The 118,377-nt window shown below is 31.0% G+C and overlaps 8 protein-coding genes across 12 annotated transcripts; 4 read left to right on the top strand and 4 right to left on the bottom strand.

Annotated features, from left to right (window-relative positions):
• Nucleotides 1–1,158: 1,158 nt before the first annotated feature.
• Nucleotides 1,159–2,773, bottom strand: LOC126833673 (uncharacterized). 2 transcript variants are annotated; one of them, XM_050565131.1, is made up of 3 exons: nt 1,824–2,773; nt 1,507–1,748; nt 1,159–1,426 (listed from the first exon to the last, which is right to left on the bottom strand). In XM_050565131.1, exons 1-3 carry the CDS (start codon nt 2,459–2,461, stop codon nt 1,419–1,421), a joined length of 888 nt encoding a protein of 295 aa, XP_050421088.1. In that variant the 5' UTR covers nt 2,462–2,773; the 3' UTR covers nt 1,159–1,418. The 2 variants fall into 2 exon arrangements, with proteins under 2 accessions (XP_050421088.1, XP_050421087.1); XM_050565130.1 differs by having other exon boundaries at nt 1,159–1,748.
• A 1,067-nt stretch (nt 2,774–3,840) lies between these two features.
• Nucleotides 3,841–8,925, bottom strand: LOC126833672 (putative autophagy-related protein 11). Of its 3 annotated transcripts, none has more exons than XR_007684996.1 (9): nt 8,565–8,925; nt 8,055–8,255; nt 7,770–7,969; nt 7,543–7,651; nt 7,246–7,476; nt 7,050–7,170; nt 5,504–6,347; nt 4,908–5,145; nt 3,841–3,940 (listed from the first exon to the last, which is right to left on the bottom strand). XR_007684996.1 is itself a non-coding variant. In XM_050565127.1 (8 exons), exons 1-8 carry the CDS (start codon nt 8,625–8,627, stop codon nt 4,959–4,961), a joined length of 1,956 nt encoding a protein of 651 aa, XP_050421084.1. In that variant the 5' UTR covers nt 8,628–8,925; the 3' UTR covers nt 4,752–4,958. The 3 variants fall into 3 exon arrangements, 1 of the variants encoding a protein (XP_050421084.1); XR_007684995.1 differs by lacking the exon at nt 3,841–3,940 and adding an exon at nt 4,044–4,148; XM_050565127.1 differs by lacking the exon at nt 3,841–3,940 and having other exon boundaries at nt 4,752–5,145.
• A 3,871-nt stretch (nt 8,926–12,796) lies between these two features.
• Nucleotides 12,797–16,181, top strand: LOC126833369 (transmembrane protein 256 homolog). Its single transcript, XM_050564666.1, has 5 exons — nt 12,797–13,076; nt 13,136–13,243; nt 13,661–13,820; nt 15,650–15,765; nt 15,826–16,181. The coding sequence occupies exons 2-5, from the start codon at nt 13,154–13,156 to the stop codon at nt 15,967–15,969; spliced, it is 510 nt and encodes a 169-aa protein (XP_050420623.1). The 5' UTR covers nt 12,797–13,076; nt 13,136–13,153; the 3' UTR covers nt 15,970–16,181.
• Nucleotides 16,182–18,717: 2,536 nt separating this feature from the next.
• Nucleotides 18,718–26,706, bottom strand: LOC126833895 (FAST kinase domain-containing protein 4). Of its 2 annotated transcripts, XM_050565474.1 has the most exons (10): nt 26,587–26,706; nt 26,438–26,476; nt 24,797–25,127; nt 24,515–24,730; nt 24,186–24,450; nt 23,958–24,082; nt 23,736–23,886; nt 23,387–23,455; nt 19,886–20,047; nt 18,718–19,082 (listed from the first exon to the last, which is right to left on the bottom strand). In XM_050565474.1, exons 3-10 carry the CDS (start codon nt 25,112–25,114, stop codon nt 18,793–18,795), a joined length of 1,596 nt encoding a protein of 531 aa, XP_050421431.1. In that variant the 5' UTR covers nt 25,115–25,127; nt 26,438–26,476; nt 26,587–26,706; the 3' UTR covers nt 18,718–18,792. The 2 variants fall into 2 exon arrangements, with proteins under 2 accessions (XP_050421431.1, XP_050421430.1); XM_050565473.1 differs by having other exon boundaries at nt 26,438–26,694.
• Nucleotides 26,707–27,049: 343 nt separating this feature from the next.
• Nucleotides 27,050–30,561, top strand: LOC126833896 (probable glutamate--tRNA ligase, mitochondrial). The gene is made up of 9 exons (XM_050565475.1): nt 27,050–27,375; nt 28,153–28,387; nt 28,451–28,640; nt 28,708–28,922; nt 28,996–29,224; nt 29,288–29,448; nt 29,871–30,031; nt 30,107–30,258; nt 30,323–30,561. Exons 1-9 carry the CDS (start codon nt 27,264–27,266, stop codon nt 30,398–30,400), a joined length of 1,533 nt encoding a protein of 510 aa, XP_050421432.1. The 5' UTR covers nt 27,050–27,263; the 3' UTR covers nt 30,401–30,561.
• LOC126833897 (MICOS complex subunit Mic27) lies at nt 29,952–32,897 on the bottom strand. Its single transcript, XM_050565476.1, has 6 exons — nt 32,755–32,897; nt 32,447–32,580; nt 32,220–32,365; nt 30,795–31,028; nt 30,563–30,729; nt 29,952–30,500 (listed from the first exon to the last, which is right to left on the bottom strand). The coding sequence occupies exons 1-6, from the start codon at nt 32,776–32,778 to the stop codon at nt 30,477–30,479; spliced, it is 729 nt and encodes a 242-aa protein (XP_050421433.1). The 5' UTR covers nt 32,779–32,897; the 3' UTR covers nt 29,952–30,476.
• Nucleotides 32,898–35,275: 2,378 nt separating this feature from the next.
• LOC126833894 (disintegrin and metalloproteinase domain-containing protein 10) lies at nt 35,276–110,018 on the top strand. Its single transcript, XM_050565472.1, has 14 exons — nt 35,276–35,835; nt 56,118–56,271; nt 76,257–76,378; nt 86,048–86,737; nt 99,003–99,134; nt 101,695–101,819; nt 101,885–102,013; nt 102,094–102,262; nt 102,689–102,858; nt 102,932–103,099; nt 103,171–103,298; nt 103,529–103,643; nt 104,433–104,567; nt 105,571–110,018. The coding sequence occupies exons 1-14, from the start codon at nt 35,736–35,738 to the stop codon at nt 106,690–106,692; spliced, it is 3,459 nt and encodes a 1,152-aa protein (XP_050421429.1). The 5' UTR covers nt 35,276–35,735; the 3' UTR covers nt 106,693–110,018.
• A 490-nt stretch (nt 110,019–110,508) lies between these two features.
• LOC126833703 (putative malate dehydrogenase 1B) lies at nt 110,509–115,433 on the top strand. The gene is made up of 8 exons (XM_050565187.1): nt 110,509–110,643; nt 110,849–111,052; nt 111,860–112,046; nt 113,970–114,105; nt 114,176–114,410; nt 114,747–114,965; nt 115,030–115,156; nt 115,225–115,433. Exons 1-8 carry the CDS (start codon nt 110,509–110,511, stop codon nt 115,431–115,433), a joined length of 1,452 nt encoding a protein of 483 aa, XP_050421144.1.
• Nucleotides 115,434–118,377: the final 2,944 nt, after the last annotated feature.

Below are 118,377 nucleotides of genomic sequence, written 5' to 3'. Positions count from 1 at the left end.
TGAGTTCAGAAGTCATTACAACATAAATTGTATACCATAATTACTGTAATAACTGGCGAAAACAATTTGATAGTATTAATTTATACCCATAACAATCAGTATGGATTAATTCACCCCTTAATCAAATAAAATTGTTTTTAAATTTTATTGTTTAAGTACAATAATAGCTCTCAAAGAAAAATTGTATAGATTGGCTAAAAAAAAAAATCCTAGGTCTGTAAGGGTTTTTATATATATATAAAAAACATTTCTTTTTGTCTTCTCCATTATTAGTAGGTATAAGTAAGTGCCACTCCCTGCTTTAAATTATATGACCACCAATATATAAATTTTCTTGGGCGAGTGCCATAAAGGGTAAGGTGGCAGTGTGTTAGTAGCGTGCGCCATCCTCCAGTTCGGTGGCGGACAGCGAATTCGTCAAGAAACCATCTTATGATGGCAGTGTGGGGTCTTCATGGCCTGTTAAGCTACATGATGATGAATGTATTAATTGATATGTCAACTTGGTATATGCTTTGTAATTAAGGGTTTTTTTTATTCACAAAATATGCTACGATTCATAATTAAATACAGGATTTTTTTAATTAGCTTCCTACTGTAGCCTCGTTTCTGGTCAACAGTGTATAATGTATATACATTAAGTAATATGATGATTATACACATTTGATGATTTCTTATTTATTACTTTTTAAGTGCAAATTAAACATATTAAGTTCTACAAAATATTCTACTCACAAATTGTTCATATTGCGATTTTCTATTAAAACTACTATCCAACATGTTATAATTCAAGCTGTTTTTATAAAAATTACATCTTTGTGATGTGTAAAAAAATCTACACTGTATAGTTCTTGTCAATTAATAGGTAACCTCCAGTTAATACATGTAACATTAACATACATTATATAATATTACCAACCCCCCCCTCCCATTAATTCTTATTATTGATTTACATATTATATCGTTATAGATAAAGGTTTGAGTACATGGGTAAAATCTTTCCTTGTACACGGTACATATATTAAATATTATTAATTCATCATTAATAATAACATAAAGTAAATTACTCTAAATACCATGTTGTTTAAGTATATTGATTATTATTACATAAATCATAACATTATTTATACAAGCATGAGTTAGCTAAGAAATGTGCAATAATATAGTTCAATACTTTTTTGTTAATAATATGATTAATTAACATCTATATACAATTAATGTAATAACTGCTAACTGCTAGGTTAAAAATTAATATAAATTGTTTAAAGTTTGTGAATCTGAAAGAGCATTTAATGTATACAAACAGGACTTAAATAAAACATTAAATACCTTATACGGAAACTACCAATTAAGAATATTGGTTAAAAACTAAAATCCACAGCCAAGTTTTACAACATAAAAAGTCCAGTTTCCATTCATTAAAATCCTATATAAATGTAATAATAATAAAAAAACGTATATTGTTTTTTTGTGTTATGTAAAGACGTTAACTGATTTTTATTTTACCTTTTTCATTACTATTAACATCATTTAAGTTTGGGCCATCTTTTTTATTGATCCTGGGTTTCACGTCTAAGAGCTGATCAGTTAAGCTCCTGCTGTCATCTTCGTCATCATTGCCAAACATAGGCCATTCATTATCTGCTTGTATCAACCCTCTATTTTCCAACAATGTATTTAAATGGTCCAACACATATGCACCGTCAGCAGACAACTCTGAAGACAAGCTACAGGATGATTTTCGATCCCTGAAATTAATTAGTATTTAAATGTTTGAAAACTTGTCTTGATTAATTTTAATTATATCATGCAAAAATATTAACCCATGTTTTTTATCTGAACTCTGTTCAACAGCATCTATGTCAGATGCATTAATCTTGACCCTAGGAGACTCCAAGCAAATATTCCGCATTTCTTGAGCCTTTTCTGCATAGTAATCGGCCAGTTTATTCAACTGTTCCAATAAGCCGATGTACTGAGGCTTACTAAAAGCCCGGTCTGGATTTATGTCTGACATGTTACTGTCTAAGCACTTGGATATGTAATTTAAAATGTCATTGTGATATTCCAAATTAGCCTTTGACATTTCCAAAATACTTTGTTCTAAATGAACGCTCGAGTTGGTAGTAGATGATACTGGTAGATTTTCTATTTCTTTTGGTGACATTTTTAATAAATTACATATATAACTCATCAATTCAATATTGATCCAAGTGTTATTATTGTTTGATTTACTCTCTTTGTATTTTTTATTTCTTACATATTCCTCTAGTGTCTTCAGGGCACTGTTGTAAAATGAGTTTGGCAATCCAGCATGATTTTTGCAATTTTCTTCTAAAGGACTAATGTTAAGTGTTTCAGCATTAGTTGTTAATTGAGTATTGTTAATGGGTTGATGGTGATGGTTTGTGTGAAACTCATTGAGCAACAATCGCTTTTTTTGTTTAATCCAATCAAGCATATTGTTAATATTCCTTAAAGAACGGTCTAACGGAGTTAAGCATTTATCATTGGCTGCATACTGTTGCACACACTGCTTGCGATTTACCTCTGTATTGACACCTAAACAAATAATTATATGTTCTCAAAATAACATGTTTTACAATATATAAATATATCTCCTTATAAGTAGGAAGTTAATAACTACATTTTGCATTTTAATACAGGTTATTTAATTTACTCTTTCAGATTACAAATTTTAACAAAATTATGGTTGAATTATTTTACAAGTTACAGTTTTTGTTTCGTAGCACTTAAAATTAATTTATATGGGAGTTTCATCTGACTGGTTCAGCCAATACACTTCTTACAAAAAATAACTTATTTTGATGTTCACTCAATACGACATATTTCCTAAAAAAATAAAAATACTTGAACAAAACTGGAATAGTAGAATCTATTATAATTAATGGGTTTAAATATAAATTATTTTAAACAGAAATAAAAGAATTTATCAAAAAAAAAAAATAATAATTTTACTCAACAAATTACTTTACAAAAAAACCAAATTACTTTAGGCTAAGTTAAAATTATGTCATATATTTAGCTTGAATATTTTTTTAATATTATGGCTAAAGGAGTTAAATTATTTTTTATGTATAATTAAGTAGAAAATTATATTTCTAATAAAAATAAAAACCACCAAATTTTGTAATTTGCAACATTAGTGGCCAATACTAGTAATAGAATACTTTAAGAATGAAAAAGTACTCAATACTAAAATGGAAAAAGAAACTTATAAATTATAATCAATAATACTCATTAGAGATTATTTTTTGAACAAAGAAACACTGAAGAAAGTTATACACATTTGTATAAAATAAGCACAGATATTTTGACCTAATGTGCGCAGGTTTAAAGGTGGGCTTACACACTCAGTTTTATTTGTGGAAACTGGCTTGTACTAATTCAGCCGCAATACTTGCACAAACATCATATTTACACGTTCAAATGTCAGTCTTCATTTGTGCCAACCATAGTTTTCTTTTCGAGCAGCGACAAAATTCGCATATCATTTATACAAATCTAATTTTGTCCAAATATCAGTTTACACGATCAGATAATCATATTTGTACAAGTCTGTTTGAATAAAAAAAACTAAACGAATAAACACTCCTTTAAAGGCGGTTCACATGATCTGTTTAACCGCCCAAATAAAGTACAAACTGCAGAATAAAATTTGTGCAAGTTTAATGGACAGTGTAAACACTCACCTTAGTACTGCACAAATAAAATATCTTCTTTATATCAATACCAAAAACATTTCTTAAAATGCCAAGTTAAGTGTACATCCTCCATCAGACTTATCATCATGTTATACATGCACGTCAATGCACGTTATTTTAGGTATGACTGAATTACCTTTACTAAAATTCATGAAACCATAGTCATAAGTTTTAACTGGCTCTAATGTGAATCCAAGAACATTTTCTGCGGCTGTCTAAATAATGTAATATTAACAGGTTGGCTTCATATTTTACCAAATAGTTATGGCTTTTTATTAACCTTATATACAAAGCTTGGGAAATACGGTACACAGTGCTGCTTAGCGTGCACCACAATTTAATAAAAATTGACATCAATTTAACATCAATTTTTTAGACAACTAAACAATTATACAATCACCAACTTTGTGTAGGCTTCACTAACTGTTGGTAAGTTTCAAAAAATGTATATATTAATATATAATATATAAGTATTAAATATGCATATAATAACAAAAAATGTTTCTAGTAAATTAAGAACATTTTATTTTTATACAAGCAAACATCATGCTGATTTGTAATTTTATTATTTTCTGTTGTTAAACTGTTTAGTTAGTGTAAGAAATAACCATAGGGAATAAAAATAATTAAAAATTAATATGAAAATGTTTTTGGTCATGGTAGGAAAAAAAAATAAAAATCCCGGTAATTTTTTAATGGTCGAACAAAATAATGTAATATTTGTTCCATAATTTATTTGTATTTTAAATAAAATTCATATTATACAATAAATGTGACATATTTTTAGCTAAAAAAAGGTAATTGTAATCAAACAATAGTTTAATTATTATTATAAATGTATACAAATAACTAATATATAAAATTATTAATTAATATTATTTGATTTAGCATGGAACTAAAAATATATTAACAATTGTTTAAAAAAAAAAGTCATTTACTTTGTATTTCCATAGTTTTACATTAAAGTTAGGAAATTATTTATGTAATTTTAATTAAATAAATTTTTTATATTTTTACATTGCTAAGTGCATTCATTTAAAAAAAGTGGCAACGTCTTATTTTAAATTATAATTTTTTAAGTCAATTTACAAATATTAGTTTTCCAGGACTTAATATAATATATATACACACACACAAATTAGTGATCATTTTAAATTTACATTAGTTTTAAATAGTATTTACCTTTTTCTCCAATACAATAGAATGGTAATCGTACTATTTGTTACATGAATTTTAATGATTTATATCTAAAAGCTGATCAGTTAAACTTCTATTGTCGTCATCGCTATTGTCATTTTTAAATAACGGCCATTCATAATTTTGTCTTATAAGTCCTTTTTGTTGTAAAAGTGTGTTTATATGTTCCAGAACATAATTTGGTTCTTTTGAAGACACTAAAGAACTATTGTCAATGTTTTCACTAAAATATGAACAGTAAGGCATACATTTATTATCACAATAAAAAATTATAATAAATTGTCATATTATTGAAATTAATTTAAGGGTTTAGGTGTAAAATCACTTTATAGCACTAAACTTGATTCAGAGAAATACAAATTGGAAAGTGAAGTATTGAAGTAGTATTTTTCCCTTTGATCACCAAAATTGTATGGTTTCAATGTGTTTTTACTCTGAACGCACATAGTGATACTACTTCTTGTAAGGTATGAGATAGCACTGCTGTCATTTTCAAAAAAATTGCTGTAAAGTAGTTTTACCCTTGGACCTTTCAATTATAGATTATTATACTGGTGTCCATTAAATACGTCTTTACTTACTCATTATCAGTTTCACTTTGGTTTATGGTTTCTTCAATACAAGTTTTGTTTAAATTATCATTTGTTGTAAATTGAGGAGTTTCTTCACAAATACTTCTTATTTGTTCTGTTTTTTCTAAATAATATTCAGATATCTTTTGCAAGCGATTTAATGTATTAATGTTAATAGGTGAATATAGTGCAGTATCTTGACTGATATCAGATAATTCAGTATTTAAGCATTCAGATATTGTATTCAGTAAATCATTATAATATTGTAAACTATCGTTTGAATCTTGAGCTACACTTGCTTCAGTTCTGATGCTAGAATCCGAACTCATCGATACCGAGAGATTATGTATATCAATTGGAGACATTTTCAACAGTGAACTTATGAGTCTCATCAACTCTACATTAACACTGTTGTCACATTTTAAACCACTCCATTTGGATTTATTTTTTGATGCTTCTAACTGAGAATCATAATTAGATTGAGGAAGGTTAGCAAAACTTACAGTATTACATTTTCTTTTTAAATCATCACTACCCTTAGTTCTATTAATCATTGGTATTTGTTTTGTATTTGTTAAATTCTCAGTTTTTTTAATATTTGCCGACAATTCATTGGCTAGTGATCTTTTTTTTTGGTTAACACGTTCAATAATGTTGTTAATGTTCTTTAAAGGTATTTTCGCTTTTGGTGATTTCATATTTGTTTTTAAAGTAGACCGCTTTTTTATATCAACTTTTGGCTCATTTTTTGAATGTTTTTTTTTAATGGATACCTCTATTCTTTTAGGTGAAGTTCTCACTAATGCCGGAGACATTGATGAACTTGATTGTGATTGATTTATAATCACATTAGCTGAAATCATAATATAAAAAGTTATAATAAGAAAAACATTTTATTTTGATTTTGTTAAAGAAAAAAAGTAGTATGATTATTTTTTGAAATAAATTTCACACATTTAATTACAGTATTGAAGCATATGGGTCAAAACGCCAAATACAAACGGTCGTTTAAACGACCCTCTCAAATTTTGTTGAAAATTACACTGCATGTCTGTTACAAAAAATGTTCTCAAATTTTTTTTTTCTATTATTTTGTTGAGCATGGTATATATCATTCCATTTTTTATTGCTTTTACTTTTATGGACATTTAAACTTTATTGGAAACATACATAATTTTTTTAAAACTATTTTCAGTGGTCAGCAACTAGTTTTGAATACTACTCTTAATGTTATTTGCTTTATTTTTGCACAACAATCAACAAACTATTGCCTTTTTTTTTTTTTTTTTTTATAATTGAAAATGTCAGAAAAGAAGTGGGTAGGTTTGAAATAAAATAGAAGTATTAGGATTCAATCTAAGTTTGCTCTTGTTTACTAAAATATTTAATTAGAAAGTATCGTCATCATGTAGCTTAACTTGAAGGCTCAACGCTGCCATCATGTGATGGTTTCTAGACGAATTTCCTATACAGTCATTAGTTTGTGGCCAAAGAGGAGGACTATCCTGTGGCTTCTTTTACCAGGCAACAACATTTTTTTTTAATGCATACATACCATCAAGTTTACTTTGTTTTTCATTTAATTGAGAATTGCCACTAAATCCTAGTTTTGAATTTTGATCATTATATTTTACATTTTCCTTTTTATTAATATTTTTTATTGATACTGAAATATCCTTAAATATAAAAACAAATTTTCAGTCAAATTATTTTTGATTTTTATTGTACAGTCCAACTAGTTTTAAAATTACCTGTTCTGAGTGTTTTGGTAACTTATTTCTAATATTTAGTTCTTCAGCAGATAACTTTTTCAATTTGCTAACTAAACTTTCATAGCTATTTACATCATTTTCTAAATTTGCAATTTTAGTTTCTGCTTCTTTATTTTCTATAGAGCCATCAATGGACAAACATTTTTTATCATTATGATTTCTGTTTTCTTTAGAAGATTCAATAACTCTTGACCATGGTTTTGAATTGTTCTAAGTGGTGTTTTTTTTAAATTAAACTATGTACAATAAAAATAAAATTCATGTAAGTGTACTTACCATTTTATAGTTCCAACTAGGAATACTGGACTCTGTTAAAATAGTTTGACTTTGAAGTAATAAACATTTATTATGTTTGTTAGCGTCGTAAGAATTTACTTCATTATCCCTGTAAACGTTTGTATACTAATTAAATAAATATAAAATAGAATAATACAAATTTTTTTTCTTATTAACTATTATTAGTATTATTTCAATTTTTAGTGAGTTCATTATATTATACTCACACAAATGGTACACTTGTAATAAGAGCAGAACGAATTTTTTCAACAGTTTTATTAAAATGAACTCTTTTTTCTTTCATTTCTTTTTCCGTGCTTTTTTCTTCAAGAATACGGTTTTGTCGTTGCATAGCTTCAGTCCCTCGAGAAATTGCTTTGCACCGATTTACTAGTCTTTTTTCTGCCATCTGTATGCTAGGATCAGTCTTTAAAACACGTTTTATGTTTTAAATCATTAGTAACACATAATAATGAATTGTATAATTAAATATTAAATAAAATACAAATTACTTCAACTGATGCTAATGAATAACCATTGCCGATATCTTGAATTAAATAATTAAAGTCACTTTTCAGTTTATTCCGTACAAGAGATTTGTACTTATGGTCAGCTTTAAATTTAGTTATCTGAAGGTGTTCTAATTCATTTTGAGATGTGCATTGAACACGATCGCATATTTTTTTGGCAATATCTTTAGACTGATTTCTAACCTATATGAGTGCGATTACAGATTATACAATACATTTCTTTATAATTATGTTCAATTTTTATAAGGACAAATAACCGACGCCGGTTAGAACAAGTAATATTGTATTTCCCCCTGCCCTGTGAAGTATAATATTTGCATATGATGACTGTTACGATGAAAACTAATAGTTTTTTTTTCCATAAAATAAAGTATGTGTGGTTGAATACCTACTATTTTTTCGTAATAACAGTCGTAGTGAATTAATATACACATTATTGCATAATGAACAATTTATTTATATCTAAAACTAGCAGTACACTTTATTATTTACTTGAGCAAGACGAATTTTCCTTCTGTGTTCCCAATCGGTACGATTTTGAATGTCTATGTCCATTGTTGATTGTCACGAACTACAATCTAGTTATGCAAAAAAAAATTGTAGTATCAACTAAAATCTTAAATTTAAGAATCAATCCAAATTTTGTGATATTTTTATGAAAGCTAATAGTAGTTGGAAAAAAATTGCTTAATTATACAGAACTAATAGACAGAACTAAATAGGAACCACATGAGTTTATTTCAACTTCCACGTTATTTATTAATAATAATTAAACGATTACTAGTAAACAATTTCCAATTCCCACTGTCAAAATGACCATTAATGAAAAAAATGTATTTTTATTCGAATTATACTGGACTTTTATATTAGCTGTTATCACTTTTGATCATAATCTTGTAGTTTTATAGATGATGTTATTTTATACATGGACTATCAATTTTTTTCTATAATATGAACACACTGTTCTTTTTTGATTGAGAAATAATCAAATTACCCAACAGAACAGGTTGTCATAGATCAGCTGCTATACGGGAGCACGACACGGAGCCACTCGACAAATAGCCACCGAAAATCGACACGGAGCCACTCGACAAACAGCCACTCGAAGAGATACCAACATGTACAATATTTATGTAAAATGTACGATAATTATTTGTGTATGTTGTGCGGCCGACACCACATATTATAACAGAGTAATAGCAAAAAATGTAATTTCCAAATTGTATATCAATAAAAATAAAAACAGTAACTTTGTAGAAAATATTATATTTTTATTAAAACCCCTATTGTATAGTAGACATTGTTACTATGTTCATTGTAAACATTTCAATTTACTCAACAGGATTTATTGTTAACTCATGCTATTAATAATAATTATTGTTTCTAAATACTTTTACTCTATTATTATAAATAATTATACATTTTTATATTATTGATACTTATTTATTAATATAATACATAGGTAAAAAAATTATGTATATTGCAACAATATTAATTGAATAATATTTTAACTTGCTTTCATGTATTCCAATTATATTACAAATATATTTTAAATATAAAACAAATGAAGTTATTGAACATTGTTTAATTTGTGTGCATTTTCATGAGTATCGGAATGAACGATCCATGTATATATTATATAAACAACTAAAAAGTATTTGATGAAGGTTTTTACTTTTTATTGACTTAGAACTAATTATTAAAAACTCAGAAGCAGAGTATTTTCCACCCATTTAGCTTATACTATATCCCATTGGCCATCTATATAAATTGGATTTTTTTATCTGATTAATTATTTCTATTTTTATCATCTATATATATAAAAATGAATGTATGTGTGTGTGTCCCTCACAATTTTCATCAGAGTTTGTAGCAAAACAGCATTATATATTTATTTTGTATTAATATGTAATAGGTAGAATCATAAAATATAAATGAATAACCAAATTATAAAAAATTATTAACATGTATTAGCCCGTAATACTTTATAATATTAGCGGGGCGCGATAAAACATTAATATTTACTAAGTCATCCTCAAGTCTCAACAATGTGCATAGGGCGAGCTAAAAATTGTTCATTGTTCGCTATAGCAAAATCCCAACCAGGTCAAATATTAGCGTGATGAAATTATGTTTGTAAAAAAAAAAAGGGCCACGACGGGCGGGAGGCAGGTAGACGAGGAATCCGATGATAATCGAGCGGCGATCGACGGACGAAGTACCCAGCGGGTGCGGGTAGACTTGCGGTGCCGGGCGCGCCCGTATGTCGATTTCGGCGAACTTTAAAAGTCTGTAACTTCCAAACTAAATGCGAGCGGCGCAAAATTTTTACATATTCGTAATCAGCATTAAAAGTTTTATCGATTTTTAAAAAATCGAAAAAAAGAGTGCCCGGTAAAGTAGATTTATACCATAATTATTTATAATGTTTTACCTATATTTTGTTATTTTTCCAACTATGTTAAAAATTTAAAAACTAAGCCAAGTGGAAATAATTTAGTAAACATTTTTTATCAACTTGATTATATTAATTTAGTATTTTTCTTTAATAATGTACAATTGTTTCTAACTTTAATATTAAAATAACTTGTATGAAATCCGTTGTGTTAATAATATGTACACTATTAGTTTTTATTCAACAAATGATTAACATTATAATTTATATGTTTATTACTGCCGATAACAACAATAAAAATAGATAAAACAGTAAAATCATCAATTTTTTTAATAAAAACTATTTCCTTGCAGTCTTTTGTTATGTACTGGCCACCGTCTACGTGTTGAACCATTAATTTATTTTTTGATAACTCGAATTTTATAATTATTTAAGATCAGTGATGGATGGCCGCAGTTGGTAACCAACCGTTAGTTTGTATAAACTTGACCATAGTAAACTTAGTAATATTAACGTTTCGTTAATAACTTTTTAACCGTATGAGACCCACTTCACGTTAATTATAATATCACACACTAAGTATCAATCATTTTGTGAAACCCTTGTGTACTCTATGCACATGTATAAAAACATCTAGAAATGCAATCGACAACGCCAATACACATGTCACTTAAATTTAAGTTAGAGCTAACTTTTAACTTGTATATTATAATAGTGTGAAATAAGGAAATCTGTGTTTATAAATATAAATTTAATATATTTGAACATTTTTGTGCATTTATACATAATATCTTTGATTAATGATAATCAATGATAATATTATGTATGTTATGTTATAGCACCTGAGTTAATTTGGATTGTTTTTAAGAAGTCATGTGAATTTACTACTCATAAATTCGTTATAGTTTGACTTGGTTTATATTTATTTTAATATAGATTGTATTATAAACTATTAACTATTAACTCCAGCCTTCCCCTTGTATCTGACCTTGTTTACACATAAACTGGAGTGATCTATTTTATATATTAGCTGGACATTAGTGATAAGTCTGATGAGTGTATCATATCTAGATCCAAAAGAACCATACCGGTTATTTTAGACCCCAAAAAACTACTGCCGGCTTAATAATATATAAACATTTTATTCAGCATCGGCAAGGCGCCAGTCTACCATAGGTTGTCCCTGTTTGAATTTACTATTGTGTAGCTAAGTATAAACAAATACTAACAATTAAGCATTGGTAGTATATATGGAAAAAAAATGTCAACCACAAAATAAAAAATAGCTGTATATTTCAATAACATGGAACTTATCACAGATGTTATAAAAATAGCGTAGACAGTAGACACAACGCGGTCACACGGCGCGCGTAACAGGGTTTTTGCATACTATTATAATTTATAACTTATATAAGGTTCTGTTCAAATAATAAGTGTCAGCTAAAATACGTTCGATGACATTATTTTCGACCTAAATAGTTTTAGTAAATATTATTTTCGACTTAAATATTTTTCGGCTATTATATTTTCGGTTAATATATGTTTTGGTTCTAAATTTTTTCGGAATTATTATTTTCGGCATATATATAACATGATACACAGATATGGAAGTATATAATACAAAATTAAATAATATTTAACTATAATTTATTATTGTGTTATTGTCTATTGGAAGTTGTAAGGTATTTAAGTAAATGTGTTTAATTTTATTGTCGGGTATCGAATAGTTTCGTATGAGGTATTCACGATGTATTGTTTTAAATAGATAGGTATAATACATCGGTATTAAATAATTTAAAAAAAATGTATAATTTCATTGAAATTTGATCAATGAACATTCTGCTTTACTTATTATAAAACGTGTAAGTATGTTTTGAAAAACATTTTTTTTTACTAACTCAAGAGACAATTTATTGTTGGTAAATTATCACTATAATATAATATTGTAAATATTGTTTCATATACTATCAGTTTTTTTTTAATATAAATTTCAATAATAGAAACTGATTTGATTATAACTTAAATAAAAAAACTCAAAACAGGAGACAGGTCACACAGTGAATTAAAAATAGTTCAAGCCTTATTGCATTAATTATGAAATGTACAAGTTTTCCCCTTTAAATAAACAATACTAGCCGTACAACATACACGAATAATAATCGTGCATTTTTTATAAATATTGTATATGTTGGTACCCCTTCGAGTGGCTGCTTGTCGAGTGGCTCCGTGTCGAGTGGCTCTTTGAGGTGTAACCTGCTATACTGGTACTGTAAATAACATAGGTTTTACTTGAAGCAGGTAAGTGGTAACTATTTGCTGAATGCTGATAACTGACTGGCCGCTCACCAGTCACCTGTCACAAGTGTGAATGTAAAATGTAAATGAATTCCATAATATAAATTTTTCATTGTTTTAACTTCACACATACAATAATTTATTGTTTTTTTTTCGTTGCTCGTTTAAAATCGCGATTATTTCATTTAAATAAAAGCAAATAGTTACGTTTTGTATAATTTGAATTTAATGATCATCGTAAAACAATAACCATTTCATTTTATGTTGTTAAATTATAATATCTGATACAAAGATAGATTCTTCAGCCTATTAATGTAAGTTGTGTATGTAACTTTTGAATTTAATTTACTACTTATATAATTCTTCTTCTTAGGCTATTTAAGATTAAATTATGAACTCCGATTCATTACAAGAAACTGTGAAGTGGGTTGCTTATAAGAATCCAGTGGTCACTAATTCAGTTCAAGGGTTAAATTCAATGGCAAGTAACAAATATAAATCTATAGTGTGTGATTTTACAAAAGTGTAGATTAACTAAATTTAATAGTATTTGTATACCTATACCTGTTTTTCTTATTTTGGAAGAGATTTTATGACTTATATAGCAACCTATTTTCTAACTATTTACACAGTATAATACACAATTCAGCTACCACCAGTTTGTAACTAATTAAATAAGATATATGACAGTGACATAGCCAGAAATTTGTTTAAAAGGCTAATTTTGATTTATTAAAATAAAATAAAATGACACTGCACTATAATTAATAATTACCTTAAAATTACGTGAACAGATGCAGCCTTCTCAGCCTCTCCTTTTAATACGACACTGAAATATAATTATATAATTGAAGTAATAATCTATTGTATGATAGAATTTTTCATGTTATGTTTTCAGTTCAATTGGTTTGGTTTAACAAGCGCAAGTGGCAAAAAACCATTGATTAACATGGAGAGTCAAAATTTAATTCAATTGATTGGAAAAAACATTTATTTTTTTAAAATTGCTGGTATTTTAGGTGCATCAGCAGTTGTCCTTGGAGCATATGGAGCTCATGGTAAATATACAATTAGACTGTGAGCTTAGAAAAATTAACTGAGTATTTCAATTTATAAAAAATTGGAAAATTCAAAACACATGACGTGATATAAAATAATTAGTCTTGAGATTTTTCAATCTTTTTATTACCTATTTATAAATTTCGACGCTTGTGTGTTTGTATGGTAGAAAAGTTTTTCATGTTAAAATGCCTATTCAAAATTGAAGGTGATATGATATACTTGCTGCTTCGTCAAATTTTAAAAATCGAGCATTTTTGTCTTACTAATATGTGCAATTCAAACTACCTTCATAACTATATTACTCGAATAAAAAAGTTGCATAAAAAATAATTTGTTCTCTCTATTATCCATTTTTTTTTATTTTATGAGTTTCATTAATTTCGTGGAATCTAGCATATTATGTGGTGAGTAAAGCAAAAAAAGACTTTTTGTCAGAATTTTCTGACAAGTTGGTGCTTTATCTGAGTCTTGATTGATTTTTGAATAATTTGAGACCTTGTATATATTTGCATCTACAAAAAATGACTTAAAAGTTATTGTTTGAAAATGTTTTGTTCTTTTTTTGAATACCAACTAAAACAAGAGGTCCCTTTTTTGTTTTCCACACCACATGTATTATTCTAGAAAAAACGTATAAGCAACTTATTATTATTATCTTTATTAACAAAAAAACTCCATTTACAAAACAAAATATATATGAAATTGTGTAGTGATACAGATACAATAAAATTTGGTACGAATAATATAAAATTCACATTTAATTAATATAACAAGTACATTAACTAAAATTAATATCCATAGTGTTTCCTATAGTCATCAGTATATTCGTAGGTGATAATTTTGAGTATGCTTTAGAAACATTATTGATTAAAAAACTATCTTGATTTCAGATGGATTTGGTATTAATTTGAAAATTTAATCGCTCCAGTAAATAAGGGCAATCTATAGAGTTATTTAATAGTTTTAATAAAAATGAATAATGAAGGTAACTTCTTCTTGTATTTAACGATTTATATTGAAGTAGGATCCATTATAATCTGAATGTTGTAGTCTTTCGACTTTAAATTTAAAAGCTAAAAAACGAAGAAAACGATTCTGAACAGCTTCAACATTATGATTTACCCCTATGTTACTAGAAGACCAAATAAGAATGCATATTCTAATTAGGATCTGACAAATGCAAAATAAATATTTTTAATGGCATTGAAATTATTAAAATTTGTACAAGTTTGTGTAATGAAACCAAGATTTTGAAACGCTTTATTGGTTATTCTATCAATGTGTTCATTAAAACATAGTTTAGAATCAAATGTAATTCAATAGAAACATTGTTAAATTTATAATCAAAATGAACATGAGATTTTTTAATATTAAATGATAATATTTTGCATTTGTTGATATTGAGGCACAAACCATTTAAATAACACCAATCATTTAAGTTATCTAAATCATCTTGTAATTTAATACAGTCATGAATAGAATCAACTTTTTTAAATGTGTGTATTATGTATATATAGTAAAGAAATGAATATTTAAACCACGTTTATTATTATCTTTATTGGGCAGTTTTAATAAGCCATGTTTAATTAAAAAAAAAAATGAATTGCAAGTGGTTTTTGCATTTAGAAAAATTATTTTTATTTTAAAAGGAGAAATATAATTTTTGCTAAAATTGTTTTTTTATTGGTCATAACAGTTTATTCCAAAAATAATAATAGGTGCCAGGTAACTGAGTAGTGAGTGGTCTGGTTTGCTTTACCTTATGTAAGGAAAATTCTATTAAATAACTGGAACTGTATAACTAAAAAAAAAATGTTTTTTGTAGTAGTATCACATAAAGCTGGTCCAGAAGAAGCAAAAAACTATGAGACTGGAAATCGACTACATTTTTTTCATACGCTAGCTCTATTTGCAGTTCCATTTTGTCGATTTCCTAGAGTGGTATGTATAGTTTAAAAAAGTTTTATACTCTGATTAATCAACATAATATTTGTTTTTCAGACTGGTGGACTTTTTATTAGTGGCACGGTTTTGTTTTGTGGTGCGTGCTATTATAATGGTTTAACTGGAGATAAATCATACAATAAATTTGCTCCTACAGGAGGAATGTTATTGATAACAGCTTGGTTGTCAATGCTTCTTTAGAAATAAAAATAACTATCTTATAAGAAATTAGTTTGTACCTAATATTCCAATATAATATATTATTTTTTCTGACACATTTTATGGAACAAAGTTTTTTAAGATCTTTTGCTTATTTTGTTTACTATTTAGTAAGGTAACAAAACCGTCATCAAATAGAGATTGCATGTTGTTGTCAAAAAATATAAAAATAAATAAATGGATAATATTATATATTTTTGTCATAATATGGACAATTGATTTACCTAGTTGAGGATTATCTTGTGTTTGGAAAGAGATTTTGATAAAAGGGAGGTAGTCGGGGGAAAAATAATTCTAAAAATTGCAAACATTTAAACAATAACTTTGAATTTGTTACTATTGAATAGGTATGAATCAAACAAATGATTATATTTAACAGTTTTACCTATTTAGTAAACTTCAAAATTGGGTATTCTCTTATTGCTTATTACAAAATGAGAGTGTAAACAAAATATTTGCTCCATTAAACCTGCTCAAACCTGGACATTTTATTTAAATTTAAAATCAATTTTACTACTGTATTAAATAAATTCGTAATAAAATATATTTTATATTTGTTGTTTTAAATATTAAATTATTTGTAATAACTTATTATATATTGTTTTTTAATTAATCTTTTATTTTAAATAAATAAATTGTATTAGGTATTATAGTGTTTGGTTGAAAATTTATTTCAGTTTTGTTATTTGTTATTAAATTTTGAGAAAATAAAAATAAAACTAATATTTAGTTAGTTTTTATTTTAAATTAAACTAATATTTGAAAAATAAATTTAATTTTTATTTAAATAATGCCCAGGTTTGTATCATATACGAAGATTTAATGATATTAGGCTTGTTTTTACGCCAGGAAATTTTCAGGGTGATATATTAGTATAACCTTAATTTTTATTAATTTAAAGTACAGCCACATACATTTTTTCACCAAACAAACAAATTTTATGAAAAATTTGAAACTTAAAAATAAACAACATAATTAAATAAACTGTTATTTTGAAAGATAAATCATGGTTCACCTTTTTGATCTTGTAATTAGGGTAAGAATTACACAGAGCAGCCGAGGGTAAACTTCTAGGGTCATAGAATCTTGTTTCATATCACTTCTTCTTCCTTGGTTTCGGCCAATCAAAAGCGTAACTCTAAATAAACATATTGCCATCTATATCTATCCTCTGCTGTGCTATTTGGTTCTGCTGCCTCGGTGCATCTCTTTTAACGCAGTCTTCCCACCTAACCGTTGTCTCCCAAGAGGTGTCCTCTCTACTGGGTTTTCCTCAATTACTTTCCTTATCAGCAAATCATGCTTCCTCTAGGCATGTCCTACAAATTTCGTATTTTAGAACTACACACACAAAATTGTTTTATTCAAGTTTTTACAACTAGTAAAAATATGTCCATTTACCAAACTTTTGCCAGATGTTCTATTTACAAAAAAGTAAGTGTTGTATAAATTTCAGAATTTTTAGTTTATGCACTAAAAAGTTATAGGTTCTTAAATATTGCATTTTTTCGTAAAATAGCAACCAAACTTTGAAGTTTCTTATACAACATAAAAAAAATTATGAATCAAGTGTAATTAAATGTATCAGAATAAACAATTTTTTTTGAAATTTTGACCTTGCGTCAGCATAAAAATTTAATGAAATTTATAAAACTTATTTTATTTTTGGCTACTTAAAAATTTGAAGAAAAAAAGTGTTTATGAATATTATGAAAAAGAACACTTTAATTACGATTGTTCAGTGGAAATTCCATTTCGATATCATAATAAGACATTAAGTATCGTGGTCGTGAACTTGTGGCGTTTTTACAATGAATTTACAGAATACAGCATCGCTTATGTCAAACAATTTTTTATTTTTATTTTTCGATTTTATGGAACTATAACTATAGGATATATTAGTTTGAGGCATTTAGAAAATCCACTCGCACATACATCAGGTTATTTGGCACGGAATGACCCTATAATAATGCGGTGTTTTGCAAAATACTTTTTACAGTTACTTCACTTACTTACGATACTATACCTTATTATAAGCATTATTTTTTTGATTATTTAATTGTATTTATATTAGAACTACCGATTACACGTGTAAGTAAATACATGTGTAACGCGTGTAGTCGAAATTGCCGTGTAGAAGTTCGTGTAGACTGTAGTTATAAGTACACATGTACCTGCAACTACACGTATTCTTACAACTGTAACTTGTAAGTTTTAATAAGGTATCTAATTTTACGTGATACTATTCTTTAATTAATGGTTGTCACTAAGAAAAAATAAAATCTACTCTGCACAGTTTTTTTGAAGACTCAAATGAGCTACCAAAAAAAAAAAAGCCATAAATCAAATGGTTTGTATAAAAAAATGTGTCAACTTGTAACAGGTATATATTGTATATTTATTATTTTGGCACGAAATTTTGGATCGGTTTACTGCCACTTATAAAATCCTTCAAGCTCCTACATTAGACCTCAATAATGCTGTTGCATGTGTCATATTTATTCTTAATTTGATTTTTCATTATAAATTATTTTTCAGGTACTGCTTATAGATTCCCACCAACATTCACCGTACAGAGCAATGATGTCACAAGTCCGAATATCAAAATTTGAAAGTCTATGTTTGTGGTATACCGATATGTTGTGCAGCTCAATTGGATCAAAACCTGATGCATATGAGATCAGTTTTTTGTATTACAAATGTGGGAAACGTAATTCAATTAGTGCTCAGTAAATTTGAATATTGGTTTATTCAAGACAAAACACAATAAAAACATACAAAGTGCAAAACTTTAAACTATTAACACTAAGGTTCATTAATTAACAATTTTATATTCTCTTTAAGATATTTGACCCTATTGACTAATGTATCACGAAGTCCAAACTCTGTGTAGGGAATCGATAATACTTTGTAACCAAGTGATTTAGCTAATTGTGTGTTAAGAACCGATATCCCATTAGGTTCATTATGACATCCACGACACGTATCGTGGAATCCAGTCAACATAAAAGCTATTTTATGTATGCCAGCTTTACTACTTGTAGTGCTATCAAGAGGTATGGGATTCAACTTTGAATCTATTGAACATTCTGCATCTAAAAAAAAAAAAAAAATGACAATATTAATAAGACATCATTAAGTTATAAATTATAGTAAATATGCTAATGAATTATACAAAATTATAATAACATATACAAGGTGTGGCAATCAATTAACAAGAATTTTGCTAGAACACATCATATAGTAACACTGATGCCGTGGAAATGAGCTTTTTATGAAAGTCCAAGGCTGTTTACCAGTTTACCAAGTTTGATTGTGATCAAAATTATATTTTATTCTATACAAGTTTTAGAAGTATTGTTTAGTGGTGTTGTGATGTGCAGTCGGAAAAAATAGTAACAAGCCTGTAAAAATTGTCTTGTGTACGAATGGGCTGCATGTTTTACAGTGGGTCGGTAATCGGTGAAAGACGGCGCAAGGCCAGGACCTGTCACCATAACAATGCACCCGCTCACATAACGATTGCAGTGCAATAGATTTTGACTAGAAAAAAACATTGCAACTCTCCCCCCCCCCTACAGTCTTGATCTGACTCTAGCTATCCTCCAAGCTCAGAGAATCAGGTTAAGGCTACTGCTATGAGGATTTGGAGGTCATCCATAGCTCTGTGACGCCAGGTTTGAACGGCTTAACAAAATGCGCTGGAACAAGTGCATTAGCTCGGGGGAGAGTATTTTTAGGGTATGGGTGCACAAGTCCATGTAAATGATGAATAACTCATCAAAATTGAGAATTCTCACTAATTTCCACACCTTGTATAATGAATTATAAAAACAATAAAAATAATGCATGCCTATTATTACTTAAATTATAAATTTGTTTATGAATTAAAACTTACCAATAATGAAACCAAAATTTGTATTTACATCGGTTTTTACATAATTAATTGATGGTAACATAGTTGATAATGCATCCATCATTGAGACCATTAAAGCTTGCTTATCTTTGGATCTCATTAATTTGACTTGACAATAATCTGAATTCAAATCCAACAATGGTCCTACAAGTAAACATTGTAATAATGCATGCTCAGTGGAAAAATTCAACGAAATTACTGTAGCTATTTCCTTTGTAGGAGAAAAATTAAAGATAATACAAATTGTTTTACATTGCTAGATATATTTAATTGTTAACTTTATAGACTTTTTAATGTCTGAAAATCTTAATAACTTTTGCTCACATATTCTTTTTGTTATCATCAAAGCACTCTTTTAAAAGACATCATATATACTATTTTTTAATGAGCTTATATAATCTGTTTGTTTTTGGTTGAATACAACTTATTCTAATTTGAACCGTACTTTGAAATGCGTAATTCGACAACTGTTGAGAATAGAACTAATATTTTTTCAAAAAAAATCTGACTATGTTAATAGAAGAAACATGTTTTTTTGTACAAAAAAGGGCCTTAATTTTTTTTTCATTATTATAATGCATACAGGTTATATTTTTGTAAATATTACAAAATTTTAAAAGAAAAAATTAAACATAAAAATACATACCACTATGCTGTTATATTAACCAGTACAAAACTTGCTAAGAGGACGTAAGAGGACAAATAGTACTCAGAAACTATTAATCGTAGAATAAATCTAAGGATACTTAAAGAAAGCCTGGAATGTCTACTATGTGCGTATAGAGCCATATTTCCAAAAAAAAATTGTTTACTTATAGTTATTTCAATAAGAATTTTTACTTTTTTCAAACGTTCATAAAACCATTGTAAATAAAGTAATTGAAAAAAACTCTCTACAGGCACGTAGAAAAAGTTCTGATCTTTCATATGGTACTATAAACAATTTTCTACCGCCAAAAGCGTACGAGTACTATTTGAAGTGTGAAGGGATGTTTTTTGAATTTTTATAATAATTATTACGTCGAGAGCTGGCGCGCCTAGCGGTCAATTTACTACATATCTTTATACGTTAGGAAAACCGGTTTTGGGCCGACTGCCGTAGCGCGGCGACAGCGATAACGTCAACGGTGACACCGCAATTATATTATTACCTGAAGTAAAAACAGATAACCCAATTTTTAACAATCAATTCTCAATAACAAACCAATATTATATTTTACTTGCACAGCGATACTGTTATTTAATATTTGATATTATATGTTCATTATTTTATAGAGAATTAGCTGAATAAGCCAGTCGCTAAGTCGCTTGTATGAAAAAGGTAGCAAGTGTAGTAAATTATAATTTGTAAAAATTGTGATTTAAAAAATGATTTAGGGAACGGGGGGAGGGGGGGTTATTGCACACTGTAAAAAAAATCGGAAAAATATTCAAATACCTCTCCGAAAAACCGAAACATGTACAACAACAATACAATGTTTACACCCCAGACCAAAATTAGTGTGGGGCCCCCTCCCCTCCTCAGACTAAAATTGGAAATTTTTAAGTTGCTATGTGTAAATTAATCAACAGTCAATTTTTAGTTACAATAAATCATATAGATCAGTAGCGTATTTTAAACAACATTTTGATTTTTGGGGGTCTCCACTTTTTTTTTTGTATTACCTGGTGTCCGTAATTTCTATATTCTTATTTTTCGTATATAGACGGTTTTTCACTCTCAATCTAAGCCACCCCCCCCCCTCATTCAATGCCGACCACTAACAACGTATTTATCTAACATAAATATTTGAAAAACGAATTTGTCAAACGTTCTAAGTGCCAAAGTATAAAAATTGAACTTTATAATTTAAATTGTATTTTATCCATTACCGGAAAGAATTGTTGTACATTTTCAAGTAAGGAATAGTTATTTATTAAAAAAAATAATCATATTTTAAACTCAAAAATATGTAATGTTTCCGCTAGTGAATAAAATACAAATCAAATTATAAAGTTCAATTTTTATACTTTAGCACTTGGAACGTTTGACAAATTAACTCTTCATTTATACTATAATTTATTTTTCTATATAATTACAATTTATAAATTAAAGAGTTTTACTCATAATATATTTCAATTATGATATATTCTTCGTATTCTATTTTTTCTTTTTTATAACAAAGCTAAACTCCGCAATAATGTCGGCGGTGACCACCATAATTTTCGGGATAACAACAGATAATCTAAGTTTACCTAATTATATTATTTGTAAATATTGTAGAAATACGACTTTACTTGAGAAATACTGTATTTTTGTTGCACAGAGAAGCCACATTTTTATTTTTCCTATTGTGTTGTGTTTTATAGATAAAAATTATAATACAAAATTTACATATGTACACTTTGTTTTTTTATCAAATAGTATTAGATTTATATATAATTATTATTTAATGAAATAAATCATAGAATATTATATATGACCCGTCCAGCACTTAAAGTTTATAACGGATACTCGTACCATTATACAATTATTATTCTATTGATGAATTTTTATAAACATGCTTTCAATTATTAATTTTTGATTTATAAATGAATTATCAGAAAGCTGAAATGTTTTACATAAAATACTGATTTTTAATGATTTTGTTTGGTGACCTATAATACTGTAAAAAAAAACACTAAAATATTCAATGCGACCATGGCCAATATAGGCTAAGCAAATTTGGAAACACGTATTTTATTGTAACAGACATGCAAAATAAGTATGCTCCAATATAAATGTTAATAAGTAAGTACGCTATACGAGGTATCAAGTTTATTCTGATATCTGAGAAAATTATTTATACGCTAAAATAAAGTAATTAAGTTATCAGAATGATTCAAACTATGATGGGTATTGTATTTTCTACTCTGTCCATTGTTATATAAATGTTAATGAACAGTAGCTATAAAAAAGATTTACTCGAGATTGTAACACGCGCACGAGCTCGCGAGTAGCGAATGTTTACCGCGACGAATCATACGTTGCCAGCATAATATTAGTTTTTACTAGATCGGCAGTCGGTGATAGAATAATGTGCCGCTCTGATAATACTACAACGCGCCGCCGCAGCACTCGTATGGCCGTGACTATAAACCGCCGCCGCCGAGACGGAGAATAACGCCATCTCTCGGGAGTTGTATACGTAACACTTTACCTGCGACGTCCTCTTAATGTTAACTATTATTAAAAATTGCAATATGCTTTAATAAATATTAGTGTAAAGGCCCCTCTCTTAGAGCATTCAGTGTAGGTAATTTTTTTGCAAAAACATGTTTTTCATTTATGTGAAAATAATTATGAAATAAAAGAAATCCGAAAAATATCTATCGTCTTAATCATTCTATTATGTTAATATGACAACTATGTTTGGAGATGTTTTTCAGAATAATAATCCTTGTTTTAGCACAAGAAACAGGATGTGTGGCATTATGTTGGTATAAGATATTATACATTTTTACCTTTATATTGTGTTTTGGTTGTCGCATATCCATTAACATTCAGTAGTTTTATAGGAATGATTCCAATATCTAAAAATTACAAAACCAGTTTAAGTATTCAATTTAATAATATTTTTGATGGCATCCCTATTTAACCACATCTTTCCAATTTATTTCTTCACAATATGTCATATTATTCCTTTAACTGCAGTCCATTACAAATCAATTAATTTTACTTTTAGAGTTTTTCTATAATAATATTTTTACTTTAATTCACTACTTAAGCTAGATCATTGCATTCTCGCCTGGAACTAGGGTAGGGTAATTACTATTTATTATTGATATATGCACATTGCACATGAAATATTACCTTTTAGATTTAGCACACTTTTTGTAAAACCAGGAGATAAAACAGATTTTAAATGATCGTCGCTTTCTCTTTTCAATACAATCAAACTCCATACCACATCCAGCCATGTATTTATATTACTGACGCCATCAATTTTGTTATTTTCAAACACCTATTAACATAAATTTATTAGTTCTTATATTACATGTATAATACAAACAGTAAGAAAATAAATATAAAAACCTTAAATATATTGTCCACATTAACTGTTTTATAGTTCACATAGGCCAACGTTATCAAAAATGACTCTAATATATGTTGTTTGCATTCATGATTTTCCAACCAAGAGGATATAGATTCTAGTAAGTCTAGACATTTTAATGTTGTTTAAATAAAATGTTTATTTTGAAAATGTTAAATTATTATTTATAATTTATTTAATAGTAATTGTATAATTCACAAATCCATTACCTGTATCCCTTAGTCGTAAAATGCCCATGCTGGTAATAATGGATCCAATTACTGAAGGACGATCATTTGTAGATATGGTACTACATAAATCAGCACTAACTTTTTCCATTAGTACTTCATCAGGAAAATTTAACACAGCTAAAGCGTACAATATATCGGCACATTGTTTGATATCAAGTTTTTCTGAGCATCTACCAATATTGAATGCTAATGACCGCATTAAAGTTGCCGAGCGTTTTTTTTTAACAGCAAGAGTTGAAAGCACCTGAAACAGTTAATTTAGCAAAAATACCATCTGCTTAATCAATTAAATAATTGGTTCTTATTACTTTGATCATTTGAGGTAAACTAATTGAAGAAATTAGTTTAGCAGCTTCGTCATCTCCAGTAATACCAAGAACGGTAGATAAGTCACTAAAAGTATTTTCTTTACCAACATTTTCTTTTCCTAGTAATCTACATAACTTCAAGAATCTTGGGTCAGCTTCAAAGTCTGACAATTTGGCTTTACCTGTAGTTGCCCAATCGGCTAACATTGAAACCGCCTAAAATGTTTTTAAAGGTTTATTGTTTAAATGTTACATACATTTTAGAAGTATGAAAATAATCACCTTTAATGCTTGTGATTTAGAAAGTGTTGACGAATCTGCCAATCCAAGAAGATCTTCTATAGTATTAGCGTTGTCTATTTTATTGTTGATAATATAATAGACATTTTTTTTAATTGTTTTTGCTGTGTCAATTTCTTTCAATGATGCAAATGCAGCTGCCACAATACTGCTAGTAGGACTATTAGTATTACTAATTTTAGTAATCGTTTTAGGCTCTTCTGGAATAGCTGGCTTAACATTTGACATTTTTGATGCTTGAGTCCTCAAGACAGAAATTATCTGTTTAGATGTTCTAGACCACCGCATCATAATGTACATTTAAAATAATCACCTGAAATTAATAAACATTAATTAAGTAAAAATATATATGACAAATGAGAAACATAACAATATTGTATAAGTATTAACTTTGAACAATTTTTTTGCTGTGAGTGTAAATAAAATCAAATTAATTTAACAAAATTAAATTTATAATATACTTCTACAAATTATCGATTTACTGTGAATTTTAATGATAAATGGATTAAATAGAGAACCCCAAAGAATGGCTTATTTACAGGGTAGCCGGTAGTGTGTTAGATCTTATACTTTTCAACTTGTGTACAAATGATCAGCCCACTCTAATAGACAGACACTTTTTATATGCTGACGACCTAGCAATCGGAGCTCAAGACAATACATTATATTCAATAATGTAGAAACCAAACTAACAAATCCACTAAAAGATATGACCAACTATTATGACAGTAATAAATTAAAACCAACTCCAAACACAGGTATGTGACTTATACCTACAAAACTGTGATATCAAGAAATGCCTTGATATGGCTATAGTACGGTCACTTTAACAAGATACTTCGTCGCGTTAGCAGCGACCAGTTTTTACCCCACAACATCGTCATAGTTCGGCACTACCTACTGTGCGTTACAGATACAACTTGCATGGTGATGGACGAGTTTTGGTCTGCGGCCCGGGTATCTTCTTAAAGTGACCGGAGTATATAAAAAACTTTGCAGTGCATTGATTATCCAGTGTACTTCAGCATTACCCTAGATAGGACTTTGACATTTAAGTTTCATACACATAGAACAGATGGCCTACATAAATCCCCTTCAAAATGTCAAGATTACAATGATAGAAAGATGAGCTGCAAGCGGAAGAATCGATCCAGCCTACTTAACAACTTCTTAACTGTGGCCACTGTAGGAAGAAAACCCTACATAGAATGAGAGTTGGGAGTGGCAAGAACTAAATATAATAATGAAATTGGGGCTTTAGTGAAGAAAAGAAAGCATGTGAATGTGGAGAACGACAAACTGATTAATATGTTCTTTCATGTACCATAAGTCCCACACAATGCACCAATATAGCACTGGCAAACACAAATACATAGAGGACGTTACCATCTATGTGACTTTTATTATATTACCTAGGTCATGTTACTAATATTACTTAATCTGTAAATTTTATTATATAATGATTAATATATTTTTTATATTATCATTTTTATTGGCAGTTTTTAACCAAACTCGTGAAAATTAAGATTACTTATAGCTGTAGCATTATAATGTAACATTATTATAATAATGTATAAAAGATTATACAGCCAAATATTATGTATTGGTGAAATTAAAAAATACCTTTTTTTTAATAGTATTACAGCCCGTTTTCTGATTTTTCTGAAATTTACAGCAAGATAATAAAGATTAAATTTATTAAAGATTTTGTTTTTATAAAAAATTAATTGCATTTAGTATGCATTCAATATTAAATGCATGGTTTAACTCACGAACTTAAGACACAGTAGTACAATTTATAATAGTAAAAACGAAAAAAATGGATACATGGTTACTCGGATTTCAGCCTAGACACCCGATAGCGGATGATCGGCTGTGATGACTTCGAGTTATGATAAGAAATCTTTTGAGCAATTTTCACACTTTTTACAGTGTTCACTACATTTTTATAATAAAATCATAGACCTATAAAAACGACCATTCAAAAAATATTTATATAAAAAATGTACAAAAAAAAGTAAGTGCGCTTAATAGTTTTAAATCTTAGTACTTTAAAGTTTTATAAATTACTGTAAGATTTATAAATAAAACGCCGGGTTTATAAGAATTAAAAAAAAAATAACATTATTTAGCAAGCTTGCAAACGAGTAAACGTTTATCATTTTTATTTAAGTCATATCTCCCTTTTGTCGCCTTTTTTCAACCGTGTTATCAGTTATCAAGTATCAACTTATTGTCCAAGGATTTTTAATTTGTTTTAATATTTATTCCTCTACAGTCTACTTTATACTTGATACTTCAAACTTCAGAGTTTTGATGTTGTATTACAATTTATTTGAAGTTACACGATCATGAGATCTTATTAGACCTCTCTGTTTCCCATTAAACAGAAAATTCTTAATTCATCAAAAGCTATGTTGTTGTATATGTCGTGTTGTTGAATAAAAAAATGTACAATAAGTATTTGTTTAAAAGTTCTACTTGTAAATCAATAGTCTTTAACATTTGTCTTCGGTTTCATTCAGAATCAGTGAGAGTAAGATTTGCGCCTAGTCCTACAGGTAGGATAAAATAATCTAAAATTTAGTTAATATATTTTGGTATTTAATTTATTTATAGATACATTCTAAGCACAATTAGACCAAAATAATTTTTAACATACAAATTTATAATATACACAAAAACAATTTTGATTTAACCCTAGATTTACAGTCTTTGAGGTCTAGAAGCTTTAATGCTGATGTAAAGTTCTTGTATAATATATTAAATGGCTTTATCGACTGTCCCGAATTTTTATGTAGAATCAAAATAAAAATACCTACATTTATTACTACTTATAGATCAAACAAGCAATTCTGGTTGCCTTTCAGTGCTGCTAATTATGTGATTAACAGTCCTGAATACCGTCTACCGTCATCGGCTAGGCTAATATGTTGAAAGATTTTGATTTTTTCACAGATTCCTTATCCAAGTTGAAACATTTAAATCCTTAGTGCATTAAATATTAAATTAAAAATATGTAAAAGAAAAATAGAAAAATTATATAAAAGAAAACAATTTTTTTTTGGTGTAAAAATAATTTGTGTAACTGATTTATATTTCTTGTATAATCTTAAGACGTATCTACTGTACTTTTACCCCTTATGGATGTCAATTATTAAATAAATAAATAGAAATAAATAACCCATTGAAAAAAGGGAAATGAGGAGGGGGGTTTGGTTGAAGATGTTCTTGATGTCTAAACGTTTTTTACTTACTTTTCATATTTGAACACTCAGTATAAAAAATACTAAAAATAGTAATATATTTTAATTAGTCTCATACAATTTTTGTTTTAGGAAATCTCCATTTAGGTGGATTTCGTACTGCTCTTTATAATTATTTATTCGCAAAATCAAAAGGGGGAAAGTATATTTTACGAATTGAGGACACCGATCGTTCAAGAGTGGTTAATGGTGCTATTGATCAGCTTCAAGAAGATTTAAAATGGTTGGGTATAGAATTTGATGAAGGTCCAAAAATTGGTGGATCATTTGGTCCTTATATTCAGTCAGAAAGATTGAGTAATTACAAGTAATGAAAAACTAGTTCTTACACACACAAATTATTGTATAAAAATATATATTTTTCTCGTAGACTAGCAGCACAGGAGTTGCTCAATAAAGGTTATGCATATAAATGTTATTGTACTGAAAAGAGATTAGATCTTTTAAGAAGAGATGCTATACGTACTAGAAGAATACCGCGTTACGATAACAAATGTCGAAGTTTAGATGCAGAAGAAATTGAACAAAAGAAAAATATGAATTTTGTTATCAGATTTAAGGTTTTTTTTCATTTAATCAATTAAATTAATTGATAGAAAATGTATTTATTAAGTACAAGTATTTCAGTTAGATCAAGATGATGGCCATTTTCATGATCTCGTTTATAGAAATGTTACTAGGAACGTAGCTGCTGTAGAAGGAGACCCCGTAATTGTGAAATCTGATGGTTTTCCTACTTACCATCTAGCAAATGTTGTCGATGACCACAATATGCAAATTACACACGTTCTTAGAGGTGTCGAGTGGCAACCATCGACATCAAAGCATATCTTACTATACAAGTAATAGTTTTTAAATTACTAAAAATTTTTGACAAATACAACATTATTTAAAAAGAAAAATTTGAAAATTTAGAGCTTTTGGTTGGACGCCACCAAATTTTGCACATTTGCCGTTGTTGATGAATATAGATGGCACAAAACTGTCTAAACGACAAAATGATATTACAATTAGTTCCTATAGGCATAAGGGTATTTATCCTGAAGCGTTGTTAAATTTTGTAGTAAGTTGCGGGGGAGGCTTCAGTGACAATCAAACAAAGAGTAAAACACGAATTAAAACTTTAGATGAACTTATAAGTAATGTAAGTAAGATAAATTTTATGAGTACAAAACTATCGCATAAGATTATATTTTTTAAATTTTAGTTTGATATAAGACTTATAAATTCTAATTCATGTCAAGTGCCATGGGATAAACTTGACTTTTTCAATAGAGCTCAACTAAAAATTGAACTTGGAACTGTACATGGAAGAAAAAAGGCTGTAGAACAGTTGAAATATACTATTGAAAATGCGTTTTTGAAAAAGTAAGAATACAAATCAACATTTTGTATAAAAAACGACATTTTTAAATTACAAAAAACAAAAATTTCATGAAAAAACATTGTTATTTGTTTGGCAGCTGAAACGTGCCTTTTTTTTGTAAGGAGCATTGAAATTATAACAGTATTTAATATTCTGTTGTACAGTAAACTTTTTTCATTTATCGATTGACAATTTTTTTAATTTAAATTTAAAAAAAGTCACATTTAAGTATTTTTGCCATGGAGATACTAAATTAGGAACTCCAAATTTTAAACATTTGCATTGTTCCAAATACTGATACACATTGATACTCACCATCTATGTTTACTTTTAAATAATTAATTCCAAAAAAACATCTATCTAATTAAATTAGTAACTTTTAAATAACAATAACCTATTTATTTAAGCCCATTTGTTGTTTTAGCGAAGCAGTCGATTTGGATTTAAGCGAATCGCACTTGGAAAATATTTTGTTGTGGAGTGTCGAAAGAATTACAAACATAAATGAACTAGTAAATGAGAATTTTAAGTTTATTTGGATGAAGCCATCAGAATCTTCTCTACAAACTATGAATTATGATAAAGGTAACCAAAATACAGACTATCAATGATCATAATAATAACACTACAGATTAATACAATAATTTTTTTTTTTTTCAGAACTTATAATGCAGTTAAAAGAACATCTACTCAATATGGATAGTTTTGATGTTGATAATCTAGGGGAGACGTTACACAAGTTTTCTAAATCAAATAATATTATCTACAGTAAATTCATGAAAACTTTACGTAATATTATTAGTGGCCTGAAGGTAAGTCGACAGGCTGTTTCGATTTTTTAATATTTATATTAATCAAATCACTTATGTTTTACAGCAAGGGCCAAGTGTAAGTGAAATGATGGTAATCCTTGGTAAAGAAGATGTGATTGCTCGTTTAAGTAGAGCATGTTAATTAAATAGTTCTAAATCCATGCTAAATTGTATTTGTAATCGCCATATACTATTAATAGCAATGATACATTTGACTTTTATTTACTTTTATCATCAGGTACCTAGAAATAATAAAAATAATGTTAATTAAATAAATATTTCTGATTTTTCATTTTTAACATACATCTTTGTTGTTTAAAATAAGTTTTTTTAAAGAGTCAAACTTTCCGTTGATGTATTCAATTGATGAACTAAACAATGTTTTTAAATCTGGTTTGTTTTCACTGGAAGTTTCTAAATCTTTTGGCGCTGGTAGTGGAGGTAATTCAAAGCCAGTTACATCTTTGGTTACTAAAATGTTTGAAGTAAATTAACACGTTTTAACTTGTATATTGACAATTTTAAATGTTTCTTACTGTTATTAATTAAATGATAGGAAACTAAAGAATAACGTTTTATCGTTTTTGAAACTTCCTCAGATTCTTTTGGATATCCCACATAAAACGCAGCAGTTGCTCCACTTGTTGTATAAATGATTTTCTTAAATTTTCCTTTTCTTATCGCTAACAATAAACCAGTCAAACCACCGCCCACAACAAATCCAGCTCTTAATGTCGAATTGTTCTCTTGACGCAAATTATCCACAAAAGCTTCATAATAAGAAAAAAATACATAACTCATTAATCAAGCATAATACTAAAAATTAAAATATAAAAATAAATATATAAAACTAGTTTTACAAGGTAAATATATATCTGGATTTTTAGATTTATATGTATATAATACTTATAAAGTACTATAATATAATAATTCAGAAACGGAAACAGCTTAAGAGCAACGGAAAGCGCCAAATTTTATACAATAAAGACTAAAACATGAAGTCACTTTCTGATGTGTCTACTGAACCAATTTCAATTTTTTTTTTTTGTTATAAAGTATAACAACTTTTCTATGGCGGCTAAAAAGCCGATTTTATTACTTCTGTTTTCAAAATTTTAAAACAAAATAAAAGTTTATCAAATATTACCTACCTTTTTCCCTTTAATAAATAGCGCTTTCTGTTCCAATTAAGAGGACGTCATACTCCCTATTTATTAGGGAGTGCCGAAGTAAAAATAAGCTTACCAGGGCGCTGATTCTTGAATTTTTATTGCCTTCAACAAGATTATGTCGCCATATTAAACCAATGGTGACAAAATTTTGTCAAATTCGATAAACGTTCATGAATCGGCTCCCGTGTAAGCTAATTTTTCTTCAGGGGTTTTGGGTATGTAAGTCTCCAATCATCCTAACAAGAATCTGATAGGAGTCCAGTTGGATTCAGGAGGAGCTGGCAGGTGTAAGAAGTTCCTTAAAATGTAATCATACTGTAATAGGACGCACATGCTCCTACGATGTCGCTGATAACTGATCACCGCAGCTAACATTAACTGAATAGTGAAGCAGACGTCTCTCGCAATGATAATTCTCTAACTTCAAGTAGTTATAACTTGTGAACTATAAGAGTCTGTATTTCTGACTACCAATTCATAATCAGCATTAAAAAAAAACATAAATGGCAAAAAAAAAAAATTGTGTGTCCGATAATGTGCATCTGTTCCTAGGTTAGAATAGACTTCGATGACTAATGCATTTTCAATCATATAACACTATAATACTTTTTACCAAGTAACCTATTCCTACCAAAATAACCTGTTCCAGGTTTTAAAAAAAGCCATGTATTATAGGCAATTTAAAATTAAATTTGTTTAAAAATGCATGAGTTTTATTTATATAAGCAACATAGAAAGCAAGTTAATATGTATGTTAAACTAGAAAAAACTTAATATGTATGTACTTACATTCTGTATGGGCAATTCCTGTTTGAAAGAAAGTAGACCCTCTTTCTCTGATCCCTGACAATCTAGTATTGAAATTTACAACTTCTTCACGAACTTTTTTAATGGTGTCTAATGCTATTGTTGGTTTCCAATTGTCCTCTTGTTCACTGTTAAAAAAAAATATATACATATATATATATTTGTTCTCTTTTATCTTATTAATTGAATTAAGCCACAATTATTCATACACAGTTTTTCCTTTATTTTCGTCAGGATAAATAGATAAATCTTTAGGTTTGACGAGATTTGGTTCTTCTTCCTTGGCTAACACTTTTGGAAAAACTGATGTTGTAGCTAACAGCGTAATACTGGTTACTGTTGACTAGACAAAAAATTAAATAAACATAATATATAACGTTTTTGAACATCACAATTGTTTTTGTGTGGCTATTTATATTATTAATCATATTGTGTTACAAAAATTATATGAATTTTCTTAGTAATATTAAAAATGGCAAGTAATTTTAACGTAATTAATGTAAAAAAAATATCTTACTCGATTGGTGATAAATTTCGTCATTTTTGATGTATTTAATTGTACAAAAGAACCCAAAATTAATGAAATGTCAAAACCAAATGTATTATGTAGGTCTTTAGGAAGACGTCACTTGTGACTTGTCTGATAATATAGATTTTATTTAATTGGGCAAAGATAAGTCTACATTTATATTTATTATTAACAAATAACAGTTGTTTTCTTTTGATAACAGCTACGCATAGTATTTCAAATATATATATATATATATATATATATAATGAAAAAATAAATAGGTACGTCAGCATTTTGTATTATCAACTTTTACAGTATGGTTGCCGGGTTGCTCATAGATTAAATACACGACCGCCCGAAAAAACCGGGGGCCATTTTGCGGTTATCACAAGTTGTTGATATACCTATTTATTTTGTCACGAAATACGGTCCGTTTATTGATTTTATTGGTTGATTCGAGTTACTACATTTTTCGCCGGCCATACCATAAACCTTATACTACTGTAGTATAAGGTTTATGGGTCATACAGAAAACGCGTGTTATCAGTAGTGATGGGAATCCGAAAATCCGGATTTTCTTACAATAAAAATGCTATTTAAGTCACTTAAAAATGTTATAAGTATTAAATATTTTTACAGTTTAAAGCCGTACCTAAGTAAAATATTTTTGATGAAAATGTAAAAAAAACAACACTAAAATAGTGAACTCCTTTTGAATTTCGGATTTATTGAAATCCGAAATTAATTTATAGTTAGTTAAGCGTTTTTTTTTTAATTTTCATCAAAACATCTTACTTAAGGGGGCACCATACAGACCATTTTTAAGGAGTTTTGTAAAGACATAATTTAAGAAAAAATTGGTTTAAATAAATTTCGACCATGTCAATAAATTTACCGCTTAATTTATATAAGCTTCAAGGTATTATTTTTAATTTAAATCATTTTGTCAATGAGTAAAATCTATGATTGGCTGCTAACCAGCGTATATCAGTATATGACATTCACCCAACAAATAACACTTTGGAGATGCAGGCAAAAGGTCGCCCGACGGGTGTCTACGATCTAATGGACGATAGTCGATAGTTAACGATTGTCGCATTTCTATGTGCGAGTCGCGTAACTTCAATCACATGGTAGAGCGATACGGCAACTACCTGAATTTAGCTTTCTAACCGCGAGTAGATGCGATTGCGACAGCTAGATAGCGTAAGCTGTGCATCCGCCACATACGTGTTACTATTATGATTTTTAACAAATGACCGATTCCTCAGGGCTCAGACGGTGGCCGAAGACTGCTCCGAACGGTTGTCATATAAGGTGATTCATTATTCCATATTATTCTCCATATCGGTTGTTTAGAACATAATATTGTGATGTGTTCATAGAGCCAAAAAATACAAAAACTAGGTTAAAAATGAATAAATATTCTTTTAAAATTTTAATTACCTTAGTTCTATACCCTGTTCGCCGAGAGAGCATGCCGCGACCCGACGAAAATTGGCCGTTCTGCGCATCCCCCCGCGGCACCCAGTGTGACTAGCGTTCCTCCCGAAGTCCGCCCTGTCTGCCAGCCTCTTAGTCTTGCTGCTTAGTCTTCAGTCTACATGCGCAAACCCGGCATGCTCTCTCAGCGAACAGGGTATAGGCTAAATATGTATGAAGGTCCTGAATTATAGTTTCTTAAATCATCGATGCTGGCAGTGTCTTGAACTATTAACTAATTATGAGGATTTATGGAGAATTATAAACTCATACTGAGCACATATAGGTACAGCAGATTTAGCTTGTGTCGAGTCTCTCCATGAAAAGAAAATCACCAGGTCTATAATATGTTTTAGATATTTATGTATACACATTTTTTTTTCTTTAATGTTTCCTAGAGTTTTTTTTTTACTTAAAAAATAAGCATAAAAACTATTCAACATTTTTGTAGTTTGCAATAAATTTTTTGGGGAGGGGGCCACCCCAAATAGTTAGGACGAAGGCGAAGGCGAAGGAGAAGAAGATTTGTTTTCCAACTCTTAGTTTGGGGCCAAGCTATCAGTTCATTTACAATCATTGGCGCAAACAGAGGGAATTTCCTAGAGGACTAGGGAATTTAAATCCTTTAAATCTCCATTATGTATTTTTCAAGATGCCAAAAACTGTCTTTGTGTCAAACACCCATGGCTTCTTCATGTAGAAACTAAGATTTTTTAACCTAATTTCGGTGAATCTTTGAAGGGTCTGAACTTACCAAGCCTCTCCTCTACTAATTACTATCCTGTCTACTCTTTACCTTGTGGGCTGTCCCGGCTGTGGCTTAGATTATGTTGGGGACACAGTGGTAGGCCGACTCCGTGACGTTAACACGAACAGGCGCGGCGACAGTCGTTCCACATGGTTGTCATGGACGGCTGCGGGGTGGGGTTTCTCGCTTGCACGTGTTGCTTGTGCTGCGCTCTAATGCCCGAGAACCCGCGACGGCGTTTCAGCTGTTGCGAGCGCGGTACCCGTCGTCATCGCCTCTGCTGACCACCACCGCCGTTCTTTGTCGTCCATAGGCCCCAGCCGTCAGCCAGTCGCTTGTCGTTTGCCGTGTATGTTTGTTGGTCGTCGTTTGTGTGAATTCTACGCGAGTTCTCGTTCGTCGGGACAATTAAACTTGACAATAATAATTATAAATGTGTTTATAAAAAGCCGCATAAACTGGTAAAAATTTGGATTTTTGAAAAATAAATTTACTAGTAAAAAAAAAATGTATACGTTATATTAATTTTAATAACTTCGCGTTTGTGACCACGAAAAATGGCACGCGAATATTTGTGCCGTCGTGGGCGGCAGCGAACAGCGCTATGATACGACGACGTTCACTCGGCCCAGGTATTGGTCCAACGGATTGCGAAAACATGCGATCGCGTAAAAAACCCGTAGTCGCGTTATAGCCAAGAAACGATGAAGGGCACGTAAAACGGCCGTCGTCCGTCGGTACACCGAATACACGGGACATGAGGCCGTCGTCGTCCACGGCCACAGTCGGAGTTGTGGTCGTCATCTTGGCCGCGTTGAAGTTTCATGGGACATGCTCTACACCCGTGCTCCAGCCAGGTAAATCATGATCCGTTTTGTTTTCATATAAAATCCATGACTGAACAATATGGAAAATTAGGGATATAATTGTTGGGGATGCTGTAGCAGGGGCGGGTTTTATCACTTACCGAGGGGGGGGGGGCTAATTGAGGTCTTACCTAGCTGTATTTTAAATCCAAAATCCAACAATAAAAAAATAGCTTGAAACCTAAATATTTAAATATCCATAAATATTAAATAACCATATATTCTTCAATGACGATATTTTATAATAATTATTGAAATATCATAATATTTGCCTTAAAAAAAAATAGCTTAGCCCCAGGGGGGGGGAGGCTACTGCCCCCTTAAACCCGCCACTGTGCTGTAGCTTCCGTAATAGCCGCTTTAAGTGTGCTTTCCTAGTTCTCTTCAAATATCTATATTTAAGATTGATTATTATACAAAATCAATTAGTGACATGGTTTTTTTTTTTTTATAAAATGTATACAAAAATAGGTAATTTTTTTGGGAGGAACTCCCTCAAGTTTTCATCTGGTTCAATGGTCTCTCAACAAGTCATGTGTGAAGAATAAAAGCGCAGTGTGGAATGAAAAATGTTATATATTGTTTTATTCGACCAACATGTTTAGTGGATTAATAAGAAAGAAAACATCCAACGAATACTATATAGACTGATTGAATAGTTACAGTTAACTCAAACAACAATTTAACGCTGTTTGTTCGATGTCAATATTCGGGTGGCTAAAATCTGGGTGAGAGGGTGTCCATTACGTTTTAAATTGTCTGCTCTGTGAGGCTGAGGAGCACTAATCGGTTAAGAAAGTTAAAAGTGTACTTGAAATTATTTGGTAATTTTAATAATTAGCCGTAACACGATTATCGTTCGTTTTAACGTTCATTCGACTTTATGAAACTAGAATTTAAATCATAGTCGGACCAAAAACGTTAGAAACAACATTTGTAATCCAAACGTGAAACGAGTCGTTTTACTCGATGGAAACGTTAACGAGTGGGTAATTACTTTAACTCAGTCAAATTCAAATAGCGAACTAGTTGGAAATGTTGACTAATTCTCCCGGGCTTCATTGTCTGTCTTATCGACCTCGTCCGGTATGTACCTATATGCCTACCTATACCTATGGTCGCCTCGAGATCCAACCGCTTTCTCTTCTGTTGCGCCCACGCAAATCTCTCGAGCAAACAGTCCAAGATTATATTATTATATCGATGTCGTACTAAAATGAGATTCTTTAGAGGCGTAATATAATTTTGTGTCGTTCATCGAAACTTTTATAATCTTGTTAACAAATATTGAATATAAAAAATAATTTAGGTATCCTAGAATCGTTAACATAATAATGTATATTCAGTGTGTTGATCTATCATCTAGTGTTATCTTTTGGTCTGTCGTATATTTATATATAATTTAAAAGAGAATCGATCGTGTCAAGATATTGACGATGAAGTTTTACTTGGCCTATTTACAATCTCAAAACTGTAACTCTACAATATAGTCCGGGAAAAATCGGCTTTCATAAGACGCTTAACTTATTCTCTTTAAAAAATAGTTTTATTTTTTATCTGTAATGTCCTTAGGGACTTCCTTAAAAGGGAAAACTCTTGTCCCTGGCTATTTCATGTTAATGGTATTTTTTAAATAAATAGTTTGAAATAATTTCTAATGATTATATTTTAATCATATCTATCTCACACTAAAAATTTCTAAACATACTTGCTATACCGTAATGATTTATGCTATTGGAAAAGATAATTACAAAAAAAAAATCCCCCTGGATTTTCCAATAGCATAAATCATTGCAGTAAAGCAGTGTATGTATATAGAGATTTTTAGAGTGATACTGGAAAAGATATTTACAAAAAAAAATATCCCCTGGATTTTCGCTTATGGTTTCCCAGTCAAATAAAAATACTAAACCCCAATAATAGTAACAAGTATTGATACTTCAAGATTTAACCTATTTTTCTGTAAAATCAATTTTAAATTATTGGATTAACGTGACTAATAGTTATTCTATATAATACAAATTTCTCGTAGTCATGATAATCATATAATGGCTTTATTAAGTAATTTCTTAAGAGACAATCTCTTTAACAAAACCCTCTATTGTGACAATATCTTTTTGAATAGGTGCCACTATATAGGTGAGACATGTCTTATTTCAACTTCCGGATTCTAAGCTGGTAATAAAGGGATTTTTATTTAAAAAAATACAATGTAGTGTATTTGAAGCAAGAGCAAAAATGTTGAAAGATTTTTTATGAAATTTTGACTTTGTATTTTTCAGGGTTCCGTTAACCGTTATTTATTTGTTCAGTTCAAAATTATGTTCATGGACGTAAACTAGGAATAACGTTTTATTTTTTTTTTTACCCCGAGAACGTTATAACGAATAACGTTTTAAATTGATTTGCTCCGAGAACGTTATAACTAAAAACGTTATAACTTGTTTTACTCCAAGAACGTTATACCGAATAACGTTTTTAGTTTATTTGTTCCGAGAACGTTATACCGAATAACATTATAATTTGTTTTACCTGAATTGTTTTAACGAATTTTGCCAAGTTAGGCTAGGTTAGAAAAAATAGTGATAAAGAATAATGTACTAAAAACGTTGACTGGTCGATGACCAGTTTTGGATCATTATTTTTGTTAACGAAATAATTGAGTATTATAAAATCTGTACATTCCCTTTGCGCTGCCCGGTTTTCGGGGAAAAAATCTCCGTTTTTAATGTTTCTTGCGAAAAATCTCACCCAAGTAATAATGTATTTTTTTGGATTACTCGGTATGAAGTCAACCAGAAAAATTGCATAAGTATCTTATTCTTTAAACTAGTAAATCAAAACGCGATACAATTTGGAAACTAAATGTTTTAGAAAGATAAAAACACTGACCGCGCTAAGTTGGATTAGGCAATATTTGAGAAGAAAAAAACAAACAAAAATGTATAAGTACTATACTTTGTTTTTTTTACTAGCAGTCGCTTATGAACCAAAAACAGTTAAATTTTTTTTTTACCTGGCGATTATTCCACTAAAATTTTTCTCATTCTTTGTAGTTATTCCTGTTAATGTTTCCTTTTGTATTCCGTCGTCTATTGAAAACAATAACAAAGAAGCGCGTATCGTTGTTTTTTGTCGGTTTGTCTTACCGTTTGTGGTGCTGTTAACGGGTGTCGGACATCATAGGTACACTGTTAGATAAATTAAATGCCGTGTAGTAAAACACTGTGAACGGCTGTAAATTGTAATAATAACAAATAAAAGAGTAATGACGGGTAATTGTCGTTCAATTTATGCTCGGCGGTGCGGTACTTTTGCGATTCGATTTTGTGATGGGTGGAAAACCTAAGTACTTGGTCGGTACCTGCGGATATAACACCTGCTAACTATCTATTGTTATAATACTGCAGTTGGCGGCCAATAGGCATGGGGAGGCGGTGTAAACTGAAATGTAATTTCCAGCGAAATAAAAGCGATTGTACAGGCCGACCGGTCAGAGGACCCCAAATGTATCTGTTGGCAAAAATGCAAAGCGTTGGACCGGAACAACCGCGTGCACCGTGGCGGCCTTCGGTCCATGTGGGTAATACGTGTGATAAAATACTGTGAGTGTACATAGAAAGAAAATTGGAGGGAAAGTGGTAGATCAATATATTATGTGTTATACAAAAAAAAGGAAAAAATTGATGTTGAGCTTTAGATTTATAAGGCATATATATATATATGTATATATATATACCGATGGACAATAATAATAATAATAGTCGTCACGCGGTATGTTATATATTATCCATATGGGCAAACCGAAAAGTGTAAGTACCTACCTGTGTCGGAAAAGCAGCGGTCTCTTGAGACGTGGACAAATGTTGTGACTATTGAACTGTTGGGCGCGCACGCTACATTCTTTTCAATGCGGATATCGTCTCATCCTGTGTTGGTAATTTCGTTTTTTTTTATTTTTTTATTACGGTGATCGATTATTTTTCCTTTATAATAAATATTGAAAAACCGTCGCCCGCGTCCGAATTAAGTAGGCGGTGTATCGCAAAGGAAATACGTGTCTGCAGACTGTTATTTATTTTTATATAATATATATAGCATCTGCTGCGGCAACGCAGCACGTCGGGTTTGGGAAAGTATTTTTCTCGATAAAACAATGTACGAAAATATATTATACATAGTCGAAATACTTTTTGCTGAAACCGAGACACAATTCGGGTAACGATTTACTTTCGAATATAGTCTGTAAAGCGGGCAGATGATAACCGTTCAGTAAAACATAAATGGAACTTGGTGTCGGCTTCGACGAGCTGCTGAGAATTTGTTAAAAAAGGGGGGTTATATGGCGCGCTGCGTAGTGTTATTATGCTACAACATAAAATTGTAAAACCACTTGGCTTGTAAAGCATACAAATCGACGTGTCATATTATCAACCAGAAAAAACTAGTGCGGCATAAACCGATACAGTATAAAAAAGTACATCTTAAATCAGCAAAGTATGAACCTATACCAAAATATAGTCTACGATCTAATCGATCATTAATAAATGCTTGTTTGATCTCTAACTTTTTACACGCGCGATAATTTATTAATGTACTTGTATTATACCTATATATTAATGGTTAAGCTTATAACCTCGGTTATTTGGTAATTGTAAATAAACGGAGAAAATGTAAGCACGATTTCAACCATACTCATTTCATTGAGGTACTTCAATAATAAAATGTTGATGATATCTTACACAACTAAATACACTTTTGATGATTTAAAGGAAATTGCATTTACATTTGGTCCATTGGTTTACAGTTACAAGACTGTTTATTTCTGTTTATAGACGGTAGTTACAAAACCAAACCTATTCTGTTTCTCGTCAAAACTTAAATTTACCAAATAGAAATTTTAATTATTCTATTATTGTACGATAAATAATGAGTGATAACGAATGTAGTTCTCTAACAAAAAACAAAATTACAAAACGCTTTTTATTGTTATTTATTTTCTTACTAGTCTTGCGGTCAGAAACCTGTTTGGTATTTTTGGCGTCCTGGGTCAACAAACGTTTCCCCTCCCAAGTCCTCATGCGCCTTGTGTATAAGTTTAGAATATATGCATAAAAACAAATAATCTCAACTACGATAGAAATTATAAACATTAAAACAGTAACACTACACAGGTTTTCGTGTAAACCTCATGCAACTGTCTAAGAAATGTTTAAATTAAAAGAAATTTGTTTAATTAAAATCGTTTTGCTTGCGTTAGTAGTAGTAGTCGCTGTCGTGTCAGTACAGTAGATTTGAAAATTACTTGGTCGACATCTTAGATGACCTTAGTTGTAGTGAGCAGTCGAGAATAACTAGTAAACGTAATTCATTATTCATTATTCAGTGCTTGACAATATTTTGCAAAATAAAGTACTAGCTGTTATGACCTTAAAAAAAAAATTAGAATATTATTGTGACTAGGGTTTTCTAATTTACCTAAATAAAACACAATTCGATGAATGAATTATGGAATCTATTAAGCCAGGAAAATTATTTTGGAACTTATGATTCATAAATAGGGTCTCTTTCCCAAAAATATTTACTAAAATGCGATTAGTCTTATATTCATTTTACCTTTTGTTATAAGCTCTAAAATTCCCTTTACTGTTCTTAAACGAAAATAAACAGTAGATTAATGTTGTCACTTTTTCAGTATTCACCGTATGCAAAATGATAACAATGTTTAATTAGAGTATCAAAATAAAATATGATTTGTGTAATAATAATATTAATTATAAACTTTAGTTGAAGCGATTTTGAAGTATTTTAAATCGTCTTAATATCGATTGAAGTATTTAATATATATTTAAATATATTTTAATATCGATTTTGATCGTTGTCGTTAATAAAATTAAATATAAATGTTTGCAGAATTTTTAAAATTAGCAACATTTATTTAATCAATAAAAAAAGATGCGCTGAAGTTAATATAAAATGGTATGTTTAAAATAAAGGTTTCTCACCAAAAGTGTTTTAAAGAAGTGTTTTGTGCGAATGCTTTGGAAACAATTTTTAAAATTTGAAAGCGCAGTTAGCGCTTTATTTTTAGTTTTTTTAATTGTGACTTCCATTCTGAGGTTATTATCTACGTGAGTTCATTAATAGATGAAAATAAAAACCTGATATTTTGTGCTTTCCATTTTTGTTGTCAACTTAAAGGCGCGTAATTATGATAGTATAATGATTAAATTATTGTCCTGTTAAAACGAGTTAATAAATTGTCAGTTTATTTGTCTTTGATTTAATTAATGAAGGCATCTCTAATGAATCCCAAAAAAATATTGTCGTTTAAGTCTCAATAGTAAATACAACTTAAAAAAATGTTTTTAATAATTTATGAAACCGTAAATTTGAAATAAATATAAAACATACGAATAAATAATTTTATAATAACTATAAAATATTGTAAAAGAGATGAATACAAAATTATAATTTATGAATTTATTATTAAATGTCAAACTCCTCTGGTTTAATGTTGTCGAACGAATTAGAGTTATCCTCCTAACGAACCTACTATATTCGCTACGTGACTCATTAAAACATGTTTAACAGGCAAAGTGGTAATAACACAAATTATAGACTCGAAATTTATTATAATTAAAATACTAATTAAGACAATATTTGTATATTCTTTATAACGGATCGAGAATCTTATTATAACTCCTTTAAAAACTTTAACCTAGATATGTATTTTAAATTAATTACTTATCGGTCATTATTTATTAAAACAGTTATTTGTTTTTTTATATTATCAGTGAACACATTTTTTTCATAAATATCTAAAAATAGAAATTTAGTTTTAGTATGCCTTATATGGAACATTACCTCATAATATTTGAGTTAATAATTAATTTAATTAGGGGTACCTAATTAGAATTGATTACTAGGTTTTAACTTTGAAGATTCATAACTAAAGTTACAAGAAGGATTGATGTACATTTGTTGTATTAAAAAATAATATTTTGGTGATGTGTATCAATTTCTGTGTAGAATGTATACTAGACAATTTTTGGAATCAGTTGACTCATAATGTATTTGCGTTTAAAGTTCATAACAAAGCGTTCTCTCTTTAAATTTTTATCTGATCTTGAGTCATATGATGTTGATGTTGAAGTATATAATAATATAAAATAATATAATATATTATATAAGGGACCTAAAACTTGTAATATATTTCATCTGAAATGTTCTTTTTTTTCACGGGGTTATAAAGTCGGTGGATTTTTCCTGCAGACTTGATATAAATTACTTTTTGGTGAATTTGACCAATGGTCTCCTCTCTGCCGACGATATTATCATTGTAAAGGTCGTTTTTGGCGCTCCGCCATTTTGTTTTCTATTTCTCTTCGTATATTGCGTGATTGTATCTCTGTAAATAATATTGTAGACGCACAAATATGTGTGTTTTGCCGAGTGTTATTGACTGAACCGCATGGATGTAACTCTTGGAGAACAATGGTGATGCTGATGATGAATAAATTCTGACGCTTTGATTTATTTGGTTTAACATTAGATTAGAAAATAAGTAGGGTGTCAGATGAAGGCCTCTGAGTGGAAAATGTTGATGAAAATAAGAAAACATTTTGACGGATTGTTTTGTAAACAATTTTTTAAGATGAATTATTGTTGGGCTTTTTGCGTAGTCGATAAATTTTTATTGAGGTCTAGAAAAAATATTTGATGTATGTATAATTAAAATCTCAGTAAATTTAATATTTATATAATTTTATTCCCTGTAACCTCAGACCTCCCCTCCCTTCTTTAAAAAGTACTTACTTCACATTTAGTGATTTTTGACAAATTACAATTTTATTCAACATTCTTCATAAAATTTCATACAACTTAGAAGCATAATAGTTTTAAAATAATAAATGTTGTATACATTGTTGTTATTATCACGACAGTCTAGCTGATTTTTGCCAAAAATCAAGGTACATTTTATATTCAAATTAATACTATGGATTTTAAATAAAGTCAATATATTTGTATAGGAGTTGAAATACAATAATTTCCAACCAGAATAACTAAACATATATTATTAGTTATTGTAGTTTACTTTTATTTATGCAGTTTATTCAAAATGGCAACTATTTTGCAATATTACATATATTTATATGCTTTATTTCAATACAATCATATTGATATTCTGATGTACCGTACTTAGGGTCGGATAGGAAGCATGCCGTTTAGTAGATCAGGAAAAAATCGCACGATTAACTCAAGACTAACGCAAAAAAAAAAAACGAAAAACAATTATCGTCGGCTCTACTTGCATTCCAAAAGAATAAACCTCATTGTGTAGTGCCTATAGCCAAGCACGCTTGCGCCCACTATGCGAAATTCACTGCGGAAACGGTCTTCGTGCGTGTGCAGTGTTCTGTAAGCTTTAACATGGTTTTTCGCCGCTCGTTCCATATTAATGCGTTTAACCGAGTGTGCTGTAATCCGGCCTCTTGCCTCTTCTATACGGCCGAGTCGTCGTTGTTATAAAATAGAGCACACTAAAATTACCAAAAGCCGTCCTCGTGTTTCCTAGGTAGGGTACTACACTCAGACGAGTCCCGAAACATGTGTACGTTGTGTAGTGGTTTTTCTGTAACGCGTGATGTGGAATTTAACAAGTAAATCAAAATCATCTATTTGTATTTATCTGGCGATTGTTTCTTATTTTATCAACCTCGTCCAAGATATGTGCATTTTAATATTAAATTGTTTACCTTACCGAATAAACCTTACCTTAAAACCATGTTTGTAGCCTTGTCGGAAGAGTCTTCTTCGGTCACTTGCCTCCCAAAGTGTTCATACATACATTTGTCGCGTTCTCACAAAAACTATTTATAATTAGCGTGTAAGTTAAAATGACACAATTGTGAAAACAATGAACATTAAGTATAGAATGAAGTAAGTAGTTGCTAATGAGCTCTTTAAGTTGTTAAAAATACTCAAATTAAAGCATTTTAAAATGTTATACGGTTTTTTACATTTTAAGTTTATTGATCGAATGATTATACTTCAAGTATCAACAGGAGTAGAAGAAGGGTTCTAAAATTTAATATTATTAATAACTGTAACATCTTAAATTCGTTGGTATGTTGTGTTGTCGATTTACCTTATATTAATGTAAACATTCTGAGAAGAAAAAAAGGGGTAGCATTTTCTTTCGTGTTTGTATGATAAAAATTCTTAACCTAGTCGAAAAAAAATACGGAATTTCAAGAAAAATCGTTTAGGAAATATTTGAGAAAAGCGTGGAATGGCACGTGCGTTGCAGCCCTGATCATAAGAGCCCGCAATGGTAACACTTGTTCACTCTTTCATGTGTACCGACACTAACAGGAGGGAAATGTGTATATTTACATAAAATATGTGACTACTAATAAATAATAATATATCAATAATAAATATATACTACTAGACAAATTACTGAATTTTAATTTTCTCGGTATTTTTGTTTATCGGATTAGTAAAATTTGTATTTTTTTTATTCTAAACATCTAAAAACATAATTTTAAACAATTAATTAAATATTGCATGATTTTTTTTAAATGAAAAATAAACTTATTTAAAACGAATGTTTTATTCAGAGTTGTTTTATACATGTCAAATCTTTTTTTACTCAAAAAATGTAATTATCATTAACGTAAATCATTAAATATATTTTAAATTGTTAAAAAAAGCCTTCATGTTTCAATGACATCTACTTGTTAAATTTTAGGCATTCGCTTTTATAGATCAACTATAAAGGTAAGATCCAAAATTTAAAAATTAAATATGGCTAATGGTCCTAACTAAAACTCTACTTATATAACAAAAATATCGCGCTCATTTACACATAAAAAAAGACTAATAAAGCAAGTTGGAAAATACTATTACAAGCTTGCATGCAATTTTTCTAGAAACGAATACGAAAATATTTTAATACATTTTGCTGTACACAGTACGTTCCAGTGATAAAACATATTATGGTCTTTGTATATAAACTGTATATTATGTACTACCTACCTATGACGACACAAGTTGTCGAACTGAGAACTGATGACTAATCGGCAGTCAATGTACGCGTATGAGACTATACTCACTGTTGCTTTCACGCTAAACAGTTAACACTACTTTGTCTTAATACGCCAATTGCCATTTTACATGCATAATATCCTCTTGTGATTTTTGTTCATCTAAATAATTAGCGAAAATAGATTGCACTGCGGCGGTGTAATGTTTATGTTTTCTGGCGCCGAATAATATAAAATATTCTGCCTGTATAAAATAAAATATTTACCAATTACTGTATTATTATTAATTATAAATATAACTTTTTTTTCAAACCTTTAAATTATTGTTGTTGCATACATAGTGGAATAACAGGACGTTGAAAACTTAAAAACGGAAAGTATACATTTTCGGTAAAGTTACAATTTGAGTTTATTTAAACACATTTCGTGTATCATAGAATTAGACATCTTATGAGGTCACTCCGCTGTTTATTATTTTTATTATTATTACTATTTTAAACACAAATTGAAACTAATTAAAATAATTAGCTGCGTGTGCAATAAATTAGTAAAGCGGAATTAAATGGAATACTGTAAAATATATTCATTATTTCGAATATATTTTATCGGCCTATATTTTATCAATTGCTATAAATAATTTTTTTAATGCGTATTTGTAGTTAATGTTTTATCAAGTCAATTTACTTTAAAGATTTTTTAATTAAGCAATCTTAAATGTTAATGTTTGATATTTTGTTTTTATTGCTATGAATATTTTGTCTTTAGAGGTTTATCGGGTACACTTTATAGTTAAATATCATGATATCATATTTCTATAGCTTTTTGATTTAGGTCGTTATCGCAGTACTAAAAATTATAGTTTTTGTACTCTATTTGATTTTCCGTTAGGTTAGGGTTTCCGTTAGTTTACAAATAAAAAAATGTGTATTTATTTAATGTTCTCGTATAATGTGGAATTACGCAAGAATATCATCATCACGGTAGGCAAGTTCAAGTCTAACAGTATTATACAATTTACACGAGAATAATACGGAATGGTCTAAATGTCTTCTCAGATTACTCATAGTCATGACCTACTTGTAACAATACAAGTACACATATACAATCATAATATTGGCGGTATTAGCTTTCACACTAGCGTTTTCATGAAAACAAATAATGGTAAGTGTTTTTGTTGTACATAATATACCTTCATTCTAACACGGTTTCGGATCCAAAAGATAATGCTCCGCCCAATTTTTCATTCGTAAAGAATTAAGCTAACTGATACTGTCAGGTATTTGGGTATTTGAATGTATTATAGTTACACTTAAAATATGTTTACCGAAAAATAAGAATATCATTCGCAATTTAATCTATTATAACGATTAACGATACTACGTATTACTTTATTATTAATTAAAAAATACCTGGGTACTAACTTCTAATTGATAATCTGTTGACACTTGCATATTAATAGCTGTTATATGCATATTTGTTTGAAGACGAATAAGTACTTAATTATTTTGAATGAATTTTTATTTAATGAATATTTTTGCATTTAATGTGAAAATGTATAGCTGTTTATATCTTGAGTGCACTCATCACATATTTACTTAATAGCACATCCTAGATTACTTTTAATTATTATTCTTGAAATGTGTCATTCTCATTTTGCTAACTAAGGGCTTAAAATTACTTTTGTCGGTTTAAGATTAGTACTAACAACACATTTACTTAATGAATTATAAGTCAACTAAATAATCTGTGATACGAATTAGTGGCGTAATTACGATTTTCTTCTGAGGAATATTGTGCAAAAAAAAAAAGTTGGCCCTTGATCCTCTTATGTAAATCTTGCTCTTATAGCCGGGCTCAGAAAATATGAATCGTGCTCTTTGCTTTAAACGTATCGCTGGTAACTGTTTCTAAGTTTCATGAGACCAAAATATATTTAATGCAAATTTTCAAAGTTTGCTTATTAAACATGCTTTTTGGATTAAAAAAAAGGTTATTAAATTATACGTTTTTTTACATTTATTAATTAAACATAAAATAACGTAATAAAATGTTCACGTTATTGGTTTTTGTAACCTTTTTTACCTAAACTATTACGTTAACAAGAATATTTCTATGTTTTAACATTTCTAAATAACACAAATTACAAAAAATACTGGGAGGAGAGGTAAGTGATATATATATATTACATCACCTCGATCACCTCGATCTTGTAAGTACGCTACTGGTTCAGATCAACTTTTGTCATTTCATCACAGAATAAAATAATAATGTGCGTGTGTATGCGTATACTTGACTGAAGAAGACGGAGTGTGCACAAAAGAAAAACCCGCTGGTGAATTGAGTAACCGAAGCAACAGAAGTAGTGGCGGATGCCGGTGTGCCGTCGACGACGGAAGAGCGAGGGCCCCCACGAGGTTAGTCACCTCTTCTCTCGTGTTTCTGCTCTGCCGATGCTTTGGATGACTTGTTGTGTGTGTGTGCGTTCTCTGAACACTGAATGTTTTACCCCACCCCCGTTCATCTGCCTCTTCTGTCTATCTTACTCATATAGACACACTTGATCGTACACATACACACACGCACAAAAAAAAATCTCATCATTATATTACAATTATTACGATATGTTTGATGTACAACGTTAGGCAGTAAAGAGGAGAGAGGCCTTATAGTATATTTTTTCTTTGTGTGGAAAAATGATATGTTATTTCGCGGTCTCGGAAATAGATAAGTATTCAACTATTTGATATAAACGGGTTTTTCCTTTTTTGCAATATCGTTTAAGAGTTAAGACGGTTGATACAATATAAGATAATTAATAAGAGTTAATACAATTTACATAATATTGTTTATGTATTTTTTATTTTTTCCTACGTGTCATATTTGGAAACTCATGGCCCATGACGTAGTACCGCATTACGACACATATTATGCCCATGTTATATTGGCGATGGAGGATTTCATTATCGCAGTTTGCATATACAGTTAGTAATATTTATTTAAATATACTTAAAATATATCTACGCGTGTTATCTATACATCTTTTGTTACGTAGGGCTGGGGAACCTTGCTGTTCAAAAAAAAAAACTATAATTTAATATTTATAATTTTACTTTTTTAATAGTCAAGTTTTTTAAAGTATATTTTTATTTTTAAGCTTTGTTTACTACATTATATCTTGACAATATAAAAAAAATGTAAAGCAAAATGTATATAATAATATAGTTTATAGCTTCAGACTCTCCAACATTTTTAGGTTGTAACTTTTTATCGCTTATATCTTAAATATTATTAAGTAAAAAAAACATTGCTTCGTTGTTTTGTTAAAACTTGAAAAGACCATTATTGTTTTTTTATTTGAAGAAATAGTACCAAACATAATTTTCATCACGGGGTGCGTAAAAACTTAAAGTGACCTATTAATGTGCATTCGTTACGCTAAACATTTTCATAATAATTTTCAATTATAATGTGTTATTGTCATATATGCCGCCTATGTAAAATCGAAAAACCAACAAATTTGCATGGGTCTTTAATATTTAGTTCGCGACAACCGTAGTATTTTTTTACTGTCGTCAAATTGATTGGTTACGTCAAGCGCACACACAAACACACAACAGCGTAATCGTACACCTGTTGGTGTAAAAAAACATACATGATGATCTGTCCACTGAGAATCGGTTCGCAGTTAATGAAAATGATTTGTGTAACATATTAAACATAATTTTGCATACCTATTCAAATTGTTTTATATTAAATATTCAATCAAAAAGGAAGTTGAGGAGTTAAAAGTTAAAACATTTTCCGATCTATTTATTAATAAACCGCACACAAGTTTTTTCAGAAATGTCGAAAACCTATTGTTATGTGGTAGGAACAAAAAGATCCAACATCGCTATTCTATAAGTTGAAATAATTGTTATAAACTTCTTTTGGCGTCAATGGGTCTTCTCTTGGTTAACCGCATCGACAATTGACGTGGTTACATGGTTTTACAAGGAGTTTACTATAACTTACTTAATATAATATAGGCGATTAATTCAACGTACTGTCTAATTTATTCAGTCGTAGCTGTCACAGTAAATTATTTAGATGTCTCGAATGAAATTGAATTCGTAGTTTGGCGCGTAAACACCCCAAGTGTGTTGAAAATGAAGTATGCAGTTTATATTGAAACAATGAACGGAAACATTGATAAGTGGAGATAACGGTCATGTTATTTATTAGCATACTTGTGATTTGCGAATATGGAGTAATCCGAAAATGGTAACGGTTAGTAATTAATTTTGATTTTTATGTTAAGACATGGCATTATGCATACACTTGAATAAAGATGATCTTAAGTTATAATAATATAATATTATTAATTAAGTTATACATAAAAAACGTCGTATTTGTACACCGGCACGCATATCAGAATTAAAATATTTCTCTCCGAGGCAATTTACATAACGATCGTTATTAGGGTAAAGTCACGGTTGGTTATTTATGTCGTACTTACGGTTTATTTCGGCATCGTCTATGCGATTAAACATCTTCGTCGAAATGGTAACGTTATATTACAACTAGAATAAACGGTATAATACCTATTTATGTGTATGCAAACAGCATACATATATAAGCTTAGCCGAAAGAACGTTATATTATAACGCGGCGAATAATACATACAGTATACGCGGGGAACCTATATAAACGCGTAATACAGACCTATATGTAGTCTATAAAGGCACATAATATATAATTATTATAATAGAAATACCGTTTCATAATCAAATGATTTATTATCTTGAATCTACCTGGTTAGAAATCTTCATGTAATGGTCGCCGATGCGACGTGCAATGGTACATCAAGCACGTCGTGTTAAAATATTGAGTACCGGTAATATTGTTTGTGTAATACCTATCTATTCTTCATGGTATAGATTATAGTGTCATACATATTGTTTTCAATGATCCAAATAAATTAAGGAGTTAATTTTTCGTGTTGCGACCCGTATGCACATTATAGATAAATTATCTAGATAAACCAAAATATCTTCAGATCTTAGCGCTCCTGAATTACAAATAACACATGCCACATGTTTAACATAATTTAAGATTATGCTTTGGGTGGTTCAAGGATCGATCATGTCATTACCGTTCATTCGGATGTGTTGGTTGTTTATCGAATATGACCGGCATTGGTGGAAATTCATTTTGTACGGTTTTTGCTCTTATAATTACATGCGTCGCACCGTAGACCTCTGATTTAATTATTTTGCGCTATATATATATATTTTATCTATATCTAGTGAACACGAGTCATGGGAATTTATTCCCGTAGTGGACCGTTGGGCGGGCGCTACATAATTTCAAAACCGAGAGTGATTTCGTTATGTTATTTTGCCGGTGTATACTTATATAAGCCTAGTCGGAATGCTGGATTCTGGGCGACAATTCAATTTGACCAATGGTAGCCGCATTCTGCATTATTAATTAAAATACCTACATATTCTCCGAGGGTAGCGCCGTCGTAAAGTTAACACTGTGACGGGGCTTGGGAGATCACACGTGTACACCAGCAGTTGTAGTTATAGTAGTGGTGAAAGACAAGTAGGTATACTATTATTCGACGTCTATTGTACTTATACACGGTATACTATATAGCCGTAAGCGGTAAATAATTAATTGGCCATAACAAACGATAGTGATTTACAATGTTCCGCTAACGCTGAGCCGCCACAGCTGCCATCACAGTAAATATAACATTGCAATATACATTGAAATTGTTATACTCACTTTTTGTTATCTCTCTTTGCAAATTCCCTCCCCCCCATATTTATTTATTTATTTCAATGACACTATCTCGAGAAGTACTTTTTATAAAAATCACTAAGAGCTTGGTTGGTAATTAGTGCGTACAAAAAAAACAACAAACAAATATTCGAACTTTGTAAGTCCTCGATACGATTTATTTGGAATATCAAAGTTTGTTGTTAACTTAAACAGAAAACTCTAATAATAAATAAATATATTAAAAGTTTTTTTCTTGAACGTACATAGTTCACTCAAGATATCGTTAAAAAAATAACTTTAAATTAAATAAAAATGATTTGAAATTATCTTATACGCAGGACTTCTACGCAATTATATATCTTATGACTTGGAAAAGGGTGAAAGGCGATGAAAGATGACACCACTAGAAAACAACCCGCGTCCCACAATCCTTAATTATTACATTTTGTAAGTATATGATAGATATTTAGTATATAACAGAAATTTCAACCACTGAGTTCGTCAATGCAATAATATCAAAATTACACAGATAATTGGTTATAAATCAAAGAAACAATACGATAAACTTAAAGTTTGGTCACTATTTGATTTTTTAAGGGAACACTAAGTAACTAAGTTTTTGTTTTTACCCCCCTTCCAACTTAATTTTTGATAGCGACTTTTGAAACTTAAATGGTAACGTATATATTTGATTAACTTTTTAAATTGAGAATAATGTACTAAAAATGTTGACTGTTCGATAACCAGTTTCAGAAACCTATTTTTAAAGTTAGGATGGGAGGGGAAGTGCGGTTGGGAAATGCGCGCAGATAAAAATAATCCTATAATATTATATATATATATATACTATACTAATATATATAATACAATAATATTTAATTATGCACTCCACCTTTCCTCCTGCCGTGAACTTGAAATTTCAATAACTTCAAAAATAGTTATCCGAAACTGGTTATCGACAGTCAACATTTTTAGTACATTATTCTCAATTTAAAAAGTTAATCAAATATATACGTTACCATTTAAGTTTCAAAAGTTACTATCAAAAAGACTAAGTTTGGGGGGTAAAAACAAAAAATATTGTGAAAAATTGAGATCACGTTGTATAAAAACAATATGAAAAAAAAAATTTTTATTTCTTATTAAACCCTATGAGGTAGATATTGAGTGGCTCATAATAAAAAAATCACCCTGTATATGTAATTAAGGGGAGCTGTTTGATACGAATTGAACTTTACAAAGTAAAATTTATATTTCAGAAAAAACTAATTTGTTGATGTACTTAGATAAATATAAGCCAACGAGTAATGACTCTGGAGAAATTACCGTACAGTTTACTAATTTATATATATAAAAAAAAAACGTTAATGTAATTTCATTTGGACACCGCATCAGAGGAATCTGTCCTATATAGCCGCACGCACATAAGTACAGCACTTCCACAATTTCTTAAGACAAACATCGTTTCAGGACTAAAGCCGAAAAATTACTGAGGAAACTTGGGATAATAATTTTAGCGGGATTGCATGTTTCAAACGTGGTTTTACGATATTAAATTTATAGCAAATAGTTTAAGCGTAACTATAACTTTTTTTTTTTAATATCTGATTCAATTTTTTTGTTTACTATTGTCATAATAAGTTGCTTACGTTTTTTTCAATATAGTGATGGTATAAATATAAACTATATGTTTGGCTTCGAATAATTTTAAGGCTATTTTCATGTGATTTCCTAATGCTAAATTTGCAATTAACGTTTGTTAAACATTTAATGATTCTGTGTATATTAAATAGAGCCTAAGGTTGGTGCAATAAATTGAGTACATTAAACCCGATTTATGAAAATTCACGTGTATTATTTGGACTTAAAAATGGATGGGCTTTGGGGTGTGTTTATTTAAACATGTTATTTAATATAACATTATATTAAAAAATATTATAAAAGTATAATACAACAAAATCTAGGGCCGGATTAATCAATAGGTACAACTGGTTCCTTCTCCTAAGCGCTCTGGACTTATGAGAAATACATCTCTAGCCTCTAAACAAAGAAAAAAAAACAGCTGTCATAGTTTACTAATTTAATGTATTGCAATGTAATTATAACAAAATGAACCTTATATTATTGCAATATTTTTAAAGATAAAATAAAAATAAATTTCGTTGTGGGCGCTAAACGTTTTAGATTATTCGTAATAGTTTGTAGGAATGTTGTAATGAAAATCGAGACCGGCGCGGCGATGCACAACTGCCTAGGGCTTACAAATGGCTTAATTCGGTTAGGCTAGATTACAAAAAAATGTATAAATGTTATTTACTATTGTTAAGAAAGTTTGGAACATAAATCATATAGTATTCGCCGTTAGAAGGACCGTTCCTTTGGGTCTTAGAATTGTAATCTGAAATGTGAAGCGACTGAATCTTTTTCATTTCTAAACTTTGTGTAGGTAATAACTGTTCGAGAATAAATAACAATTTATTCTGAAGATTAAAAAAAGGAATAAGTTTTGGTGGTTGTTAAGAAGCCATTTGAACAGATTGCCTACGGACATTCCAAACATAATAGTTGTGCGGTACAGCAGTATACATTCACTTTGAGAGAATATTTTGAACTTAATGACTTTCAACTTAAACGTTGTCTAATAGTAAATTGTACAATTTATTTTGACCGCTGTCATAAATTTTGATTTAACAAGAAATTTACCGTATAAACCAAACGTATTATATTAAACGTTATATTTATTAACTCTTCTTACTATTACTTTAGACCGTTTTGTTTTGTAAAATGTATACGCTATGCTAACATATTATATAGATACTCATAATATCTACTATTAGTTTTGTCTGTTACCGTTACAAATTCTAATGCGTTGCACTGTTAGTATCATGAAATATTCCAGATGGAAACAGGACGGTTTAGCGAAGATCTACGAATTAAAAACGTACACAGTTACATAATTATCGTTTTGTCAGCGCAATAAAATATAACTTAATTTCTAATGGCATATAACAACATGTAATACGGAAAATCGTTCCTCTTAATGAAGAACTCAGAACGCTAATATCTAATTACATTTTAATTATGTTTGGTGAGTAAATAATTTATCAAAATTTAGCGAATTAAAAATAATTTAATGTTGTTTGAACTCGCGTTTTCTCCAATTTAGATCTTTGTTACGTATAAAATAATGTTATATTTTAATTGCGTTTGTGATTTGGCTTTTTATTATGTAAGTTTTGCATATTAAACGTAATTTAAAATTGATTTACATACACCATATTTGTTATTACTCATTACCTATGTACATATTATTTAATTGACTTTTAAATATTAGTTTAGGTACTTCATTATTTTTGTGGTTCGGATCAATCTCACTTTTTGGAACTTTTGGCATACGAACTTTAAAGTTTTTATCTGATGTTCTCAATATTTGTTCCGAGCTTGCCGTTTGTTATTAAATAATGTTATGTATATAATACACATTCCATGGTGACAATAGGGTCAATGACGTGTAACATTGGTTCTTCTTGATCCAAGTCAAGGATATAAGTAGGTCCATGTCGTATCATTGACATTCCTTGGGTTCTTTAAAAAAAAATAACGGTTTCATTCTGTGTTTCTTTATCGTTTGAGCTCTGCGATCCGTGTTACCGGGAATAACTTTGGTAACATAGGTACCCGTGAAATCTTTGACGTCAACTATCCTGGGTGTGTGTGTGAGTGTGCAAATGTATATTGGCGGCCAACTTAACGGACGGACTTCCGTTTTAACGGCGCGCCTGAGGGAGCAGTGGTGGTGGTGACGTTGCGAAGGGGGAGAGAGGTGTGCGGTGGGACCATCAAAATATCGATTGGGGTCTCAACGAAGCAGCCGCGGTACCAATGGGGTGCGTGCGACATTCCTCGGGCGATATTGGAGCTCGTAAAGCCTACACGCAAATACGCATACAAACACATTTACCAAAGAGCTATAATAACGGTTGTGGAAAGAGAGACAGGGAGAGATAGCTGAGTAGATAGGTATGTGTGTGTGTAAATGCGTACAGTCGTTTTCAATTATACGCAACCAGTCAGATTTATGAAGGTATATATTATTTATCTCTAGGCCCTCCACATCCCCCTCCTCATACTCAAACACCGTGGTATCGAGTCTCTTTCTCTCTTATCTATGTACGGTCGCTGTTATATTATATTATGTGCTTGATCATTATTTTATCCAGACACCGCCACAATGTGCACACTCCGCACTAAACGAGATAATGCCGAACTTGTGAAGAGGGCGAGTATCGCACACGAAACGCTTCCCATAATATTAATATGTATATATTTTATATAACAATAACGAAAACAACAATAATAACATTATTATTATTATTATTGTATACATTTTATGGCCCAGCTTCTGTTGTTTAATGATAATTAACGTTTTTTGTTTTGTTTGCTTTTTAGGCAAACTGCCGGCACTCAACCATTTCATAAAGCACTACACGCCGGCCGAATACGACCGGGACAGTTTGAGGGAACAGCACCGGAGGATGCGCAGGGAAGCGCGCCAACAATCGCCAGTACAGCCGTTGCGACTCACCATCTCGACCCCGCATAGGTCTGTATATTATACAAAAATAAACTTTGCACCCGGCCAAAACCCGTGCTTTATGTTACTATATTGTGTGTAACTGCGTACAGTGACTCTTATTGTTACTTACTCTTTACCCGCCATGTGGTCGAACCGTGGCGGTAATTAATTACACCGGCCGACAACGTTATATTGTCACGAAATTGAAACTTACAGATTCTTAAAGTGTTTTCCCCCCAAATTTCGAGTACGGTCTCGGTTCAGTGCTCTTCTGATACCCTAGGGTTTTTCGTCGTACCTATGTCAAACACGTCACTTTTCTTATCCAGGAGTTTTGTTTTTAATGCCGGAAAAAAAAGGAAAAAACGTAACACGAGTAAAGTGTAGAATATATTAGCTCCAACGCGACGTGGACCTGAGAGGTATTAGTTTCACATTAATGTGGTTTATTTTTGTGTATGGACCTACGATACATTTTTAAGTATCCGACATTATCTTCGTATAATATACAGTGTGTATAATCAGAAATCACACTACTAAGGTACTTTATTGTTCACCGCTTTCCCTTCAAAACCGAGAGAACGCCTTTAAATTGGCCTACTTAAAGAATTTAAAAATTTGCATCCTTGTTGCGTATGTACAGGACAACTACAACAGTCAAGTTATTATAGATGCGGCTGATTAAAAATGAGAAACAAAAGTACACAGAGGAAAGGTTTAATTACTTTTCGATGAACAGTTTAAAAGAGAACCATAGGTATTGTATTTACTTGAAAACGAAGTCGCGCTATTTAATCATCGCGGTTTCAAAGTGTTTTAATTGAAATATTTTACTGGGTAATTCACTTCACGCATTCCGTCGGATAATAATTAATTTTCACATTTCATTGTTGTCCAAGACGTTGTTAACTGATTCATATAGTCTCGTGGAATCTTTTGCAGCGATGCTTAACGCGTTAAAACCCGTATGTGAGAGAGTATGAGCGCCTTTGTCTTTCGTCCATTTTACGACAGAACGCGTTATCAAGTGATGGATGTATAATGTGACCTCAATCGCTTAACCATAAAACCCATTGACCTAAATGAATATTGTCATTCAGTGGCATACAGTTTGTTCGAAACAAACGAGTTTTTTTTGTTGTTGAACTATAACTGCAACCTAATCTAATTAAATTGTTTGCGATCTAACTCCAGGGTCGGGAGCAAATCCTAATCTACTCTATTTAAAAGTACCTATACAAATACGGTTTTTAGCTTTTTCTGAGTTTGGTCGATTACAACACAGAAATAAGAACTTTTAAAATATTAAATAATTAATTAGTTAAAAAATGTGATTATTTAAACAACAGTCATGTTTATTTTGATTAATTAGTATTTAAACGATTTTCTTCAACTTTACAAGGTGATAAATTTAAAATGTGTGTATAATATATAAGCTTAAGATTTATGTTCACAATGTACTTGTTCGTTTTCAAGATGAGGGAAAATACAAATATTTGGTTTCCTAAGTTATAAAAAAAAAATGGCGTCATATATTAAACTCTAAGGTATTCCCAGGGTGGAATTAAAAAAGTTTTTTTTATTCTGTTTTAAGGGAAAATAACGTAAAATTAAATCTAATTAACTGAAGTTTGTTTTTTAATAGTTTTTTAAATTATAATAAAAGTTTATCCAGACAGAAGTAATAGACTTCGAAATTAAATGTCAATATTATAAAACGAATATTTTCCTAATAGATTATTATAATACAATATTGGAGACTTTTATACTATTTATTGCCTTAATGTAAACGAATACAATTGTTTTAACTTTTACAATAGCGGTTTACTCGGCAACATGTACCTACCGAGTACTATTATAATACCTAATATTCGTATAAAAAAAACCTTGTATACAGTAAAAAAGTGTATGTTTCCTGCGTGTTATACAGTCCATGTCGAAACGTAGTAGGTAATTTTTTTTTGTGATGTCAGTGATATAGCGAAAATCGATAATAATATTACAGTAACGAAATTGAAAACTATTAATTTGTTCTACTTTACTTAGAGCAATATTAATTAAATGTGTGCATGGATGAAAAACCAGCGTTCCCTAATTCAGTTTATTTGTGGCTTTGAAATGTATGGGGGGGTACAAACTGAATATGTTGCTTATGATTTCTAAAGTAAAACATTTTGTGAAAACGATGATCACTGTTGATTTTTTTTATCAAACGTTTGTGCTCACAAAAATGGAGTTTGGAGTCCAATGACAAGGCCCAAAGAGGAATGAGTTAATATTGCTATGAGAGCCAGAATTTCCTTACCACTTAATCCGTGTTATAACTAGTGATTTTTAAACTGTTCGTACGATTGCTCTTTTAGACATCTCTTAATTAAAATTGCATTTCGTTATTGATTCATAAAACATTTATTTGATGAACGTTCATGCGACCAGGTAGGTAGGTATTGGCGAATTTCGGTAAGTATAAGAATACTAGTCGGTTGGGTTGTTTGTAGTATCTGCCTTCTTTGATATTCAGGACTTAGGCCGTCACTGTCACTGTCGTCTAGGGTGTCCTTCGGGGGCACCTTTGTAATGTTTTTTTTTAGCCTTTTTTTAGGAAGCGACGCGACGTGGCGTTATCCTTGACGGACGCCAAGCGTACGACGTTTCCCAGAGGCGCATCTTTCACATTGTCCGTTTCTCGGTCGGTTTTGTTTTGCACCGTCTATCCTTATACGTCCTTTGTGGTAGCCGCGCGTATTGTGGTGACCGTATCGATTGCTTTTGTAAGTCGCATACCGTTCGATGGCGTGGACCAATGCGTTTTTGCGCGCTTGTATTGCATTATTGTCGCCGTGCACCGGACATTATTCACTGTACTTGCACGGCACGATTAACCGTTATATATGGATATAGGTATACGCGGATATGTACCTATATAGCGTGGACAGTGTCACGAAGCGGTTGGCCGTTGCGTTTTTACCGAGTCCGATCGGAGAGGATTAACCTCGGCCGGCGGTGCTGGCGTGTGTCCGTCGGATTTTGTAACGGATCGATTAACAGTGTGTGTGACCAAAGGACTGTTATTGTTGTACGTGCCAACTATGATGTATGCATTCGACACGGCCGCCCGAGTTCACCGGCCGTGTGTGCGTGGGCGTGTGGACGGGGAGGGTGGTCGATGGTGTTGGCGGTCTTCGATGGTAAATCATTTTAAAGGATTTTTCCGGCAACGTGACTCGTGGGCGAAGGGTGGCCCGAAATAAACACAGGGAAAGATGGGCCGGTCTCGCGAGATGCACACACTTCTCAGTCATAAATCACCATCATCATGATGGTCCCTATGCGGATATTCGGTACTTGTAACCTGTACTTTAGCAGTTTCGTACTTCTAGTCGAGCACACACACTTACACTATATGGATGAATAGATATTTATATACATTTTGTTTTTTGGTACGCTTTCCTGTGTAAAATATTCAGTGCGCCATTCTCGTTTATCATGCGTCAGTTATCAAAGGTGATACTGTATAGTGTATAATAATATGTAACATGTCTTTACTTTTTAATTACGACAAACAATTCAAATCCAGCATTATTTATTCGGGAATCCTGATTTTAGGAAAACTACCAGTTTGTTTCGATCGGTTCTAGGCTCTATTTCTAGAGATGTATGATTGATATAATTTATTTATGAGTATAAAATAAAATAAAATAATGTTGCTAGAACTTGCACCAAAGTCTCCATAGATCTCCGAGTTTAAACATTTTTGTGATTTTTAGTAATTTAATAAAAAATTGGAGATCGAAAAATTGAAAGAATTAGATAATTATTAAAACCAGTTTTTATCAGATGTAGCTTTTATTTTACCCTTTTTTATAATTAGCTACGAAAAACATAATTAACATTGCATTTAGTGTTACGGTTTTAAGGTACTACCAATTAACCGGGTGGGTAAACTCGATTACTTGTTCTCAGAACATGCTATTAGAGGATTGGTGTAAGGAAGTATCTTAAAACCAATTAAAATGATCTGATCTTACAACGGATGGGATTTTATTCCGCAGCGCCTTAGACCGTACGGCTATAGTAATTAAACGCGTTCGCTAAACGGATTGGGTGTCAGTCAGAGATGATTAATTGTCGTATGATAATCTTAGTTACAACACACGTGGTCTTATAAGTCTATTTTTGTTTGAACTTTACATTTAACGAGACTCGCGAGTTGTGAGTTGTTGTTAAGTTTGGTTAAAAGTTAGAAAAACAACCTAACAAAATATAATGTTAGCAGTTGTTTTATTTAACCCATCATGGTATAAATTATAATAACTTATAGTTTTTTAATTTAATAATGAATTAATATTTCCTATTCCAAGAACGTCAAAACGTTTTAGTTATAAAACATTTTATACTATGTTTTTAAATAAATAATTGCAATATTATTAGTACAAATCACAAAACTAACTTATTTGTATTACGAACGAAATTTAAGTTTATAAAAAGTTGTGGAATTAACATGTTATAACTCATAACTTGCATTAATTTATTATAATTGTTAAAAAAGCCATTCGAAAGGGTAAATTTTAAAATTCCTCACTTTCTCAAACTTATCAGCTTTTGTTAATTTGTCATGTTTAGTAATTTGTACTAAATCCGTTTTAAATAATATAAATTAACGATGTGTAAGCTAAAACAATTTAACAACCTATAATACACTGATATCATAGTTTTAGTTGAAGATATTTTGAAGTTGTGAAAAATTGCCTACACCTTAATTTCTTAAAAAAATATATTAAGGTATTTTTGACCTAAACATTGCTCTACCATTTTTTTTAAATCAAAATAGTCTTGCGCATGTAAAGGAATCTAATAAATCAATAGGAATAGAACTTGGCCATATCTTTTGTATACTTTTGTCATATTTTCTTAAACCTTTGTTGGGTACCCGTACTCTGAATGCATTCTCCGATAAAGAGTGTTTTGTACTTGAAACACTCAAGAGTGCCGGAAGCGAACAATTTTTACCCTTAGGTATTGTTAGCTGTACAGTGGACATCGGTACGGTTGTATAGTTATTTTTTTAAGTATTCTATCTCTCGCTCCTGTTATTGGAAAAACGCCATATTTTTCTTGTAAATGAACGTTAAATAATATACATAATGTTGGGTGAACATACGGCCAACAGTACGAGTTATGTTGTTGTGGTCTCTCTAGAAAGACTGTTTTTATCATAATTTATCAGTGAACAGTCTCTATACAGCTAAGGATATCTATGTATGCTATATAAGTATATATTATACCGTTAAACGATGAATACAAAATAGTAACGATCAGTTTGCTAGTACGAGTATTAAGCCTAATCGTTATAATATGCCAACCACTACAATAACTATAATAATACTTTGGCGTTACTTCAATTGTGCTTAGAATTTTCTCTAAATTAGCACATTTTCATTAATCCAAGTAGCTCTTGCTGAGTAGGTTTAGGTTAGATTGGGCTGATTGTAGTTAATTGCGTTCAAGTCCTACATAGCTTTGTGACGCTTAGGGCGTTACTTATGTTAGATTTTCCAATGTCAGAACGGTTTTTGCGTGTAATATACTCTTATCAAAAAGCCTTTCGATCCGTTGGGAAATTCAAGAACGAAAAATACAGCCAATTGTTTTAAGTACGTATATTATTATTACTATTACCTACTTTCGAGGAAGGTGCAGAGAAGCAAAACGTTATGTCGGTTACAGTTTTTGCTTGTAATGCTCACAACATATGTATATAGGTATACGGAGAACAAAGATCATGGTTAAAGTTTTAAAACAAGCCTTGTGAGTGCGAGCAGTGTAGAGTATTTTGATGGTGGTGCGGTTACTTTCTTTTATTCAGGGTAGTTTTATTCGAACTAATAACCAAGAGTTTCCCTTTTGTGCTGAGCCACCCTCACACCGCCATCTTCCTCGTTTTGAAGGCACCTACGGTTGTTATAGCTTGCGCATACTGATTATATTAATACTCCCCTTTTCATGCCGGTTCACTTCTTGATCCTTGTACTGCCGTATTGACTTGAGCGCGTACTAAGTAAAGTAACGCGTACCCGTGTCTTAAGTATACGCATCATCGTTTTTACCGAAGAAAGAGTAAACTATTATAATAATCATCATTTCGGCAATGAAGTGAAAAATAAAACAATTAAATACAAATAACAACGCTCTGTAGAAAATTAGGATGTCTTTGTAATCATAAAACAACTATATAATTATACCTACTAAAAAATCCGATTTAACGTTTTATTCTGCGCAGTCTATTGTATATTATGTAATAAATCGTATCATTTCTGACTCGGATTTCAGTTTTAGGGCACGCTTTTTTACGAACGTGACGTTTATTTTTTAATAAAGTTGACATTACAATTCTTAATAAACAACAAAAATTCGTTAAAAACACACCTTTATTAAATGTAAAAATAACAGCCCTCAAACAAAAATAAATAAGTAACTATTTATGTACGCTGCTCCCCAAGTGACAAAAAATATTTTATTATTAAGTAAAAAAAAACATTTTTTCGTACCTTGGAATATTTATAATTTTACAATTTTTTTTTTTTAAATAAATGGAACAAAAAATTAATTTGGAGATTTATTTTATAAATGATTGAACTCATTATATTATAGTTGGACTGTTTAAGTTTTTTTTTCTTTAACGTTATATTAAGATTAACTGGGTTCACGAATCGTTGTAGTATTTGCATATTTATTTCGGAATCCACCAATAGGATAAAAAAAAAACTTTATTTAAAATTACCTACCGAGAAGTCAAATAACATTTTTATATTTTGCACGTTTCTGTGGTTATCATGTTAATTTTGGGTTAAGCCGCTCGGTGAGCAATAATAACGTTTTTAGAATCAGTTAGTTGCGTTTGTAAAAAAACTGTTTTAAAGCCACAGGCCATGAAATAACTGTGTACATGTTTATATTAATATAATAATAAAAAACAAAAAAATAGTTAAAAAATGATAAGCTAAATGGAATGTTTCGAGAAGAAGTTTTCCATTGTAACTTTCTAATCTCATTTGACTCGGCTATGTTATTTAAACAATATTAGACGGTAAACAGTTTTTCAATATCACTTCCCTCCCAATTTTTATTTTCTAAATTACTTAATGTATTATTAACAATTAACACACATTTTTCAGGATGTCAAAATGTACTGTATAGTAATATTTATTTAGAAGAATATTTTAGGGGATGTCATGTGATCAACAGTTTCCCCTCAACATTTTCTTCTGTAAAAAAAAAGTAACATTTATTTGGGTGGATTATATTAATAGTAATTAAGTATTAAATGATTATTTTATAGATAATTTTTAAACATTTTACCCCGTTGTTTTATCTTGACCGACTTTCATACTTGACATGCACTGCACGTCTTCGGCGCTATATGGTTTTGTGATTATCCGCCCGACTACAGATTATTTACGGTAGAAGCCACAAAATGTTCCTAATAATATAGAGCAGTACGATGAATCGTGAAACAATACTGGCGGTGTGCCTTTCGTGGAAACCCCGTTAATGGAATAATACGATTCCGATAAACCGCTAAAAAATCCGGAGAAGAACCGAATGGCGGCGGTGTCGTATTACCATGACGGAAGTGGACCAGTCTGATTAAGTCACCCACGACAGTTTTGTTCTAATAATTATTTTCGTGAGCTTCGTTTTTTTGTCAAGTCGCTTGTAAATATAGCCACAACTATAGCGATTTCAACTAGAAACAGACCAGAAACGACAAAGTCATGTGGCGGCGAGCCACGTTTTTCCTAGCCAATCGTACTGTAGAACCGAGTTTCCGAGTTGTACACTAAACTGAACTGTCCCAAGCCACATGTATCTGTGGCTCGGACCAGAAAGTGTCAATATTACTTTTCTGCAAAAATGTTAGTTAATGGCAAAATATATTTAAGAGAAAAATACTTGAACAAATAGTCATTAGATTTAGTTTAAATGAAGCTTGCGTTAAATTTGCAAAAAATGAGGTTGGCTTTTTGGCTTGATTCTGGCCGCAAACACCACTAACGCGGATTTTGCACTAACAAAATATTATGAGTCTGTTTAAATAAACATTTTACTCCAACAATACAGTTACCGGAAAAGGGTCTATATTATAGTATTGTTAAGACGAATAATAATTGTTAGATATATAAAATAACCATTATAATAGTCAAGCTATAATATTGTATAAGAAATGCTAATAATAATAAAATAAATAATTAACTAATGAATATCATTATTAAAAGATCACACACGTATAGGGCTTTAATAATAAATCATTAAAAGCGTACTCAATAAATACTTCACCGTGTGATAATCATATGTTTCTAGTCGCCGCGAGTACCTGTGAATAATATTGTTCTCGATACGTAACGCCACTGTTAGCACTTTGACCTAATACTATAATACATAGGACTACAAGTATAAGGCGTTTTGATGTCGTGTATACGTAATAACCAATAGCTAATATGTACCGAAGCAATATTACGTTCGACAGTATTGTGCACTCGCCATTCTCTTTTCTCATAGATAAAGGAAGATAATTAAATAATTTGTTCATAGCTAGTATTGTTATACAAATAATAAAACTATTATTATAAACAAGAAAATTAGTAACATTTTTATGACAATACTTTTGTTATTCAATGCCAGTAGTTCAAAAAGCTCAACTCTAGTATTATTAATTATTAAATAGTTATAAAGACATGAGACTTTAAGAAAACTTTCTGGTTGACGATGGAATACAACAAGGCTACAATACAAAAAATGATTCATTTAAAATTTGTATTTTCTTAAAAAAAAACCTTTTTTAAAAGTAATTAACATAGTATACGATTGTTCTTGCGATGTTGTTACATGTATATAGATTATTATATATACTGCGTATAAATTATAGTCAATATATAGAGGTATATAAATATATATAGATGTACATATAATATCCTACATTTATTTCGCTCCATAAAATTTGGTTGTAAATTATGTAATAAACGTTTAATGCGTCGAGTCAATCAGTTATGGCCTATGGGGCTTAGATGCAATAACTTACTTTCAAAATATTATTATATTGTGCCTAAACATAAAATATAATTTTTTTTATCGTGCCAAGGGTACTATAAACCTTTATGTACGGACATTTTCAGATTTCACCTTGTTATAAAACATTAAAATAATATTGCTATTTAGTTACCATACCGGATCCGTATTGCTTTTCAATTTATTTTCTGAAACGTTTCCTTTATATACATTACACTTATTTTACACTATTATACTTATAAGAAGACTTTAGTCAATAGTATTATAATATTGATTGATAAATTAATTTATACATTAAAATTAATCATATTAATAAAACAAATTTTAAAATTATGTTTTCAGAATTGTTTTCCAATAAGTGCAACTATAACTATTTGTTTGATCGCTGAGCATATACTATTTATATACAGTGGCGGTTCTGGCATTAAATTGTTGAGGAGGCAACACCTTTGTACCCTTATTGATAAAAAAAAGCGCAAAACCCCCAGACCTAAAATTTCTTCATACTGGTATACTTCCTTTTTTAACTGTAAGAGAAGACATTTGCTTATTATCCTAGTTATTAGTTATAATCGCATTACCGGTCATCTATTAAAATAATTATCATTAAAATGTACGAACTTAAGATAAATGTATAATCATAAAAACATATGTAAATACAATTTACAAAAGATGAAATTATAATCGCAAACGATTTCCTGTATGGATGCTGCTGAATAACCACTATACTGTCATATACAGGATTCATTTTGAAAAAAAAAATAAAGCTAATAAGTATAATAATATATTAACTAATAACTTAAGAAAACTAAATAAAACGCCAAATAGTAAACCGGTATCAGAATTAAGTAAAAAATATAGTGATATCAAAATTCAAATTGGGACTGCTGATAAATAATTTAGTGTTAATGGGAAATGGCGTTTTGTTGTTGGCAGTGTCGGTGCTGATGTACATGCTGAATGTCTATGTCCCATTTCTTCCCCAAGATAAGAACGATCATCGGTCAGTTGCCCACAAAGGCAATATTTTTGTGTCGCCTCTCACAGAGAATTGCGCATGCGCTATTCGTATTATTTTATGTATGTGTGTGTGTGTGCATGTTGTGAACACAACAACATAACGTGAGACATTAGCGGCAGCCGCCTCCGCCGGCTGCCCTTATGCCACGTGAGTAACAACAGGCAGCGGCCGGTGGACGGCGGCCGTTGCTTTCAGACGGTCACCGCTGATACGGAGAGACGTTATTTCAAATTCTTAAATTTTTTTTTTCGCTTTCAAAACTATTGTTCATATACATTTTTTCCAATATTTTCGATTGAAAATATTTAATGTAAACCAAAATATCTCATCATAATAACAATATTAAGTACATAGTTTCCTCAATTTTCAAGGGAGGCACCGCCTCCCTTGCCTCCCCGGGAAAACCGCCACTGTTTATATATTATTTATATATCAGACAACGTGATGTCATTTGTATCGCCTGTTGGGTGCCGTATAACAATATTATGTGTGATAAATGCGAGTATAAGCTTGTTTTATTGGGTATTTACTGATTATTAACGATGAAAAACACTCTATTGTATGTCATTCAACAATCCATTTACTTGATACAATTCGTTACCCGTTCGTTATTAACACTTAAATATCTGTTACAACTGTGAATAAGTGTGTAAGTCGATTTCAGTGGTTTTACAGGGGAGCGATTTTAACTTTGACCAGCTGCCATAAACCTCTACTTAGCTAATAACTCACATCTCTCTCATAGTTTTCTTGTTGGTCCAACAAGTTAAACATTTATTCAAGGTATGCTAGACGCCTCGGACTACATCCTAGCGTACTGAGTCAATTTTGATCAATATTCGACTTACACACTTATTCACAGTTGTTGCAGATATATTATATGTCACTCAAAAGTATTGGAAGTTAATGTCGCGCGTTAGTAAATTGTTTTGAATGATTAATTTTGAACGGTTTTGTTTTACGTTAAAGTATTAACGTCAGTATCAAATTATGTTACTTCGTATGTGTCAAAACTCAAAAGGATCATTCATTATTCATTGTAATATGGAGGAATTCTTTGTTAATCGAAAATCGAGCGAACACGCTGTAGTCACATCTTTATGGGATTTATAACACAAAATGTTGTAGACAAGTGCTCACTTGTGTTGTCAAATTATTAATTATAATTATTAACGCAACATCTTGCGTTTTTATGTGATATGCCCTACAAAAAATAATATCAAGTAGCTTCACTATTAATAATTTTCTTTACCTCAGTAGGTTTAATGGTTTTTATTTTTCTATATTTTGTATAATGTATATTATAAATTACGACGGGACGGGCCGTAAATAAAAGGACAACCCGTTAAAAAACGGGACGTTTCCATCTATTACAATTTAATTTTTTTACCAGTTTTTCGCATTAATGTAAGAACCATGGTACTAACGATACTACGTTTTGCTACGATAAACAAATAATAATTGTTGAAATTTGCTTACAACTTAATTACTATTAAAATAATTGTATTCCACAGTAGTACAATAAATATCAATATTTTATAACAGTTTAACTGTTTCGATGAAGTAATAATTATTTACACATGTATGTTGTTTGATTCATTTGCCTTTTAATGCCTCATAATAGTATCATTTAAACGCTTATTCCGTATATGACCCGGTAGGGTTTTGAATGCGATTATTTTTTATGGCTGTGTTAACCCTTTGTAATGTACATTTTATTGTGTCGTATTCGTCATTTGATTTCGTTACAAATATAAATGTCGTGCAATATGCGATGCAATCAATGCTCGCGGACTAGTTTTTCTTTGGATCTTTTTTTTTTACCCCTTTTAGACAATAAATCATCATTGACCGTCGTTAACCTTCTCGTGCGTTAACGTGTATACTGATTGCTGTCCATCAAAGTCAAAGAGCAAAGACGACAGAACACACGTTGGTTTGTTGCGAGTTGCCGAGAAAAGGCCAGGTTGATGTTATGTGGAATAATTAGACGGACAAGTTTCTATTAAACGACACTGAAGTCTGAAGGGTAGATAGAGCAAGTAATGTATATCACGAAGTCCTACTGTATTAATGGTGATAAGTTTAAAAAAAAAAAAAAACCATTAATAAAAAGAAAGAAAAATATTTATAACATTTTTTAATTAAAGAGGAATACAGAAAAAAAAGATTTGCTATGTATAAGAAAGTTAGCTATATTTCTTATTAAACTTGCAAATTGATGATTTAAATTGTATTTTTTCATTCGCTATTATAGTTATGATTGAAGGAAAACATGCAAAATACTAATCAAATATCCCATTTGGAAAAAAATGATTTCTTTGAAATATACAATATGTAATTTGTTTAAAAAAGCTTATTCGCTTTTTTAAACATATTATTTTTTTACCGAGTATAGTTTTTTTAGTATATATTTTAATTTAAATAATATATGCACTTAATCCCAGTAAATTTTACCATAACGGTGAATATTATTTTGAAATGTATTAAATCTTTAGATTATATATTTTTAAGTTTTTTATGGTTTTTGCTTTGTTAGTTTTAAGTTTAATCTCTTTAATTCGTATTTCCTTGTTTTTGTGAACTCGGATGGTAACCAAAAAAAACATCTCAATATTTAGTTCCTCGCTACAACTTTTGTCAGAAAAAAATTAAAACCGCATTCTAAATAAGTATATGTATTTATAAATTATTTTAAAACAATCAATATCGGTGTATTTTTTTATGTATCAAACAAACTTCGGCCACTAGTCATAATTATCTTGTTTACATAATACTTAGAAAAAAAAAATAAATAGGTTTTTTTTCTGAATTATGCATTTGAGTTTAAATATAATATAATTAAAACAACTAATTCGATACATCTATTGAATATAACTTATAACTTAGATAATTGTATAGAGATCATATATTACTTTAGGAACTGAAAATTCTGTCTGCATTCACTGGGCCAGGTCCGAGGGATTCCTTAAGGTGGTTTGAAATTTTGCCAGTTTAGATATTGTAGTATATAGTATCTGCGGCATTCCGTCAGGATTTGTTTCACTATGACCCCCATACGGCAGGTCTTACATACTGGGGCCTATTTTTCCATCAGATGTCTGTGAGTCAATTCTGTATGGCCAATTCGGAGTCTATTTATTTTAGTTGTTTCTTCTCGCTTCAGATCATATTTTGGCCGGTTAACTATTGATACTTTATTTATCTCGGCTTATTCTTTCTTTAACCCATAACTTGGAAAATTATATGGATTATTATGAAAAGTTATGATGTCCAATTTTGTGGCTTCTGTACAAGTTATGACAAATTTAGCCACTGTCCGCTGTCTCATTGTCGGTAGTGTATTTTGTGCCAAAATGTAAAATCACCATTTTAAGCACTATTGAACGGTTCAGAAATTACTATCATATCCATAACACTACATTATGTATTAACGTTGGGTATTAAGTATTAATATGTATTAAAGGATAAATTTAAATTAAACATTTGTATGTCTTTGGTCCCGGGTAGAAAGGGCTTATGTCAAATTTACCAATTATTTTGCTAATTGAACCAAAGAAATCAGCAAAAATCAAGCTTTAAATCTACGGAAAATAAAATGTTTGTGAAAAATTAACTTACATGGGACCAAAGATGTAATTCATTAGGCATTATAATGTTGAAACGTATCGGTACTTTATAAACATATGTTCAATAGAATAAATATTGTTTTATTTTGATTTACTATGTGCTGTTTGTATGCATTCTATGCGACCGGTGAACGATTGCGTCAGTTGTCACTAAGTACCGTCATAGTTATTCGTCTATTAAATTCGCTTTTAGTCGTGAAGTCGCAACGTGAAACGACGTTATACTATCCTTGAAATTGAATCTCAACCGCGAGACGTAGGAATTGTCCATCGTATGTTGAGCATTTACACTTATGGAAAAATTATCATCAATACCATATAAATACCAATCAGCTCGCCGTCATGCCGTTTAATCCGTGTGAGCTGCAGTTCTGTTACACGTGACATACTAGTATAGCTGGAGACTTGTATAATATGAAGTACTGACGCCATATTTTGGCGTTTTTCAATGCCATCAGGTTCCCCGACTCTCGCTATCGTTTCTCGTTCTCTTTGTGACTGTCCTAAACCGTAACCCGCGTGTGTGTGTATAATGTTACAGCATACGCGTTATGTCCTACAGTAGATACCCAAATAAATAAATATAATACGGTAATAGCTACAAAACTAGGCAGATTGTTTATTATAAGTTTATACGTGTCGTATAAACACTTTTTACTCGTTAACTGTGTGCGAGTTTTTTTTTTATAACAAAAAAGGTCGTTTTTTTAAATGTCGAGCGTTGAGATTTCATTTCAGACTTCAGTAAAATAATGTTTTACTTTTTTACCGTGACAAAGGTCATCCTCGCCATGTGTAAATGTCAAACGTGCATGACCTGTCGATTCAGTGTCAAAACGCTCCTGTTTGAAATCCGAGTACACTCGTCGGTGACGCACTGCCATTGTTAGCGACTGATGTAATGAAAAAAAAAACAAGTCAAATAACGTGTACCTTAGTTCAGAGTTCAGACTTCGATACTAAAATATCCTTATCAGAGTAAATGTTTGGATAGAATACCTAAAAAGCTTTCGTGACTATATAATGCTGTTGTATGTGCGTAATGCGTTGTTTTGTTAATGTATCTAATGGCTTTAAATAAACCGCTGCTGCGTACCGTATGTGCATTTACATTGTTTGTCACAACTTTGTTCATATAACGTTGACACGTTTTGACTTTATGTATACCCAGTTACTGATCCAAGACATAGCGGACAGCGACATAATGAATATATAATATCGTGGAGTATGATTTATGATGGAAACTCCACTACACTCGTATGGTGCTGTTTGTTCCACATGATTATTATTTATGTTTTTATCCGGCTTAATATATTTCCCTCGAAAATTATTAATTTTGACACGGTCCCAGAGGATTTCCATGCTGTATGTTGGCCACTCTTTTGTGTGTGCGAATATTATTTGTTTCTTTTGTACGCGCCGACTGTGTAGCTAGAAGTGTGTACTATACTATTGTTTTAGTTCTCTCGTTATTTTCCATTCTTGTCTTTTCGAGCGTGTCGCGGGATTTCGCGTTAAACGCGACCGACAGACCTAGGGAAAAAATTGGGTCTTACTTTTAATCGACTTAAAACCTCCTTGCTATTACACCCACACTTGTGTTTTCAACGTAAGACATTTTTCCCCACAAGGTATTACGTCGTGTAAAGACATTACGCGCATGTACGCACGGATGAATGATATTACACAGTGAGGTAAGGTACACGTGTACGCGTGGGTAGTCACTATTTTTGTTTTTTTTTAATTCAATTTTTTAATTTTTTATTACAAACTTTTTTTATATCAGAAATCGTTAAAGACTTCTTTATATATCTTACATAACCGTATACGTCTAGAAAATTGTACTTTTATGTGAATAATAAAAAAATTAAACAACAAGAGTCATGAAATGGGAAGTGTTTGGAAATTTGGTGAGTTACGTTAGTAACAAACAACTTAACAATTATTCAACAACACTTATATTTTTAACACGTATATTTTTAAATATAAGTCTGATAAACCTTTTCTTTTTTGTTCCTTCCGACCCGTCAACAAATTATTTTCCCGGTGACGGTTTTTATCATTATATAGGATATTATCTAAATATAACATTATGCAATGTCACTATTATAAAGTGTTATTTTTTTAAACTATACCTTTATCGGTGCAAACATGTAGTAACACAAAATATAGAAAATAGTCTGGCAATATCTGATTGCTCGTGCAATTGATACTATACGACAATGTAATGCGGATTGACTTACACAATATAATGGACGTGGTGTACCTATGGCGTACAATATAAGAAAAGGTATACCTTGTACAATAATAAGGCGAACGACAGTTTTCCAATAAGGAAGTGTCGTATCGGTCACGTAACGCGTGTTGTACTATTATTATTATAGGAGTTTTGAGTATCCTTAGCAATATTTCCCTCTAGGTGACTACGTCGAACACAACGACAGGAAATAAGGTAAAGCACGCACACTGTGGCCGATATCAATGACAACGGCATTTCTATTTCTATGTGCCACTAAAATCTTATACAAGGACCTTAAGTATAGGTCATAATAATATATACCATACGAATAAATAAAATAATAATATATATATATATATAGAGAGTGGTGAGTGCATACCCAAAGTTATTTTCTTTGGACGAAAACCCAGAACAATACAATGTATAAATTATATTATAATATAACGCGTGTAGAGATATCGAAGGATTCGTGTATGTAATAACGTCCATGCTAATGACGTCACGAGCGTGTGTATGGATTTCATTGTTTCAATGCTCTTCGGAGGAAGGTCATTCACCGGTCTTTGTCCGTTGCCAACCATATTTTATTTATTATTATATTGAGCTTCACGATTATACCGGAATACAATTTAATATAGTGTTTAATTATCCCCTATTTGTCTCTATAGATTCTATAATATAATAACGCCTGTCGGTGGTTTTCTGTGCGATCTGCCCATTAATAAAACGGTTCAGGCAACTGTGTTGCTACCTAACTTGTACAGGTACGGCTTTCCGTGTTTTGGTAAACTTGCTGGAGTATAACTCTGTACTTAAGGTTTCCCCTTTGTCTCATGTGACGTGTCAGAGATTAGAAATTGGACATCGGATGATTTGTCTTATTCGGACACTAGATAGACATCATTCTCCATCCCTCATGAGCTACTGACCGTTGTTTTGAGCTTAGCTTCAGTACCGTTAGCCGAGTATTTCAGCATTATCAGTTTTCTGGCCTAACAGCTGGTGTAACATACATGTTTTCTACATACTGACAGAATACGAGAGTACGGAAGTGCTAGGAAGTTAAATAGGGTGCTATAGTGAGAGACACCGGTAAGAAATAATAGGTAGATTTTAAACAAAATAAATATTACTAAATGTTTAGGTATAATTATGTGAATGCTAAATACTTGATGAACATGTGATAAATAATGTTCAGAAATTTGAATATTTGGATTTAGTTTTTAGGTAAATATAGTTGTTATGTGTGCGCAAATTTCCTAGTAAACATAAAACTAATATATAAATTTTAAAATTGAGTGTATTAAAACTCTAAAACCTTACACAGATTAAATACATAAAACATTTTCCTTCGTCCTTTAAAACGCTTAAGACATTCTGTTGGTTTAATTGTAATGTCTTGCACAGGTTTAAAAATTGTGTGCTACTCTTTCAATAATTATCATAAAGAAAACTATCAATTAATGAATTAAAATAAGGATTTTAAAATTATATTTAGTGTTCATCACTACAATCTACATTAGCTAGTAAGCTTTTCAACTTTTTTTTAGTTCGGTTGAGGATATAAAAAAAGTGTACGGCTAATGTAGTTACAAATTTTAATTTATTTAGGCGGAAATCGGGATATAACTTTTGGCAGCCAACAAAAATATTGATAACGCTCGAGGGTCGTTTTGGTGGAAAACGGAAACTTTCGGTTGATTTTGCAGGGAAAAAATGTTAACCCAAAATACAAATCTAAATATAAAAAAATTATATAAAAATATAAATGTAAGATAGCTATAGACTATAGTTGTATAAAATATAGGTTGATATTACAAAATGAGTAGATAGTAACATACCTAATGATAAGATAAAACATAAAATGTAAAATTAATTAAATCTTGCACGGTATTGTGTTTTAATAATCCTAAAAACCCTGTATCGTATAAAATTAACAAAATGTCATGCCACAAGTTACTGATAATAATCAATGTGTTTCAGTTACACAGTGGAAGGTACTACTTGAAATTCAGACACGTCTATTCATAAATCGTCATTGACTGTTCATAAATTCCAAGTTTTTTCAAAGAGGTTCACCCTTATATTATATACATATGCGTACAAAAAAGGTCAAGGGAGATGATACCCCTCCGTCGGTGCACAAGTACACTACTATTTCCATGCGTGTGGTGTAATAAAAATATTTTATTATTCAAATTGGCTCTCCGCCATCGCCGTTCCACGACATTTGAGAAGTTTGGCTTCCGAAGCCATGGAATATAATATATTTGTGCGTGTGTGTGTACTTTTATTTATTTTCTATCTGAAATCCGAGTATGTGGGTCACGTATGCCGTCGAATTGTGTCAAGTCAATTCCCCCTGCAGCACCTCCCACCCTCATTCTACATTAAATGTGGCCGGAGTCTCGCGGATTTGGGTAAAATCTCAATTACTGTGATAAAAAAAAGTACTAATTATTATCGCTAATTGACACCGTTGTGCATAAAACATGACCGGTTCATCGTGAAGATTTAACGGTGCAATCTTAAATGTTATTTTGTACACATCGTTTAACCATCAGGTTAGTTGACTACTCGGCCGCCCTTTGGTGCAATATAAATAAATTAAATAATATGTAAAATACACTCCTTCTTTTTCTTTTGGCATTTAAAAAAAAACTTAAAGAAATCTCATTTTTTTTTTGGAAAATAATTACTATTTAAGACTGCAGCCCAATTTCCACGTTTTAAAATGGAAATCCCACAAATGTGTTATCTCACCCAGAATCGATTAGTCAGACTTGTAATAGCCAATATCTTATTGCTAGCAATTAATCGTTAATACTATGTTAAAGAAAAAGTAACTTTAATAGTATGGAAATTAACTTTATTAACTATACTTTTAAAGTTAAAATTCTGGAAAATAATTAATGTTATTTTTATGCGGATATCCGTTTAAGGACTAAACACTGAAATAAAATAAACCACTGAGACGACCGTCGAGTATTTAAAAACAAAATCTTTTAACTTTTCTAGAAACAAAGAAATTTATATAAACACTGTCGAAACCCATCAAGAATATTATACGGTTTTCTCGGTAGTCAAATCCGTCCGCAAAATCAACATTGTGATTGTATGCAAACTATTCAAAAGCTTCGACGCGCGCTCGAGGGTTCTTCTTAAAGTTTTTTTGTCTGCGTTCGCATTTATAACAATGACTTTTTAAATTGAATATGAACTTCTTCCCAGAGTTTGTTTAACTGGAGATCTATTGTCTTGGATGTTTTACTGATGGACAGGGTGAGTTATTAAGGGGAAGTTAATAAAGTTTGTGTACAGCACAGCCCTCGTCGATTGCCCTATAAACTGACATATTATTATTAGAATGTTGCTTTTACTGATGTAGGTAGGTTCTCGATCTCTAATAACAGTAATGGGCAATGCCGATTGTGGAAAAATGTTGTATATATTTTATACGGAATATACCCTAACGTCGTAGACAAATCTGTTTTTAAAATAGTTTTTTCTTAACGTTTTCCTTAAGTCAACGTCACCGCGCTAGTTCCAAGAATTACTTTAATTTTAATACAGCATCGATCGATCCGTCTATACGACCGTCATATTAACAGGGTAATAATTATTGTCTGTTCTACTTTAGGTATGATAAAGTCTTGAGTTATCACCGGTTTTGCCCTATCGCACGCATCTAGCAGTAGTTTCCGCGTCGATTTTGAGAATCATATAGTTTCCGCATCAGAGTATATTAATTATTATATATGCTAAGTACTCTTGACGTTCAATAACGTATGATTGTTTACATATATGTACATGCAATATTAATTATAATAATATATTATATAATAATAATAATTATCAATCGATTGACGCGCCGTGCCGATGCTTATATTGATCTTTTTTCACCAACGGCGACCTTCTTCATTCATAATTATACACAAAGCATATTATATTGTTTGCATACCCAATGACACTGACGGTCTTATATTTCTAACGTAATAGTGTGTCTTAATATTGTTTTGTTTGTTATTTGTTATTTATTATTTTTTTGTTTTTGAAGGACGTTCAAAATTCTGCTGACGCCAGACGACAAACTGTTTGCTGATGATGTGGTGTTCGAAGGTGCCGGAGATCGGCCAATACCGTTTGACCCGGGCAAAGCTTATACTGGATACTTGGAAGGTATACATAATACAAATACATATGTACTTAAAAAACGTTGACGTACACCAGTTTCAACATTTTTGTAGTCGTCGGCTACGCTTGTTTTTCGTTTGGAGCTATCAAACTATAAGAAATTGACTTCACGAATGACTAAATACGTACAAACAAAATACTTATATAGAGTTAAATATTAGTAATGAAGATCGAAGGGGATGGAGGTGAACAAATTGTGATGTCAGAAGAGCATATGATATACAAGGAGTAGTTTGTAAGATGCAACAATAGTGAACAAATTATAGTAATAGTCAATAGATTGGTTGGACTTGGGCATGTTGAAGAGATGAGAAAAAACAAAACAAGTAAGAGAGATTGGAGTAGAGATATATTACAGAGGTAGACAGAAAAAGAAGTTTATGGAAATGAAGTTGTTTGGTGGAGATCGAAAATTGATAATAAGTAGAGAAGAAATGTGGAGAAAGAATATCAGAATGAACGACCACACGGAGGTGGAATTTTGCACTTTTGAAACAGCTAAAAATACAAATGAACATTTTCAATTGACTTTTTGGGTTCATATCATAAACAATCATTGAAAACTGTAAAATAATGCATTTTGTTGTATATTTTGTGATCATAACCACACATCTTTCACAGATATTTAGTCTGATTCAGTAGTTTTATTATTTGTCATTGGTAGGCAATTTAGTTTATTAATTCTGTATGGAGTTTAGGAAAAGAAGATTTATTTTGGAACACATTTGCCGTATGCGTTTCGCTGCTTATTATAATGTAAAATATGTTTGGAGGGATAGTTAAACAAATCAACACACTATTGTGTATAGGTAGCTTACGAAAAGGCGTGAAGAGTTTATCAGAGTAAACCTAATTTATTATTGTCTTATAAAACATTATTCGATTTTAGTTGACGTTTGCTTTCGTATATGCATGTTCTTATGCAGTTGAGTTAAATTGTTTTCATCTAACGCCAAATACTTACGAGGCATATTTTTGTTTGTTTTTCGTTTACAAAAGAAAATGTACAGAAGCGCGTCTTTGTTTGGTTGATTTAAAGAAATCCAACAACTGCCTAGCATTCTAGATAAAGCAATAATAATATACTTATCCATACGCCCTCGGGTTCAGTATTTTGTTTGTGTGAAATACTGTATGCCTAAACAAATGTATGTGTTATTTGTTTTTAGTAAGAATGCTATTTCTCTTTCATAAAAATAGTAGTATTTTTTCGCCGAGTCCAATAACTTTTTTTTGACAACGCTATTATTTTGCACGAGTAATATGAAATGCATGAGTAATATTTACATTAAAAAAAATTAATATGTCTGAAAAAACATTTGTTTAATTTGTTTGCGACTTGTATTACAATTTACAAGTAGGTATGTCTATTTTTTACCTATATTGTACTACATAATTTCAATCCCGTATTCTCAAAAACTTTTTTCGGCTACATTAGAAGATTGGGTAGCATAAACCCCTCCTCGGGCCTCTCACTTGTCTTGTTCAGTGTGTTGGTGTTCAAATATGTGGGACGACCGGGATCGTATGAATTTACTGTGTTAATTAAGTTTTTTCAAGTGTATAAACAATTCTCTAACTAAATTATAACGTTTTAGACTTTTTAATCTTAAGGCCTCCGGTTGTATAAGGTAAATATAATGCATTTATTTATAACGGGATTCGAGTAAAACTTTTATAGAGAAACTTATTTTAAGAATACAATTGTAGAAACATTGTTTGAATATGCAATTACTAAATATGTTTATCTACTCAGCTAAATTAAATAAATTGTATTTGGTCACTCCACATATCCTTTTAAACATTCTCGTTTCAGCTTATTTAATTGTTCTTTGATTAAATACCCAACGACCAACACTCACTTTTATACTTTACTGATGGCCTCACTACAGTTGTGTATACATTTTAACACTGAAATACTTCTAAAAAAGTAGTGTTCTATGGTTTTTATGGTTGTGTAGTAAACGTTGTGTATTAATTTTTGTTATATAGGTATTGTAATTTGTAATACCGGCGAGGGCATTCCTTTGCCAGATAACGTAAAATTTGTGTGAGTTGCAACAACTCTATGTTAATAGCTGGTTATTACTTATTTATATTTTCTGTTTAAGTAAATTTTTGGTTGTTGCCTCATGCCTGTTGTACAACTTTTCGATCGCATCACCTAGCGCTACGTGAAATAAACTTTTCAAGGCATTCTAATATGAAGTTTTAATTCGGTAGAAGGTGAATGGGTTCTTATATACCGCTACTTGCAAAGTTTGCTTTAAACTTTATAGCTAAGGAATATACTAACGGCGCGGCGGTCGCCTGGGGATATTTTTAAGGGATATTTTGTACTCTCTTTATGTACTGAATTATCGTTGATCTGCAAAACGATCATAAATACATAAATAAATAATAACGATAAAAATAGGCGAATTCAATTTTTCTGGGATCCGTTTCAAAGCTTTACGGTTAAATAAAAAAAAATAAATGTGTATTTTCCCACTTCATTTGCACAACATTTTACTGACAATATACAATATTGTTTTACGTAATTATAATTTGAAAGTTCTCTATTAATAAAAAACCTATTTTTGTTCAATTAAAATTGTTAAGTCAGACGTACTCGGCCTTAAAAACTAATCGAAGAAATCTCAGATTTTCGGTTTGGGAAACTGGCTGGCAGCCCGTGAAAAATACATTTTTCTCCCTTCACATCTCGCCTGGCCTAAATAGTCGGTATCGTTTAAAATACAAATAGCACGCCGAATTTTATCAGATATTTCATCGAGTATTGGCTCTCCCTCGTTCTGCGGCTTATTTATACAATGTATAATAAGAATATTATTCTCCCCCCCTCCCAAAAAAAAAAAAATATTTTCTTGTTTATGGTGCCATTGATTCCGAATTCCGCGCCTGACGATTTTATTATGATACAAACGAACGTTTTTCGATCCAACCGTTGATTTCGGTTCATGTATTTCATAACTTTACTGCGAAGAATTTCAAATATGAACGTTTTTCTCGTGTAATTATCCTGTTTATCGCTTAATATCTTTATTTGCCAAAGGGACTACAATATATATACAGTTCACAAAAACGGATCGGTATTGATTTTCAAACCGCAATTTTAGTTTCGAGTTACCCAAGGGTGATCCCAGACACATTAGGTTTTAGATCTCACTTTACACGCTCTACTGACGTATTTAAATGGAATTTTAAACGATGGGAAATACAAATTCGAGAAATGTATTAGTTTAAATATTATAATATTAATATCCTATAATAGATTAACACGTGGTAAAAAGTATACCTCTACAGCCCTGAAGATAGAAAATTAAAGGCTTCCAAAACGTTGGCAAAGCCAATTAGTAATTATAGGTGTAACCGTGTAAACCATGTAAAATAGTACAAACAAATTTCTGTCAACTAAATGTGTATTGCTAACTAAACATTTAGTTGACCCAACTCTTTATATTAACTATAATTATAGTAGATACAACTATATATTTATTTTCAGTCTAAAATGTATTTTTAATGCTTAAGAAGTAAACCGTATCAATTTTGGACTGAGCAAAACCATTAGGGAATAAAACGAATTTGAGCTCGACGTAATAAAGCATCGATCGAACAGTAAATTTGATCTTTGTGAATACATTTTAATAAATTTATAAGTACATGAAAGAGTATCATGTTAATTCTATGTATAAAATATGTATCATAAGTTTATAACAGGGGTTTCTCCCTTCGTACACGTTGCCATTAGTTCAGCACATATTGCTACGTTATGGGTGTACCTTCCTTTGTTTAAAACTTTATAATATTATTAGTCCTGTGATGTACCTATCTATTTTGGGAAACGCACGCGCCTTCTGTCCTAACGGACGATCGACACACCGAGAGTAGGCGGGTTTAACGATATCGTGAACCCGAATTAACTCATATACATTCGTGCACATACAGAAAATACGAAACAATACGGGTTGAACCCATTTTACGGTTAACTGAAAACCTAATGTGTAATAATAATTAACGTACCATGTCTGAAACAAAAAGGTATGGTTTTTTATAAGAAAAAAGTTTATGATCCCGTTGTCGAGAGAAACTAATTTGTAAAGAAAAACAAATAAGGCGTTTTATTTATGTTTAGTCTTAGGTTTGTTTAGTTTTTCAACAAGCGTAATATAATACTTCTTATAATTAAAAAGTAAAAACCATTGTTGGATAAAATATCTAAATTTTTTTTAGTAATTTTACATTTAACAAAATTACATTGTACCCATAATTGATATATAGTAGTCTTTATTAAATATTAATTATATAGAACTTGTCTATTTAATAGTGACATTGTTAATTTACTTTTAAAACAATTTTTTTTTTTTAATCGCCTCGTAGCAAAACAGTTATCGCTATTACTGCCTTATTGTTTCAATGTAAATACATGTCATAATAAAGTCTTTGGACCATCAAAGCTTCTAGGTGTTAGCGATAATGTTTTTTCCCTCGAAATCCGAGCTATTTCTACTTGGCTTTCGAGTCTTCTAATGATCATAGATAATGTGATTTGGTCGTAATGGATGTATTTTTTGTTCAATAAATCTCCGATACTAACTCCGTTTAGTAATTGTGTCTGTGAAGTAAATTAATGAATTCAGCAAAATCTGGCCCAGTCTTAATGAAATAGCTAAATCGATGGGGTTTTCACTCCTTAAAATCCATCCAAGTGAAACCCATCTATCACGCTGTCATGTTCATGAGTGTAATGGTGTACCTAAATCGAATGCGAACCTTGGGTCGCAAAAGTTTGTTTTTAATCTGTTTAACCTCGTTGATTTGGTTAAACACGTGTAATAACCTGAAACGTTGAATTATTAATTGTGACAAATTATTTTAAAATGTTATTAGTTCAAATTCATACGACTTAAACGTAACTGACTCTGAACTCGCGCTTGACTTTAATTTTAATTGTATAAAACTATGATTACAATTTGTTTGTTTTTTAAGTTTTGTTTCTAACACTATTCGATAATAGATGGATACAAATAAAATCGAGCTACATTATAATACCACTACAATTGTTGTGATACTGAGCTAAATTTGGATACAAGTTTTTAATTTGTGCCACGTAAAATAAATGAAAGGATAAACGGCATTTATTAAACATATCTTCTCCGGAGAAGAAATTTATAAAACTTTCAACGTAATTTTGTTTATTATAGCAAAAGTTTGATTAAAATATGTTGATTTCATCCCATTATACAGATCGATCCGATGATACAATTTCAATAGTGAAAATAAACAAAATGTTTAAAAGAGATTTTGGAAAAACTTTGTGTCAATTGAAACTGAATAGCCCGAAAGTTAATTAGACTAACGTATTGTTGATTGCCGACGTTTGCATAATCGTATCATTATATACTTGGCGGTAGCTTTGTCAGTATAAATTGTGTCTGTTAGTGCGGGTTTTTTTTGCGGATTACAGCATCGAGAAAATCAAATCGGTTATGCAACGGTACAGCCGTACAGTGAATTTCCCAAAGTTTTCAAATTATAATACTCAGTTTAACCATGAAGAGAACCGTTTCCGAAAATATAGACCGGAACCCGGCGCGTTGATATTCTGCTGACGACAGAAACGCTGGGCCATAATCATCAATATATACGCTGGTAAAGCTGTTTGATCGGTTTGGGTCGGATACTTAAAAACTACTTTTCATTCACGGTCAATTGTTCCGCTGGTTGATAATACTTATTTTTGAATTCGAACATTTTCTTAGTTTTGCGTCCGCCAAAAAATAAATCAATTACCGTCAAACACTTTTAGCGTGCCGCATTTAATTATTATATCGACCAAACAAAACAGAACTCTAAAACGAACAATACAATTGTTATTGTCGAAAAACATACATATCCGACCAAATTGGTAAAGCCGTAATTAAGCGCACAGGCGTATACAAACAATAATAGGCGTCTGAAATCAAAGGAAAGCTTTACACTACTTGTGGAAGACAATGCCATACTACATGACAGCGTGCGGTGGACAGCGGTAAACGATAATAGAATAGAATATATTTTAGCCCTTATTGTTTATCCGTACAGCGGGTTTTAGTAAAACGAAAATAAAATCGATTTTTGCTAAAGTTGTGTCGCAAAAGTAGTCAAGTTGTCGAAATATAGGGGAAACTTTCTATGGTCGTCGACAATAAACCAAAACATATGTGCAGAAATTCTGCACGAACCACGTTTTGTTAGGAGCAAACGGGGTCATTGTTGTTTTATCCGTATAAAACAAAATAACAGTATAAACGACGAGGGATACCATCGAAACGATACACAACAATTTATAATCGAAGCTAAAACAAATATACAACTTAAATTAATGAATAAGTTGTATGCTGGTAATATATAAACTACTGTATAAACTGAAATTCAATCATTTACTACTACCTACCTGCCTGACTAGGTTCAAGTCATTATTTGTTTGTTTCTCATCTTTTAATTATATTTTCCTTTTCTTAGTGGCGGATTGAGAATCAATCTAGGTAATGTTCGACTCGTGATTTTTAATTTAAAAATTTGGGTCTCACCTAGATTTTATTTTATCCCAATCTTTTCGCTTAGCATTTTCAGCTCACATTTTCTATCTATATCTATTCCTCACTGTTGTCTTCTACTACACCAACGTAATATTCTCTACTCATCCACTATTTTATCTTCCTCAACCATCATCTTCCCCCGTTTCTACTTGCTATTGATCGCTGAATAAAACCTCAATAGGTGAGCAGTACGGAAAATTGGACCTCTTAAAACATACTTTGAATATTAAGATCTCCGTTCCATAGAGATCGTCTGCACGAATACGTCTTTGTTGAGCATTGTAACTACAAAAATAAGGTTACTACTGAAAAATATTCCAAATAGATTTATCCGAAAGTTCATAATATAGAAAACGTGTCGATTAATACAAACGAAATCATCTTTTATAGATATGAGTTATATTTTTAGATTATGACTGTTGTGTCTAACATCACATTTTTGTTTATGGGTCAAATTTTAATAATAAAAAAAACGCATAATTTTGTATAAATAATTAATGTACTTGGCATCGAGATTATATCTACGGCCCACTTGTAGTACTAACTGTTATATAATAATAATAAAAAACGCAAATTCCATTTATGTACATTTGCAAAAATTGTAGGATTGACTCGTGGAGTTTTCCATATTAAATTTTACTACTATGGTTGTGTACGTTCGAAAGACGGTATAAATATTAACTAAATGTCATCGCGAATGCTTACATTTGCTAAAAACATAGCATATTAAATATTCAAAACGAAATTTTTGTATAATATTTATTATTATACAATCATTTACTATAAAAGTTTAATATTCGCAAATTGTAATATTTTTTTTATCCTAAGAGCATGTATACCGTTCTACTGGTGTATTTTTTTACTTCTTGGAAGTCAATTTATATAATTCCTTTTTATTATTTATTTATAGTACTTAGAAGTGATCCCCTGAACGCTTTAAAGTTCATATCTTCATAATTCATCAAACGAGGATTGAATTGCATTATTTATGACATTATAAAATGTTTAAATGTTAGTACTCAGTAGGCTTAAGTATATTGTTTTTGTTTTTAGTGAATTGCGTTTTTAAATTGAGCCCTGTCGGCGAATAAGTCCGTTGTTGATCGTTAGAAAACTCGATTTGTCTTTATCTTAAAAAAATACGGACTAAACATAGTCCGTATTTTTTTAAGATATATATTATATATATTATATGTACGGATAATTTGTTTAACTCAATACTTTTTATTATAATAAGTGATATTTCCTTGATATTTCTACTTTTATAAAAAAAAAATCTCATCTCATTAGGGCTTATAATAAAATATTTCTGTTTTTTTTACTTAACAACCATTTACAGTGAGCTAACGAAGTATTTTCGTTGGGTATAATAAATAAAAACAGCAGTTGTGTGTCTGTTTAAGGAAACTAGTTTGAAACTTACATTTATCGAATGGATCAATTAGTGTTTAAGTGTGTGTATGTGGGACTGGTATTTCCGTGCCTTAACGTAACATCTATTTTGCGTACCCGAGAATTAAGATGCGTACTAAGTATTCGTCTTGCCTACAGCCCCGCTCGTAACATTGTAAATGGCAAATGCACTATAATTATTTGAGTTTTCTTCAGGGAAGGTTGACCACAAACTTTTGTCGTTATCACAGTTGCAAGTGAAAAGAGCTCGAAATTTGTTTAACATGTTTTTTGATATGACAGATGGTGTATAATCATAGTGCGTCATAATTTAACTCAGCATTAGAGATTTTATGTATCTCATAAAACTGTTAAGTCTATAAAATGTTAGAAATTTTAAAACTCTTATAAAATCAAATTTGTATAAATAAAAAAATATAATTTCCAAAATTAATTGTTCAGTTTAAACATAAATTACATCTCTTTCTAATTAAAATATTTCCTTATGGTTACGCCATTGTTTGGGTTCAAACATTTCTCAATGTCTACTACAAAGTACATCACGAAGACCGCAATACTCTAAGCGAAAACGCCTCCAAACGATCACGGCTCAATGAATTATTTACGTTTACAGAAATGCCAACTAAGTGCGCGCGGCTTATTAAATAATAGTTATGTGTAAATCACCTAATTGTTGTACGTTTCAAATAAACGTATTACTCCGTACACCTACTTGCAAATGCGGCCAGTATTTCATTAAAATGTATGATGGCTATGTTTCGTATAATGCAGGCTTATGGGTATTGTATAAAGTTGAATAATCGCAATATTATGTTAAATATTATCTGCCGCGCTTTGTATTTTCAAGAACGGAACACATGCTTGAAACATTGTGTTATTTTCATATTCGCATAATTTATTAGTCGATGCAAATATTCTGTGAAGTTATACTCGTTACCTTTTGGATTCTATTCGAGCATATAATTACATTTATTGGTAGTCGGTCATTACATTATAATATACTGTGAAGCATCATGCTGGGCGCTCTACTACGTAGAATAATAATGAATTTGTTACATGTAAGAGAGCGTGAGGATGTGATAATAATAATTATTGTTCGTTTCTGTTAAATTCCATGTCTGCGCGCGACTGTTTTTAATCTAATTAAAAGTAAAGTGACAAACTACCAAGTATTATTAATACTATTATAAACATTCTACGTTCATACATTTATATCTATAAAAGGTAATTCATAACTGAAAGTTGATGAACATGTACATTAAATTGGCTCACAGTTTGTGATTAGACGGTTAGTACAAATATGCTTTAATGTAAATTATACAAATACACTATGTGCTCGCTGTAAGACAGCAACAAATTCTTAAAAGTACCTGGGTGGAACTTGATGTACTATAAGTCAAAATGTTGTGCTTGATAATCAGGATCTAGGAACGACGAGTATATTAGAAGTATTTCAAGATTTCCGACAAAAGCGAAGAAAAAAAAGTATATTAAATAAGTGGATATATTCGAAGATACAGGGAACGCAGCGAGACGCTTAATTGCTTTGAAAATAAGACTGACTTTTTAGTTAGACTAAAACGAAAAGAAAATTATTTGTAAAAAAATACACTATGAAAATGTTTTGTAATTGCATGGTTTTTTTTGCTTTTGTTCTTAGACGATGAGAGAACCAGCGTGAAGGGAGTAGTTACTGCGGACGGGTTGTTCGACGGCACGATCAGCACGTCCACCGAAGAGTACTTTGTGGAACCGTCGTCGCGGTTCGTCGATCACGGCCCCGTTTTGCCGTATCACAGCATCGTGTACCGAATGTCGGACGTGGCGCGACCCAAATCGACCGGGTGTCGTTCGGAGGAGCTGCACAAACTCCGCCGGCGGAGACGTCGGTCCGTCGACGACGGTTTCGACTATATGGACGACGGGTCCGTCGAAAACAACGTTGCCGGCGCCGACCGTTTGGTCAACCAGACCTACGACACAGAGGGCGTGATCCTGATCAGATCGCCAAATGGCACCATCGTCAACCGGAGTCGGCAGTCGTCCACGAGCAGCAGCAAGACTTCGGCGCCCAAACCCAACTGGTACGACCCGACTGACCAACGAAAGGTGTTGGTCGCTGTGGCCGGAGACGAGGCCAGCAGCAATCTGGTGGTGGACGACGGTAGCTACGACCCGTTCGAGACCAGGAAGAAAGGCCTAAGTCCGTTCGTGGACAATCGCAAGACGACATGCATGCTTTACTTGCAAGCCGACCATCTGTTTTTCGAGAAGTATGGCAGGGAAGAGACGTGCATAGAAGTCATGACAAGACACGTGCAGAGGGTGAACGCCATCTACAGAAACACCGGTAAGTGTGAATACTTGTATTATTTTATTAAAAAAACCGGTAGGTAAGACTAACGACGCATAATAGACTTCTCGAGTTTGAAAAAGAAAAAACCTCTGAACTATGGAAAAAGAAAGAATACTAAAGTCAAAGTTACGTCGAATAAGAGAAAAAAAATGACGTCATAATGAATTTAATAATAATAATAATGTACGATTCTAACAATTTCAGTTACATTAATTTATTGCCTTCTTCCATAACTTGCCGCTAAATTTCATATTAGAAGCAACGGGCCTTTCAGTGAGCAAATATCTGTTCGAAGACAATATTGATTTATAGGTTTGTTGATAAGACAGTGGTGTTTGTTCGATATCTACGGTTAATTAATAAAACTTAAAGCACGTGTAGTTACTAGTTTATTGACTCTTATTAAGTACGCGATTAAAAATATGATACAAAAAATGTTATGTAAGCATAAGAATAATATTTTTTGTGATTGTGAAATTTCGACGAAAAACCCTTTCGTGTAATATACCCATGTATTTGTCATTCTAATATATGGAATATATTTTTAAGGTAGATTGAAAAGAATTATCACGTTTTTATACCACCCCTATTTTTTCTTTTTTTAATGATATGTAAATAATACTATATTGTGCAATTTTATTATAATTTTGTTTAAAAAACATCCACAAAAATATATTTTATTATTTAAAGCATCTAGCGTTGCACTATATTATTTATATATTTATCTTCCTAATTGTTAACCAAATTTGTTTAATATCTATCTGGTATTCAACTAAACATTTTCTCTCTGTACAGTAGTGTGTGTGCTCAGATAGTACTCGGAAAAATAATTTTGTTGTCCTCGAAGTTCTAAAATAATCAGTCGCTGTACGGTTCTTCGTATTGAAAATAACATATCAATGTTACTGATTTTTATAAATATATTTTCTGTTCAGTTTTGAACTCTGAAATGTTATTTTTATTTCCAAATGAAGCTATTAAACTGCATTTTAAGAAAGTATTTTTGTATCCTATAAATAAAGTACATTATAATTGTTTTCATGAGAAAACGCCTACGACTTGAATGATAAAATGACATAATATTACAAATTATAATTGTAAATTTTAACCAGTTACCTACCACCGTCCTGAAAGGTTATGATCATATTGTTAAATGCTAATGTGTGTTAGCTTTTACTTTCTCAGATAGTTCTTTTTTTATAATTGACTTTATCCGTTTTGATATTAAATTTTTGTGTACACATTTATAATATTTTGTATGCCTGTTGTAATTGAAGGGGTCCGTGCAAAAACGAGACAACTCCATTTTTTTTAACTTTTCAAGAAACAAAAAAAACTATTTTAAAAATATTGAGTTTAAGGTAAAATTAATGTTAATATATATTAGACCATAATGAAAAAGATGACGTAGTACGTGATTTGATTAAGATTTATGATTTGAGATGTGAGCTAAAATTAACCCAAAATTGTTGGAGCTATCTTGTTTTTTGACCCGAACTTTGTATTTATTATTTCAATTTTTTTTTTATCAAAAAATTATTAATATTATTTATTCTTACTTTAAGACAACTGATTTTAGTGTAGACAACATTCGGCGCAAAAACCAGATAACTCCGGAGCTATCTGGTTTTTCAATGGAAAAAAAACCAGACAGCTCCAGTTCCATTATATTTCCTATACCGGTGGTCGGATTTGTCTCGTTCTTACACAGATATACTCGTCAAATTTTTCTTAATTAGAAACGGCCAAAAACCCATTTTCGCCAAAATTGGAGTTGTCTCGTTTTTGCATGGACCCCTTCAATTTGGCTCATACGCCGACAACTGTTTGTACATACATTTTTATGGAGATGAATGGATACAGATGTGATAATACGTTGGTTCTGTTTTGCGTGTATTATAATAGTCGATTGTTACAATGTATACCAACGACGGCAATGTTTAGGTTGAGACAGTTAATAATAAAAAGGAGGACATCGTCCCGACGGATTTATGAATAGCGTGTATTAAGTGTAGGTATAATGACACACTTCGTATAGCTTTTTATCTGAACGTATAAATTAATTATATTGACTAATGTCGACGTTAATTTATCATTTTACGAATGCAAGTTGCTCGTTTAGTGTAAAATTATTAACATACATGACGTGTGTACATATCATGGCTATTATATATCTAACTAATACTTTAAAATATTATGCATACTAGTATACTACTAACCAACCTAGTCTAAACCAACACACATTTGAAGGGCACAGGAGAAAAACGGTAGTAGTCACATTATGAAATTTTTTTTTTCAAAAAGTTTTTTTAATTATGCCATTCATTTTTTTTATTTATGTTAATAGATTGTTTAAATAAATACATTTATTATTAGAATAGCATTTAATGTGATTTATTTTTTTCTGGTGTAAGAAGGAGAGGAATTCATGAACTTTGTTTTTGCTATACTCTAAAATTTTCGTAATGTGACAACTACCGTTTTTCCCCAGTGCCCTTCAGTTATATTAGATTTATTGAAATATGTCTTTGACGGATCTATATCTATAGTTTTACAAAATGGCCTTTATTAATCAAAACAACTATCTTAATTTTATTTGAATTTTCGATTAAGCTGTACTCGCATTCAAATCTTAGAAAATTGTAGTTTGATTCTGAACAAAATACAATTTTTAAAATTAAACTCTGACAATGGACGGACACCGTGACAGGCTGATATAAAAATCAAATACTAAACAAAAACTTGTCCTTACTTCAATGAGAAATTATGATTGTAAGTTGCAACTTTCAATATAGTTTTTAATAATGAATACCAAGTACTTATTTAAAGTTAAGTTGTGCTTCGATGTAAAATATAAAACATTGGAGTATACCTAAAGTTTTTTCAACCATTAGCTATGCGTGTTTTCGACACAAACATTTTATTATAAAAACATAACATTTAAAAATATTTTTAAAGAAATGTCTTCTGTAGTTAAAACTAAAACGTATTATGAGGGATTTTGAATGGAAAACAATCTGTATTAAAAGCGCTTTTTCAGTTTTTAATGAGTTTGTTCTAATTAAACTTGCAAATGTGTTGGCGTTGTGTATGTAACGATTTTTTTTTTCGTCTCGTTAATTTGAATTAAAATGTAATGAACTGTAACGATTTCGTAACGGTAATTTTTGTTTTATCCAACGCCATTCGCAACTTTTTGTTTTTTTGACACAATCAACTCGAAGTTTCTATTAATTGTAAAGTCAATCATTTAAATAATACACTAATTGTTTTTATCAGTTGTACATGTTTAGTACAAGCTTTTTTTTTATTAAAGATTAATTAATAACCTTTATTCCTTTCTACTATTCTAATAGCGGATACTTCAAACTAATGATTTATTAGTTACTAGGTTGATAATTACATTTTATTTATTTACGAATAAAATGTTGTTAACCTGGTTACATAATTTTACTGATATAACTGTTTGATCTTGGTAATACTCAAAAAACACACACCTTAATTGATAAAGTATTTTGATCGACATAATATTTATATATTTTTTTAGAGGAACTTGTCAGTTGTGTGGCACCTAGTTTTTTTGCTGCCTAACACTATTATAGGATAATAAAGTAGGCCGTCACTAATGGAAATAATGAAACACATTTGTGAAATCAAAAAAATGTATTTAAATTATACGGACTCGTTTTGTATTTTAATTCGCTTTTTGTTGTTTTGCTCCTAACGACCCTAATACAACGCAAACGTCAGTGTAATAATTACGGGAAGTAATATATTTTAAGTTTTTTAGAGAATAATTGTTATATCTTTAAGAAAATTTACTTTTTTAATGTTTTAGCACAAAGGCATGTTCACATAACTTCATTGTGTGAAAATAACATATTTTTTTTTTTAAATAAATTTCGTTAAGTGTCATGAATGGGTGGCTTCTTTTATCAAGTATTTATGTTTTATTATTATTTTAGCTAATACTCTTATTGTACCTATTTGGAACTGATTGTGTATATATTAATAAAGAAAAAAATAAATTTCGTTTTATTAGTTAGTAAAATGTTACTTAAATAAAACACTAAATAGTTAAAGTTGGAGAAACTTACATAATAATTGGTAATAACAATAAATTCGTATCTACTAACTATTTTAAATTCTATCTATTTAGTGCCTCCCCTTATTTAATTACAAATGACTTATTTTGGAAGTTAGACCTAAGGTTATATTTCATCCAACTAATATGAATAATTTTGTATAGTACCTTTTTTTATGCTTATTTTCATTTCTTGGTAAAAATAATGAAGTTAGCTACCGACACAATAACACGCTAAAAAACCTTAAATGGGTTTTAGATTGATTTGTTATGTAGCGTCAAAGAATAGCTTTGTCTGAATATATTATTGGCACTGAAAATATCTATTAAGAAGGATTCATACGTGTACGGACGACGACAAGTTTGATTAATAATTCTTTTTTGGGCGACAGGGCGGCACCTTAAAAGCAATCCAAACTAAACGGCATTTAACCCTCCCCCGCGTTAGGTCCTACACGGTGCGATCTTTTTGCTCGTCACGTTTCGGCCAACAAAGGCAAACACCAGGGGAGGGAAAGGGCACAACGACGGGATAAGGGGTGACAGACTTTTCGTGACGACAGCAAGAGGAAGGGGATCCTATTTATCCTTTTAAGTCTGTCTCTTTTTTTTTAATGTGTACACAAATGCGCGTGTGCGCTCGCTTTGATTAATGTAGGATGGACTACCCCCTATGCCTTTATACAATAAGTATATATAGCATTTATGCTTATATAGTTGTATACATAGCAATATTTCAGTCTCTCAATTTACTTCCTTTATATTATAAACAGTGTATAAATATTGACTTTGTACGAGATGTTCAGGTTTAGATTATTTTGATCTTTTATCCCATTAATGCCGAAGCTCTGGTGTACATTTAAATTAACATTTCAAAAGTTTTTTATTTTAATAAAAAGAAAACTTATAATATCTTTATGACAATTGTCTACCGTAACTAAATAATTGAAAACTTAATTTATTTGTCTTTAATCATAATAAACAAGTGATGTATGTATAATTATTGCTACACAAACTCAATAAATGTGAGTAAAAAAAAACTTAGATAATAGATAAGTTTTTTTATAAAACCTAAGTCTCAAACTAATTGCGCTACTTTACTGAACGTAGTTGCTTTATTCGAACAGAAAAATAACCCGTTCGATTTCATTAAAATAAATCATTTGTGTAAAATTTAACTGGGCGCACGTTTAAATAGTAGTCACGATTTATCTGCTCGTCAAACAGATGATGGCGACCTATTTGTTTATTTTTTCGTCATCGTTTTTAAGCGTTTCAAATTAATTACAGGATGATATCTATCATCTGCCCGAGTTGCCTTTGTAGATTTCAAATAACAGTTTTTTTTAAATACTTTTTTTGGAAATGGAATCGGTATCATCTAAGTGAATGGCGTGCGCCATGCGTTAAAAAGATTACTATTTGTGAGTATAGATTTAACTCGCTAAAACTATAGAATTATTTTTTTTTTTTTTTACATTGGCGCTTAATTAATATCGTGTTGGTAAATTTACTTGTCTACGTCATTTTAACTACACGCCACAATACTAATACCTATAAAAAAAACTGATCATTCTCCTTCATATAGATAACTATGCCCGTTTGAAGAGATGTTTCTAATAATCTAAATAGTGTTTAAATTAAAATGTATACTTTAAAAAAGTATTTTTTTAAATATTTTTTATTGTTATTTGTTTTGTTATTAATAAAAACCCTTCGAATGGATAAAGTTTGAATTCATTATTTATTAGTTTTCTCTTTGTAGTCCAAATCATGACAAAAGTATCTCTGTACCTGAATCTCTATCAAGAGTTCTTATGAAACCATCGAGTAGATGAGTGGTGGTCGTGGTTCCATAATGGCTTGTACAGAACATAAGACGCTAATCTAACCTGAGCTATTGTCTCGTTCGGGACTAGAATGGTTATTTTAAACCCGCTTCTGGTGTTTGAGCTTAATCAATGCGGCGCTGGTGTGAATTGATTGGCTGCCTTTGAAACTGTGCTTATATATTTATAAATATATATATATAAGTTTATACTTTCTTTTTTTTTACACCACACGGGAATAAAAGGGCAAAATTCATAAGACACACCCCAACGACCTTAAACCGCGCGCCGTCAAGTTTATATATTTTATCATCCGATGTGTACAACAAGTATACCACGACCATACAAAAACTATACGGTCGAAAGAACATTTCATTGGGAAATAAAAAATAAATAAACTATATATATATTTTTTTCTTCTTAGTATATTGCGTTCCGTTAGACAGAAATGCGTTTGAATTTACAGCAAACTCGAATGTGCAATCAATTACCGTCGGACGGCTTTGTTTTTTTGGTCCGAAAAATAGAAACAATAACCTCTTTTTCAATTTACTACCACTGTCTGACACAAACTCAGCTCACAGATACACGCCCAAAATTAGTTACTTATGTAATTTTAGGGCTATTTCTGCTCTGGACAGCCTAAAATTACTGTATAACTTTTATAATTTGAATATTTTTCTTAAAATTTCAGAGATTAATTATGAATTAAGCGTACACGAGCATTTTCAGGAGTATCAGTGTGGACAATTACTTCTATTCCCTTTCAACCCTACAACCTAATCTGGTTCATGCCTTGGCAACAACTGGCTGGTTGTTTTTTATAGCATATGACAATTATTTTATATTTTGTTTGCATAACTACAAAACAAAACAAATATTTATTAATATCAATGTGTTATGACGTTTATAATATATTGAAATATTAAGTTGATAATCAAACATTAACTTGAGATGCCTATCATTGTATCAAAGTTATCAACAATAATCAATTTTGCGTGAAACAAAATTACTGCATTGTTGTCTATTTTCTATTAAAAAAATGTGATTTTTAGTAAAGTATATATTTTAAATACCAATATTATTATACTGACAAATACTTAGCAACTGGTTTTACTTATATTGGATTTACTACAAAGCAGCTCGAAAAGGAATATTATTTGATATTTTGTACTAGGTTATAAGGTATCCGCTGCTTACAGGCTGCTTAATATGTATGACCTGTATATAGTAGAATCGCATACCCGACCATTTATTTCTTATAAGAAAAACTGTTGGACAAGAATTGTAAATTCATATTACACGATGTCGAAAAGGCCAAGATATCGTATTTTATATTTTTCTATGTATATATCGACATTGAACAACATATTATTATACAATGTCTAAAGTTTTCCGATCGTAGAACAAGGGTATTATTGTATGCGCATAAGGAAAAACAATTTCTAACACCTTTTCTATTAACTCAAGAAAGGTCAAAGCCTAGAAAAAATCTTTTTTTTATTTATATATTTCCTTATATCATGAAAAAAATGAATTTTTAAACCCGTTACGAACATTGACAAAAATTGAGATTTATACGTTGAAAAACCCCTCTCAGCCAACATGATAATATAATTAATGCGCAAGCAGCAAGATTTTATTAAACGCGTTCACCGAGAAAAGCCATTATATAAATTATATGCGCGACGCTAACCTTTATAACGTTAACATTTCACCCTAAAATGACTGACGGCGCAGTAACGCTGCCATTGTCAAAAAAAAGAGAGCAAAGAAAATTCGACGGATTAAAGTGTGAGATGGGTTTTTTTATATTTAAACGTCTATATATAGTGAATAAATTGCTTAACGTTAAATACTTTATTTTCGTGCACAAGTACCACGTCATGTTAAGTATGTAGCCGAATATTGTCGTTGCTGGTTTCGCGCTCACGCAATAAAAATAACAATAAAAAGCTTAGACAATATCAAAAAACAATGGCTAGCAATGGGTATCTGTCGATGTGGTGAAAGGGGTTGACCAATGTCTTTAGAATTTTACACACTATTATTGATATTCTCACTGTAAGAAAATATTGTGTTGTATATCAATAGTTTACAAAGCGCACAATATTCTTATGTGTTTTTTTTCAAAATCGTTCGACATAATGAACAACGGCGGGCTCTGTAATATTAGATGCTGAACTGTAACCTTGTTTACAATATACGTATAATTATAGTCGATTTGTTTTTCACTTTTGATATTTGAACTGTACTAATACTTTTACCGATTAACTGGAAATTTGAATTCCAAAATTTAATAAAAAAAATATTCAAACAGATATCACCCTTTGTACAATGTACAAGTCACCAAGTCATAATCTTATTATTTTGTACCGGCCTAAGGAGTTTATCACATTGATATCATTACGATAAATCGTAGTCTTCGAATTGTTTGAGACATTAATCAAAGATACCACCGTATAGATAGCTCTTAATTATAGATGATTTAGATAGCTCTTTTATTATTTATGACCATAGTGAGAAATTGGGGGTACGTTAATTTTTCATGACTTATTTATGTGAGTAGTAACTTCAATGTCAGGTTCTGGCCATGCAAGCGCGCAAAGTAGATTAATCAAACAACAGTGGGTGGGTGTGGTTTGTGCAAGTAAATATTGGTTGACTGTTAATGAATAGTTCCGCATGATATTGTGAATAAGTAGGTACCGTGTCTTGTGAAGAAGGACTAGTCTACGCTGGGTACGACAAAAATGCTATTGATTTCCAAGAACGTTTACACATTTTCCCGTTTGTTTTTATTCTAAATGAGCGGTCACGTTTCGGCCGTTCATCATTGACTCCTCTGACATTGCATACGGTGCTTTGCGCTCTAACCGAGTAAGAAGAAGCCCTTTACAAAGACAACTAGTTGAGAGATTTATGAAGCCAAAAGTTATACGCTGTATACATCCGAAGATAGTACGTAGTTGTTACACGGTGGTGTTAACGAGTGCACATGGCTTTATTAATATATTAAAAGGTCGTTACACGTTTTGAAAAAGTCTGTTATTTGTGCGATTGAGCCGTCCGAGGGTCAATAAAGGCGAACTGTGTTTTCTCCAAACGTGCACTTGATCGTATACGGTCATTATGTATTTAGGATTTTTATTTTTATTTTGTTCTTGCACGATGGGATACGTTGTCATACATTTTAAACTTCACCGAAAGCGCAAGGTTAAAATGGACGCTGGCGAGAGAGAAAAAGTCATTTCCACAATATCCATAACGACACCACTCCCACCGCCCGTTGAGTCGAGGCGTTTGCACTTTGCAAAAGAATATTTCCAAAGAAATATCTTTATTATGTAACACTCGTTTTCTCTCTAATGGATACCGACACAAAAAGAAAAATGCTCATTAGCCAAAGGAACGATAATTAGGCGACCATCGATTACTGAGCCCTAACTATGTAGAACGACAAAAGTTAAACTGTTAGGTTATTAGCAGCTTTAGTAACCAGCAACAAGACGTTTTTACATTAATTAAGGACGAACTTCATTTTTTTCATATGACTGGAATAATCGTATGTCATTTATTAATATCATGTTATTATTCGCTAGCACATAATTCAATTATATTTTTTAAATGTTTAAATATATTACGATTGAATAATGATTGTTCTACACTTAATGGTATTATACACTGATACACGCTAATACTTGAGTAGTAAAATTATTTAAAAAATTATTTTTTACAACACAGAATTTACTATGCAGTTAGAAGGTAAATTTAATGGAATTCCCATAGCTAGTAGACAATACCGCGTTCAAGTCGCAGTAGATTTGTTCGTGGATTGCCTCAGAGTAGAATTAATTAGTTTGCTCGATTCCTTTCAAGTTTTTTCTTCGTCTTTTCTACTCGGATTTGTGATGATTAACTAAGCGTCCGAGTACCCTATTATGCGCTTTCTCGGTATACCTTAGTACTCGGGATCTTAAACCCAACAACGTCTGCTTAATTATTTTATTTGTCGTCGTCTGGAAATATATTATTCACAGGGTTTCGGCTTAATTATTTGTCAACCGATTGAATGCATTACGCAATTCAGCCTATTCCGTGTCGTCAGTTATACACGATACACAACCTCCTATCCGTTTTTTGTTTGTTTTTTGTTTGTTTTATACTGTCTTATTGTGTTGTCGTCATGAAATAGTTATCTGCCGAGTGCTGTCAATGGCCGGCTACCCTCTCCGGGTACGCTTCATCTTTTTGTAACCAGATTTTGTTTAAACAACAGAGGCGCTCTCAGTCAAATAGCATTCATTGTAGTCATTTATTTTCTTTTTTAATTATATTGTTTTCGAGTGGATTTATATATTTTTTTTATAAAAAAAAAAACTTTTCTTTTGATAACTTGATAGTATTATTATATTATTGACTGCAAAGACTTTGCTTATAAATTGCTTATAACTAAGATCCGACTCAACAAGTACTACTAATTGGCTGATATATTTATTAATGACTTTCTGAGCTAAAGGAGATTACCGGCGGTAAAATCGAATTACACATTACAGTAGTTACCAGATTTTCTATGACAATGTATCATGTATGTAATTTGTAATTTATAGTTATACCCTTACTAATGAATAAGTAATTTTCAGTTAGAGTATTCAATCCCTGATCGACCGTTATTTGTTCCAGCGTCGAACCACACATAGTATGTGAGTTTGAGTTTGGGATATTTACAAATAAGCATCCCATTATCCGGTTATCAATCTTATCCTAAAAAATTGAAGACTGATTCCAGAAGTGCTAATTAAATATATTTTTACATGCATATAAGGAGGAATTAGGTAGTCCTCCTCTCTAACTATCAGATATTGCACTTCATGTATTGTATAAAAAAGCGTGGTGCTAACAGAGCTCTTGCGTGTTATACCTACGGTCTATAAATAAAATAAAATTATCTTAAATAGAATAAAAAAATCATCGACGACGCGGCATTGAAGCTTAAACGAACCGAGCATTCTTTGTGTATTGTGTTTTTATTTGTAAGTTAGCCTGATGTAATAAAACACATTTCCTTCTAACCGATAATATGTCTTCAGAGTTGTACAAATTCTTATTCGAATAAAAAAAATGTCTTCCTATACATATAAACTTTTACTTGATTGCGTTATCTACATAGATGATTATTTTTTTATTTATTTTTTTTTATTATAATGCAATTTTGTATTTAAAATTTATCTCGACTATTATATATACACAAATAAGGTGAAAACTAACATATTTACAAGAAAATGATTAAATTACACATCCAGGCCCAAAGATAAAAGTGATAACATAGTTAATTACAAGAACATTGTTGGATGATAAAATGAAATTAAGATGGCAGGAATATTATGATTGTTTATATAACGTTTTATTTGAATCATGTTAAACTCTGTATGTCCTTATACAATGTAAGTAATAAATATACTTATGTAAATTATTATAAAATGATATTGATCCGATTTCGGTAACAATATAAGGACGGTCCTTGACGACGCTATTCCATGTGTTCGACATATATGTACCTTTTATGTGTATTAGATTTGTAAAAATGTCAACGAAATTAGATTACTTAACATTGTATTATACAAGAAAACAAGCGTCAAGTCTAACTAGGAATGGATATATTACGTTATATTAATTATTATAAATATAGTTTAAAAGAAAATTAAACAAATTATTGTTTTTTTCAATTCAACATTTTTTTTTATACGTAATAGAACCCTTACACTGCGGTATACATGCAAATTTAGTTTTATATATTTCAATGTAGAGTTGAGTATTGATAACAAAATTCCACCATAATTGATGTAACAATATCCTCATATTCTTAGTATGTTTAATAAACCATTTATGTATTTTATAACAGGAGTTGCGTTATTACTATGCAAAGCTTCTATAACCGTGTACTTTGGACTTAAGTATCAAATTTCTAAACTGTATTATGGCTATACGCTGTTGAGAAGTTAAGTTATTTTTACTGACGCTTATTTTATTATTACATTTTTATAAATTCAATATGAAAAAAAAAACAATAATATAGACTAGTCTGAAAGTTATGTCTTTATATTTATGTACATAATATGTTGTTTGTTGGTTTTCGTTAAACGATTACATTGCAACAGATTTATTTGTTAACTATTGTATGCGTAATATACCGTGATTATTTGCGCGTCATGATATTTTTATTATACGGGATTGATAAGGATTGTTGTACCGAGTACTGGCCCTGAATAAGATGTGTAAACCATGAATAATAACGATGCTGCTTTATAGATTAATAATATAAAATTTCCCATATTTTTGTTTTTAGACTTTAATCAAGATGGCAGCCCAGACAACATAAGCTTTATGATTAAGAGGGTAAAAGTTCACTCCAACCCGGATCCTTCATACAAGTTCATGGGAAATTACGGCGTGGAGAAGTTTTTGGAAATTTTTTCCGGTAAGTTGAAAATCGATTAAATATTAAACGATGTCTGTCACATTTAACGATTTCACAAGCGTTAAAGAGATAATCGACAAAAAATAACGATTTTACATCTGAACCGGCATTTTAACGTTCCAAAAGGTCAACACAAAAAACCTTTTTACAACAACGGGTGGTTATTTTTTATTCATACTTTTTTAAATCTTCTACGGAAATACTCGTTTGGTTTTCCAATTTTCTTTTTTTTTTTACTCGTTTAAAATTCCATTTATAACTGCTGCTTCAAAGAGTACCACAACAGTCACTTAATAACTTCGGAAGCGTAAAAAAAAGTTTCATCTGGTGCCTCGTTTATCTGACACCACAGCGCGACCGCCTACAATGGACACAAAATAAATGGAAGCACAAACCCTAGCATCTCGGTGTTAATTGCTCGCGAGGCAAAGTATATTAATAAATGGCGTCGAGTTTCATTTTCCTAAAGTCAAAAACTTTTTTCGCTTTATTGTTCGGGTGACAGATAAAATGTGATGTCATATTATATTAACACCGTCGTTTGTTCGCAAACGAGCCTTATGGAATATGACAACAATACATTTAATAATTTATTAAAACATCAAACATACTCATATAATGATATATTTGTTATCCTCTGTCTTGCTGGTGAACTCTTCCACTGATTCTTCCAACTAAAATATTCGATATGATTATTTCCATACAGCGCAAAAATGTTAAATTAAAGCACATTAATTTTGATCGATTGTGCATTGGCAATCAAATAATACGTTTAATGTGATGTACTCTCTGTGAGTCGTACAAATAGGTACACAGTTAATGTAAATAATTACTGGAGTCCGCTGACCTTATGTATGCCATTGACTTACCAGTTACCTGTCATTTTGGGGTAAGCTGCATGGCTTCAAAATAATATATACTGCCCTGAACACGAGACACAAGAGCATGTACACAATTGAACAGCGTTAAATTGGCTTAAGTTCAAGAGGCATTCCGGACAATTAAACTAATTACATTTGTTTAATTTTTTCTTCTTTTGATATTACAAAAATCGTCATTTTGCGCTACCGTCCAAGACAGAGAATGAAACACGAGTTCAACAATTGTACCGCGTACGCGCCTATTATAATTCAAAACGAAGTGTCATTGTTTTTGTCCTCAAGTAATTTGTACACGTGTAGTCTAGCATAATGATTTAGACTGCTGTTGTTTATTCATTGTGTCCACTCGCCTTTTAATTGCCACGTGCCAACGTTATATATTTTAATACAATAACTCCCCAAAAAAAGTGTTTTTTAAGTAAAATTTATTCGTAATAAAAATACAGTTTTTTGGTATATTCCCATACATAATTTCGGTACTCAGACACTATTTATTTTCGCTTCTATTCCATGTTTCTTTTTATCAAATAGTCGAGTGCAAATTAAAATAACAACCATACTTATTAGTGGAGTATTTTGAATTTCAAAATATAACAACAATAGTTTACATTAGTGGTGGGCTATTCGAATAAAACAAATTCGAATATTCAAATACTTTATTCGAATAACGAATATTCGAATATTAGATCTGATTTTTCGAATATTTCATCATTTTCTTTGCAGGATTAATTAGATTAAAAAAAATAATAATTAAGAGACAACTAAGGTGTTCTTGATCTATTTTTAATTTTTTTTTTAACAAAATAAATATAATTATAACGAATTATTCTTTTGACAAAATAAATATTATTACTTATAAAATAAATTCTTAATCTTATTAAATAAGATTTTAACAATTTATACAGATATATAATTACAAAAAAAACATAAATTTGACAAAATATTCGAATTATTTTCATACGAATAGTATTATCGATTATTCGAATAATTCGAATAATAGAAAAATTCGATTCGAGGTCTCAGCTCTAGTTTATATGTAAACCTCTTTAGTTCTACGCAGAGGCCCATAACGTTATAGTCAATTTAATTGGTTTTCTATAATTATATTGTTTTCCGGCACCATCTTGATATGTGCGCACCGTGTCCAAGAGTTTCTATTTTATTTGACTTTTTCTCTCATTCCTTACTCTTCCTTTTTGTTTATTTCAATTCGTCAGTGTTTTACGAGTTTCTTCTTTTTGGCTCAAATCCAGACTAACACAGTTGAGAAAAGCATTTTTCTCTCGAGATTTATCATTAATGCACAGCTAATGACTTATGCCGTGATTTATGTGTAACAGTTAGTCGTCCACGAGTACGACAGTAAACGCTTTATCCTAGTCACATAAACATAATTTATATTATTTACAGTTTACAAGCATGAGTATTGAACTATGACGAGGCGAACACGTTGTAAACCCTATTGCCTTACCAATACCCACTCACAAGTACTCTAACAAGAGTTGACCGCCACGCCTTTAGTGTTTAACGCTTTATATATATATATATATATATCTGCAGTATTCCAAGTGTGAATCGACTTAATATTATCCACTCGTCCGGTTGATATGTGCATTATTGATTTATTTTGGTCCCGACAATACTGACGTGTAATTTATTAGATAACTGTCGTTTTACAGAAGAAGACTATGACGCGTTTTGTCTGGCCTACATGTTCACTTATAGAGACTTTGAAATGGGCACTCTGGGGTTGGCGTGGACTGGTGACTTAAAAAACGCCGGTGGAGTGTGCGAAAAAAATGGCGTAAGTGCAACACGTTTCTGTCGTTTAGGCGCTAAAAATAAATAGCAATTTGTTTCTTGTTGCAGCATTACCGAGGCAGTCTAAAAAGTCTAAACACCGGCATAGTGACGCTTTTGAACTACGGCAAACACGTGCCTTCCGCCGTATCCCACGTCACTCTGGCACACGAAATCGGCCACAACTTTGGCTCTCCGGTTTGTACCCGCAATACGTGAATAGTGTTTGTTTACTATATCATGTTGACTGAAAATGATATTTGTGTGTTTCTCCACAGCACGATCCAGAAATCTGTACGCCCGGCGGCGATGACGGCAATTACATCATGTTTGCCCGGGCCACCTCGGGTGACAAGAAGAACAACAACCGTTTCTCGCCTTGCAGCTTGTCCGCCATCAACCCCGTGTTGAACGTAAAAGCCAGAAGCACTAGGGGATGTTTCACCGGTATGCGTTTAAACTGCACATTAAACAACTAAACCTAACTGTCCGTACGCTAACGTTATATTATTATTTATCAACCACCCTTTTCCACCGGAAGGAAAAAACTAGTAAGCTGATAGTCTCACACAATTGACATCGGATACTCAACCTATCCTTTTCCATCCACTCTTCTCCCTCCTTCGCTGTCTCTCGATTCACGTCACACTCGTCCATCAATAACATACATCCACATCCCTTCGGTCTTCTTTTGCCTTCTTGTATCAAAGACCTTTTTGGCATATATACTCATTCATGCGTATCTGGACATACACGGATCTTTTTAAACTTTTTTTTTAAAAGTCTTTTACTTTGTTGAAACAATTGACGCAATTTCTTACAATGATAAATATAAACATAGAAAATATACTTATACTTATATTAACATCGCAGAACCTCAAACATCGATTTGTGGCAACGGTGTGGTGGAACCAGGAGAAGAATGCGATTGCGGTTGGGAAGAAGATTGCAAGGACGCTTGCTGTTTCCCTCAGAGGAGGTATTCGCCACCAGAAGAACCACCTTGTCGTCTGACGCCCAACAGTGTGTGCAGTCCTTCCCAAGTAAATAATAACAAACGGTCATCAATTATCTTCCTGGCATGTATATGATTTGCTATACGCCTATTCTTTTTAGGGACCTTGTTGTACCAACGAGTGCCACTTGAAAACTGGAGATCTGTGTCGTAACGACAACGGTTGCAGAGACGCCAGTTTCTGCAATGGGCGAGCTCCCACTTGTCCCCCGTCCATTAACAAGCCTAACAAGACAGTGTGCAACGAAGAATTCGTCTGTTACATGGGAGTAAGTACATCGATTTTTTCCCCTCTCTAGATTTTCTTAGCAAATGATTTAATAATTATGTATTTATTTAGGAATGCACCGGTTCTATTTGTCTGGCTTACGGTCTAGAATCCTGCCAGTGTATACCTAGTCCAAAAGACTCTCCGACCAAGGCGTGCGAGTTGTGCTGTAAGCTCCCCGGAGAAAACCAACCTTGCTTGTGAGTATAACCATTATCAATCACATATTATTCTTGCTAAAATGACTCTGTTTATGACATCCATGTGTTTCAAGTTTCTTCTTTGATCAAAAATTTCACCGGCTGTCGTCCTGTTTTCCAAATGTCTTTGATTTTTCTTCCTTCTCTCAAAACGTTCAAACCCCCTCCGCAACACTATATGCTCTCTAAAGTGATCGTATCTAATCTACTCTATCGATTGTTTCTGATAGATCTTCTTATTCTTGGAACAATGTGCCATACGATATACCCGACATGTATTCTAAACCAGGGACACCGTGCAACGACTATAACGGCTACTGTGATGTCTTCCAACGATGCAGAGAGGTGAGTAATTTCAGCTTACACGGGGAAATTGAGGAAAGTGTAACAAATTTACATGGGTGATGTTTTATTAGTATTATATTTTTACGTTGGCGTGCTACCGGCTGACACGACTGTCACAGTTAACAACACCATAGTTAATTATTAGTTGAGATCATAACTTAACTCAAAATAAGAATAAATTATTCATATTTATCAAAAATCTTAAAGATTAAAATGAAGTGAAGAAAACCCAAAATTACATGTGTAAGATGAGTGAAGTTGTCGTGAAAGGAAAGATAAGTAATCAATATATAAGGTAGCTGCTTGCTAAGCTGATAAAAGGAAGACAAAAAGTGATAATTTCGATTTGTGTTATAATGTGTAATTATAAAAGCAATTAATAAAAAAAAAAAGATAATTTCCATGAAAGCGAAATTGAAAAAAATAGTAGATTAAAGCTAATATTAATTAGCTAGAACCGATTGATATAAGGATGGCTGGTGTATGAGCGAATATAACGTCTAGATTGGTCGACCCTCATTCCTCCAAGATAATGAAATGTTAAATAATTAATGTTTGGAAATAATTATAATGTAAACTTTCATCATTCATCTTTAAGACATAAGAACGATGAACCCAACAGGTCTTTTCATACCCAACATTGAAATGTGTTTGCTATTGATTGTAAAAAAAAAAAAAAATTTTAACTCTTAAGACTATTTGGAATGTTGAAAGCAATATGTGTGTGCCCAGGTCATAATAATAAAATTAGTATTATAAGAAATATAAAACGAAATTGATATTTTCCAGGTGGATCCTTCAGGACCTTTGGCAACTCTACGTAAACTCCTGCTATCCGAAGAAAGTATTGCTTCATTTAAGAAATGGGCTGTCGACCATTGGTACTACTCCAGTCTGATCGCGGGTACTTTTTTACTAATGCTGGTAAGTTGAATGTATATAATATTTACTGAACCAAATGGTCTTTTTTACCGTGTCTGTTGGCAGAGGCGCAATTTTATTTTAAAAAGCGGAGGTGATTAAATACTGACAATATTATGAAGACCCACTTTGGGTTTTATAATAGCAATATTAGTTATTAATTATTTAACCAAGGATGCTAAGCCCTACCTAAATTGCGCCTATGCCTGGTAGTTGTAATTGTTAACTAATTATCATTTTTTATGATTTTTTTTCGTTTCTTAACCGATCAATTGCATCTATTTATAAACGTGCTCAGGCGGTTTGGAACTTGAGTTGTAAGTCAAACTATGTATATGACGAATAGGTTTTTAGAACCAGTTTTTATTGTACCTTTAATATCCGTGCAATATAGTTAGCGTATAATCCGGTATAAAACCTTATGTAAACCGTAAACGAGTACCTGTGCGGAAAAGAGTGTTCAGTGTAATATACTTCAACAAATTAAACTTTTCAGAGTCAACTAAACGCCTGTTTTAAATTCTAAACTTGCATAGCATAATTAAAATGTTTAACTTGAGCGCTAATAATTGTATATGATGTTAATTAATTCAAATCAGATGATTTTTTCACTCAGTTTATTAAATAAATTTTAAAATAATACTCAAATCTAAATACTTATATCGGAAAATCTATTTAATATTGTAATTTCTTGCGACCTAGACTTAGACCCTGACTTTCTGCTTAAAACTGTACCCTATAGCAGCCTCCACGCACATAACCGTCGTTGTCATAATAATCTCAACAAACTGCTATTTTTTTCTGTATTCTTATTAATTAATTGTTTTATTATTACTCCAATGTTGTATCGTTTCTCCTTATTTCTCGTAACATGCTAAAACCTACTTTGATGTTATGATGTCTCATTTGTTTTTTTTTCTGTTGCCCTCATAATTCTGAGCGAACAGTTTTTTTACTTTGGCTTTACATTTTTACTTACTTTTATTCGTTTTTTTGACACTTTCAGGTTTTGAGTACTCGTTTGTTTGGGAAAAAATCGGATCCAAAATTAAAATCAGTGACCATCATCCATAGCTCGACCACGGAGACGGTGCGGCTGCCCGCGGACGGTGACGGCCAGAACGTGACAGTCCATCCGGCAGCGGTGCGATCTAAGCTGCCTTTGAACAAACGTGTGAGGGAGAAGCGGAACGTCAACAACAACAACAGTCCGGCCAAGAAGAGCCGGAAAAAAATAGGAGGAACCGAAGAAGGGTCGCCCGCGGAGACGTGTTCGCCGAGAAAAGTAGGTCAAGGTCAAATTCAAAAGAACAACGATCGTAAACTCAGAAAGAAGAAGGTCAAAGGCGTCATAGACTACAGCGTTGCGCAGAACCAAGTGGCGTCGTCGGCGGTGGTTAACAAGAAACCCCAAGAAGACGACCCGCTGGGCAAAGTGCGAAATTGGCTGTTGAACTCGCATCACATCGAAGCGTTGGGCACGTTGAGAAAATCCAAATCGTCGCCGGCCGGTTTCGCCAATCCTCCGGAACCGCCCAAATCCGCTGCAAACAAAACTGCTCAACAGAAACCCAAAGACAATCAGGTGAGCCTGCAGGTGGTGTACAAACCGCCGTTCAAGTTCAGCGTTAAGTTAAGCAAGTCCAAACCGGACTTGACCAAAGACAAGCGGCCGGACCGAACTAAACAGCGTGCCGCTCTGTTGATCCGAGCTAACCGCGCGCATGGCGGCGGTGTCTCCAAACACGCGAAGAAGGCGGCCAGCAGGCCGGCGCAAGAGCCGAAAAACTCTGTCGCCCCCAAACCGACGACGGAGGAACCCATTTACGAAAACGCCGCCGTCGATTTGCTGCGAATGTCGTCCACGGAACACGACGGACACCAACCGATATTCCCGGTGGCTGCATCGCCCCCTAACAAGCAGCGCAAGTCATACGCCGGTGTGGACGCCAAACCGGACGAGACCAAATCGAAAAGGAACAGCGTTCCACAGCAGTTTTTGCAGCCTAGCTCCTCGGGCAGTGGCAGTAACAACCTCATGCGATTCCCGTCCACTGAAAACAAAGGACAACAACAACATCTCACACACGCGAACGTAAACAAAACGGAAGACAATGGAAAATCATGATACTCGACTATCCACTAATTAACTATAACCCTTAAAACCTGTATATTATAGAATATTATTAACTATATTTCACAGTGCCTCAATACACATATGAATTATAATCCGTCTAGTACATCTTGAGCCCGGCAGTCGTTACGTTTACATGGCCGTCCGTATTCAAGATTTACTGGACGGGTTATACCTAGTGGTTAAAAACTTAATGTAATGTTTGATTGAAGCGGAGTGACTACGATTATATTAATAATAAGTTTTTCTCTTTGAAGCCGTATTTGATCTCAATCGAACGTTTTTCCTTATTTGTTATATACTTACTACTTCTCTAGGGCCCTTTTTTCAAACATTACATACGAAATAGGTTGTTGCGCTTGATTTGTATTTAAAATTTGTTTAGACTTCAACGTTATTGACCGATAATATAATGTACTGTGAGTATTCGAAAATGTACAACCAATCCATATAAACTCAAATCCATATATTTCTGGTATATATGGTTAATGAACAATCGCGTACATAAATAACATAAAACAGTGTACCTGATTAAATTTGGTTCGACGTCGTCGATACGTAAAAAAACCTTCCAAACGCCAAAAACAAACGTCTGATCAATTATTACTATTATTTTTAATAGCGACTGAAATCTGAATCTTAATGATTTCTATTTGTTCTACCTTCTATTTTTAGTCATTTTATGTTCAACTTTTTACAATTATATTTAAAACGGTAAAGATTAACAAATATTATCGCCGTCATCACATTATTATTTGCTTCAGTAGCTGTACTCAGGTCGTTTCTTTTGTAATTTAATCAAACGACCGTGTACTATACTCTGTCAACCTCTTTTTTTTTTATTTGATCTGTGTACAGTCATTTTGACACGGACCACAACGAGGAGTGTATGGATATTGACAAATGCGTTTTCCCTTTTTTCCGTCCCGTTAACTTACCAGTACAATAAACTGCATTCGATATATTATGGAAAAAAGTATGAAACAATATAATCATCATAAAACTACATAGGTCCTCTTCGTATTTTTGATAAATCTACTGTAATAAAATAACATTGTATTTCGTTTTTATCGGCTCAAATATTTTGTCTTGTTTGCGCATTCAAAGAGTGAATTGATCAAAACAGTATATTATTGAACAGTCGCGAGTCGTCCAATAGTAATTAATTGTATGATAATTATCAAATTTCTAATGAAATTGTGTGACGAAGAAAACAGTTGACAATTATTTGATTTCGGTGTACCTATATTATAAAATAGAGGCGTATATATTTGTTTTTATTAGATCTCTGTTTTTATTTTTTATATTAAGTTTTAACTCGTGTGGGAGCAATATTTTGTAATTTTTTAACAAAGCTCTTGCCCCTCATAACTGGAACAAACCTCGCCTATTTTATTTCATATTATTATTATTAATATTATTGTAAAGTATTCTATAATCGTATAGAACACTGTATGTAAATAATATATGTTTTATACATATACATTATGTATATTAAATCTATGATTAGGGTAAATATAAATTTTCAGTAACTCGTTTGTACGGAAACCACGTCCATTTTCATAACGTTTTCTAGTACTAAATAAAAATCAGTATTTCAGGACTATATGTTTGATGGGTTTAACTGGCTTTTCAGTACACCGTGACTTATCTGTATATTAATATTATTATCTGTCTATTGGCTATTTATATTTTTCGAATATTATTTACTTACTTAATTTCTTAGACGTTGATAATATTTTTTAGAACTTCAAAAATTAAAGATACGTTAAAATGTACTTCCATTAAAAAAGTATTGGCCAAAATTTAATTATTATAGTATATATCTAATCTTACCCTTATTATTATTTTTTAATTTAGTTCTACTTACATTTTTTGTCTATAGACATAATAAAAAATAATATTATGTTCATGTATATTATTTTAGCGAACACGCCCGCTTACATATTGTCAAAATTATTACAATTACAATTATACAGTATTAATTACAATTATAATATTTTAGTTTACAAAACAAAGGCTGTGTTTAACTACCTATTTATCTAATAACTTTTACATGTTTAACTCTATATTGTAAACAGGAAGATTCACATAAACCCTATGAACCAGTTTACCAATTATATATAAATTATGTTAATGTCTCGCTGTGAATCTTCATAATATATATAATTTTTTTTCGATAATGTATAAGACAATAGAGTTATGATTTTAACAACAATCAGTGTGTATTGATATTTAACACAACTTCTATCTCTTTTCAGTTTAAATATAAATCAGCTCAATATGTAACTTATAATGGTATTTTATTTTTCTCCCATTTAGTAATTTTTCAAGTTTGACAAAATAAAAATTGTATTGCTTACCACAGTACTTAAACTTTTTATTCTACATCTGGTTCTTAATATAATATATTATGTATTATAAATTATGATATAAAATAAGTCGTGAACATTACATATATAACATAGTATGTATAATTTATTTTGTTTGTAAATATTTTTTGAAGAATGATAAAAACTAAGAGAGCGTTTGCGGTTATTATAATCTGTATGTATAGGTATCTATTTGGTAGTTCTGACCGTTTCACAATGTGATCGTGTCCAATTTTAATCACTAACATTCAATTTTACTCGTCAAGTACCTACCAAGTATTATACAAGGAGCCCATTTTTAAAATTCTAAGAGACGGAGTGATATTTTTTTTTAAAAAAGGGGGAACATGAACTAACTAATCTAGTTGAAACCTAACGTTTAATTCTATATACCACACTTTTGAAAGATATTTTTTTCTTAAATTTCTACGTCATGTACATTGTAAAATTACCAATGGAAGCCCTTGTAAATTCCTAAAGGTTCGTAGCTACTATGTTTATTAATTTATTTCCTGATAGCTAACAAATTGCTGTTACTTATTCGGTTAAAACAACCGAGAGTGTGTGTATGTTTGTGTATATATAATAATATTATAATAATTCATGTTTAAATATATTTAGCCTATGTGCATTGCCTTTGTATTTATTTATTATTACAATTTTTATTTTTATGGTTTTCATTATAGATAAATTATACATAAAAGCGATATTTTGTGTGATCACGTGAGTTAAAATTTTAGATTTTTTTAAATTATATTATTATAATTACTAGTACTAACGAATCAATTTTATTTTGCATTTGACGCGTACCAATTGTATTGTGCAATATTGTGATTTGTTAATTTGTTTATTGTACCTACAATTATTATTTTTCATTTAATAATGTTATTTTAAGATATTTCATACTAAACAAAATGTGATACCCTACTTAATGCGATTATTTATATGTCTATCGTCCAACCATCTGAGTATTTTAAGACAATTTATTTAATGAAGTATATATAGATTATGTGTCATGTATACATTTGTAATTAATAACTATTATAATTTCGTAAAATAACTATCTAAATTATTTTCCTAAAACAACGTAACTCCTACTCCTATTTATTTGTTATAAAGCATTATATAAATACCTGTTAACAAATATAGTTATTTACTTATTTCACTGAATTAATTAAAATAAACTTATGGTCGTTTATGCAAACTATAGTTTAACTATTCTGAAACTATAGGTTAAATCCTACATAAATTTTAAGTTTAATTTGTGCAAACGGCCTTAGAGTCTTGACTGAGTAAACCTAACAAATTGCTTTTTTGACAGTTTTAAAATTATTAAATAAAATCTTACTTTATGTGTAGCCATAGTGATAAGATTTGTAAACAAAACAATTACCCAAATCTTTGATCATTACCTATGTATGTAGTCAGTAACATAATAATGTTTACCTATTTCATTGCGGGAGTCCCGAGTTGTGCCGAGTTTGGACATGCCAAATTGGTAGCTGAAAAGTTGAAAAAAACTCTACCATTTTTTTCATACAGAGTTGTCGTAAAACACAAAGACGAATATTATGTAAGTAACAAACACTAAAAGAGGAAACGTCTACTCACTGTTATTGCAATGCATTCAAACGTTATTTTTGTTATTTGATACCCTACAGTGTGATTTGATCAATTATACAATATTATAATTTTTATAAATAATCTAACAATATCTACATAGTACAATCTAAGTGAGATATGTGTATAGGTAATATAAATTGGAATTTCTATTTTAGAACTGGCTGCGTAATTTTTGTAACAAACAAAAATGGGTAAGTAACGACAATCCATTTGTGTGGAAACGCTTTGGCAATGTCAGAGGACCTTGTCACATGATTGGAAATATAAGTAATTTTTTTGATATTCTCAACGAATACTACAATGTGGATACTCATCTGGACAAAAGAGTAAAAAAACACATAGCGATGGACAATCTAGAGGTATCCAACTGTATAGTGTTTCAACTTATATGTCCTAAATATAGACAGTATAATTTGTCGCAAGCCGCCTCGCAAAACTTAAAAATAACACCCTAATAGTTATATAAAATATAATTTATAAGTATCACCACTATTTTATTAAAACTACTGCCTGATATAACGCATATATTTCAGGGGCGACATTTCAGTTTTTCTTAGGGTGAGGCAACATTTTTATCGGCCCACTGTTCATTTACAAATATAAATATTTTTTCCAAAACAATTGGATACAAAACAGTAATAATACAAATATTATAAACTTTCATACCTATTATACTTGGTAGTCAGTTCAGACGGTTCATTATAGGGTAAGTGAAGGTAGGTAGTTAAGAAACAGATAATTAACGGCCTTATGTATCAAAAATTTGACCAGCCCATAAAAATCAAATTTTGTTTTTCTTCGATACTGTAAAAATTACACTGGGGAACAAAAAAATAATTGTTTCCAGCGGCATACAATTTGTCTATGGTTTTAGTATACACCTAAATTACAAGTACACCAAGTACAGGATTTATAACTGAAATAGGAAAAATTGCTCATTTATATATCTACCATTCCTTCGAAATTAAATTAATTGAAAACATATTATGCTTTATACAATAGTGATTCTTGATGTGTACTTTTAATTGTTTTTATGTTGAATATAATTTCAAAATCGCATATTTCATGAACTTTTTATACCAACACGCATATTTTCAGCCGTTTCTTCATCTTAGAATTATAGTATATTGGTAAGTATTCAAAACAATAGCATTTGATATTTTCAGAGACTCCCTTTAATGTTATCAGAGCAAAAGCCAGAGAAACGTAGTCTTCCTAAGAAAGTGTGCATAACCGGCGCAACGTATCCGTCGACTAGTTATTTGGTGTCTGAACTTTTGCAGTTAAAATCGGTACAAACTAAAAGAGGAACCATAATACGCTTGCATCATAAGGATGTAAAAAAGTATGAGGGTAGGTAATATGTATACTATGTAGTGCACATAACAAGTAAGTACCTAATTAAAAACAATAGTACAATTTGTATATAAAACCATAACACACCAATTTTAAAAGATATCTTCATGGTACCTGACACAAATATTATTTTTTTTGACCAGTAAGCGCCTCTTCTCTAAGTTTTAGGAAAGGAACAATGGTTTCTTAAAAGAAAAATGTTTAACTATTGATATTTATTTTTGGTATAAAACCTCAATTGTTACATATTATGATATGATATTATATCCTCACCACCACAGCAGTCGGAAACATACATAGAATACTAAATATATGAAAATTGGAGAATGTTTTAGTCCTGGGGATTACAACATTCTGAACGACACCCCTACAATAATTATAGTAGTGAAGGTAATCACTTAGGCGAGGGTGTAGTCGGTGCACTTGCTTCGCGGTCGCTCCATCCCGTGACGATTCTTTTGGCGCGAGTCAAAAAGACGAGGCGAGGCAAGAATGTAGAGCTTTCATCTGTGTTCAATTAAACGTGCCACCTAGCATATTTAAAATTGATTTACGAAATGAAGGTATCTAACATCAATACCTTGGATTTTACCAGCTAGTCTCACTTACATTGACAATTAAATTTATTGTAAGTGAACATAATCAAACTTCAAAGAAAAAAAATATCTTCTTTATCTAATTAATGACGGGCTCGGCCACTAATTAATAATTATCGTTATTATGTATATATATATATATATATATATATATATATATATATATATATATATGGGACGGATATAGGAATGAAAACAGATGAGGAGGAGAGCTAGAAAGAAATTTCTAAGTTAAAATACATAATATATGCAAGAGTTAAAATTTAAATAGTTAATAAGTAATACATCATATAATAGTTAAATAACATAATATTATTTGGACCAATCATCCAAATTTATCCTCCTAGATGGTCTAGCAAATATGTCGATAACTTCATTAATATTTACAGGAATTTTATTATGGATATTTAAAACTGCTAAACCATTTAAGCGCTCTTACCTCATATCATTTTTCAAGTGCCTTGAATCTTGATGATGAAAAACTTCTTTCAACGCTTGTTTTCAGTACAGAAATCAACTAATCGCTACACACAGAAAAAAATACATTATTGGTCCAATAATATAAAATCGACACAATATATTTCTAGTTTGGAATAGGTAACTATATAAATATATGGGCCAAATAAATGATTAATTAAAGCAACCTTACATTTAGTTCGTCTAACTAACTGTTTAGTTGGGCCAACTATTTATTTAGTTATTCCAACTAGACATTTAGTTCGTCTAACTAACTGTTTAGTTGGGCCAACTATTTATTTAGTTATTCCAACTAGAAATGTATTGTGTCCCTATACTCATAATCATTTTAGTAAGACCATCTATCTATTTTTTTACCATTCGATTGGACTATTTGTTTTAATATTAGATCTTGTTGACTGTTGTTCAACGGACGCATAAACGAGGTATTCTTATTTCTTCATCAACTAGAGCTGCCTTATCAAAAACATTTTTTAAATATTTTTCACTCGGATACAAATTGTCTCTAATGTTCATAATAACATCAATGACTATACTTTACATGTGAATACCATCGAAGTCCTGATACTTCGTTAGTCGTTTGTGCTAATAGATTGAACCATGGTTTAAGGTAACATTAGATAATAAACGTAAAACATAATTTAAAAAAAAATCAAGTTTTTAAGGGGGGCTTCAGTCCCTCTAACCCTTCCCTCCCCCTTGTATCCGCCCCTGATATATATTAACATTTTATACAATACATTATATCCGTTCCCCAAACAAAAAATTAAAATTCATTCTAATAATTGTATTTGATATTCTACACTGGATAAAGTATGTATACGTTATTGTAATGGGTTCGTAACAGATTTGATGAAAATAAAAAGAGAACTGAGTAACATCGAAGGAAATGTCCGTGGCCACAACGCAATTGTGGTAGTCAATAGCATTGAAGAAGGCTTGTTAGGTTGCGACTTGTTGATTGTACAGAGTAGTATAAAGAGGTTGGGCTTGTTGTAAAATTTGCCAACAGTTTAAAAACAAAGTTTGTTATTTGTTAACAAAAAAATACAGGGAAGATAATGAAGAATACCGGCATTGGACTAAACGTAATTACGATGAAATGATGTTTTTGTCTTGCATATTAAATTTACACTGCCCGAAATCGTGCAAGATTTTGTTAATGGGGATGGACTTGTTGTGTTTCAATTTAAATGTATTGGCTGAAAATTCCGAAACGGTGCACATATACAACTTTGTCGGCGTGACTAGCCACTATGGTATGGAACAGCTGCCAACTATTTCTCGGGTAACAAAAATGTTTATATTCATAATAAGATATCGGTTGTGCACAATAATAGTGATACAAATAAAAAAAGTGAATTTTCAAGGAAGTTGTTTTTTCTTGAAATAACGAATTTGCGGGTTAAGCTTTTCTGTCGACTGTTCCTATGCAACTCATATCAAAGAACAAGGTTAGGTTAGGTTTAAACAAGTTTCTTCAATTTGTCTAAATTGTCGGTAATTCTTTTGTCTTTCCGTATGATTCCGGTAAGATAATCGGAACTTCCTATAAGTTTCGACTTTCGTGGCGCTACCTATTAAATGTAATACGTATATTTTTGTTATATAATATTATACTTAGACGTTAGGCAAACCAGTGGCCGATCTACATTGTCCACCTGTTTGGGGGTTTATTGGTTTAACAAAACACATCGACTTAAAGCATACCGTATATCATACAATTGAAGATAGCAACAATGGTACCAGTAACAGAGCGTTTGTAGATTGTACAGATCACAAAGCGCATAAATATTTGGGAAATGTATTGCATTCCATCCATACAGATTTCATAGATAAGAAGGTTGACAAGCTAATTATTTTACATATTTTTATTGATATTATTTAAATCTGAGGTGTTTTTTTAGATGTCAGTGGCCAATACTAATTGGTCATTAAATGTTTTGCCTGAAACTCGAGCAGCCATTAGTCTCATATCAGAGTGGTTTGAACAAAAAAACAACAAAACTATGTGTGTTGCTATATTTTCTGATGGTTTGAAATGTTGATATTCCAATTAATAATAAACAATGTGCTCGTTTTATCACAGCTTTTAATTATAGGAACATTTAATTTGCCTTTTGGAACGTTTATGTCTCAGCCGGCTTACTTGGAAAATGGCGAGTGGAGACCCAACTCTCATTACCCAACTCCAAGTAATGAAATCTTCACAGATGTTGTGAACAACGTGGTGGATTTATTGCAAGAATATAACCTTGGTAAACGATTTATTATAAATTTGAGGGAATCGTCAACTAAACTTTTTGAATAATATACAAATAATATGACATAACAAAAAATATATTGTTTTCATTAATAAACTTCTTCTTGATTTACTATTTGAACTGTAATTTATATTATTACTATTATAGATTTAAAATTTAAAAAAAAGAGAAAAATAAAACTTTTATTTTTTAATTTTGTCTTGTTAGTAGACTGTAAATAAGTTGTCCATTAGTAGCTTCCTTATACTAGGAATCTAATATTTTTAGCAGACAACAAAAGATCAAAAAAATGTTAGCGTCCAATATGGAAATAAATAAAATTCCTGTATTAGTAATCTATCAACACTGTTATAGTTATGGTCAAATATTTTATACTAGTGTTAATTTTCATGTATTACTTGCCTCATTTTAAGCCCTCCCCCTTTAAGCAGATTTTATGTATAAGTGGGGGGCGGTGGTAGAAGTAAGTAAAGTAACATACAAATGATTAACAAATAACAATATTTAGATTTGTATGTTCAAAGATAAAATGGGTCATAAGAACATAAGCAAAATATTTTTTTAGATTCAAACATTTTAAAAACTTTCCAGAGTTGAAAAATAAAATATTTTTTTCAAACTATAGTTTAAGTACACTTATACAACTATGTAGGTTTCATGTTCATACCATTATCGGTGTTTAAATTGAATCAGTTATTTCAAAAACGTCACAAGTCACAAAATTTAAATTTTACAATAGCCACAAAAAACTTCATAACTAGTTTTTGCAGTGATTCTAATTTCTTGTACTCAGCATTTGTATTAAATATGAGTCTGACAAATTTAGTTTTTACACAGAATACGTAACTAAGTATATAATTATCAAATTCGACAAAAAATAATTTTTGAAAAATCGGTGACTTAGGTATGTCATTTTTGAAATGACCGATGCAATAACAGAGCGAGAACATAGGTGTTTTTACAATTTTATTTTTTATTTTATTGTTATTAAGGACCTCTAAAGAATGTATGATACAATTTCCAAACATTTTTGAACTATAGTCGCACACACATAAGGTGATTTCACGTGGAATGTCCTATTAACATTCTAATAATAATATTACCACCGTTGTGATATAAAACTACTGGCTAGCAACTATGTTAATATACCTCTTATAGTCTTATCAAAATAATACATAACTAAAATAACTGATACATAAATAAATCAACATTGATGGTATGATATAACATGTACATCATTTTTGATTAACATGGTGTTTTTTTTATTTTGTTATGTTACAGATGATACAAATTACTATATAGTTACCTGGGCCTTGTTAAAATTTAAATACTAAAGAAATTATTATTAATTATACTATGTAAATATTTTTGTATACGAATTATCTACTACAAAATTATAATAAAAACTGTGGTCGAAATGGGGGGGGGGGGCGTTGCTTGGTATCTAGATTTGCATTTAAAAGTTTTTCTGATGATGTCATTACTGATTACACTGCATTATTAAGCATAAGTTGTGGCAGCCAGCGGACAATGGTTTGGATGTAGTATTGTAAATATTTAATTTTTGATTATTCATAAACGCACTTCGTTAAAATAAAATAAGAAGTGCAACTAGTAACCCGCCTGCCCTCGTATGTCATATAAAAACAAATAATAGCTCAAGTAATCCTCATATGCAGTATGCAAAATATAATTACTGTCATGAGTAATATTATAGAGATATACAACTTGATTTAAGCAAACTGTCAACCATATGTGGGATGTCAATAGATACCTCATAATAATAAATGGTACTTTAATAAGTGATGCGGAAAGCGGGCAGAGTTTTAGTCGCCCCTTTCAGGTATATTCTGCAGTGGCGGCTCGTGGTGTTAAAAATAGGTGGTGCACAAAATAATAACTAACAAGCATTTACTATGATGTAACATGTTTTTACTGGTTTAAAATAATGTATATTATTAATAATATGTAAGTCATTTAATAATATTTAATTTTTAGAATAATAGTCATTGGTAAAATGCCGAGTATATTGCCGAGATTTTTGTTTTTTAACTTTTATTAAATTTAAATCCGGCACAGGTCTTCCCAATGTTTTAATTTTTATTTTTTCCTCATTTGTATAAAGAGAGAATTTTTTTTTCAAAAGATTTTCTACTGAATTCAATTTTAAAGAAAAAATTACGTGTTAATTCTAAGAGGAAAGAATTCTCTATGACGGGTAAAATATACTCGTATACATATATTATGAAATAATATCGACCATTCGATACAGAAATCAGAATACAAATTAAAATACCTCAAAATTAATCGTAGATAACGTTTTTTTTTAAATCAGTTCGCAGTAGTAACTGCGCACCGAATTGCATTGTATTTCGCGATCCCCCCACTCGTCAACCATACGTATTTTAATACAGGCGTGCGGGGCTGTCACAGTGTTGCGCACCGATTGGTATGTACATTTTGCATAACTGTTTTTACTTTAGGAGCAATAATATGTTAACGACATAATAGTTCTTTACCGAAAAATATTGTTGAATAATTTTTTTTTAATAGCACACCGATATTTTTAAAAAACAATTTACAACGGTTAAGTTTTAAAAAAATAAAAAATATTATTTTGATAAAATGACATGTGGTGCGCTTGCACCTGCGCACCTACGCACGAGCCGCCACTGATATTCTGCCTCAGGTGCGTTCCATCCAACGACAGGCCTACGATTATAATATTTTTATTGCTTATTTTTCTAATACACATTTTACTCCTTAAGAACTATACTACAATAGTTAATTAAATATTATAGAATGAAGTGACGTACTGTTCGAAGTAGACGTTATAACAGTTAAAAGAAAAATTAAAAGTAAATCTTTTCTGTGGTGATATATGAGTAATGAGTATATGGTATATGAGATATATGAGTATAAATGTTAGCTTATTGTTATATTTTATTGAAAAATGTCGTCACAGCGAGCATTAATAAATGCTAGTGCCCC

This window comes from Adelges cooleyi, unplaced genomic scaffold (genome assembly GCF_023614345.1).
Source record: "Adelges cooleyi isolate 19-005CV unplaced genomic scaffold, UGA_ACOO_1.1 ACOO_flye_CR_arks_rails_tigmint_CR_PRNA_2, whole genome shotgun sequence".
In the NCBI taxonomy this organism is placed as follows: Eukaryota; Metazoa; Arthropoda; class Insecta; order Hemiptera; family Adelgidae; genus Adelges; species Adelges cooleyi.
This window is presented reverse-complemented; position numbering and strand designations above follow the sequence as displayed.

Excerpts from the sequence above, each read along its gene's own strand:
- LOC126833673 (XM_050565130.1), bottom strand. The coding sequence starts at position 2,461 with ATGCTTGATTGGATTAAACAAAAAAAGCGATTGTTGCTCAATGAGTTT. Across the intron at positions 1,749-1,823 it reads AGTTCAGATAAAAAACATGG|GGATCGAAAATCATCCTGTA; the intron begins GTTAATATTTTT and ends AATTAATTTCAG.
- LOC126833672 (XM_050565127.1), bottom strand. The coding sequence starts at position 8,627 with ATGGACATAGACATTCAAAATCGTACCGATTGGGAACACAGAAGGAAA. Across the intron at positions 7,970-8,054 it reads ATTCATTAGCATCAGTTGAA|ACTGATCCTAGCATACAGAT; the intron begins GTAATTTGTATT and ends CGTGTTTTAAAG. Across the intron at positions 7,652-7,769 it reads ATTACAAGTGTACCATTTGT|GGATAATGAAGTAAATTCTT; the intron begins GTGAGTATAATA and ends AAACGTTTACAG.
- LOC126833369 (XM_050564666.1), top strand. The coding sequence starts at position 13,154 with ATGAACTCCGATTCATTACAAGAAACTGTGAAGTGGGTTGCTTATAAG. Across the intron at positions 13,244-13,660 it reads TTCAAGGGTTAAATTCAATG|TTCAATTGGTTTGGTTTAAC; the intron begins GCAAGTAACAAA and ends TTATGTTTTCAG. Across the intron at positions 13,821-15,649 it reads TGGAGCATATGGAGCTCATG|TAGTATCACATAAAGCTGGT; the intron begins GTAAATATACAA and ends TGTTTTTTGTAG.
- LOC126833895 (XM_050565474.1), bottom strand. The coding sequence starts at position 25,114 with ATGTACATTATGATGCGGTGGTCTAGAACATCTAAACAGATAATTTCT. Across the intron at positions 23,887-23,957 it reads ATGTGGACAATATATTTAAG|GTGTTTGAAAATAACAAAAT; the intron begins GTTTTTATATTT and ends TTATGTTAATAG. Across the intron at positions 19,083-19,885 it reads AAATTTTGGTTTCATTATTG|ATGCAGAATGTTCAATAGAT; the intron begins GTAAGTTTTAAT and ends TTTTTTTTTTAG.
- LOC126833896 (XM_050565475.1), top strand. The coding sequence starts at position 27,264 with ATGTACAATAAGTATTTGTTTAAAAGTTCTACTTGTAAATCAATAGTC. Across the intron at positions 28,641-28,707 it reads ATTTTGTTATCAGATTTAAG|TTAGATCAAGATGATGGCCA; the intron begins GTTTTTTTTCAT and ends CAAGTATTTCAG. Across the intron at positions 29,449-29,870 it reads GAAAATGCGTTTTTGAAAAA|CGAAGCAGTCGATTTGGATT; the intron begins GTAAGAATACAA and ends TTGTTGTTTTAG.
- LOC126833897 (XM_050565476.1), bottom strand. The coding sequence starts at position 32,778 with ATGACGAAATTTATCACCAATCGA. Across the intron at positions 31,029-32,219 it reads AGGAATTGCCCATACAGAAT|CTTTTGTGGATAATTTGCGT; the intron begins GTAAGTACATAC and ends CTTATTATGAAG. Across the intron at positions 30,501-30,562 it reads TTATTTTAAACAACAAAGAT|GTACCTGATGATAAAAGTAA; the intron begins GTATGTTAAAAA and ends TATTATTTCTAG.
- LOC126833894 (XM_050565472.1), top strand. The coding sequence starts at position 35,736 with ATGAGGCCGTCGTCGTCCACGGCCACAGTCGGAGTTGTGGTCGTCATC. Across the intron at positions 99,135-101,694 it reads GTTTTTGGAAATTTTTTCCG|AAGAAGACTATGACGCGTTT; the intron begins GTAAGTTGAAAA and ends GTCGTTTTACAG. Across the intron at positions 102,859-102,931 it reads GTGTGTGCAGTCCTTCCCAA|GGACCTTGTTGTACCAACGA; the intron begins GTAAATAATAAC and ends TATTCTTTTTAG.
- LOC126833703 (XM_050565187.1), top strand. The coding sequence starts at position 110,509 with ATGTTTACCTATTTCATTGCGGGAGTCCCGAGTTGTGCCGAGTTTGGA. Across the intron at positions 111,053-111,859 it reads TAGCGATGGACAATCTAGAG|AGACTCCCTTTAATGTTATC; the intron begins GTATCCAACTGT and ends TGATATTTTCAG. Across the intron at positions 114,106-114,175 it reads GTACAGAGTAGTATAAAGAG|GGAAGATAATGAAGAATACC; the intron begins GTTGGGCTTGTT and ends AAAAAAATACAG.